Source organism: Bufo bufo, chromosome 6 (genome assembly GCF_905171765.1).
Source record: "Bufo bufo chromosome 6, aBufBuf1.1, whole genome shotgun sequence".
NCBI classification, from domain to species: Eukaryota; Metazoa; Chordata; class Amphibia; order Anura; family Bufonidae; genus Bufo; species Bufo bufo.
The window spans coordinates 248,265,110-248,379,790 of record NC_053394.1 but is presented as its reverse complement, the minus strand read 5'-3'; the positions used below and the strand labels follow the sequence as shown (position 1 = coordinate 248,379,790).

General features: G+C 43.4%; 1 protein-coding gene across 3 annotated transcripts; it reads left to right on the top strand.

The window, feature by feature from the left end:
* Nucleotides 1-34,154: 34,154 nt before the first annotated feature.
* LOC121004186 (protein TBATA-like) lies at nucleotides 34,155-105,458 on the top strand. 3 transcript variants are annotated; one of them, XM_040436332.1, is made up of 11 exons: nucleotides 34,155-34,289; nucleotides 37,260-37,346; nucleotides 60,980-61,035; nucleotides 76,039-76,286; nucleotides 79,660-79,824; nucleotides 90,715-90,797; nucleotides 99,952-100,113; nucleotides 100,896-100,977; nucleotides 101,875-102,013; nucleotides 103,519-103,571; nucleotides 104,199-105,458. In XM_040436332.1, exons 3-11 carry the CDS (start codon nucleotides 60,989-60,991, stop codon nucleotides 104,276-104,278), a joined length of 1,059 nt encoding a protein of 352 aa, XP_040292266.1. In that variant the 5' UTR covers nucleotides 34,155-34,289; nucleotides 37,260-37,346; nucleotides 60,980-60,988; the 3' UTR covers nucleotides 104,279-105,458. The 3 variants fall into 3 exon arrangements, with proteins under 3 accessions (XP_040292266.1, XP_040292264.1, XP_040292265.1); XM_040436330.1 differs by having other exon boundaries at nucleotides 90,712-90,797; XM_040436331.1 differs by having other exon boundaries at nucleotides 34,156-34,211; nucleotides 90,712-90,797.
* The last annotated feature ends 9,223 nt before the right edge of the window (nucleotides 105,459-114,681 follow it).

Genomic DNA, 114,681 nt, shown 5'->3' with positions numbered 1-114,681 from the left:
TGCTTTATCTCTCTGCTGTGCTAAACTCGGCTTTAGTCTGGTCGCTGGACTTTAGGGCTGTTCTGGTACCTTTGGAGTGGGGTGCCTTTGGCTGTTGAGCCCCTCACAACACTCTGTCGGTTAATCTGTAAGAAGTCAGGGTGATTCTCATCTCCTTCCAACTCTAGACTAGACTAAGACTCACTGAAAACTTCCTACAGCCCCTCCCTTGGTAGGAAACAGGACTCCCCTACTTCTGTCCAAAAGGGGGAGAATGGAATGGTAAGTTTCATTCTATCTAAAGATCTCTCTGCTATATACGCTGCCACCTGCTGGTGAACCAGGCATATAACATGTAATACAAATAACAGTTACATAACAGAACAATTAATGCATAGTGTAAGAGGACCTGGAATACATATACAGATGACATTATGGTTATCCTATTAGAGACAGTAGCAGGGTGTTGGAATGGTAATACCACTCTGGGGTATTACAATAACAGAAGACCTCTTTTTGGAAACTGTGTAACTGCATCCCTCCATTGTATTTCAATTACATTGTGCTGTATGAGCATATACACTTAACATAATATAACCTATTTAATAATTGTGATAAATACTGTATGTGGTCAAATATAAAACCTGTAAACAGAATGTAATGAAAGTGTTATATGGGCCCTTTTCAACAAGTGAAAGTATATGCTTTCACCTTAACGTCTCAAGAAACAAGTGTGACATTGCAGTGTGTGACTCAGATATCTGCTCCCACCAAGTTTTACTGTTTATCAGACTGATATAACTTAATTAAGTTCCACATAATTAATATTTAGTTTAATGATCTGTAAAATCAACCGTACCCAATTCTGGACATGTAAATCACTAAGAACAAATTGTTATGTGCACAGAGATTACAATGTCTGGGCTGTTACAAAATGTTTACCACATGCAAACACATTAAACTGAAGAAGGCAGTTACAGACTGCAGCAGATATGACCTGTATATAAAGAGGGGCACTGGACAGTGGCGTACAGAGAGAAGTAAGGGCCCTATAGCAAGGATCAAACCAGGACCCCCACGCAGGACAGAAGGGCTTCCACCTAAACCCCTTTCGATGACCCTTGGGCCACTGCCTCATTTGCTAAAAGTTGTTCATTTAGAGGGTAGAGTCCTGACCACGTTTTCACCCCTAATAGAAGAGGGGATGATCCTAACTGGGCCCCCTCTTGCCCTGGGCCCCATAGCAGTCGCATGGTCTGCCGCTATGGTAGTTACGCCCCTGGCACTGGACGATTCTGCATGGTCACTCAATGTATCAAACTAGCGGGTTCATCATTGGCATAGCAGAGAGAGCTATGAATTTCAGATTCCTGAAAACCGCAACAGAGGTTATACCGTTTATGAGTTTAAACCAGGGCCTGACTATACCAAATGCAGAGATTGCAGTCACATTCAGACCCTACTGCCTGAAGGAGCCTAAAGACAATGATAGTCTAAAGTGGCATATGGTAGTTGGGGAACCCAGCTAAAGTTTTTGCATTGGGCGCAGAGTTATGCCTCTGAGTCTACAGTAAAGGTGGGAAACATACAAAAACAAAAAACTCATAAACATCAGAAAATTATCTGCATGCCTTTAAGGCCTCTTTCCCATGGGCGTGTGCACCCCGTGGTCGTGCTGCGTCCAGCAAAATGCGGGCCGCAATGCACGAGCACAGTCCGTGGGGCAGCCGCAGTGGATCACGGACCCATTCACTTGAATAGGTCCGCGATCCGGCCGTTCCGCAAAAATATAGGACATGTTCTATCTTTTTGCGGAACGGAAGTACGGGACGAAACCCCATGGAAGCACTCCGTAGTGCTTCTGTAGGGTTCCGTTCCGTGGTTCCGTTCCGCACCATTCCGCATCTCCGGATTTGTGGACCCATTGAAGTGAATGGGTCCGCATCCATGATGCGGAATGCCCACGGAACGGCACCTGTGTATTGCGGATCGGCAAATTCGGTCCGCAATACGGCAACGGGGCGCACTTGCTCGTGGGAAAGCGGCCTGAACTGCATGGATTTTTTTCTGCTGTATATGAATTAGCTTTTGTAAAACTTAGTCCAATAAATAATGACAGATTACATGGATTTAACACAGATCGGCTTACTGTTTTAGCTGGATATGCTGTGCAATTGTGCCTTTTTCGTTCTAAAAAAAAACTGTTACAAATTTTGACACCATTTAAAATTGTGCAGTTCAGTGCTTCAATACCAGTTTGTTTGTAAATGTGGATGTTTAAAGAGGTTGTCACCCAAAAAATATTGCTACCATTTATCGGCGTGCAGTTCGGCGCATTTTAGTGTGTCAATACAAATGTAAAGTGAGGGAGATTTATCAAAACTGGTGTAAGGTAAAACTGGCTTAGTTGCCCATAGCAACCAATCAGATTCCACCTTTAATTTTTCAGAGCTCCTTTGGAAAATGAAAGGTGGAATCTGATTGGTTGCTATGGGCAACTAAGCCAGTTTTACCTTACATCAGTTTTGATGAATCTCCCCCAGTGTGTTTGTAGCAGGTGAATTGCACATCTGTTTATTACCAAACAAAAACAGTGGCATTTTGCTACCATTTATCTGTGGGCAATTCAATGCATTTTAGTGCATTAATACCAGTGTACTGTGTATTCGTGGGAGGGGACATTTAAGTGTGTCTTTCTTACAATAGAAAATGCAATTTTGCTAATGTTTATTTTGTACAAAATATGTATCTTGTCATTGTTTAATTGGCCTAATAAATGCCTGGTAACCAACAGAGTGGAAAACGAAAGACCCATTCCTCATCACCCATAAGTGAGAATGTCGGTGACTATACTAGTGCATTATACCGTTACATTTTTATACCAATTAAATTCAACATATTATACTGTTACATTAATATATCAGTTAAATTTAATGCATTGAGTTACTTTCACACTAGCGTTTTTGCTAGATTTGGCAGGGTTCAGCAAAAATTCTTCCATTAATGATAATACAAACATCTGCATCCGTTATGAATGGATCCGGTTGTATTATCTTTAACATAGCCAAGACGGATCCATCATGAACTCCATGGAAAATCAATGGGGGATGGATCCGTTTTCTATTGTGTCAGCTAAAACTGATCTGTCCCGATTGACTTGCCTTGTGGGTCATGATGGATCCGTCTTGCTCCGCTTCCCATGACGGAAAGCAAACCGCAGCATGCTGTGGTTTGCTCTCCGGTATGAGAATGGAACCAAATGGAACGGAATGCATTTTGGAGCATTCCGTTCTGTTCAGTTACGTTTTGTTCCCATTGACAATGAATGGGGACAAAACGGATGCTTTTTTTTTCCGGTATTGAGACTTTATGATGGATCTCAATACCGGAAAATATTAACGCTAGTGTGAAAGTAACCTTATACTGTTGTATTAATATACCAATTAAACTCTAATACTGTTGCGTTAATATGCCAGCATCCACAGTGCAAGAAGAAAAAGAAAGTGAAGCACTATGTTATTAAGTTCTCCAAGAGCTAAATGGCAAAGAGTGTTTTAGATAAGGAGAGAAGATTGGAAGTGTGGGTTTTACAGGTGAGTTGCCCAATAAACCAAGGAAACAAAGCCTAGATACTAACAAATCTCTTTTTATTTCAAGAAATATTGATTGTAAACCAAGCCTTGATGCAAACAACTTTCAGAAGACCTCAGAACATGTATCATAGAGACACAAATCTGGAAAAGTCTACAAAAACATGGCTAAAGACCTGGATTTACATGTTTCAACTAATTGTCTCCAAATGGAGAAAATCCAGGATATTTCTGTCACCACGTGGAGAAGATTACTGTAATGAGAGCAGAAAAAATCCTAGTTAGAAAGCTACCTCTAGGACCAGCTGTAGCTAGAGAGAATTATAATTGAATTGCTGAGTGAAGGGACACAGGACACTTTGAGTTCTGTACTAGACCCTATAAGAATTCTATATTACAATATTTTTTCAGACTATAAGACTCACTTTATCAGGAAAAAATCTTGTATAAGTGTCTTATAGTTCGCAGTCAGGGTGGTCCACCAGTGCCAGACCTCCCTGACTGCTTTCTTAATGATCCGGCAGAGCACTCATACAATGGGTCTGGACACCTCTCTCTCTCTCTCTGCTCAACACTGATCCAGTGGGTTCAGCATGCATGTTGGTACTTGCATCCCTGGATCCGATGAAAGCTGTAATGGCACCGGACGGGGTTACAAGCAAAGTGTACTTGGCTTGCATGCTGACCTGCATTCCCTGGATTTTATGTGGCTGTCATGGCCCATGAACAGGTAGGAACAAGAGTTAGGGACCACTCATGAGACGACCTTGACGCGGTGAGTGGCTTACTATGCTTTGGCCAAAATATAAACCAATGTCTCGTCCAGCATGGAGGGCAGAGTGCTGGATGTAGTGTGCGATCACATTTGCATTTTCCGTTTATATATGTATTTCGCCATAGTGATCTGCACCTACAGGCAGGTTGTGCTGACCCAACCCCTTATTTTTTTTCTTCGTAGTATATATTGGAGGCGTGGCGATCTCCTTGGAGTCATTGCACACCTGACCAGTTAATCTGTCCTTGAGGCTGGTTTTAAAGTCAGTATAAAACTGAGTCTGCTTGTATAGAACCTACCATTAGCCATCTGGCCCCAGGAGAAGTATATGGTGGGTTCAGCATGCATGTTGGTACTTGCATCCCTGGATCCGATGAAAGCTGTAATGGCACCGGACGGGGTTACAAGCAAAGTGTACTTGGCTTGCATGCTGACCTGCATTCCCTGGATTTTATGTGGCTGTCATGGCCCATGAACAGGTAAAAACAAGAGTTAGGGACCACTCATGAGACGACCTTGACGCGGTGAGTGGCTTACTATGCTTTGGCCAAAATATAAACCAATGTCTCGTCCAGCATGGAGGGCAGAGTGCTGGATGTAGTGTGCGATCACATTTGCATTTTCCGTTTAACTGATCCATTAACACCTCTCTCCCTGCCTGACACTGATCTGTGTGAACAGTGCAGGCAGAAAAGGAGGGTGAAAGATCATTCAGCTCATGGAGAGGACTGGGAGAAACATCTCCCTCCTCATTCTTCTGCCAGAGATAAAGTCCGGTCAGCGCTGATGAAAATGAGTCCTGAGGACGACGGGGAGGCATTCCTCACGGTATTTGAAAGGACGGCGGAGCGGGAAAACCTGCCGTCTGAACAGTGGGCTGAGGTGGTGGCACCATTCCTGGTAGGAGACGCCCAGAAAGCTTATTTTGACCTCAGTCATGAGGACGTCCAGGACTATGAGAAACTTAAAGGTGAGGTCTTGGCTTGGATAGGGGTTAACACGTATGTGCGCTTACAAAGGATGCACCAGTGGGCTTTTTCAGAGACCCGGCCAGCCAGGTCTCAGGCATATGACTTGCTGCACCTGGTGAAGAAGTGGCTCCAGCCGGAGACCTTGAGTCCCTTACAAATGATTGAGCGGGTGGTAGTGGAGCGTTTTGTGCACACGCTGCCGAGGGCCATACAGCGCTGGGTGGGCCAAGGAGACCCAGGCAACCTTGATCAGTTGGTTAACCTGGTCGAGCGGTATATGGCGACCCAGGACTTGATGTGGGACTCTGCTCAGTTGAGAGAGACACGCCAGCCCACCTGGGGGGGGGGGGAACGCTACCAAAACTTCTGTGAATAGGGTCCTGGGGACCCGCGAGGCCACTGTGATTCGGTGCTGGGCCCGGGACATGTTGCGGCTAACTGCCCTATGACTTCTGAACCCATGGACTGCGGGTTCGCTTGCCGGTCCTCGTTCTATGCACGACCTGTGTGTATTGCTGGCCTTCTGCTGGCCGCTGATACGCCTCCCTTGTGCCAAGTTTCTGTTAATGGGTACCCAGTCAAGGCACTGCTGGATTCTGGATTCTGGGAGCCTGGTAACCCTTGTGCATGAGTCACTGATTTCAGAAGAAATATCAGGAAATAAGAAAATAGCCATAGTCTGTATCCATGGAGACCTCCAGGAGTATCCCACAACGAGGGTTACCCTATCCGCGTCAGGCAGGGAAGTACGGGGGTGGGGCGACATCTCCCTTATGATGCCATTTTGGGAAGAGACTTACCCATGTTCTGGACACTGTGGAAGAATGGTACGCATTCTCTTAGGGGGAAAACTGTCCGGGCACTGAACCCGACGGCCCCAATTCTGGGGTACCAGCCATAGGGGTCACCACCACAGATATAGAGTGTAATCCCAATAAGTTTCCCGTAGAGGTCTTGGCTGGTGAGACGGTAGAGACCCCATCCATCCCGGACCTGGAGGTGTCCCGAGAAACGTTCGGGACAGCCCAGCTCCAGGATCCTACATTGATGCGGGCGAGAGAAGGGGTAACCGTAATCAATGGCGTGGCTCAGTACCCAGGAGCAGAATCTGTGTTTTCCCACTTGGCTTTTAACCAAGACCTATTGTACAGGGTGGACAAGGTGCAACAAGAGGTAATAGAGCAGCTGTTGGTACCCCAGCCTTACCGCCGGATGGTGTTCGACTTGGCCCACACGCATGTACTGGAAGGTCATTTGGGGGTGAAAAAGACCCAAGAGCGAATATTGCAGTGTTTTTTGGCATGTTCTCTCGGGTAGGGATACCTAAGGAGATCTTGACAGACCAGGGGACTCCCTTCATGTCGAAGGTCATGAAGGAACTCTGCCGGTTGTTAAAGGATAACTGTCATATTTTATTTTATTTTTTTAATATTGGATTGTGGTGATTAATATCACCTTGGTGGCCCTATTTCAACTTTTCACTGTGTATTCAATTAACCCTTAAATCCACATTGTTCCCTGTACTGCCTATTTTTACCTCTGCTTAAAATAGGGTTGCTAGGCATGGTCCGTCTAAACAGATAGACAGAGCATGCAGCGTGCAAGGTCACATTACTGACAGCCAGGGACTGTAAGTAAATGATTAAAGCCAGGTCCTCCCCAGCAGCTGATAACAGTGCCTGGGCTGTGTGCACTTCTCCCTGTCCCTGCGCTTGGCAGACGCTCCCTCACTCAGCAGACTTGGAGAATGCAGAGTTGAAGCAGCGCACAACAGGGAAGGGAGATCTGCCATCTGCTCAGTGTATAAATGAAAGCAACATGTGGTAAGAGGACCCCTTTGTGCTGCAGGAGATTAACCCTTTAGGGGGGGCTCTGGTTACTGACACTTTTGGGGGGCTATTGTTACTGGCTAGTGAGGGCAGGCGGGATTAGCCTCAGGGTGAGGGCAGTGGCGGCCATCTTAACTGAATAGTGAAATTTCAGTTTTATGCAGACTGGTTGCTAAGGGCTGAATCTTATTAAATATGGGGTAAGTCAGTCTAATAGTAACTGATTCTGGAATATCATGTTATTAGTAACTACATATATGAAAATTGAAATTAGGGTCTAAATGTGACAGTTATCCTTTAAATGTTAAACACTTACACACGTCTGTTTACCATCCCCAAAACCAGACGGAACGTTACGATTCTGTAACGACTTCCGGAAGCTCAATGAAGTATCAAAGTTTGACGCCTACCCCATGCCTTGGGTCGATGAATTGATAGGACGGTTAGGGCAAGCACAATACTTTTCGGTCTTGGACCTCACAAAAGGGTACTGGCAGGTGCCCTTAACGGAGACTGCAAAGGAGAAAACTGCCTTTGTCACCCCCGAGGGCTGTTTCAGTATTAGGTGTTGCCCTCTGGCTTACATGGCGCTCTGGCCACCTTCCAATGGTTAATGGATATCAACCTCCGGCCCCATCGTCAGTATGCTTCGGCCTATCTCGATGATATTGTAGTGTTTAGCACGGACTGGGAGAGTCACTAACCCAAGGTGCAGGCGGTGGTAGACTCTCTCCGGAAAACGGGGGTTGACCACCAACCCGAAGAAATGTACAATAGGGTTGGAAGAAGCTCGGTACCTGGGGTATGTAATTGGACGGGGAGTCAGTAAACCCCAGGTAAATAAAATAGAAGCCATAAAGAACTGGCCCAGATCCCTTACGACGAGGCAGGTAAAAGGTTTTTTAGGGTTAGTGGGATATTACCGGAGGTTTATTCCCAATTTTGCCACATTGTCTTCTCCATTAACGGACCTCCTGAAAGGACGGAAGTCTGTGATGGTCCGCTGGAGTGTTCAGGCAGAGGAGGCCTTCAGGTCATTGAAGTCACTGTTGTGTGGGGCCTCAATCCTAGTTACACGCAACTTCAATAAAGAATTTATTGTACAGACAGATTCCTCTGAAGTAGGTCTGGGTAAAGTACTGTATCAGGAGGTTAACGGGGAAGAGCATCCCATTAGTTTCCTGAGCCGCAAACTAACGCCAGCAGTATCTAGGTATAGTGTTGTCGAGAGGGAGTGTCTCACCATCAAATGGGCACTTGAATCGCTATGCTATTATCTGCTGGGGAGGATGTTCCGCCTGGTGACCGATGATTCACCTCTCACATGGATGAGTCAGGAATGCTCGAGTCACCAGTTGGTTCCTCTCCATGCAAAATGTTACATTTACAGTGGTATAATATATGTATTTAGGACCAAACCCGGGTAAGGTATTATAATATCTAAATAACTAATGCCAACCAAGGGCAATGAAAACCTATCTTGACCCGAGTATTACTTAAAACTTCACTTTTAATTACTGAATATACTAAAACCTAAATGTGTGGTTGGTGAATGATTAACTTACTTATCTTTAATAGTTTTCTACAACTCAAACCTAATCATTAAAATTACAGTCTCCACTTAACAGAGAGGAACTAAATATATGACTCAGAGGGGGATAGAGAGAGTGCACTATCTCCCACCCTCTCACTAGTGAAGCACAGTGTCGCCGACTGTGTAAAATGATCGAGGCTTTACACTGCTGAACTGGCAGTGCAAAGCAGAGGGGACTAATGCTACGTCACCCTCTATAAGGGAGAACAATTAACTCCCATGCACACAGTTAGGCGTCACAGTCTAGGCAAACACTAGTGAATATGTATCAAAAACTGATTAATGGATATCTGTTCTGTTGGTTAGTCCTTTTGGACAAACACAGTTAATGAACTCTGAAGGAGGAGACCGCTCATTAAAACAAAAAACTGCCCTCGACATGTTTCGCCAGATAACTGGCTTCTTCAGGGGAAATGGGCAGCACATTTACAGTGGAACACAGGTCGGGGACGCTGCAGGGGAATGGGGATGCCCTGTCCAGAGTCCACTGTATGGCATGTGTTTACCCCCACAGGTTTGAACAAAGGGGGGGGTATGTGAGGAGGTGACAGGAGTCATCTATGAGGGGAGACATGTTTCACCCAGAATGTTGCAGGAAGCATTCTAAAGCTGCTTGCTTACCAGGAATGTGCCACCAAGGTGCCCAGCCTTGGTGGAGTAAAAGCCCTAGTCTAGGTGTCCACTAAGTTAGCTGGTGGACACAGAAAATAGATATTGTACCTGGTTCAGCTAGTTCAGGGTGGGCTTTTACTGGGAACAGGCAATGTGTTGGGTGGGTGCCTGTTCCCCAGGTTCCAGTCCGGGACTTGAGGCATGCTCATGTCCAGGGATCCTATTTAATCCTGCTGCTGGATCTTAGGTGTGTCTCAGTCTGGAGGAAAGGCAGACAGTGTGAAGTAACACTGTCAGAGTGTGCTACAACAGTTTGACCCGGCTGCGATCTGGATGTACTGGCTGTACTTTTGATGAAAAAGCCTAAATAAAGAGGACTTTTGTTGAGCATTTTGGTGTCCCTGCCTCTGTACACTGGTCAAGTGAGTACGGTTCCGCACAGGGGCAACTAATGGTCAGGTGCTTCTTATAGTCCGAAAAATACAGTATATGTATACTTTCCTACACTAGACCACCACTGATAACTCCTTCACTACCATAAACCATGTAATACTAAACTATGTAATTTAAATGTTATAACATTACATAACATTAATCTGTACCTAGACTCCCAGTTATACTATATAAATACTATTAACCAACCTATGGAAACGGTGTAGAGAATCTGCCATCTCATTTGTTGGCACTTGGCACCAATGCCCTTGGAAACTCCCCGTTGAAAATTCTCTGTTTACCCTTGCAGGTACTTTAGAGAGGAATTGTCAGCAAGTCTCTTGTTTGTATGCTTTGTGTATGAGGTTTAGGTTTGTGAAATTGAAGTGGCCACCTGCCCAGAAGAGAGCAGAAGAACAGGGTTCTTGTAGGAACAACGTACAGTATCTTTGCCTCATGTACAGAATAAAATGCCCAATAAGTATAGTAAATATAATAAAGGGGGACTTTCGGAAAGTCTGTTACTTTAAGTAGCATGAATTTATTTTGTATAAAACAGCCTATAGGTTTAACATTGTGAGTTAGTAGTGTTGATTTAGCCTGTAAACTAATGGATGATTTTGTGGGAATACTAGATAATACAAGACAATTGTGGATCTGCTCTCAGGGGGGTCTATAGTCCTGCTCCACAGTTCGATTAACTTATATTAACAGTATGTGTTCACTTGCCCTTAAAGTATCTAGAGCAATGCTGCTTTCTGTATTTTCTCCCCTGCTGAAAACTAATTGAAAACTAGTCACATACCTTGAAAGCAGACATTATGAAATTCTACCAGCATGATCTAATGCGTACAAGTATGCATTTCATATATCTTAGTAATACATCAACCTTCTGGTCCAACATTAAAGGGCATTTTGAATCAAACCACAAAAAAGTAATTGCGTTTCCCATGGTTATTCAACTTTTCGTTCACGCTCTGACTTCTTAAAATGATATCCAATAATGGCAGCCAACCTAGCTCCAGCAGTAGACGTGACTCAACTTTTATTCATTCTTTATTAATTCTCTAACACCAAATATGCCTTGGAAGGCTGTGACAACTTCCTTCTGATTGTCTGACAAGAGGGTGCTTTTGAGCTGTCATACTTAAAGGGGTTATCCAACCCCTATAATGACCCCTCCCCCAATACCCAGGCACCTCATATAGATTATACTTACCCCGCTCCCCAGAACCTCCCTAGCATCACCTGCGATGTAGTGGCAGCCGTGTGGGGATCAGGAGCAAAGCTGGTGCCGAGAAGCAGGGGCCCGGGCATTTGGATGGTGTAATTATAGGGGTTGGATAACCCCTTTAAAGGATACTCTTGTATGTCTCTTGCTTCATACGACTGTTCTGTATGAATCAGAGAATTCTTTATAGAGGTTGGCCACCTTCTGGCTACTGGTAACCAATATGTATATAAGATCAATATATGTCAGTTGTTAATATAGCCTTTGTTGGTATTACGCACCATTTTCTATATTTGATAAGCCAGGTCTCTATTTTTTTGCTGTCTGTACAGAGGTTCGTCCACAAGATGGCTACTGATGGAGGGTCATGTGACCAGACACATCAATCAGCCGCCTCTTTACCAGTACACTGGACCTGCTGTCTATACTCGCGTAGTTGGGAGTTTTAGTGTGTTTGAGTGCAGGAAGCTGAGTGATGTGTCTGATCTGGATCCTCCATCAATGGCCAAATTATTTATAGGACCTCAATAATCAAGTAAGATGTCGCACTAGGAGAAATGGACACCAAACCGGGGCTCCTGTATAATTGAGACCACTCACTCAATCCAAAAAGTAAATAATAAATAGTATAACAGGGCACTCAAGAAACCGTGACCATGTGGTTGATACAGTTAAGTGCTTTATTTATGATTATAGTAAATCAAATGCTGAAATTCGATTATATATTCAATGAGATAATTATATTCGATAGCATAGAGTAAAAATAATCGATTGGCACAATAAGTAAAATCAAGGCAATATACTAAAAATGTATTGTAAATATAAATCGATAGTCCCAAAAAAATATAGTCAATAAATTATTCGATCATTTGGTCAAATCATGGTTTTTCCACCTGGGTATCGATGTATTTAAAATCAAGTCTTTATGTCCCACTTTCGATATCGGCAGCGTCCCACCGAAACGAAGCAGGTAGCGGCGTCCCGCTACTAAATTACTTGCAAGTATAAGTTGGTTACCTTGTATTCGACCGAAGACTTTCAGACTTTAGATCTTTTCCTCTCCCTTAATGTGCCCGTGGTTGTACAGCACAATGTATCAAGAGGTTTTTTCCTCGACGGCTCTGTAGTTCTATTTCACGTCACTGCCAAGGTCCCCGGCTTACGGCCTTTGAATGAAAGATTCCGCAATGGTGTTGTACCAGAGATTTTGCAGTGGTGTTGTATCAGAGATTTCTCGTCGGGAGAGGTGTCCAAGTATAGTCCGTCAGATGGTCGATTTAAGGTGCTTAGATCTTTCAATATCAAGATAGGGGGTGTAGCACCAGACGCGTTTCGGGGTCCAACGTATTGCTCCTTCCTCAGTGGTAGCACTATACAAAGATTGTGTATAGTCTTCTGGACAAAGATTGTGTCCAGAACACTATACCTGGACACAATCTTTCATTCAAAGGCCGTAAGCCGGGGACCTTGGCAGTGACGTGAAATAGAACTACAGAGCCGTCGAGGAAAAAACCTCTTGATACATTGTGCTGTACAACCACGGGCACATTAAGGGAGAGGAAAAGATCTAAAGTCTGAAAGTCTTCGGTCGAATACAAGGTAACCAACTTATACTTGCAAGTAATTTAGTAGCGGGACGCCGCTACCTGCTTCGTTTCGGTGGGACGCTGCCGATATCGAAAGTGGGCCATAAAGACTTGATTTTAAAAACATCGATACCCAGGTGGAAAAACCATGATTTGACCAAATGATCGAATAATTTATTGACTATATTTTTTTGGGACTATCGATTTATATTTACAATACATTTTTAGTATATTGCCTTGATTTTACTTATTGTGCCAATCGATTATTTTTACTTTATGCTATCGAATATAATTATCTCATTGAATATATTATTGTTACACAACCAATTGTAGTTGGTCAAACTATGATTAAACCATATGGCTAAACCCTTAAATAAGTAATAGACTTCACAATAAATGGGTAGCTTATTTGAATTTAAAACATAACATTTATTAATGTTTGTAGATAAAATAATGGGCCCTACTATACTTGACAATACTAAATAGTTGCCACTAGTTACACTGTTCTCCTATAATAAATGGGCGGAGATGGGAAGGGACCAAAAAGGGACAGTAATAATGTGATCAGATAGGGTGAAGGGTAGCCAGGTACCAAGGTAGAAAGACACAGCGCTGGGTCAATATCCCTAAACAGCCCTGTCTCTCACTATATCCTCCCTCCTATCTGCCACAATATCCCTATTTGCACCCTCCCTAGTTGTGGACTGCCCAGCTTTGCCCGATAGCCAGAATATGGTCCTATAGATGGTATCCTTAACCACAAGGGGAAAGGAAGGGAAAGCTGGCAAAGGTGAGTGTGCTGAAACAAGAACAGGTGAAATCACAATGTCACGTCACCTGTGATGCCTAAGCAGATTCATACACGATAAAATATATAATCAAATATCATGATGTACCAAGAATGTACATATTCAAATGGTAGTAACGTCCCGACGCGTTTCCTCAGTGCAACCTGATTCGTCAGGGGACAAATAGATTATATCAAACGAGCCCCTCAGTTGGGCTCAGTCATTCAGACAAAACAGAGGGGTCATAGAGGACACACTAATATACCATACCCAATAAGCCTATACAGTCTCCCTGGTAATGGACAACTGTGCAGCAAATAGAGTATATAGGTAGGTTATTATGTGGCCTCCAATCAGCCAAACGTTATAGTAATAAAGGCAAAAATCACCCTCTATTTTGCATGGCCTGTGGTAGTTCCTGATATTTAAATTCAATAGTGTGTAATGTGTTCAGTGTTCAATACACACCAGTATCCAGGTTAGAGTGTCTAAGCCTGGAAATTAAATCAGGAATAACCAGAGGTCACCAGTCTCTACTTAGACAAGATGGTACTTGTCAGTAGGACTACAATCCAAACCTAGCAAACCAATGGTAGTATATTCATGAATGCATCACAATGACTAGAAGTATCTATTCAGTATACCTCCAATGATAAATGCATCGCGTCAATTGATAGTATCTACTTAGTATACATTGTAGCCGATCTCCCACTAGTGGTGTCACTAGCGGACATTAAAAAATCAGCGCAACGTTGCTCATCTAGTGCTTATGTCAATCTGATATACAAGCATCAAGAAATAAGCGGCTTATCTGTCCAGTCGTGATGATAACTGTCTCCAGATGGGAATGGATGGAGGGTGCTCCCTGGCGTCCCGCGTGTAGCAGTGGCAATGAGGCCATATTCGCGGGTCATTTAAAAAGCCGAGAAGCCCCGCCTCCAATCAACGCCCCCTCGTTGTCAAATCGCGTCATAGTCACGTGATGCATCGGCTGTTCCGCCCATAGTCACGTGCTTCTATTCCTTTCTATGACGCCTAGTGTGGATGCAAATTCCTGCTGCCAGGCAACCAAGAGAACGCGATACTTACAATAATAAAGTCGAGGTACGTTCAATTTTCAGTGGCCTGTCGGAGCGCCGCCTTCCCCTATTATGTTTCAGGCGGCATATAGTCTCCACTACACATATTTGAGGTGCGTGTTTTAATGAGATACAGAGATGGAGTCAAAGGGCAAATAAGCTCCACCTCTGCTCCCATAGAGATAAAGAATGTTTTCCATTGGTCCGCTTGGTCTGCGGTTTGCCTAATGGAATATTAGAGTTTTTAAGGTGATTCCTCAGATAGCTGTCGTTGTTAATTGATTGCTTCAACGCAACCCCATTTAAAGGTGCCTCTTTCCATAAGTTCCCAATAGGGGGTATAGTGATCTCATTCAATATGTCACTCCAACAGAGTCATTTATAATTTTTTAAGAAAAAATATATTTTTGATGTTAAATATATATTATTATTACAGCCACATACTCAAGGGGTAGCTACGGGGGCGACCGGACACTATCACTGAGATGCAGAGTAGTATATCACGGTTCAATGTAGCAACCAAATGACAATTGTTCATTTAGACCTTTTGGAGCTACAGTTTGAAGGTGGAATATCCACCAAGTCTCTCTCTGCAATATTTTCCGGTCCCAATCCCCTCCCCTTTTTGGTCTCGCGACCACTTCAATGCCCATAAATCTCAACTCCGATGCATCACCACCATGTGTCATATTAATATGTTTAGCAATGGGCGTATCTCTGTTGTTCCTAATGTCACCCAAATGTTCACCTATCCGGCGTCGCAACTCACGGGTGGTTTTCCCAACATATTCGAGACCGCATATACAGTTGGCTCTATAAATTACTCCCCTGGTGCGACAATTGATGAAATGTCTGATTTGGTGACATTTGCCGGTGACATTGGCATAAAATGAACGTCCCTTTAGGATGTGTTCACATGCCACACAACCACTACAGCGAAAACAGCCAATTGGACGTTGTAACCATGTCTCATTAGAATCACGTGTATCGCTGTAGTGGCTGTGTACCAGGCGGTCCCTAAGACTAAGGCCCCTGCGGTAGGTGACCTGTGCTGTTTCCGGGATAACCTTTTTAATGTCTGGGTCAATGAGGAGGACCTCCCAGTGTTTCCTTAGTATCTGTTTAACCTCCGCCGAAGAATCATCAAAGGTACCTATGAGGCGTATCAAACCAGTCTCCGGTTTTTTGGGTTTGGGATAGAGAAGGTCATCTCTTTTACTCCCACAGGCTCTTTTAAAAGCACTTTTTAGGACCGCATCTGGGTACCCCCTTTCCCGAAAACGACTTCTAAGGTCGTCAGCCTGTGTTTTAAATGTATCCCAAGTGGAACAGTTCCTCCTAAGACGCAGGTACTGTCCCACTGGTATTCCCCTTTTCAAGGGGAAGGGATGGTGGCTGCTCCAATGTAGGAGTGAATTCGTGGAAGTGGGTTTCCTAAAGATGTCTGTTTGAATCACATCATCCTTGCCCCTTGAAATAGAAACATCAAGGAAAGGCAAGGTATTTGCCTCAAAGACCGAGGTAAACTTCATATTTATGTCGTTGGCATTGAGATACTTGACGAAGTCTGAGAATTCTTCTTCTCCCCCTTTCCAGACAACAAAGACGTCGTCAATGAATCTTGCCCAAGTGACGATACAGGGGGTATATCTGTTGGGTGTGTCGCCAAAGACCAGTGTCCTCTCCCACCAGCCCAGGAACAAATTAGCATACGACGGGGCACACGAACTCCCCATCGCAGTGCCCCTGAGCTGGTGGTAGAGGACACCGTCGAAAAGAAAGTAGTTTCTTGTAAGAACGAAATTGAGTAGTCGTAGGACAAAGACATTATGTGGATAAAACTGTTGGCCCCTAGTATACAAGAATAATTCCACTGCCCTCATACCGAGATGGTGAGGTATGGACGAGTAGAGGGCCTCAACGTCTATAGAGGCTAGGGATGTCCCCTCCTCCAAGCTGATACCCTCCAAACGACCAAGAAGGTCACTCGTGTCTCTCAGGTATGAGGGCAGTGTTTTAACAAATGGTGCCAATATGTGGTCCAGATAGATCCCCAAATTTTGGGTCAAACTATTCACCCCCGAAACAATCGGGCGTCCCTTGACAGGGAGGCCACCCTTATGCACCTTGGGTAGGCTATAAAAGGTGGCTACTGTGGGATGTTTCTTGTATAAATACTCAAATTCGTCACCAGAGATAAGGTCATCAGTTTTTGCTATTCGCAATATGTCAATTAACTCCCTCTGGTATTCAACGGTTGGGTCACACTTCAGTTTTTCATATGTGTCCCTATCATCAAGCAAGGTATGACACATGTTGGTATAGTCATTGGTGTTCATCAACACGATGTTCCCCCCCTTGTCCGAGGGTTTGATGATGAGGTTTTTCTTTTTCTCCAAGTCCAGCAAAGCTTTGTACTCGCTTTTGCTGCAATTGAAGCCACCATGACATGATATCAAGCTGGATAAATCCCGACAGACCTGGTTCACAAAAACATCTATACAGGTTGGGTCCCCCAACGGAGGCATTTTAAGACTTTTGTTTTTAAGTGAGGTAAATGGGCCTTTACCCTCCTGGGGCATGCTATCACTCAAGCTGTATAGAAGACGAACATCTTGAAGGATGTCGGGAGAGATACCCATCTCCCTGCTCTCTCGCCTAGCAACAAGCGCAAAATGTTTGCGCCATCTAAGCTTTCTGGCAAAGAGGTGGATATCTCTAACCCAATTGAAGAGGCTGAAGCTAGAGGTGGGAACAAAGGACAGGCCCCTGCCAAGTAGGCACAACTCTGGACCCTGCAGTTGTTGGTTAGAGAGGTTGACTACTTGGTTGTGTTGCCCTGTACTTTGTTGGTCTGAGATGGTGATCTTTGTGGCCCTCGGTTGCGCAGGGGGTAGGCACATCTCTAGACCCTGCAGTTGTTGGTTAGAGAGGTTGACTACTTGGTTGTGTTGCCCTGTAGCTTGTTGGTCTGAGATGGTGATCTTTGTGGCCCTCGGTTGCGCAGGGGGTAAGGTGTATCTAAAAAATCTGAGCACCCCTGGTCCTGTCTCCCTCTCTGATTATTCCTTGTTCCTCTGCCCCTATAGTTTTGAGTTTTCTTATAGCCTCTGCCCCTTCCTCTTTGTGTCTGATTAGTTTCCCTCTCGTTTTCAGAGGCCTCAGTATCACTAGACGAGGCGTCCACTTCTGGACGTCTGGTCTGTGATATGTTGCGATCTAATGTGGAATATACCTTATTATCTCGGAAATCTTGTAGATCTCTATTAAACTGGCGATGTTTTCGCTCTTTGAGGTGAAACTGAAATTTGTCAATAGTATTCTTAAGTTGTAATTCCTTATTGGCAAAGTCAGTTTCCCCCCCAAACTTCTGTGTGAGTTCAATCTGCTCTTTCAAATTATTCTCCAGTTTCCCCAGATTCGTCTTTTCCTCCTCCAGCAAAAGGTGCATAAATCTCAAGGAACTTTTGGTCGCTTCCTCCTCCCACTTACTCATAAGGGAGGTAGATCTGCATCTATTGGCTGGAGTGAGGCTAATTCTTAAACCCCTGGGTACAATTTTATTTTTGAGATAGTTTTCTATTGATTGAATCTCCCACCATGAAGAAATCTGCTCCTTGTATATCTTTGTGAGATCTTTAAAAGCGGCCTTAAATGAAGGTGCGTATTTGCTCTGTATCAAGGTCTTCTCTGAGAATACCTCATTGGCTTCAGAGAGCAATGTAGTTTTGTCAACGCCAGTGGAGAGAAAACCAGCCATACTCCAAAATAAAAAAGATTATTGTTACACAACCAATTGTAGTTGGTCAAACTATGATTAAACCATATGGCTAAACCCTTAAATAAGTAATAGACTTCACAATAAATGGGTAGCTTATTTGAATTTAAAACATAACATTTATTAATGTTTGTAGATAAAATAATGGGCCCTACTATACTTGACAATACTAAATAGTTGCCACTAGTTACACTGTTCTCCTATAATAAATGGGCGGAGATGGGAAGGGACCAAAAAGGGACAGTAATAATGTGATCAGATAGGGTGAAGGGTAGCCAGGTACCAAGGTAGAAAGACACAGCGCTGGGTCAATATCCCTAAACAGCCCTGTCTCTCACTATATCCTCCCTCCTATCTGCCACAATATCCCTATTTGCACCCTCCCTAGTTGTGGACTGCCCAGCTTTGCCCGATAGCCAGAATATGGTCCTATAGATGGTATCCTTAACCACAAGGGGAAAGGAAGGGAAAGCTGGCAAAGGTGAGTGTGCTGAAACAAGAACAGGTGAAATCACAATGTCACGTCACCTGTGATGCCTAAGCAGATTCATACACGATAAAATATATAATCAAATATCATGATGTACCAAGAATGTACATATTCAAATGGTAGTAACGTCCCGACGCGTTTCCTCAGTGCAACCTGATTCGTCAGGGGACAAATAGATTATATCAAACGAGCCCCTCAGTTGGGCTCAGTCATTCAGACAAAACAGAGGGGTCATAGAGGACACACTAATATACCATACCCAATAAGCCTATACAGTCTCCCTGGTAATGGACAACTGTGCAGCAAATAGAGTATATAGGTAGGTTATTATGTGGCCTCCAATCAGCCAAACGTTATAGTAATAAAGGCAAAAATCACCCTCTATTTTGCATGGCCTGTGGTAGTTCCTGATATTTAAATTCAATAGTGTGTAATGTGTTCAGTGTTCAATACACACCAGTATCCAGGTTAGAGTGTCTAAGCCTGGAAATTAAATCAGGAATAACCAGAGGTCACCAGTCTCTACTTAGACAAGATGGTACTTGTCAGTAGGACTACAATCCAAACCTAGCAAACCAATGGTAGTATATTCATGAATGCATCACAATGACTAGAAGTATCTATTCAGTATACCTCCAATGATAAATGCATCGCGTCAATTGATAGTATCTACTTAGTATACATTGTAGCCGATCTCCCACTAGTGGTGTCACTAGCGGACATTAAAAAATCAGCGCAACGTTGCTCATCTAGTGCTTATGTCAATCTGATATACAAGCATCAAGAAATAAGCGGCTTATCTGTCCAGTCGTGATGATAACTGTCTCCAGATGGGAATGGATGGAGGGTGCTCCCTGGCGTCCCGCGTGTAGCAGTGGCAATGAGGCCATATTCGCGGGTCATTTAAAAAGCCGAGAAGCCCCGCCTCCAATCAACGCCCCCTCGTTGTCAAATCGCGTCATAGTCACGTGATGCATCGGCTGTTCCGCCCATAGTCACGTGCTTCTATTCCTTTCTATGACGCCTAGTGTGGATGCAAATTCCTGCTGCCAGGCAACCAAGAGAACGCGATACTTACAATAATAAAGTCGAGGTACGTTCAATTTTCAGTGGCCTGTCGGAGCGCCGCCTTCCCCTATTATGTTTCAGGCGGCATATAGTCTCCACTACACATATTTGAGGTGCGTGTTTTAATGAGATACAGAGATGGAGTCAAAGGGCAAATAAGCTCCACCTCTGCTCCCATAGAGATAAAGAATGTTTTCCATTGGTCCGCTTGGTCTGCGGTTTGCCTAATGGAATATTAGAGTTTTTAAGGTGATTCCTCAGATAGCTGTCGTTGTTAATTGATTGCTTCAACGCAACCCCATTTAAAGGTGCCTCTTTCCATAAGTTCCCAATAGGGGGTATAGTGATCTCATTCAATATGTCACTCCAACAGAGTCATTTATAATTTTTTAAGAAAAAATATATTTTTGATGTTAAATATATATTATTATTACAGCCACATACTCAAGGGGTAGCTACGGGGGCGACCGGACACTATCACTGAGATGCAGAGTAGTATATCACGGTTCAATGTAGCAACCAAATGACAATTGTTCATTTAGACCTTTTGGAGCTACAGTTTGAAGGTGGAATATCCACCAAGTCTCTCTCTGCAATATTTTCCGGTCCCAATCCCCTCCCCTTTTTGGTCTCGCGACCACTTCAATGCCCATAAATCTCAACTCCGATGCATCACCACCATGTGTCATATTAATATGTTTAGCAATGGGCGTATCTCTGTTGTTCCTAATGTCACCCAAATGTTCACCTATCCGGCGTCGCAACTCACGGGTGGTTTTCCCAACATATTCGAGACCGCATATACAGTTGGCTCTATAAATTACTCCCCTGGTGCGACAATTGATGAAATGTCTGATTTGGTGACATTTGCCGGTGACATTGGCATAAAATGAACGTCCCTTTAGGATGTGTTCACATGCCACACAACCACTACAGCGAAAACAGCCAATTGGACGTTGTAACCATGTCTCATTAGAATCACGTGTATCGCTGTAGTGGCTGTGTACCAGGCGGTCCCTAAGACTAAGGCCCCTGCGGTAGGTGACCTGTGCTGTTTCCGGGATAACCTTTTTAATGTCTGGGTCAATGAGGAGGACCTCCCAGTGTTTCCTTAGTATCTGTTTAACCTCCGCCGAAGAATCATCAAAGGTACCTATGAGGCGTATCAAACCAGTCTCCGGTTTTTTGGGTTTGGGATAGAGAAGGTCATCTCTTTTACTCCCACAGGCTCTTTTAAAAGCACTTTTTAGGACCGCATCTGGGTACCCCCTTTCCCGAAAACGACTTCTAAGGTCGTCAGCCTGTGTTTTAAATGTATCCCAAGTGGAACAGTTCCTCCTAAGACGCAGGTACTGTCCCACTGGTATTCCCCTTTTCAAGGGGAAGGGATGGTGGCTGCTCCAATGTAGGAGTGAATTCGTGGAAGTGGGTTTCCTAAAGATGTCTGTTTGAATCACATCATCCTTGCCCCTTGAAATAGAAACATCAAGGAAAGGCAAGGTATTTGCCTCAAAGACCGAGGTAAACTTCATATTTATGTCGTTGGCATTGAGATACTTGACGAAGTCTGAGAATTCTTCTTCTCCCCCTTTCCAGACAACAAAGACGTCGTCAATGAATCTTGCCCAAGTGACGATACAGGGGGTATATCTGTTGGGTGTGTCGCCAAAGACCAGTGTCCTCTCCCACCAGCCCAGGAACAAATTAGCATACGACGGGGCACACGAACTCCCCCTCGCAGTGCCCCTGAGCTGGTGGTAGAGGACACCGTCGAAAAGAAAGTAGTTTCTTGTAAGAACGAAATTGAGTAGTCGTAGGACAAAGACATTATGTGGATAAAACTGTTGGCCCCTAGTATACAAGAATAATTCCACTGCCCTCATACCGAGATGGTGAGGTATGGACGAGTAGAGGGCCTCAACGTCTATAGAGGCTAGGGATGTCCCCTCCTCCAAGCTGATACCCTCCAAACGACCAAGAAGGTCACTCGTGTCTCTCAGGTATGAGGGCAGTGTTTTAACAAATGGTGCCAATATGTGGTCCAGATAGATCCCCAAATTTTGGGTCAAACTATTCACCCCCGAAACAATCGGGCGTCCCTTGACAGGGAGGCCACCCTTATGCACCTTGGGTAGGCTATAAAAGGTGGCTACTGTGGGATGTTTCTTGTATAAATACTCAAATTCGTCACCAGAGATAAGGTCATCAGTTTTTGCTATTCGCAATATGTCAATTAACTCCCTCTGGTATTCAACGGTTGGGTCACACTTCAGTTTTTCATATGTGTCCCTATCATCAAGCAAGGTATGACACATGTTGGTATAGTCATTGGTGTTCATCAACACGATGTTCCCCCCCTTGTCCGAGGGTTTGATGATGAGGTTTTTCTTTTTCTCCAAGTCCAGCAAAGCTTTGTACTCGCTTTTGCTGCAATTGAAGCCACCATGACATGATATCAAGCTGGATAAATCCCGACAGACCTGGTTCACAAAAACATCTATACAGGTTGGGTCCCCCAACGGAGGCATTTTAAGACTTTTGTTTTTAAGTGAGGTAAATGGGCCTTTACCCTCCTGGGGCATGCTATCACTCAAGCTGTATAGAAGACGAACATCTTGAAGGATGTCGGGAGAGATACCCATCTCCCTGCTCTCTCGCCTAGCAACAAGCGCAAAATGTTTGCGCCATCTAAGCTTTCTGGCAAAGAGGTGGATATCTCTAACCCAATTGAAGAGGCTGAAGCTAGAGGTGGGAACAAAGGACAGGCCCCTGCCAAGTAGGCACAACTCTGGACCCTGCAGTTGTTGGTTAGAGAGGTTGACTACTTGGTTGTGTTGCCCTGTACTTTGTTGGTCTGAGATGGTGATCTTTGTGGCCCTCGGTTGCGCAGGGGGTAGGCACATCTCTAGACCCTGCAGTTGTTGGTTAGAGAGGTTGACTACTTGGTTGTGTTGCCCTGTAGCTTGTTGGTCTGAGATGGTGATCTTTGTGGCCCTCGGTTGCGCAGGGGGTAAGGTGTATCTAAAAAATCTGAGCCACCCTGGTCCTGTCTCCCTCTCTGATTATTCCTTGTTCCTCTGCCCCTATAGTTTTGAGTTTTCTTATAGCCTCTGCCCCTTCCTCTTTGTGTCTGATTAGTTTCCCTCTCGTTTTCAGAGGCCTCAGTATCACTAGACGAGGCGTCCACTTCTGGACGTCTGGTCTGTGATATGTTGCGATCTAATGTGGAATATACCTTATTATCTCGGAAATCTTGTAGATCTCTATTAAACTGGCGATGTTTTCGCTCTTTGAGGTGAAACTGAAATTTGTCAATAGTATTCTTAAGTTGTAATTCCTTATTGGCAAAGTCAGTTTCCCCCCCAAACTTCTGTGTGAGTTCAATCTGCTCTTTCAAATTATTCTCCAGTTTCCCCAGATTCGTCTTTTCCTCCTCCAGCAAAAGGTGCATAAATCTCAAGGAACTTTTGGTCGCTTCCTCCTCCCACTTACTCATAAGGGAGGTAGATCTGCATCTATTGGCTGGAGTGAGGCTAATTCTTAAACCCCTGGGTACAATTTTATTTTTGAGATAGTTTTCTATTGATTGAATCTCCCACCATGAAGAAATCTGCTCCTTGTATATCTTTGTGAGATCTTTAAAAGCGGCCTTAAATGAAGGTGCGTATTTGCTCTGTATCAAGGTCTTCTCTGAGAATACCTCATTGGCTTCAGAGAGCAATGTAGTTTTGTCAACGCCAGTGGAGAGAAAACCAGCCATACTCCAAAATAAAAAAGATTATTGTTACACAACCAATTGTAGTTGGTCAAACTATGATTAAACCATATGGCTAAACCCTTAAATAAGTAATAGACTTCACAATAAATGGGTAGCTTATTTGAATTTAAAACATAACATTTATTAATGTTTGTAGATAAAATAATGGGCCCTACTATACTTGACAATACTAAATAGTTGCCACTAGTTACACTGTTCTCCTATAATAAATGGGCGGAGATGGGAAGGGACCAAAAAGGGACAGTAATAATGTGATCAGATAGGGTGAAGGGTAGCCAGGTACCAAGGTAGAAAGACACAGCGCTGGGTCAATATCCCTAAACAGCCCTGTCTCTCACTATATCCTCCCTCCTATCTGCCACAATATCCCTATTTGCACCCTCCCTAGTTGTGGACTGCCCAGCTTTGCCCGATAGCCAGAATATGGTCCTATAGATGGTATCCTTAACCACAAGGGGAAAGGAAGGGAAAGCTGGCAAAGGTGAGTGTGCTGAAACAAGAACAGGTGAAATCACAATGTCACGTCACCTGTGATGCCTAAGCAGATTCATACACGATAAAATATATAATCAAATATCATGATGTACCAAGAATGTACATATTCAAATGGTAGTAACGTCCCGACGCGTTTCCTCAGTGCAACCTGATTCGTCAGGGGACAAATAGATTATATCAAACGAGCCCCTCAGTTGGGCTCAGTCATTCAGACAAAACAGAGGGGTCATAGAGGACACACTAATATACCATACCCAATAAGCCTATACAGTCTCCCTGGTAATGGACAACTGTGCAGCAAATAGAGTATATAGGTAGGTTATTATGTGGCCTCCAATCAGCCAAACGTTATAGTAATAAAGGCAAAAATCACCCTCTATTTTGCATGGCCTGTGGTAGTTCCTGATATTTAAATTCAATAGTGTGTAATGTGTTCAGTGTTCAATACACACCAGTATCCAGGTTAGAGTGTCTAAGCCTGGAAATTAAATCAGGAATAACCAGAGGTCACCAGTCTCTACTTAGACAAGATGGTACTTGTCAGTAGGACTACAATCCAAACCTAGCAAACCAATGGTAGTATATTCATGAATGCATCACAATGACTAGAAGTATCTATTCAGTATACCTCCAATGATAAATGCATCGCGTCAATTGATAGTATCTACTTAGTATACATTGTAGCCGATCTCCCACTAGTGGTGTCACTAGCGGACATTAAAAAATCAGCGCAACGTTGCTCATCTAGTGCTTATGTCAATCTGATATACAAGCATCAAGAAATAAGCGGCTTATCTGTCCAGTCGTGATGATAACTGTCTCCAGATGGGAATGGATGGAGGGTGCTCCCTGGCGTCCCGCGTGTAGCAGTGGCAATGAGGCCATATTCGCGGGTCATTTAAAAAGCCGAGAAGCCCCGCCTCCAATCAACGCCCCCTCGTTGTCAAATCGCGTCATAGTCACGTGATGCATCGGCTGTTCCGCCCATAGTCACGTGCTTCTATTCCTTTCTATGACGCCTAGTGTGGATGCAAATTCCTGCTGCCAGGCAACCAAGAGAACGCGATACTTACAATAATAAAGTCGAGGTACGTTCAATTTTCAGTGGCCTGTCGGAGCGCCGCCTTCCCCTATTATGTTTCAGGCGGCATATAGTCTCCACTACACATATTTGAGGTGCGTGTTTTAATGAGATACAGAGATGGAGTCAAAGGGCAAATAAGCTCCACCTCTGCTCCCATAGAGATAAAGAATGTTTTCCATTGGTCCGCTTGGTCTGCGGTTTGCCTAATGGAATATTAGAGTTTTTAAGGTGATTCCTCAGATAGCTGTCGTTGTTAATTGATTGCTTCAACGCAACCCCATTTAAAGGTGCCTCTTTCCATAAGTTCCCAATAGGGGGTATAGTGATCTCATTCAATATGTCACTCCAACAGAGTCATTTATAATTTTTTAAGAAAAAATATATTTTTGATGTTAAATATATATTATTATTACAGCCACATACTCAAGGGGTAGCTACGGGGGCGACCGGACACTATCACTGAGATGCAGAGTAGTATATCACGGTTCAATGTAGCAACCAAATGACAATTGTTCATTTAGACCTTTTGGAGCTACAGTTTGAAGGTGGAATATCCACCAAGTCTCTCTCTGCAATATTTTCCGGTCCCAATCCCCTCCCCTTTTTGGTCTCGCGACCACTTCAATGCCCATAAATCTCAACTCCGATGCATCACCACCATGTGTCATATTAATATGTTTAGCAATGGGCGTATCTCTGTTGTTCCTAATGTCACCCAAATGTTCACCTATCCGGCGTCGCAACTCACGGGTGGTTTTCCCAACATATTCGAGACCGCATATACAGTTGGCTCTATAAATTACTCCCCTGGTGCGACAATTGATGAAATGTCTGATTTGGTGACATTTGCCGGTGACATTGGCATAAAATGAACGTCCCTTTAGGATGTGTTCACATGCCACACAACCACTACAGCGAAAACAGCCAATTGGACGTTGTAACCATGTCTCATTAGAATCACGTGTATCGCTGTAGTGGCTGTGTACCAGGCGGTCCCTAAGACTAAGGCCCCTGCGGTAGGTGACCTGTGCTGTTTCCGGGATAACCTTTTTAATGTCTGGGTCAATGAGGAGGACCTCCCAGTGTTTCCTTAGTATCTGTTTAACCTCCGCCGAAGAATCATCAAAGGTACCTATGAGGCGTATCAAACCAGTCTCCGGTTTTTTGGGTTTGGGATAGAGAAGGTCATCTCTTTTACTCCCACAGGCTCTTTTAAAAGCACTTTTTAGGACCGCATCTGGGTACCCCCCTTTCCCGAAAACGACTTCTAAGGTCGTCAGCCTGTGTTTTAAATGTATCCCAAGTGGAACAGTTCCTCCTAAGACGCAGGTACTGTCCCACTGGTATTCCCCTTTTCAAGGGGAAGGGATGGTGGCTGCTCCAATGTAGGAGTGAATTCGTGGAAGTGGGTTTCCTAAAGATGTCTGTTTGAATCACATCATCCTTGCCCCTTGAAATAGAAACATCAAGGAAAGGCAAGGTATTTGCCTCAAAGACCGAGGTAAACTTCATATTTATGTCGTTGGCATTGAGATACTTGACGAAGTCTGAGAATTCTTCTTCTCCCCCTTTCCAGACAACAAAGACGTCGTCAATGAATCTTGCCCAAGTGACGATACAGGGGGTATATCTGTTGGGTGTGTCGCCAAAGACCAGTGTCCTCTCCCACCAGCCCAGGAACAAATTAGCATACGACGGGGCACACGAACTCCCCATCGCAGTGCCCCTGAGCTGGTGGTAGAGGACACCGTCGAAAAGAAAGTAGTTTCTTGTAAGAACGAAATTGAGTAGTCGTAGGACAAAGACATTATGTGGATAAAACTGTTGGCCCCTAGTATACAAGAATAATTCCACTGCCCTCATACCGAGATGGTGAGGTATGGACGAGTAGAGGGCCTCAACGTCTATAGAGGCTAGGGATGTCCCCTCCTCCAAGCTGATACCCTCCAAACGACCAAGAAGGTCACTCGTGTCTCTCAGGTATGAGGGCAGTGTTTTAACAAATGGTGCCAATATGTGGTCCAGATAGATCCCCAAATTTTGGGTCAAACTATTCACCCCCGAAACAATCGGGCGTCCCTTGACAGGGAGGCCACCCTTATGCACCTTGGGTAGGCTATAAAAGGTGGCTACTGTGGGATGTTTCTTGTATAAATACTCAAATTCGTCACCAGAGATAAGGTCATCAGTTTTTGCTATTCGCAATATGTCAATTAACTCCCTCTGGTATTCAACGGTTGGGTCACACTTCAGTTTTTCATATGTGTCCCTATCATCAAGCAAGGTATGACACATGTTGGTATAGTCATTGGTGTTCATCAACACGATGTTCCCCCCCTTGTCCGAGGGTTTGATGATGAGGTTTTTCTTTTTCTCCAAGTCCAGCAAAGCTTTGTACTCGCTTTTGCTGCAATTGAAGCCACCATGACATGATATCAAGCTGGATAAATCCCGACAGACCTGGTTCACAAAAACATCTATACAGGTTGGGTCCCCCAACGGAGGCATTTTAAGACTTTTGTTTTTAAGTGAGGTAAATGGGCCTTTACCCTCCTGGGGCATGCTATCACTCAAGCTGTATAGAAGACGAACATCTTGAAGGATGTCGGGAGAGATACCCATCTCCCTGCTCTCTCGCCTAGCAACAAGCGCAAAATGTTTGCGCCATCTAAGCTTTCTGGCAAAGAGGTGGATATCTCTAACCCAATTGAAGAGGCTGAAGCTAGAGGTGGGAACAAAGGACAGGCCCCTGCCAAGTAGGCACAACTCTGGACCCTGCAGTTGTTGGTTAGAGAGGTTGACTACTTGGTTGTGGGAGATCGGCTACAATGTATACTAAGTAGATACTATCAATTGACGCGATGCATTTATCATTGGAGGTATACTGAATAGATACTTCTAGTCATTGTGATGCATTCATGAATATACTACCATTGGTTTGCTAGGTTTGGATTGTAGTCCTACTGACAAGTACCATCTTGTCTAAGTAGAGACTGGTGACCTCTGGTTATTCCTGATTTAATTTCCAGGCTTAGACACTCTAACCTGGATACTGGTGTGTATTGAACACTGAACACATTACACACTATTGAATTTAAATATCAGGAACTACCACAGGCCATGCAAAATAGAGGGTGATTTTTGCCTTTATTACTATAACGTTTGGCTGATTGGAGGCCACATAATAACCTACCTATATACTCTATTTGCTGCACAGTTGTCCATTACCAGGGAGACTGTATAGGCTTATTGGGTATGGTATATTAGTGTGTCCTCTATGACCCCTCTGTTTTGTCTGAATGACTGAGCCCAACTGAGGGGCTCGTTTGATATAATCTATTTGTCCCCTGACGAATCAGGTTGCACTGAGGAAACGCGTCGGGACGTTACTACCATTTGAATATGTACATTCTTGGTACATCATGATATTTGATTATATATTTTATCGTGTATGAATCTGCTTAGGCATCACAGGTGACGTGACATTGTGATTTCACCTGTTCTTGTTTCAGCACACTCACCTTTGCCAGCTTTCCCTTCCTTTCCCCTTGTGGTTAAGGATACCATCTATAGGACCATATTCTGGCTATCGGGCAAAGCTGGGCAGTCCACAACTAGGGAGGGTGCAAATAGGGATATTGTGGCAGATAGGAGGGAGGATATAGTGAGAGACAGGGCTGTTTAGGGATATTGACCCAGCGCTGTGTCTTTCTACCTTGGTACCTGGCTACCCTTCACCCTATCTGATCACATTATTACTGTCCCTTTTTGGTCCCTTCCCATCTCCGCCCATTTATTATAGGAGAACAGTGTAACTAGTGGCAACTATTTAGTATTGTCAAGTATAGTAGGGCCCATTATTTTATCTACAAACATTAATAAATGTTATGTTTTAAATTCAAATAAGCTACCCATTTATTGTGAACTCTCATTGAATATATAATCGAATTTCAGCATTTGATTTACTATAATCATAAATAAAGCACTTAACTGTATCAACCACATGGTCACGGTTTCTTGAGTGCCCTGTTATACTATTTATTATTTATAGGACCTCTGTGCGAATGTACAAAGGATTTGTCCAACAAGTAGACAAAGCTTATGAAATATAGAAAAAGGTGCATAATATCAACACGGCTATATTGTACCACATAAAGGGTTAGTATATACAATGAGAATTCTTGGACTGGGGGAGAATGTCTGTATGTGGGTAACTCTCAGTGATAGAAAACAGAGGGTGGTTATTAGTGGTACACACTCAGATTGGGTCTCTGTCACTAGTGAGGTACCTCAGGGGTCAGTATTGGGCCCTATTCTCTTCAATGTATTTATTAATGATCTTGTAGAAGGCTTGCATAGTAAAGTATCAATGTTCGCAGATGACACTAAACTGTGTAAAGTAATTGACATGGAAGAGGACAGTATACTACTACAGAGGGATCTGGATAGATTGCAGGCTTGGGCAGATAAGTGGCAGATGAGGTTTAACACTGACAAATGTAAAGTTATGCACATGGGAAGGAATAATGCAAATCACCCATACATACTAAATGGTAAAACACTGGATAACACTGACATGGAAAAGGACCTAGGAATTTTAGTGAACAGCAAACTAGGCTGTAAAAACCAGTGTCAGGCAGCTGCGGCCAAGGCCAATAAGATAACGGTACCTCCATTAATCGTAATAAAAGTATACTTTATTCAATTAATATAATATAATATACAAAAAATGTAAACATACATAGCAGCAGGTGTTACCCCCAAGAGAGGACAAAGAGGAAACTGCAGAGTCCGTCAGATTCAGAATGTAATCAAACACTAGGTTATTAACAAATATGCCCCAATAGGACCATTAGTAACACCCAGGGCACAATAGCCACATATGGGTCATTAGTAGTACACAAATAAGGGCAAAACTAGTAAGTCATTCTATATAAATAAAGAAAAAATGTGGGTGATTGAGTCAGCACAACCTGTATGTAGGTGCACATCACTATGGCGAAATACATATACAGACGGAAAATACAAATGTGATTGGTGTACATTTTGGCCAAAGCGTCATAAGCCACTCACCACGTCAAGGTCGCCTCTATGGAGTGGTCCCTAACACTAGTTTCTACCTGCATATGGGCCATGACAGCCACAGTGGGTGCTGTGTGGCTACTGGGTCCCATTGCCTGCTGGAGCGGTGTGGGGGCGCGATGGTCGCCGCACTGCGCCGCGCCATAGTTAGAGTAGGTCCCCACTTGAAAGGAGGCGACCTTGTCGTGGTAAGTGGGCCTATGCTCTTTGATCAAACTGTATACTAATACCTCCTAATAGTGCATAGCAAATTAATGATAATAGTGCTGTTAGCCATTTTTTATCTTGCTGAAATTTAAAACAGTTGTTATATCAAAAGCATAGTAATGAGAATGTGCGATTTAGATTCTCTCACATATTGGATACATAAATATATCAGGGGTCAGTACAGAGATCTCTCCCATCATCTATTTATCCCCAGGACTGTGACGAGGGGACATCCCCTGCGTCTGGAGGAAAGAAGGTTTGTACACAAACATAGAAAAGGATTCTTTACGGTAAGAGCAGTGAGACTATGGAACTCTCTGCCTGAGGAGGTGGTGATGGTGAATTCACTAAAAGAGTTCAAGAGGGTCCTGGATGTATTTCTGGAGTGTAATAATATTACAGGCTATAGCTACTAGAGATGGGTTGTTCCAGGGAGTTTTTCTGATTGCCTGATTGAAATCGGGAAGGAATTTTTTCCCCTAAAGTGAGTAAAATTTTGATCCAGAGGAATTTTTGCCTTCCTCTGGATCAAATTGCAGGATAACATGCTGAACTGGATGGTCTTTTTTCAGCCTTATAAAAGTATGTTACTGTAGCTAATCACTGAGCATCTCAGAAGTGGGACAGTCTTTTCGTGAAAGACCAGTACCATAAGGTGGACATTCTCTTTTGTCAAGGAAGGTCTGAGGCATCCAAAAAAACTGCTGTACAGCCCTGGGTACTTAGCAGTATTTGCAATAATTATATTTTTTGTTCTTTCACTGAAGAAAAAAAACAAAGGCATGAATTTGATTGTATCAAAGCACACATGTAAACGTGTTCTGGCATGAAGAATGAATAGACAGACACGTCTGTAGATGAGGATCATCTCACATAACTCCTTCAGGAGGTTATGTAAACAAGTCAGCAATCTATGGGTCTGCATGTGGTACTGTATACCTCCTACAGACACACTGTTCTCTGCCGTCATGAGGGTTCATCAGCGTCTCAAAGAAAAGAAACTAAACTCTGTAAATATTGGAACACAAACGTGTTAAAGACACTTCAGAAGCTGACATGCCATTACAAAGCTGAATAAACATGAAGCTGCTGTTCAGGTCAAAAGTGCCTTTACAAGTTCAGATGCTACACCTGATATAGAGCGAATGAGACCATAAAGCTGACCAAACACCTTAGCTGACAACTATCTTTGCAGAACCAATCCCCCACCCTTCAAAACATACTGCTCGTCTCGGCTGATCATGCATGTGTCCTAAACATGGAGAGATGAGAAAGCCACTATCAGACACCTCTATCATGCTGAGAAGAATTGGGTATGTTGAAATCCAATCTACCCCAACATCTGCTGTCAGAGGGGAGTCAGGAGGCCTGCTGAAATCAGCAGGTTTGGCTGACATTTATCTAATGTCTATGGCCAGCTTCAATGTTGATATATCTGACCAAACTAATCTGCATTCTGCTAATGATAACATTGAAATTCAGATTATCAGTCATATGTTGAGGATGTGGCCATAAGTGGGTTTTCCACTTTGGAAATAACTTTTTTTTCTTCGGAAAAGGCTCCTCTGAAAAATAGGTTGGTCACAGAGTGTTTCACTGCTGAAATCCCAACAATCAGCTGTATTGCTAAGAACTTAGCAACAAGTGTTCAATTTTCCTGAAGGGCCACCACAGAGGATATAAAGCAGTACAAAGTTCTAACTAAAACCAATAAGCTATCTGTGCAATGCACAGGCATACTGTGTCCTCCAGAGCTAGTCCAGGGTCCATAATTAGGACATGAGACTGATAGGTTGAATGATTTTCCAGGATTTACATATTGATGGCCTATCCTCATGATAGGTCATCAATATGAGTTCGATGGGGGTCCAACTCCTGGGACCCCTGCCGATCAGCTGTATGAAGAGGCCACTGTGTTCCGTGAGTGCTTAGGCTTCTTCCTAGGCCATGTGATGTCACATTCATCAGTCACATGGCCTAGGCTCAGCTCACTGTCCCTAAGGTGGACCTTACCCTACAAACTACAGAAGTTATGCCAGTGGATTGTTGATAAAGGTGCTTCCAAAGGTCTCCCGACGTGGCACGTTTCTGTCCGTGACTCTTCAGGGAAAGACTGCAGGAAGACAGGAGGGTAGCGAGCCACAGGTATCTGGCCTGGGGCTCAATAGCACACTGGAGAAAGAGAGACAAGCTGGGAAGCTTGTGTGCTGCTATCCTGGTGTAGTCCAGAGGGGTAGTCCAGTGCTGGGCGGTCCGGGAGACACAATGGTCCCAGGCAAATGAGACCCTTCTGGTTGGGGGTAGCAATGCAATGAACCAGCCGGCTGGTTCATTGCATTGCTACCCCCAACCAGAAGGGTCTCATTTGCCTGGGACCATTGTGTCTCCCGGACCGCCCAGCACTGGACTACCCCTCCAGTGTAATACTGCATCCTACACCAGGATAGCAGCACACAAGCTTCCCAGCTTGTCTCTCTTTCTCCAGTGTGCTATTGAGCCCCAGGCCAGATACCTGTGGCTCGCTACCCTCCTGTCTTCCTGCAGTCTTTCCCTGAAGAGTCACGGACAGAAACGTGCCACGTCGGGAGACCTTTGGAAGCACCTTTATCAACAATCCACTGGCATAACTTCTGTAGTTTGTAGGGTAAGGTCCACCTTAGGGACAGGCTACCGGACGGGGTCGTCTTTTTCAAGGCGAGTGCTCCGTATAGATAGGTAGCAGTATAATAGCCCCCTTCACCTTAGGCAGGGCTTGCTTAGGAATCCTCCTAGTGCTCCACTGCACGGTTCCACTGTTACAGCACCCATTCCCGAACGGCTTGGTCATCACGTTTCCTGTCTCCTTTATCCGAGGACCTCTCCCACTACCTACAAAGGGTCTGGTAAGACTGTTCACGTCTCCCCGGACGGAACAGTATTTTGTCTTTACCAGCCGGGTACCATTCCTTTGGTCCCTATGTGTATGTATGTCTTATTTATGTAGTGAGTTCTCAGCCACATTGAAGTGAAGATGTGATATCAAGCACAGCCACTATATAATGTACGGTAAGATTGTTAAGCTGTGAGAAGGACGTATAAGTCTCTGGTGCTGGGGATGATTGGAGGGGGTGCTGGGAGTCGGAACACAACTGATGTGAATCGGATGACCTATCCTGAGGATAGGTCATCAATATGAAAATCCCTGAGAACCCTTTTAAAAGTAGCCATTGTGTAGAAACTAGTAATATTGTTGATTTGGCCATAGTGAAGCAGTCAGAACAATAATCCAATAATTTACATCTAATGATCCATTTTACATTAGTTAGTTTATAAAACAAAATATCAAATTTAGCATTTGCCCCATTTAGGTCAATACACAAATATTTAGGGACCCTAGACAAATAACGTTTTTAAGGTGCGATAAAAACTGGATTTTCAATATTTTCTCAAAATGCATGTACAATCTGACGTCTAATCGTTTTTAGGTCCTTAGTTGACCATGTTTACAAAATCCTTAACTATAACCCGTGGTTTATAGCTGAGGTAGATATTCAGGTATTAATCAGACAGGAGGTTAAAAAGGAATTTGGCTAATGTCTGAACGCATTGCCACTAGCACTTAGGGAGGAGGGGGTTGTCCTGCTGTTGTCAAGAAAATTGTAACCAAGCAACAAAGTCTCAATAAGACAGAGTCATGAATGCAAACACAGCTCTGTAGAGGTGACCATGCAAGTCCAGCAAGGCTACTGCTAGAGAGGAAGCCTCCACATGCGGCTGTGAGAAGGTACAGGAGTTCTCATATATCAAATCCAATGCTAATAGCTGCTTAGTGGAACAGGATTGTTCAGCCTGATATTTTCAGGTAATTGGAGATTTAATTCTTTTACTTAAGACTAATCTTGAGTTGCTTAAAGGTGAAGAGTCTACAACTTTTTGGAACACTTTTGGCACAGATTACAGCTAATGCTCCTTGAACTTATCAACAATTACTTCAGTGTAAAGGGCTAGCTTCATATCCAGTGTTAAGAGGTTCCATGGGTTACATTTTTCTAAAATACATTTTTCTAACTTAAGAGACACTGCCACTTCATAAAAGGCCAGTTTCAAAGATGATATTTGGCATCTCTGGTATTGGGGCTAGATTTACTTGCTAGCATCTCAAAGATAGACTTGCATTGTAGTTTACATAGGGACCTATACCAAATCAGCTTCCCTAAATAAGTCTGCAGTAGCCTATTATTATTATACAAAATGTTCTGAGCAATGCCCTGCTTTCTCCTATTTATAAATAGCTCCTTGAGTGATTTGTATATATGGTTAAATGCAATATCTTAATGTAGAGGCATCACTAGCTGAACAGCCTTTTCAAGAATGAGAATGGATCTAGAGCTGCTGAAGAAAAAGGTCCCCTGCACATTTTACTAGTTGTATAATAAATGAATTGGGTGGCAAAAGGCATGGACATTTTGTAGATGCTTGTGATGTCTCATGATACGTGCATTAACTTGCATAACTTGATAGAACATAATAGAACACAAAAATATAGTATAACATACCAACCTCCTTAGTTCAGACATCCATTGTCTGTCCCATATATTTTACTTGGCATATGACCACTGTACTTGCATTTGCTAGTCACTATTCTTAAGTTACAGTATTTGCTTTAATGACATCTTTGTTGTCCCAGGCTAACTTTAGAAAGCCCTACACAAATAAGAACTACACTTGGCAAACATAGGTTCCCAAAGATAGTTTAAGCTTGAAACACATTACAGGAATCCATTCACTTTTGTGTAAATTGACCAATAAGAATCAGGTCTTAAAGAAGACCCGTCATCACAAACTGCACTGTGATCTACAAGCAATATGTTAGAGCAGAAGTTAAGCAGATTGATATATCTATTTTTGGCAAAACGATTCAGTTAAATGTGTATTTTATACTTTTAAATCTCTGCTATTTCTTATTTCATTGCTCATGGGTAGGTGTTATCAGTGATTGGCATTCTCTGCGTAAGTGTGTATACAGTCACTGATATCTTCCCTGTGAACAGTGAAATCAGAAATAGCAGAAATTTAAATGAATCTTTTCCCACAAAACTATATCAATCTGCTCAGCTTTTCCTGCTCTATAATATGCTACCTGTACTGATTATTTTTACAATTTATCTGCTTCCTTAATGCAAAATTAAGTAATTTTCTAAACAATCTTCATCATAAAATATCCTTGCAGCTGGTGCTGCTGACATAAATCTGTCAGAGCTCTGTTCGTGTTTCTGATATCTCTTTCTGCTTTCCCTCTACCTTCTCTCAGTGTTAGGGATAGCAGCAGGAGGTTGTACAGGGAGCATACAGTATGTGTGGAGATGGAGTAGAGGGTCCAAGAAGCGCAGCTCACACAGGCTTTAAATAGAAAGGAAATCATACACAAGGTAGTTTGCAGAGGGAAAGCAGCAGCATCCTGGACACACAGATCCCGCATGTATTCCTGGGAGGGACATGCCCAAGCGAGAAAAGCCTGAAACTAAGAGCAGTTGAATATCAGAGGTCTGAAATTGAACAGAGTGATGGCAACTTTGTTTTATATTCAAGGTAACCTTTAATGTGTCATTCTTATCTAAAGGAAATCAATTGTTTCATTATATGGTGTGTGACAAAAGTAGTTCCTTACTAGATTAACAGTTACTTCCCTCATAGTTTATGTCAATGGCAATGCGTTCACTATATGGAGGTGTCCGAGTCCCTTCACCTTCTGGGGCTCTTACTGCTACTGTCAAAATATTTCCAGTTGCTCATCAACATGCGCCATGCCATGCATCATCTAAAATTCCCACAAAATAAACACAATAAAACTACTTAAATAGACTTGCCACCATCACCCAGAATAGTTTTAAAACATAAATACTCTTCTGGTTTTATATATTATTCTAAAAATTATGGATTGTTATTTGGAACTATGATTTGATGATGAATAAAGAGGGATTCCTGGATGATGCCAACTTGCAAAAATATTCTTGAGATACTGTGTTAATTGGGTATAAAGGGTCCTATATACAGTAGGTCAAATTATGAATGTGTATGTGTCCTGTCCAGATTTCTACTCTACTCTGTATAGGGGATAAGGTAGGTAATCAGATACTGTCTTAAAAGGATTGTTCCACATAGACCATGAGTGAATCATGCAAATGAATGGTTAGCATGTAATGGTAGATTCTACTGCAGGTTAAAGGGAACCTGTCATCTATGGCAAGCCCTATTAAGGTATAGAACACAGGTATAGAACACCTATTGGTGAATCCAGATCAGTAATTTGTATGTTGATACTCACTCCCATTCCCCTCACTATAAGCCGTCATGGAAGGCATAGAGAGGACTTCTTCTGGAGTCCTCTCCATTATGTATGTATGCATAGGAGTCCTGTCAATGCATTCAATAGCCGATATGCACACAGAGGAGGAACGGAGGTGAGTATCAACAGATAAATTACTAATCCGGTCAGCGGCAGGCATTCTGTACGTGTATTACTGTTCTTATTAGGGCTTGCCAGAGATGACAGATTAGAGAATACCTTTCCCTTGATGATATTAGCTGATCTCAGGATTTCAAATGCCAGTGATGAGCTCGTGAGGTCAGCTTGAGTTGAAAGCATGGTTGTCTGTATGAGAAAACCACTTAAGGTGAGACATTGATGAAGTCAAAGATTAAAGGGTACTTTTAGATTGATTCTCTAGCCTCAGGAAAGATCTTTCCCTTAAGGGCTGGGCTACAAAAAGTCGCAGTGCAGCCCAGGCCTAAGAGAGCCTTCCCTCTTACACTAATGTTTCTTTATCAACAGTGCAAAGAAAGAAAAATTCCAGTAGAAAGACCCTGAACCATACAGTGCAAGTCCCTGAATTGTAATTCAATAACCCATTTGACAGAGGTAACTGTTTTTGGCATTCTCTTGCTTCATATAAAGACTGAAAGTTGAGTTTATCAAATCTTTCCTTACGTTCCTCGAGGCTCAACATATACCGAGATGTGTGGAACAAGATGACCACGTTTTGCAATAGTGTGTCATGAGATGTCTATGCTATATCTGTCTATGAGTGGCCACCCAGTAGTTCTGTAGTAGTGTTCTGTGTAGCAGCCTGTCAAAGGTTTTTATAACATGGCTCAGTATTGTTTTGAGTTTCTTTCTTGAGAAAAAGGTGTCATTAACCAAATTCAAGCTAAGGAAAGAGTGGACATATCTTTATGTTGTAGTGTTGTGATATGTTTTTCTATAGGTCTTCAGGTATACTTACAAATGATCTTTTTCCAAAGTCAGGGTTCAGTATTTGTCGCGTGAAGTCGACGTTCATAAATCTAAGTAGAGGCCTTGACAATATTGGGTCTGGAAGTATACTATTTCTTCTTAGGCCCCTTTCACACGAGCGAGTTTTGCGTGGCTGCAATGCGTGACGTGAATGCATAGCACCCGCACTGAATCCTGACCCATTCATTTCAATGGGTCTATGTACATGAGCGTTTTTTTCACGCATTAGTTCTGCGTTACGTGAAAAACGCAGCATGTTCTATATTCAGCGTTTTTCATGCAGCCCTGGCCCTATAGAAGTGAATGGGGCTTCAGTGAAAAACGCATTGCATCCGCAAGCAAATGCGGATGCAATGCATTTTTCACTGATGGTTGCTAAGAGATGTTGTTTGTAAACCTTAAGTTTTTTATCACTCGCGGGAAAATGCATCAAAACGCATTGCACCCGAGCGGACAAAACTGAACGCAATCACAGACAAAACTGACTGAACTTGCTTGCAAAATCGTGCGAGTTTCACTGAACGCATCCGAGGCAATCCGTCATGCTCGTGTGAAAGAGGCCTTAGGCTTAGGCTGGGGTCACACGGGCGTCACGTTTTGGCTCAGGATAAGTCCCAGGTGCATTGCGGCAAATCCGCACGAGTAGGTACCCAATTGCACTCAGTTTTGACTGCGATTGCATTCCGTTGTTCAGTTTTTATCGTGCGGGTGCAATGCGTTTTGCATGCGCGTGATAAAAAACTGACAGTGGTACCCAGACCCGAACTTCTTCACTGAAGTTCATGTTTGGGTTCGGTGTTGTGTAGATGTAATTATTTTCCCTTATAACATGGTTATAAGGTCAAATAATATAATTCTTTAATACAGAATGCATAGTAGAAGGCCAATTGAGGGTTAAAATAGAAAAAAAAATTAACTCACCTCCTCCAATTGATCGCGTAGCTGCCGGTCTCCTGTTCTTTCTTCAGGACCTGTCAAAGGACCTGTGGTGACGTCACTGAGCTCATCACATAGGTGGTGATGGACCATGTGATTGGTCCATGCGATGTGACGTCACCACAGGTCCTTTAGCCGGCAGCTCATGATAAAAGAAGTAAGAAGAGATCGGCAACTACGCGATCAAGAGGAGGAGGTAAGTTAATTATTTTTTGACCCTCAATTGACCTTCTACTAAGCATTCTGTATTAAAGAATGATATTATTTCCCCTTATAACCATGTTATAAGGGAAAATAATACAGTGAATAGACTTTCATCTTAGCAACCATGCGTGAAAATCGCACCGCATCAGCACTTGCTTGCGGATGCTTGCGATTTTCACGCAGCCCCATTCACTTCTATGGGCCCTGCGTTGCGTGAAAAACGCACAATATAGAGCATGCTGCGATTTTCACGCAACGCACAAGTGATGCGTGAAAATCACCGCTCATCTGCACAGCCTCATAGAAGTGAATGGATTCAGTGCGGGTGCAATGCGTTCACCTCACGCATTGCACCCAAGCGGAAATCTCGCCTGTGTGAACCCAGCCTTATTGCATTTGCGGATCCGCAATACACAGGCACCGTTCCGTGTGCATTCCGCATCACGGATGCGGACCCATTCACTTCAATGGGTCCGCAAATCCGGAGATGCGGAATGGTGCGGAACAGAAGCACGGAATGGAACCCTACGGAAGCACTACAGAGTGCTTCCGTGGGGTTTCGTCCCGTACTTCCGTTCCACAAAAAGATAGAACATGTCCTATGTTTTTGCGGAATGGCCTGATCGCGGAACCATTAAAGTGAATGGGTCCGTAATTTGCTGCAGCTGCCCCATGGTGGGTGTCCGTGCATTGAGGCCCACAATTTGCAGGCCACAGCACGGCCACGGGGCGCACACGTTCGTGTGAAAGAGGCCTTATGGAGAGCACCAGAAGAGCAATGCATGGCCTATAAGTCTCCTCATGTCTACTAGGCACTCTTCACAATGAGAAATAGTATCCTTCGGTTTCCCGACAAAGGCCTCTCACCCAGCTAAGGCTGCATTGATGAGGGGCAATCACCCCAAAACAGCTGTCTGCAGATGAGGTACTGCCTTGACTATAAAGCTAAGTTATGTTTCAAGGCTCATAACATAGAGGTAAAGAGGAGTGGGGGTGGCACTGCTGTGTGTGATGTGAGGATGCACGGGGTCCTGGGCTACCCTGTCAATGCGTACAGCCAGTGATTGTGGTTCTCTGCCCAATAGTGGATAGTCTCAATAAATGAACAAGATGTATAGAGAAAAATATTTAAAAAAGAGGGCGGCACTCACCACTGCTGGAATAAAATGTAATCCTTTATTCTTCATGGATAAAAACGATAGGCAGGAGCATAACGGCAAAATGCACAGACAAGAGAGCGGTGACGGCCGTTCCGCGCGGATTCGTGTTTCGTCTGGCCTCTGACCTCACTGCGCTGGTGTGAGTCAGTGTTTATTAACACAGCGTCTAGTTGTCATGGCGACAAGGACGCTTACAAGTTAAACACTAATTCCTAAAATAAATACTTGCAAAAACACAAAGCATGCATTGAGGTAAACAATAACAATACATCTAAATCAAATAAATACACAAATCATTTTTATCATTAAGTCATTAATTATGTTTCAAGGCTCATTTAAAAGGTCAAACATTTATATAATCTGGCAGATGATGCTAATACCGCCCAACCAACCCAGGACGAGATCAATTCCTTTTTGGGACAAGTTGATCTCCCTAAACTAACCCCAGAAGAACAAGAGGCTCTAAACAAGGCTCCTGGCCCTGATGGCTTCTCCTCACTATACTATAAGAAATACAGTGCTCACTTAATTAAACATCTCTTACCAGTATTCTATGCGGCAATGACTTCTGGTCGTTTACCGCCAGAAATGTTAGAGGCGCTGATAGTAACCATACCGAAACCGGGAAAATCTCCCTTACAAACAACTAATTACCGACCAATTTCACTGCTAAATTGTGATATCAAAATATATGCCAAGATCCTGGCGAACAGACTTCTTTCTATTGTCCCCTCCTTAGTCTTTATAGATCAAACTGGTTTTGTATCAGGGAGACAAGCACCGGATAATACAAGGAGTCTTTTAACACTTATGCAAACAGCAGAACGCTTGGCCAAGCCGACTACGTTCTTGACACTGGACGCCGAGAAGGTGTTCGACCGTATAAATTGGCCTTATGCCTTCTCGGTGTTATGGAAGTTCGGTTTTTCTAGACCGATCTACTCAGCCATCGCTGCATTATACTCCCACCCTTGTGCCAGAGTGTTCACAAATAGCGCCCTGTCCACGAATTTCAAGCTGACTAATGGCACCAGACAAGGGTGCGCACTGTCCCCTTTATTTTTTATTCTCTCCATCAAACCACTAGCAGAATTAAATTAGGTGTAACCCCAATATCAAAGGCCTACGAATAGGACCGAAAGAACATAAGCTGGCGCTCTTTGCCGACTACATTATAGTAGTCTGCACGGACCCTGAAGTTTCCCTCCGCGGAGTATTTGACCTACTGACATCCTTCGGTCAGGTTTCATACTACAAATTGAACGTTGATAAATCTCAATGCTTGCCAATTAGCATCCCGACTGACCAATTATTACTACTAAAACACCTGTTTCCCCTGGATTGGCAACAGGAAAATATTTCCTACCTGGGAATAAAACTAATTCACCCAACATCAAAAACATTCCACTCCAATTTTCCTCCTCTCTTAGAAGAAATACAGCAGGACATAAAAAATATGAAGAATCACATGATCTCTTGGTTTGGGAGAGTTGCAGCGTACAAAATGCTGCTTCTGCCCAAACTTCTCTATCTCTTTAGAACCCTGCCTATCCCGATCCCCGACAGTTTCTTTAACAAAGCTAAAAAACAGATGATGGACTTCATCTGGAACTTTAAACACCCAAGAGTAGCATACGCAACCCTGACCACACACAAAAGAATAGGGGGATTGGGAGTGCCTAACCTAAAACACTACCGCACGGCATGCCTGCTAGACCAACTAGTTCACTGGTGGAATGATTCCAAGGATAAACATTGGGTAACCATGGAGAGAACATCTCTCAACCTCTCCTCCCTCCGCTCACCAATGATGAGCGCGGTGTGGAATCTTAATACTAGGCCTTCCCCTCTGCATGCAGTTAAATTATCCCTCACAGCGTGGAAATCATATCTTGGCAGTACTGGTAATGCAGGGACTATCCCATCCCAGGTCATATCCACGAACTGTCTAGCTGACCACATTCCGGGACTCAACCTTCAGAGTTGGATCACCCAGGGTATTAGATCAGTGCAAGATCTGATGGACAAGGAGGAACTCCTATCCTTTTCCCATCTGCATGATACTTATCATATTCCCCACAGGTATTTTTACAAATTCCTACAAATCAGATCCTTTCTAAAAAAGATGCAAGGTACATCCCTACAATTCCCGCAGACAGTCAAAAGATTCCTACATGACAGGTTCCCGAAAAGGGGAGGCATCTCTCTCTTTTATGATCTTCTTAGTCGGGGGAAAGAGTGGACAAAACCGTCCCCCCTGAAAGCATGGGAAAAAGACCTTAATCAAACGTTTACTAAAGAACAATGGCATGCAGCCTTCAGAATAGCCACTTCCTCTTTCCAATGTGTGACACAGCAAGAGGCTATTTTCAAAACTAGCTTAAGATGGTACTTTACCCCGAATAGACTAAACCTGATGTTTCCCTCTGTCACTCCTGACTGCTGGAGATTATGTGGGCATAGGGGGTCCCTCCTTCATATCCTATGGTCCTGCCCCAGGGTTTCCCACCTTTGGAGTAGTGTGCAGCATTTACTGGCCACCCTTATGCCTAAAATGCCTCCTTTATCACCTGAATTGGCACTTCTGTTCATCGGTATAGACACTATAGACAGCAAATGTAGAACTGTGTTGGCTCATATACTTATGGCAACCAAATTAACGGTAACCAGGCATTGGAAGGACCCTAACACTCCTCCCCTACAGGAGGTGATCTCCCTGGTAAATTCCACTTGTATGCACGAAAAAAAATTTCATACTGGCACTCTATCCCTAAAATAATTCCAAGCTACATGGTCAGTGTGGATGTCAAGTCAGTAGTATGTGTGTTGACTTTCTTTCTTCCAAAGACAGATCCTGAGCAATCAGTTTTAAGCCGCGATTCCGGTTAGGAAGACACTTGATAGCCTTGTGTTCATTGTGTTTATTATGTTAATTTTCATTTTCTTTGACGTTTCATTCTTTCAAATGAACCCCTCTCTGGGTTGAAATGCTCATATATGGTGCAATAGACACTTGTATTATTATATGACTTATAGCAAGGAATAATCTGGCTACTTAATGACTGTTGCTGAGGCACTATTACGCCCTGGAGCTGGTGGCACCAGAGGCACAGCTTTCCTTTCTTTATTTTGAAAGAGATAATTTGCATAATATTGGGATTTCAGGAGGTAATGTGTACAGCAGTCTTAAAATGTCAGTAAAAAAAAAAACTCTGGAGATGGATACATTCTGTCAGTTATAATCAGGAATACTAATTATTAAGTGTCTACATAAAATACAATAAAATGTATTAACTCAAAGCTAAAGTACCTTTTTTGCCAATTTATATTGTGAAGCTAGGCGTGCAATATCAATCATACTGAAAGATAAATGTCAATGAAATATTGTGTAAAGAGGGGAATACGGATGTCTTTCATTGTAAGTCCTTAATGTTCAGAATCCTGTGAGCATTGTTATCCTCTGAACCTCTCACTTAGTGTTCTGCTTTCCAGGCATGGCTCTATGGTAACGTTGCCTGTCTTAAAATACTAATTTAAAGGGTATTGTTCTGTGTTAAACAAGCAAGTTCCATAGCAACACATAACAGGTAATGAAGCAGTCCTACATGTTCTTATAGTGACCCTGCTATTTTACACATAAAAGCTTATGCAATAAAGCAATTTGTATTCTATACAGCACACTTTAAATGGGTATTCTAATAATTTCAAGTTATCCTCTATCCACAGGTTGGGGATAACTGTTAGATTGGTGGGAGTGCCACTGCTGGGACCCCCACCAATCACCAAAATGAAGGCTCTGTACCCCACAGGTAGATCATGCGCACTGTCACTTAATTAATCTCTTTGTGACTGCAGATTTTGCAGGCGATTGACGGAAAGGAAGCATTCCTTCTGGGCAATTGTCTGCTCTCTAGTGGAGGACAGTATGGGGAGGGGTTATCGCTAATGCCATTGCTCGTCCACATACAGAACCATTATTTGCCAGCAGAAGATCGGTATTAGACAGCACGATCTGCCGCCAGCAAGCTATGATTTTTAAACTTGCTTAAAGATTGTGATTGCCTGATGAACAAGCATTTGCCAGTGATGATCTGCCCGACAATAAGCTGCTGTAATACAGCCTTAAGAATAGCAAATAGGGGATGGAAGAAAGTGGAAGCTGAACTTGGTTTATCCAGTGCTCAATTCTTTATAATACCAGCCCTGCTGTCTTACAATAGTCATTTGTCCCCACAATTAAAGATGAGCGAACAAGGATGAAATAAGCAAAACTTTACAACACGTGTTCTACCATCAATCTAGCATAGCATATAGAGTACTAGTAAGAACACTGTGTAAGGTCATCTCACATATATATATATATATATATATATATATATATATTATTTTTTTATTATTTATTTTTTATACATCAGTGATTGAGAACAAAATATTAGGGCTAAATCTGTCTAAATCTGTCTGGCCCCTAATCATCTGGCCCTTAATCATCCGTTTTTGTTTATTTAATATTCACACAGTTGAAATTTTTTTTTTTGTGACTGTTCAATTTAATTAGACCAGCTTATAGGTGATGACGAGTACACTAATACACAGACTAGGCCAGCAGTTTACCTGTTAGTGTTAACTTGAAATTGAGTGTCAGGCCTCAATCATCTGTTTCTGTTTATTCTATATGCACACGGTTAGAAATGTATTTTCTTGGGACTTGTTAAATTTATTTAAACTAGCATATAGGTGATCAGTACACCAATACACAGGCTAGGGCAATAATTTACTAGTGAATGATATGTAAAAAATTATCGCCAAGTCTGGCCCTTAAAGAGGACCTTTCACCTTGAAAAACATTGTGAACTAAGTATGCTGCCATGGAGAGTGGTGCCCAGGGATTTTTTCTCCCAGGCTGTGAGCTGTGCGCTGCAAATGGCCAGCGCTACAGCCTAGGAGAAGGAGATGCCCACAGAACAAGGGCAGACACCGCCTACTATAACTTAGTGAGTGAAGATACCGGAGGACATAGCGGGAAAACGGAGCGGCGCCCAGGGGTAATAGTAAGTGCAGTGAGATCCCTGGGCACCGCTCTCCATGGCAGCATACTTAGTTCACAATGTTTTTCAAGGTGAAAGGTCCTCTTTAATCATGTGTTTTCATTTATATAATATCCACACAGTTGGAATTTTATTTTTGAAAGGTTGTTCAATTAAATTAAACCACCATATAGGTGATCAATACAACAAAACACTGGGTATCATACACAATTATCCTTAGGCCTAAATTGATTTCTGTTTATTTCTGTCTCTACACATTTACGATCCATTTTTTTGGGGGAGGTTCCTCATTATATTCAAACTAGCATATACATGATTACTACAACAATACACAGGGTATCACACAAAATTATCTGAGAAGCCCAAATAGGTCAGGACTACAGAAGGGTTCCAAACGGAAGATCCTGAATGTGGGGAGGAGGAAGAGGAAGAGGAGGAGGAAGAGGAGGAGGAGGAAGAGGAAGAGGAAGAGGAGGAGGAGGAGGAGGAGGAAGAGGAGGAGGAGGAGGAGGAGGAAGAGGAGGAAGAGGAGGAAGAGGAGGAAGAGGAGGAAGAGGAAGAGGTAGAGGAGGAGGGGGAGGAGTCTGAAGTTGTCCCTCTGCTGGCTTCAGAAAGGTGCAACATTATCATTGAGGAGAAAGAGGATGATATTGTAGCTTGGATTCTCACTCTTCCTTTCAGTCGTAGAACGATGATTTGCAGGTGACTTTGGAGTCCAACACTGCTTCATGCAGCCAGGAGTCACAATATTCCTCCTGCTTCCCCTCCTTGCAGCCCCAGAGAAGGCTCTCATTGGACCCCTCTTAGTTTTCACCACCCCTTCCTAGTGGGGTGCCTTCCTTTTTCCTAAGAAGTGGCAAAAAAAAACACCACACCCAATGGCAGATAGTCAAGAGAGTCTCCCTGTTAACAGCTTGTGTGAAAGCCATCACCTTTTAGGCTGCCCTGAGGAGGAGGATGGGGAGCAGGCTGGGGACCCCATGCATAGCTGTGTTGATGGTAGTGGTAATTGTGGCACCTGTATCCACAGCATTAGTGGTGGGGACAGTAACAGTGGCAGTCGGGAAAAACGCAGTAGGGGAGGGGGGCCCGGGAGCCAACAATGATATTTCACAGCAGCAGGATTAAAATAAGCCAAGGCCATTCAAACACATTCATAGCTACCAGATGTCTATTGTACCACATGAGGCGGCATAACTGGATCCTTTGGGAAAATACAGCTGGCCAACATTCCTAATCATAACAAGTCTGTCCTCCTGATCCTCTTTGTGGTAGCCAACCCACATCCCTAAGTAATACAGAATTTTTGTCATCATCTTCGTCATCATCACCTCCTCCTTCTCTTCAGCTCCATCATGAGACATCTATAACGGAATGTTTGGCCATGAAACAACTTTTCAACAACAGTAGTTAGCTTGTCTACAAGCTGAACCCCCACCTGGCCACATTGCTGGCGGTGCATTTATGTATTGTAAAAGTGCCTTATACTCTCACATGCATCAAGCTGCACTCCACGGTGGACACCTGGAGCAGTCTTTATGGGAAGGGAGAGTACATGTCTTTCATGGCCCACTGGGTCAATGTTTTTTGTGGCAGTGGAGAGGCTGCACCCCAGCAACATGGCCAGGTCCCTTTGATCCCCTATCCAAGATTGTATCGGCTTGGCTTCCACGGCAAGCACTTATATGCCTCCTCCACCTCCTCCTCCATGGACATGGTTCTGTCCCCAACAGCAGCAGGGAACAGCTCACACCACCCCTCCTTCCTATCACGTGTCAAGTCAATCATTGCCACTCTGTGTTGGAGTTAATCGGCCTGGGTGACAGTAGCCACACCGGCCAACAGTTGCTAAAATACATCCTGCTGGCTGTCATCCTGCCGACTCTAACTAGGCAAGGTAGTCAGGAACAATGGGCAAACATACTGGCTGCCCTGAACTTAGGGAAATAAACACATGCTCTCTGCATGACCATTTAAAAAAAAAATGCACTGGCTTGCACAAAGTGTTGGCAATGTACAGGAGACTGTTCCTCTTTTCAGCCATTCTCAAGTGGTGAGGAACGCTCTCCTGGATTAGAAGTAAGAATGGTCTGCAGCTTCACCTTTTAATTTGTGACGTTCCAACTTGCTGGAATTCAACATTGCACATGCTTAAGCGTCTGTACGAGCAGCGGAAAGCTGTGAACAATTTTGCATCTGCAGGGAGCATGTACCATTTCCAGGTCAGACAGTGGCAACTCATGCTGTTCATACTACATTTGTACCTCATCCCCCTCATATGTATTTTTGAAGAGACGCTGATGCTCATGTAATAGGTGGCAACAAAGAAGGAGGAAGAAGAACAGCTAACACATTTTTCTGTCTGCCCTATAGCTATTGGGGATCCACAATGAGAAACTCCCATGGTGGAGGATGAGAAGGTGCAGTACTTGAGGAGGAGGAAGAGGAGCAAGATGATGATGACAGTGACGGTGACACCAGCCATGACACTCAATCGTCGCAGTGGAGGAGTTGGAAAGAACTGGCTCCTCAGGCATGCTGGCCAGAATGGCGACCTGTATGCTCGCTTGCTTACACACTGACAAGGGAATCGGTGACATCAAGCAGTCTGATGAATACTGGATAGCCATGCTTTTAGACCTTCGTCATTAAGGCAAAATGGGGGCATGTTTTCCTCCCTTTTAAAGGGGTTGTCCGGGTTCAGAGCTGAACCCGGACATACCTCCATTTTCACCCCGGCAGCCCCCCTGACTTGAGCATTGGAGCAGTTCATGCTACGATGCTCTCCTTTGCACTGTACTAAATCGCGCAGGGCAAAAGCATTTTTTGGAGATCCGGTGACGTACCGGGGATCTCCATGGGCCTGCCAGGAAGCCCGGTGACGTCACCGGCACTGATTGGCAGGATTTAGCTCTTCCCTAGCCAGTAAAACGGCTACGGCAGCGCTAAAGCCCGCCCATCAGAGCCGGTGACGTCCCAGAACACACTGCCGGGCGGAAGTTTCTGCCTGGCAGTGTGTTATGATAAACAAAAGAACCCATGTCAGCGCGATTTAGCGCAGGGCAATGGAGCGCATCAGAGCATGAGATGCTCCGATGCTAGCCTCAGGGGGGCTGCCTGTGTGAAAATTAAGGGTATGTCCGAGTTCAGCTCTGAACCCGGACAATCCATTTAAGGGCCAAACAAAAATTAAGTTTTTACCAGGAAACACTGTGTACACAGCTTGCCGCAGCTTACAGCGAGCAGATGCCTGTCACCAGCATGTCTGAAAGAGAGGCCCCTCTCCACGCTCCGCAGAGTCACCCCTTTAAGTGACCCTAAGTGTTCACTGATTACCAAACTTGCAACTATGGCATGTTACTGCAGTCGCAACATAGTCTAGGCCATGTTTGGAAAAGTCACTAACAGGAGAATATTTCATAGTAACATAGTATATAAAGCCGAAAAAATATATTTGTCCATCCAGTTCGGCCTGTTATCCTGCAAGTTGATCCAGTGGAACGCAAAAAAACCATCTGTGAGGTAGAAGCCAATTTTCCCCACTTAAGGGGGAAAAAATTCCTTCCCGACTCCAATCAGGCAATCAGAATAACTCCTTGGATCAACGACCCATCTCTACTAGCTATAGCCTGTAATATTATTACACTCCAGAAATAAATACATCCAGGCCCCTCTTGAACTCTTTTAGCGAACTCACCATCACCACCTCCTCAGGAAGAGAGTTCCATAGTCTCACTGCTCTTACCGTAAAGAATCCTCTTCTATGTTTGTGTACAAACCTTCTTTCCTCCAGACGCAGAGGGTGTCTCCTTGTCACAGTTACAGTCCTGGCGTGAAAATAGATGATAGGAGAAATCTCTGTACTGACCCCTGATATATTTATACATAGTAATTAGATCTCCCCTCAGTCGTCTTTTTTCTAAAGTAAATAACCCTAATGTTGATAATCTTTCAGGGTACTGTTGTCCCCCCATTCCAGTTATTACTTTAGTTGCCCTCCTCTGAACCCTCTCCAGCTCTGCTATGTCTGCCTTGTTCACAGGAGCCCAGAACTGTACACAATACTCCATGTGTTGTCTGACTAGTGATTTGTAAAGTGGTACAACTATGTTCTCATCACGGGCATCTATGCCCCTTTTGATGCAACCCATGGTTTTTACAGCTTAGTTTGCTGTTCACAAAAATTCCTAGGTCCTTTTCCATGTCAGTTTTACCCAGTGTTTTACCATTTAGTATGTATGGGTGACTTGCATTATTCCTTCCCATGTGCATAACCTTACATTTGTCAGTGTTAAACCTCATCTGTCAGTGGTGGTGACTGTGTTAGTCTAATGAGGTTTACTGGGGAATAGTGGACCAGACAAGACCAGTCAAAAAGGTAGACCCCCAATTAGAAGCGCCAAATCCCAGAGTAGTACAGTTGGATCTGATAAGCCCACAGAATGATCTAGAGAATATTTGGCTAGCGTTTTAGTGCTACAAGGAGACAAGCATGAAGAAAGTGACCCAAAAATTATGGGTATTGGTATACCAGGCGATAGACCCCCCAATTGAATCCGCAACTATGGGGTTCGCTGGTATCCAAAAATCACATTCGATTGTTGCATATACACTGAGGTATACAAACGTACTGGGTGTATGATAACAAATAGTAATAATAAAATAGGATAACTCACTTCAAAGGGGGGAGGCCCGCAGGATAAACCCAAAACACCAGACAGGACCAACAAACCCCCAAGCCAGGATCGCCTGTAGTAACTCAAATGCTGATCGTTGCCCAGTGTTGAAGAAAAGGCTTCACTTCAGTATTATTAATGAAGACTTTGGCTTCTTTAATGAGGACATACAGCTCAACGCGTTTCGGGGTGTGCAAACCCCTTCATCAGGAGCAAATACATAAAAGCATGTGTATATATTAGAACAATCTTTACCTGGTAGCCCTATTTAAATAGGGCTGTAAAACCGCCAAACATCTAAGGGAGGCGTCTTGTGGGGCCGGGACTAGACACGTGGGATGCTGAGGAAAGAGGTACGCCCCCTAGTGCGCGCACTCATGGCCTGAGGGAGTGGATGAGGAAAAAGAGACGTAGGCAGAACTTCCGGCCCGACCATGCGCTCCACCGTGGAACGCACTGCGGAACTTACGGTTCCCAATGTGCGCTCCACGCTGGAACGCACAGACAGGCTTCCGGTCCGGCACCACTGGGGAGATCAACAGATAACAACAAGAGTAAAACAGCGAAAAGGAAGAGAACTCACGCAATATATATTGGCAGGGGGCAAGGCACAATATTAGCTACATTATTACCCCAAACAAATATATGATATTAGCTAGGTTATTACCCAGAAAAATATACTTTAGCATCCTAAATGGGGCATGTGTATGCAAATACCTATAGATACATTTGGGGATGATTGAAGAAAATAATTAATTAACATAAAAAATATATATAATAAAATAATAAATATATCATAAAAATATCATAAAAAGCAGCTTTACGCATACAGAGTGTAAATGATAATAAAAAACCGTGCACCTAAAAATACACACATTTACACGTATATATATACATACACAATGGTGGTAAATTAATCATAAGTAGATGTAAACAAATGAATGGAAAAATCATGATGATAATAATGGTAAGGTAAAATCACTACATGTAATCATTACTCACCCTATTAATATTATTATTATTATTATTATTATTATAATAATACTATTAATCTTGTTAGAGGGGTATACGCTCATCAATTAAGGGTTGGAATAGAAATATACAGTGCTGCCCATAATTATTCATACCCCTGGCAAATTTTGACTAAAAGTTACTTTTATTCAACCAGCAAGTAATTTTTTGACGGGAAATGACATAGGTGTCTCCCAAAAGATAATAAGACGATGTACAAGAGGCATTATTGTGGGGAAAAAACATTTCTCACCTTTTATTTACATTTGAGCAAAAAGTGTCCAGTCCAAAATTATTCATACCCTTCTCAATAATCAATAGAAAACCTTTATTGGCTATTACAGCAATCAAATGCTTCCTATAATTGCAGACCAGCTTTTTGCATGTCTCCACAGGTATTTTTGCCCATTCATCTTTAGCAATGAGCTCCAAATCTTTCAGGTTGGAGGGTCTTCTTGCCATCACCCTGATCTTTAGCTCCCTCCACAGATTCTCAATTGGATTCAAGTCTGGACTCAGGCTGGGCAACTCCAAAACGTTAATGTTGTTGTCTGCTAACCATTTCTTCACCACTTTTGCTGTGTGTTTTGGGTCATTGTCATGCTGAAATGTCCACTGGTGCCCAAGGCCAAGTTTCTCTGCAGACTGCCTGATGTTGTTGTTGAGAATCCTCATGTATTGCTCTTTTTTCATGGTGCCGTTTACTGTGATTAGGTTCCCTGGTCCATTGGCTGAAAAACACCCCCAAAGCATTAGGTTCCCACCACCATGTTTGACAGTGGGGATGGTGTTTTTTGGGTTGAAGGCTTCTCCTTTTTTACGCCAAATGAAGAAAACATCATTGTGACCAAACAATTCAATTTTTGTTTCATCTGACCATAACACAGAAGACCAGAAGTCTTCTTCTTTGTCCAGATGAGCTTTTGCAAAGGCCAAGCTTTAGTGTGCCTTATCTGGAGAAGTGGTGTCCTCCTTGGTCTGCATTGTGCAGTGTCCGTTGGATTGTCTGCCTTGAGACATTGCCACCAGCAGAGCCCAGATTCACCAGGATGGCCTTGGTGGTGATCCTTGGATTCTTTTTCACCTCTCTAACTATCCTCCTGGCCAGCACAGGTGTCACTTTTGGCTTCCGACCACATCATCTGAGATTTTCCACAGTGCGGAACATCTTGTATTTTTTTCTCAAATGTAAATAAAAGCTGAGAAATAGTTTTTTTCCCCCACAATAATGCCTCTTGTACATCGTCTTATTATCTTTTGGGAGACACCTATGTCATTTCCCGTCAAAAAATTACTTGCTGGTTGAATAAAAGTAACTTTAAGTCAAAATTTGTATGAATAATTATAGGCAGCACTGTATAAGTTAGAATAGCATCAAAGATTTGCAGTAATTCCATGGTTGCTATAATATATACAGACACTCGAAAAGATAAGGGAACAAATAGATGAAATAAAAAATAAAAAAAAGGGGGGGGGTACTTACGATAGAGTTAATATAGATACTTATACAGTCATGTGAAAAAATTAGGACACCCTTTGAAAGCATGTGGTTTTTTGTAACATTTTTAATAAATGGTTATTTCATCTCCGTTTCAACAATACAGAGAGATTAAAGTAATCCAACTAAACAAAGAAAACTGAAGAAAAGTCTTTTCAAGATCTTCTGTAAATGTCATTCTACAAAAATGCCTATTCTAACTGAGGAAAAAGATAGGACACCCTCACATGTATTCCCTCTTAAATTGGCTCAGATCTCACACAGGTATATCACACCAGGTGCACATAATTAGTAGATCGTTACTCTGCATGTTGAATGAGGCTTGCCCTATTTAAACCTCAGACATTTAGTTTGGTGTGCTCCTGACTGTTGAAGTGAGAGTGAGCACCATGGTGAGAGCAAAAGAGCTGTCAGAGGACTTCAGAAAAAAGATTGTAGCAGCCTATGAGTCTGGGAAGGGATTTAAAAAGATCTCAAAAGATTTTGAAATCAGCCATTCCACTGTCCGGAAGATAGTCTACAAGTGGAGGGCTTTCAAAACAACTGCCAACATGCCCAGGACTGGTCGCCCCAGCAAGTTCACCCCAAGAGCAGACCGCAAGATGCTAAAAGAGGTATCCAAAAACCCTAAAGTGTCATCTCGAGAACTACAGCAGGCTCTGGCTACTGTTGATGTAGAAGTACATGCCTCTACAATCAGAAAGAGACTGTACAAGTTTAACTTGCATGGGAGGTGTGCAAGGAGGAAACCTTTGCTTTCCAAGAGAAACATCGAGGCCAGACTGACATTTGCCAGCGATAAAGTTGACAAAGACCAGGACTTCTGGAATAATGTTCTTTGGACAGATGAGTCCAAAATTGAATTATTTGGACACAACAGCAGAGGACATGTTTGGCGTAAACCAAACACAGCATTCCAAGAAAAGAACCTCATACCAACTGTGAAGCATGGAGGTGGAAGTGTCATGGTTTGGGGCTGCTTTGCTGGAGCAGGACCTGGTCAGCTCACCATCATAGAATCCACGATGAATTCTACTGTGTATCAGAAGGTGCTTGAAGAACATGTGAGACCATCAGTTAGAAAATTAAAGCTGAAGCGGAACTGGACCATGCAACATGACAATGACCCAAAACATACTAGTAAATCAACCAAAGATTGGCTGAAAAAGAAGAAATGGAGAGTCCTGGAATGGCCAAGTCAAAGTCCAGATTTGAATCCCATTGAGATGCTGTGGGGTGACTTGAAAAGGGCTGTACGTGCAAGAAACCCCTCAAACATCTCACAGCTGAAAAAGTTCTGCATTGAGGAGTGGGGTAAAATTTCCTCAGACCGATGTCGAAGACTGGTAGATGGCTACAAGAACCGTCTCACTGCAGTTATTTCAGCCAAAGGAGGTAACACTCGCTATTAGGGGCAAGGGTGTCCTATCTTTTTCCTCAGTTAGAATAGGCATTTTTGTAGAATGACATTTACAGAAGATCTTGAAAAGACTTTTCTTCAGTTTTCTTTGTTTAGTCGGATTACTTTAATCTCTCTGTATTGTTGAAACGGAGATGAAATAACCATTTATTAAAAATGTTACAAAAAACCACATGCTTTCAAAGGGTGTCCTAATTTTTTCACAAGACTGTATATATAAAAAAAAATATATATAATATATAAGGATAAAATTATATATACACATATAAGAATATCTAAAAACATCAGGAAAGTAGCTACAAAGATGGTGAGAAAAAAGCCTGAATAATTCTATCAGTAGTTAACATATTCAAGTGACTCGTTCAGGCCAAAGGGCGTAAGCGTGTTGAGGTGGTGGTAGATCCAAAACATCTCTTTAAGACTAAGTTGCTGGAAGGAGGAAGGTACATGTTCAAAGGGGATCACTTTTAAAGGGGCCGGATTGCCCTCATGTTCCGTAGCGAAATGACGCGATACACTGGGTGGTGATTTTTCTATTGATGTTGGAGCGATGTTCATTCATACGTTCCCTTAAAGTTTGGGTAGTACAGCCTACATAATTGAGACCACAAGGGCATTGGAGTAGGTATATTACATTCATAGTGCCACAGTTAATATGGTGTTTGAAGGTGATTGTGTTGTTAGATGGTGATAGTTGGAGCTCGCCAGTAGCGCATTGTATCATAACGCAACATTTACATCTTCGCACTCCACATTTAAATACACCTTTCTTGTTTTCTAGCCTTTTATTATTATTATTATGGCATACCGAAGTGGCCACAACACCCTCTCTCCCCGGGCAAGAGGAGGCCACTAGGTTTTTTAGCGTTTTGGCTCTACGATAAATCAAATTTGGTTGCTTAGGGATTTCTTTCCCTAGAACAGGGTCTTTTTGTAGAATCGGACAGTATTTGGTCATGATCTGTCTGATTGTTTTATGTTTCGAGTTGTATCTTGTAATGAGACTCGGTTTGTACATATGTGGGTTGATTTTGCTGTTAATTTTTGGTTTTAAGCTGTCGCTTTGTGTCTCCTTTAGAACCCTGCTTTTTTCTTCTTTAATTAACTGTGGTGGATAGCCTTTTGTAATGAATCTGTCACTAAGGAAGTCTACTTGTTCCCTCATCACCTTATTATCCGTACAGTTCCTCCTGATGCGTCTCATCTGGCGGCCCAGACACAGTTTAGTGTCATCTGCAAAAATTGATATTTTACTGTGCAAGCCTTCTACAAGATCATTAATAAATATATTGAAGAGAATATAATACTGACCCCTGAGGTACCTCACTAGTGACAGTGACCCAATCTGAGTGTATACCGTTAATAACCACCCTCTGTTTTCTATCACTGAGCCAGTTACTTACCCACATACAGACATTTTCTCCCAGTCCAAGCATTCTCATACTAACCTTTTATGCGGTAGAGTGTCAAATGCTTTGGAGAAGTCCAGATATTCGACATCCAATGATTCACCGCTGTCAAGTCTAGAACTTACCTCCTCATAGAAACTGATTAAATTAGTTTGACATGACCGATCCCTCATAAAGCCATGCTGATATGGTGTTATTTGCTTATTTTCATTGAGGTACTCCAAGATAGCATCTCTTAGAAAACCTTCAAATAGTTTACCCACGACAGATGTTAAACTTACCGGCCTATAGTTTCTGGGCTCTGTTTTTGGACCCTTTTTGAATATTGGCACTACATTTGCTATGCGCCAATCCTGTGGAATGCTCCCTGTCAGTATAGAGTCTTTAAATATTAGAAATAAGGGTTTGGGTATGACATTACTTAATTCTCTTAGGATACGGGGGTGTATGCCATCTGGTTCTGGCGATTTGTCTATTTTAATCTTTTTAAGACGCCGATGTACTTCTTCCTGGGTCAGACAGGGCACTTTTAATGGGGAATTAACTTTTACATTCTGCATTTCATCTGACAGTTTATTTTCCTCAGTGAATACAGTGGAGAAAAAAATAATTTTTTGGCTTCGCTTTTTCCTTATCGCTCTCTGCAACTCCCCCCTCGTTACTCTGTAGAGGGCTGACACCTTCAGATTTATACTTTTTACCATTTATATAATTGAAAAACATTTTAGGCTACTTTCACACTAACGGCAGGACGGATCCGACAGGCTGTTCACCCTGTCGGATCCGTCCTGATGCCATTTCGCCATGCCGCTGGACTGCCGCTCTGTCCCCATTGACTATAATGGGGACGGAGCTCCGGCGCAGCACGGCAGTGTACGGCGAGAGGCCGCCGGACTAAAAGTACTGCATGTCTGACTTTTTAGTCCGGCGGACTCTCACCGTGCACTGCCGTGCTGCGCCAGAGCTCCGCCCCTGTCCCTATTATAGTCAATGGGGACGGAGTGGCACTCCGGCGGCACGGCAAAATAGAGGCAGGATGGATCTGACAGGGTGAACAGCCTGTCGGATCCGTCCTGCCGCTAGTGTGAAAGTACCCTTAGTTAGTTTTGCTCTCTTTGGCAATTAATCTATCGGTCTCTAGTTTGGCTGCTTTTATTAGTTTTTTACATATTCTATTTTTTTCCTTATAGTTTTTCAGTGCTTCCTCGCCACCCTCCTGTTTTAGTGATTTAAATGCTTTCTTTTTGTCATTTATTGCTTTCTATACAGTTCTATTTATCCACATTGTTTTTTTCTTCTTCATTAATCTTTTATTCCCATAAGGTATTTTATTTTTGAGAACTTTGTCCCAGTTATTTAGGACTATGGCCTCCCTTAGTTAGCTAAATTTTGCTTTTTTGTTTGGTATTTTTGTTCCTCCCTAAAGAAACACTCTTTTGAATGATAATTGGAAGGTCATTACTTTATGGTCACTATTTCCCAAGTGTCCCCCAACATGCACATCTGTTGTTCTGTCAGGTCTATTGGTTAATACTAAGTCCAGTATGGCCGTCCCTCTAGTTGGGTCCTGAACCAGTTGGGAAAGGTAATTGTCTTTGGTTATTGCCAAGAACCTTTCTGCCAAGTTTTCTTTTATGAGATATACAAGTTCCAGTTTCCCAGTCTATATCTGGGTAGTTGAAGTCCCCTTATAATAGCCACCTCATTATGATTTGCCACCTCATCTATCTCGTTTAGTAGCAGATTTTCTGTGGACTCTGGTATATTAGGTGGTTTATAATAAACTCTCTGTTTTTGCCTCCATGTATTTCTACTCACAGTAAAATGTTCAAGTCCCTCACTTATATCTTCCCGGACTGTGGGCTTTAGACAGTTTTGGCGATCCTTTCTAAACAGACTGTAACTTTGTACATTAACCGCCCAGTCATAGCTATCATCCAGCCATGTCTCAGTTATTCCCACTATGTCATAGTCCTCCTCACACATCACTAATTCCAGTTCCCCAGTTTTATTAGTCAGGCTTCTGGCATTAGTATACATGCATTTAACCCCTTAAGGACTCGGCCCTATTTCACCTTCTGGATTTGGCCATTTTTTGCAAATCTGACCAGTGTCACTTTAAGTGCTGATAACTTTAAAATGCTTTGACTTATCCAGGCCATTCTGAGAGTGTTTATTTGTCACATATTGTACTTCATGACACTAGTAAAATAATGTAAAAAAAAATAATTTTTATTTATAAAAAAATACCAAATTTACCAAAAAAATTAAAAAGATTGCAAATTTCCAAGTTTCAATTTCTCTACTTCTATAATACATAGTAATACCTCCAAAAATAGTTATTACTTTACATTCCCCATATGTCTACTTCATGTTTGGATCATTTTGGGAATGATATTTTATTTTTTGGGGATGTTACAAGGCTTAGAAGTTTAGAAGCAATTTTCAAAAACCCAATTTTTAGGGACCAGTTCAGGTCTGAAGTCACTTTGCGAGGCTTACATAATAGAAACCACGAAAAAAATTACCCCATTCTATAAACTACACCCCTCAAGGTATTCAAAACTGATTTTACAAACTTTGTTAACCCTTTAGGTGTTAGAGATACAATTTAAAAATGTCACTTTTTTGGCAGATTTTCCATTTTAATAATTTTTTCCAGTTACAAAGCAAGGGTTAACAGCCAAACCAAACTCAACATTTATGGCCCTGATTCTGTAATTTACAGAAACACCCCATATGTGGTCGTAAACTACTGTACGGGCACACGGCAGGGCGCAGAAGGAAAGGAATGCCATACGGTTTTTGGAAGGCAGATTTTGCTGGACAGTTTTTTTTGACACCATGTCCCATTTGAAGCCCCCCTGATGCACCCCTAGAGTAGAAACTCCAAAAAAGTGGCCCCATTTTAGGAACTACGGGATAGCGCGGCAGTATTGTTGGTACTTGTTTAGGGTACATATGATTTTTGGTTGCTCTATATTACACTTTTTGGGAGGCAAGATAACAAGAAATAGCTGTTTTGGCACCGTTTTTATTTTTTGTTATTTACAACATTCATCTGACAGGTTAGATCATGTGATATTTTTATAGACCAGGTTGTCACGGATGCGGCGATACCTAATATGTATACTTTTTTTTATTTATGTAAGTTTTACACAATGATTTCTTTTTTGAAGCAAAAAAAATAATGTTTTAGTGTTTCCATAGTCTGAGAGACATAATTTTTTCAGTTTTTGGGCGATTACCTTGGGTAGGGTATGATTTTTGCGGGATGAGATGACGGTTTTATTGGCACTATTTTGGGGTGCGTGTGACTTTTTGATCGCTTGCTATTACACTTTTTGTGATGTAAGGTGACAAAAAATGGTTTATTTAGCACAGTTTTTATTAAAAAATGTTTACGGTGTTCATCTGAGGGGTTAGGTCATGTGATATTTTTATAGAGCCAGTCGATACGGACGCGGTGATACCTAATATGTATACTTTTTTTATTTATGTAAGTTTTACACAATAATATCATTTTTGAAACAAAAAATAAAATCATGTTTTAGTGTCTCCATATTCTGAGAGCCATAGTTTTTTCATTTTATTATCTTAGGTAGGGTCTCATTTTTTGCGGGATGAGATGACGGTTTGATTGGCACTATTTTGGGGTACATAAATTGTTTATTTAGCACAGTTTTTTTTTTTTTTTTTTTTACAGTGTTCATCTGAGGGGTTAGGTCATGTGATATTTTTATTGAGCCAGTCGATACGAACACGGCGATACCAAATATGTATACTTTTTTTTTATTTATGTAAAAATTATGTTTTAGTGTCTACATATTCTGAGCCATAGTTTTTTTATTTTTTGGGCGCTTGTCTCAGGTAGGGGCTCATTTTTTGCGGGATGAGGTGACGGTTAGATTGGTACTATTTTGGTGGGCAAAGGCCTTTTTGATCGCTTGCTGTTGTACTTTTTGTGATGTAAGGTGACAAAAGAATTGTTTATTTAGCACAGTTTTTATTTTTTATTTTTTACAGTGTTCATCTGAGGGGTTAGGTCATGTGATATGTTTATAGAGCCGGTCGATACGGACGCGGTGATACCTAATATGTATAAAAAAAAAATTCCCCTATTTTTTACCATTTTTTTTTTACTTGACGAAAATGACGTTTTTGTTTATTTTTACTTGAAACTTTTAATTTTTTGGGGGGAAAACTTTATTTTTTCAACTTTTTTTTTCACTTTATTTTGTCCCGCTTTGGGACTTGAACTTTTGGGGGTCTAATCCTTTACAATGCATTCCTATACTTCTGTATTGGAATGCATTGGCTGTTTGAGTAATACTGTATACAGCTTCTGGCCTGTGAGATCCAGGGGGCTGGATCTCACAGGCTCGTCACCGGAAGGCAGCGCAGATGCCTCAGGAAGGCATCACGCTGCCTTCCATGCCATCGGGGCCCCCCAACAGCCCCATGGGGACCCGATGGCACCACCGCCGCAGCAGGTAAAACCCGCAAACCGCAGGTCTGAATTGACCTGCGGTTTGCGGCGATCGCCGACACGGGGGGGTCATGGGACCCCCCCGCGCATTTAGCCGAGGTGCCTGCTCAATGATTTGAGCAGGCACCGGGTTCCGATCACCGCCCGCCGGTACGTCATGGGTCCTTAAGGACTCGGGAACCATGCCGTACCAGTATGTCATGGGTCCCTAAGGGGTTAAGAGGTTTATGTATATTTTGTACCCTACACTTTTCCTTCTGAGCTGTTCTATTCCCTCCTTCCATTTCTTCCCAAGTCCCATTACTTTGCCCCGGTCTCTATCTGCACTATCTTCCCATCCTATAACGTAATTACCCTTCCCCCAGTCCCTAGTTTAAACACTCCTCCAACCTTCTAGCCATCTTCTCCCCCAAAACAGCTGCCCTTTTCCCATTGAGGTGCAGTCCATCCCTACAATAGAACCTGTAGCCAACAGAGAAGTCGGTCCAGTTCTCCAGGAACCCAAACCCCTCCTTCCTACACCAGTTCTTGAGCCACTTGTTAACCTCCCTAATCTCCCGCTGCCTTTCTTGTGTGGCTCGTGGTACCGGTAGTATTTTGGAAAATATTACCTTTGAGGTCCTTACCCTAAGCTTTTAACCTAAATCCCTAAAATCATTTTTTAGGACGCTCTACCTACCTCTAACTTTGTACAATATAAAAAGGTCATTGTACAAAAAAAAATTGCATGGACCACGTACTTTGCATGAGAGTTTTTTTAATCATTTTTTTGGTGTAAAAATTAGCAAAAGCTAAATATTTATATGCTGTACAGTGTAGTATAAAACAGAAAATGACGCCTTTACAGCTATTTATTAAAGAAACACAACAGAAAACATGGATAACTTGTGTTATGCCTAGTGCAAGGCTTGAAGGCTCGTAGATCTCTGTCTATGATGTCCTTCGAATCTTGCACTGTTCCTCAGCCCTGAGCTGGGCATAGCACAGTCAGCAAGATTTATTAATGTGTCTGCACCTAGAATCTGTCTAAAAAGTGGTGTAAACTGGCATAACTTGAGCATCTACAATTTTGTCTAACTTGCTTGAAAAGGGGTTGGACCTTAGAGGGCGAGGGAGTGGATGGGGCTTCACAGGAAAAACCTAAGATGCTATGTATTCTGCTAAAACTGCACCACTAAAATTCTGCCTCAAAGTAAGCCAAGCAATAGTTGTTAGACAAAGTTGTCTATCCATGCATCACAAGTTAACACAAGTTTAAGTAAATCTGCCCAGTGCATCTATTTTTTCCAGTGTTCCTTTGATGTGTTTCTCTTGTTGCTATAAAGATTGTGTTTCTGCGGGGGCACCAGCCTCACTTTACTTATATAAATAGAATTAAAGAAATGTAATAATATGCTTTTTATATTATAGAATAGTGAAATGCTGAGTGAGACGAATGAGCCTCGGCCTGTTTTACGCCAAACACAGTAAGTACTAACAGAATATTAGTTCCTAATTATGTGATTTTTCTAAGGCTAGTTATACACTAGTGTCATGAGTTCCAGCAGGCTGTTTCGGCAAAGAACAGCCTGCCGGAGCTCTCTGAATCTGGCATTGCCAGACTTTAACACAATGCCCGCCAGCCACATTTAAAAAAAATGCTGCATGCATAGGTTACAATCTAAAGTCAAAGAAAATCTTCAACCAAACCAATAAAGCCATACAGTATGGACAGAGGAACAGCAAAGTACCTGCAATTCTGAGTGCCAGCATATAGTACTTTGTACAGCCCCATATGTAAGAGTTAGTCTCCCCTAGAAGCAGTGCCTCCACAATACGGCCTCCAATAAAGAATGCACAATGTTTATGTCAGATTCATATAGAATACCACAAAAAAACATATCTGTAGTAAGTCAGGCATACAGAACGAACAACAGATTCCGAGATCCAGGATCAATTTGTGATTAAGGATGAAAATGGTACCATAGGGCCCCATAGAGGTCTATAGGTAGTGTACTATGACGTTATTCAGCTCGGAGTTGTAATGAGTTCATATAAATGAATCGGGGAGGCAGGGGATTCCTCGGTGGGCCCCAGTCTTCTGCGCCCGGAGACAAGTAATTATTTTTCTTGTTTCTCAGGAGAGATAATTATTGTAGCCACTAGGTGGCAGTATCGCACAGCGATGCAGCCTCCTACTGATGTACATACCAACATAGAAACAAAGAATGTGTCGGCAGATAAGAACCATTTGGCCCATCTAGTCTGCCCAATATACTGAGTACTATGGATAGCCCCTGGCCCTATCTTATATGAAGGATGGCCTTATGCCTATCCCATGCATGCTTAAATTCCTTCACTGTATTTGCAGCTACCACTTTTGCAGGACGGCTATTCCATGCATCTACTACTCTCTCAGTAAAGTAATACTTCCTGATATTACTTTTAAACCTTTGCCCCTCTAATTTAAAACGATGTCCTCTTGTAGCAGTTTTTCTTCTTTTAAATATTCTCTCCTCTTTTACTGTGTTGATTCCCTTTATATATTTAAAAGTTTCTATCATATCCCCTCTGTCTCGTCTTTCTTCCAAGCTATACATGTTAAGGTCCTTTAATCACAGTACATTGTACAGGAGGCACCGCAGTATCTTCTAAACTTCCCAGCTGCTGGCAGTGAAGGAGGAGAGAGTATGTCTGGTCATCCTCCTGCCCTCCCTGCTGTCAGAAACTGGCTGCACCCTCCGTTTGTGCCGTTTGCTCACGTTGCTCCTTTAGCACCTTTGCTTGGGCTTTGTTAAAGGTTATGACCTGCAAAAGGGGTTGGACTTATGACTGAAAAATTCTGCACAGTGCGTCACATTCTCCAGTAATGACACGTGTGGTTTACATGGCGGTAGTGATGATATTCCATATTTACAGGCATCACTGCTGCCATGTAAAGAGATACTGATGGTGGAGTGGTGGAGTATTTAAAGGGGTTGTCCAGGTTTTCAAGTTATCCTCTCCACACTATAGGGCATAACTACTGTATATGATTAGTGGGGTCCGATTCTGAGACCCCCCCTCTGATTCCAGGAACGGGTCCTGTTCCCCCTTTTTGATGATGTGGCAGGCCACACATATTCCTTGCTGCTCCATTTATTCTCTTTAGGACCACTGGTAATAGCCAGCGCTGTGCTCTGCCATCTCCAGTGACCCCATAGAGCAGGGGTGGCCAACCTTACAGACCCAAAGAGCCACAAAAAAACCTTTGACTGCCAGGAGCCACAAGCTATATATACATTTACACAAATATGCATGCACACAACAGTATTACTGCATTTGAGTTTTCAAACATTTAAAAGTGTATTTAAACCACCTTTCCTACCTGTAATGTAGACAACTTTAGTGAGACTTCTGCCAATCTTTTTCTTTCACAATGTGTTTCAAATCTGGCCTGTATTCAGATTCAATTCTTTAACATGTGTGTCAGTAAGAACAGAACAATGCTTTGATTTCACATGTTTCAGGGTGGAAAAAACAGATTCACAAACATAGGTTGAGCCAAACATTGACAGAAGCTTCAGTGCAGCTCGTTTTACATTGGGATACTTCTCCATAGGCACGATTTTCCAAAACTCCAAGGTTCCCTCACTCAGAATTGACCTGAGTCGGTCATCTTCCAAAAGTTCAATCATCTCAATTTGTGTTGTTGCTTCATCTGTCACAAGCGGGGGTTTCAAATAATCTGAATCGGCAGCAAATGGGTTAACGAGGAATGTAATTTGTGGCCTATTCAGTTGTAGATCCTGGAATCTGTCCTCAAAGATCTGCTGTAGGTTTTCAAGAAGTTCTGCGTAGTAAGAAGTTCTCCTTTTTAGGATCTTAGCAGCTTGGGCACTTGCATTTGACACAGAGGGGAAATGTGTTAGTTCTCCCTTTCTCAGATTAGTTTTAAAAAGCTTGAGCTTGTTAATAAATGCAAAAACGGTTTGCACTAGATCGGGCAGCATCTTTAATTTCCCTTGGAGGTCAAGGTTGGGTCTATCCAGGTGGTGCAGCATGTCCACCAGAAATGCCAGATCCAAAATCCACTGGGAATCAGAGAGCACAGGATAGTTTTTGTGTTTTTCTTCCAGAAACAACTTTACCTGACTCAAAAGTTAAAAACTTTTTTACCTCTTGAAAGCCACCTTACAGAGCAGTGAAGTGGCAAATCACTGGGAAGGTTCTCATTAAGGTCTGCTATGAGATTTCTGAACTGTCTGTGATTAAGCGCATGAGTGCGAATAAAATTGACAATTTCCAGAATAGGCATCATGACTTGGTCTAAATTTAGCTTTTTAGACACCAGCTGCTCCTGATAAATGAAGCAATGAAATGTTCAAAACTGTGGAAATCGGTCATCACATTTACATAGCCCGACAAGGCCATTCACAGATCCTATCATAGACGGTGCTCCATCTGTGGTTATGGCTGTGAGTTTTGATAATGGCAAATTTGCCTTTTCAACTACAGTCATCAGGGTCTCTTTTAAATCGATGCCACGAGTTCTGTCTGTTAACGGGACAATATCAAGTAGCTCTTCTTTTATTGTACAGTTGTCTGATACAGACCGTACAAAAATTGCCAACTGAGGCTTGTCTTGTATATCAGTAGACTCATCCAGTGCAATACTGTAATACTGGTATTTCTCAAGGTCAGAATACAGCTGTGTTTCAACTGCACTGTTAATGTCTGATATTCTGTGTTCGACGGTATGTCGTGACAATTGGAGGTCTGATACCATTAGTTTCAAACGTTCATCTTCTGGAGACAAGATTGCAATGGCATCACTAAGGCAACTTTTCACAAGTTCCCCTTCATTGTATGGTTTTTTGGCGCGAGCAATATTCCATGCCAGTTGATAGGATGCAAAGTGACAGTTTCTGAATGTTTTGTACGTTTCTTAAAGAACTGAGTCTGTTGTTCTGAGTGGCGTTTCAATGCATTTAGCTTGTGTTTGCGAAGTTCTGTACCTGCAGGAAAGTCGTGGTCCATTTTAGCATGTTGTGAGGCAAAGTGGCGCTGAAGATTTGAAGCTTTAAAATGTGATATTGATGTCTGGCATATCAGACAGAATGGCTTCCCTTTCCTCTCAATGAAAAAATACAAATCCTCCCACTCCGGTAGAAATGTTCTGTGCTCATCTTCATATTTACGCTTGGCTTTATGTTTCCCAAACACTGCCATGTTTAGTGTGGTGACGTTGCAGCGTTCTTCTTACTGAGGAGTGGAGGCTGGCTTTGATTTTGTTTGGATTCCTAGTTTTGTTTTGTTTCCTCCAACTAATTTTTATCCTATGTAAGACACACCTAGGTTTTAGAGGAGAAAAATATGAAAAAATAAACCCAATCCTCATCAGACCTCCAAAATGAGACCTCTAATACTCAGATGAGTCATTACAAATCAGACACCTCCATGCTCTGATCACCCACAATGCTCAGACAACCCCCCCATGCTCAGATGATCTGACATGGGGGGAGTTATGAGCATGGTGGGGTGTCTGATTTGTGGTGTGTTATGTGAGTACTGGGGGGCTTATTTTGTGGGTCTGATGAGGATTTGGGGGTCTTATCTGAGCTTATACCAACCCCATGTCAGATAAGACCCCCATGATCAGTAGTTCAATAAAAAACTGAGGGCTCTTCTCCATGTGTAGGAGGCTTATCCTGCCGTATCTCTGCTGCTGCTGCTCTGAGGACTGTGGCGGTCTCTCCAGTGCACAGGGTCAGGTCAGAACGCGGGCCAGTATGTACTAACTATCATAGCGACACCAAGCTTGTATGTTTTTTTTTTTTGTTTTAATACTTGAAAAAAATAAAAGCTTTGGAAAAAATAATTTTCTTCTTTTCATCACTATATTCTGGCCCCCATAACTTTTTTTTTATAGTTACGTGTTAGGCCTCATGCACACGGCTGTTGTGCGGCCGTTCCGTGCATTAGAGACCGCAATTTTTGGTCCCCAGTGCACGGGCAATGTCCGTACGGCGGCCAGGACAGATCAAGACCTATTCAACTTGAATGGGTCCGTGATCCGTCCGCACCGCAAAAAAATAGAACATGTTCTATTTTTTTTGCAGTGCGGAGGCACGGACAGAAACACCACGGAAGCACTCCGTGTTCCGTGCCTCCGTTCAGCACTGCAGCTCCAGATTGCGGACCCATTCAAGCGAATACGGCCACAGCCGGCAATACGGCCACAGCCGGCAACGGCCATGTGCACGAGGCTTAGGCAGATGAAGAGATTAAAAAATGGCAAATTGGCCAGTTGCTGTTTTAAAAGACAATATCGCCAACGAGTCATACGGTGGTAGAGTAGTTGTGGATAATTATGCTAATTAAGTGTAACCAGGGCTTTTTTTCTCAGAGAAAAGGTGGTGGAACTCAGCCCCCCTCCCCTGGCCACGCCCCTACCCACCCCTAGGACCGCCCCCTAAAACCACCCCTTTAGAGAACAGGGATGCAAGTAAAATTTGGGGGGACTATAAAAGTCCAGCCCAGCAAAGAAACCCCCCAGATGGGGATGGCACTGTTAATGGGGGATCTGGGGATGGCACTGTTAATGGGGGATCTGGGGATGGCATCCGCAGATCCCCCATCCTATAACAGTGCCATCCACAGACCCCCCCATCCTATAACAGTGCAATGAACAGACCCCCCCACCCTATAACAGTGCCATCCACAGACCCCCCATCCTATAACAGTGCAATCCACAGACCCCCCACCCCATAACAGTGCCATCCACAGACACCCCCCCACCCCATAACAGTGCCATCCACAGACCCCCCCTTAACAGTGCCATCCACAGCCCCCCACCCCATAACTGTGCCATCCACAGACCCCCCCACCCCATAACAGTGCCATCCACAGACCCCCCCTTAACAGTGCCATCCACAGACCCCCCTTAACAGTGCTATCCACAGACCCCCCCACCCCATAACAGTGCCATCCACAGACCCCCCCACCCCATAACAGTGCCATCCACAGACCCCCCCTTAACAGTGCCATCCACAGACCCCCCCACCCCATAACAGTGCCATCCAAAGACCCCCCACCCCATAACAGTGCCATCCACAGACACCCCCCCCCCCACCCCATAACAGTGCCATCCACAGCCCCCCCCTTAACAGTGCCATCCACAGCCCCCCCACCCCATAACAGTGCCATCCACAGACCCCTCCTTAACAGTGCCATCCACAGACCCCCCCCATAACACTGCCATCCAAAGACCCCCCCCCCCATTGCTGCTCCAGTACAGTTATAAAATGTATAAAATTAATAATGGTTCTATTCATGAGGCCCCCTCTGTAGTAGAACATTCAATATATCCATCCTACTCACAGGACTGTTATCGTAATCCAGGCCGGCCGGGTAGACGAGCGGCAGCGTCACTGACTGACGTCACGTGCCTGCGCCGCCTGCTTCATTCATAAAGTAGGCCGGGCAGGCACGTGACGTCAGTCAGTGACGCTGCCGCTCGTCTGCCCGGCCGGCCTGGATTACGATAACAGCCCTGTGAGTAGGATATATTGAATGTTCTACTACAGAGGGGGCCTCATGAATAGAATCATTATTAATTTTACACATTCTATAACTGTACTGGAGCGGCGGGGCCGGAGCACAGTGAACGCACCGGCCCCCAGCTCCTCCTCTCAGTCCCTCCCCGCTGATACATCGCAGGCTGCGATGTCAAAAGGTGGCGGAACCCCGTTCCGGTGCGTTCCGCCAGAAAAAAAGACCTGAGTGTAACTATTGGGAGGATAATTAAACAGGGGTATATAATACTTCACATAAGTTTTTATTTTATTTTGCAGCATAAAATACGAGTGCAGCAGTGTCATTATCATTTGGAGGCAATTACAGTCATAAGCAGTGAATTTTTGTGGCAATTTTGCATTGCAGTCGTTATGGTTACGTAACTGCAGAAATACAAATATGGCTGACTGTCAAAATGTCCCTCCCAACCACTGTGACTGTTATCTACCAGTCGCACATTGCCCCTCACATAGCTTACACTTCAAGCTGCAATCTGCAGGCAGCACTGATGACATGCAACTAGCTTGTGGTTGCAGAAGTTGCCCAGCGAGTGTCCAGTACAGTGAGCAATTCACCTCCCGCCGCCTCGGTCTTCTGTTCTTGCTCCTGTACACAGCAAGGAGGCGGTGCTGATTAAGTCCCGCGCAGAACGTCCTCAAGCATCAGGACGTTATCACTGTAGGCCTGCTGTTAACACTTTGTGACACCATGACCAGACCAATGAGGTGCGTTTGGGGCTACTTTGGACCCCAAAGGCTGCCGACTATTATAATCCGCCACTGATTAGCTGGCACGCTCCCCTGCGAGCCGCATACACTCCCCTGCGAGCCGCATCTGTAGACAGAGCGCTGCAGAGAGGAGACGCAAATTAAGTTGGAAGGAGCCGCATGAGGCGCACGAGCCGCGGGTTGGCCACCCCTGCCATAGAGAATGGATGGAGAGGCAGGGCATATGCTCGACCTGCCACTCAATGAAGAAGGGGGATCAGTGGGGGCTCCAGCATTCATACCCCCACGGATCACTTAGTTATCCCCGATCCTGTGGATAAAGGATAACTAAAAAAGTGCAAACAGGCCCTTTAACAGGCAAGCATTTCTATTTTAGTTTGACACATATTTTGGGCCAGATTTGAAATAAAATTTTTTTTTTTTTACACCTAAAGAAAACCTTTAAAGATAGGGAATGTGAAAAGGTCCAACAGCTATAACACGACAGGTGATAAGTGTCTGATTGATGGGGGTCTGACTGCTGGGACCCCCATGATGAAGGGAACGTGGTTTTAAGATTCTTGTGTACATAGATTGGCGGTAATGTAATTGAATGTCTCAGGACCCCTTTTTTTCATGATCAGTGTGTGTTCTAGCATTCAGAACCCCAGCAATCTAATATTTATCACCTATCATGTAGATAGGCAATAGGTCATTATGGTAGGACAACCCTTTTAAATATAGTGTAGATTATGTGAAATCTGAGGAGATTAAGATTTGGTAAATTTCATGCCAGACATTTATGCTTAAAGGGAGTCTGTAACCACATTTGAGCATATTAGACTGATCAAATAGCGTTATATGTGCCACCCAGAACTTAAAAACGGTACCTTTGTTGTATCTAATGGAGTTTTCTTTCAGCCAAAAATTAACTTTTAAGATTCTGTAAATGCGCCCTCTCAAGTGCCCAGGGCGTCTTAATCGTCCGAGCCCCAGGCAGCACCTCCTCAACGGCTCATAACCCCGCCCTCCATGTTCCTCTGCCCGCCCGTTTACTCTCCTCCTCTCTCCTTTTCCACTGCGGCTGCGCGGTCAAATTCGTAGCGCAGTGGAAAAGGAGAGAGGAGGAGAGTAAACAGGCGGGCAGAGGCACACGGAGGGCGGGGTTATGAGCCGTTGAGGAGGTGCTGCCCAGGGGCGGATTAAGTGCATGCTAGGCCCGGGGCTGTCTAACCAACTTGGCCCCCCCCCCCTCCATTTTAGTTGAGTTTTTGTTTGCATGAAGAGGCTGCGGTGCTTCATGAGCGCCACAGTCTCTTCTTAGGCCATATGACATCTTCAGACAAAAAAAAATACCCCAAATTGGGTCCTAAACTGAAAAATTTGGTCGCCAAATTTAAAATACATATAATTATAATAAAAAAGACATGGAGGAGAATACAGCACCACATACCTCTTACATCCAGTGACATCTCTTGTCATGTAGACCTTCTCTTTCCTCTTCTCCTCCGTTTGACCCAGACCACCATGGCAAATTCTTTCAGCCGCATCTCGTCTCTACAGTTTGTAACACAGACACGTTAGATTTCTCAATTTTTCCATCAACCTCCTCATCCTGGTGTCCCCACAGTGTCATCCTGCTGCCACCCCCAATACTGTGCCCGTTTTGCTCCCCAATGTCCAAGGTACTATACTGCTTAAAAAATAGTGACCCTAATAGACATAATTAGAGTCATTTATCAAACTGGTGTAAAGTAGAACTGGATTTCCAAAAGAGCTGTCAAATATGAAAGGTGGAATCTGATTGGCTGCTATGGGCAACTAAGCCAGTTCTACTTTACACCAGTCTGATAAATTACCCCAAATGTTCCTATAGTGTCCACAGCAGCTAGAATGTCCCCTAGAGACCCCAGTAATAATACCACCCTCTATTGTGCTCCAGGCAATAATCCCTGTATAGTGTCCCCAAAAATAATAGAATTGCCCTACAGTGCCTCCCCAATAGCAACACCCCATATAGTAATTTCCACCACACTGCCCCCACATAGTAATCCCCCATAGTAATTTGCCCCATACAGTAATTTCCCCCAAACTGCCCCCATATAGTAGTTTGCCCCCACACAGTATTTTCCCCCACATAGTAATTTCCCACACACTGCCCCCACATAGTAATTTCCCCCACACTGCCCCCACATAGTAATTTCCCCCACACTGCCCCCACATAGTAATTTCACCCACACTGCCCCCACATAGTAATTTCCCCACATAGAAATTACCCCACACTGCCCCCACATAGCAATTTCCCCACATAGTAATTTGCCCCCACACTGCCCCCACCTAGTAATTTCCACCACACTGCCCCCACACTGTCCCCACATAGCAATTTCCCCACACTGTCCCCACATAGCAATTTCCCCACACTGCCCCCACACAATAGTTTCCCCCACATAGTAATTTGTCCCCACATAGCAATTTCCCCACATAGAAATAACCCCACACTGTCCCCACATAGCAATTACCCCACACTGCCCCCACACAATAGTTTCCACCACACTGCCCCCATATAGTATTTTGCCCCCACATAGTAGTCCCTCCCATAATAATTTGGCCCCACACAGCCCCATATAGTAATTTGCCCCCACATAGTAGTCCCTCCCATATTAATTTGGCCCCACACAGCCCCATATAGTAATTTGCCCCCACATTGTAGTCCCTCCCATAATAATTTGCCCCCACACTGTCCCATATAGTAATTTGCCCCCACATAGTAGTCCCTCCCATAATAATTTGCCCTCACATAGTAATTTGGCCCCACATAGTAATTCCTCCCAAAATAATTTAGCCCCACTCAGCCCCCACATTCCCCCTCCCATGTACTCGAGGTCTCGACTCTTCCCTAATATGTCCTCCTCTGTGTGTCGTCCACAGGCACATGAAATAAAAAAATAAAAAATTAAAATAAAAAAATGAAAAGCTAAATACTCACCGTCCAGGGCCAGGCACTTGCTCGCAGACGAAGGTTCAAGGCGGGATGAGGCAGGCGTGCACACGTCAATGTGCTGTGTCCCGGCACAGGCGCGTGATGATGTCATCACGCACGACTGCGCCGAGATTTCACTACCGCATAGGCTTCAGGCGGTGATAGGTGACGGGACAGGGAGCTATGCGCTCCCGTGCCCTGCCGCAGTTTGTGGGCGTTCAGGTCGGCGTTGGGCCCCCCAGCGGTGCTGGGCCCGGGGCTGCCGACCCGAACGTCCCTATTGTAATCCGCCACTGGTGCTGCCTGGGGCTCGGACGATTGAGACGCCGCCCTGGGCACTTGAGAGGGCGCATTTACAGAATCTTAAAAGTTCATTTTTGGCTGAAAGAAAACTCCATTAGATACAACAAAGGTACCGTTTTTAAGTTCTGGGTGGCACATATAACGCTATTTGATCAGTCTAATATGCTTAAATGTGGTGACAGACTCCCTTTAAAGGGGTTAAAGGGTTTGTCTCACTACAGTAAATGGCATTTATCATGCAGTTAATACAAGGCACTTAACTAACGTATTGTGATACTCCATATTGCCTCATTTCCATCACATTATATACAGCACGTATCCGTGGTTATCACCACCGTGTAATCCAGCAGTGGTGGCCGTGCTTACACACTATAGGGAAAGGCTGGAAGTGCACATAGGCCAACGCCTTTACCTATAGTTTGCAAGCACGGCCACCGCTGCTGGATTGCAGAGTGGTTAAAACCATGGATACTTGCTGTGTATAATGTGATGGAAAAGAGTCAATATGGACAATCACAATACATTAGTAAGTACCTTGTATTAACTTTCTCTTCATGATAAATGCCAACTGCTGAAGTGAGACAACCCCTTTAACCCTTGTGACACAGTAAAGGGAATTGTATGTGGAGGCAGGTATTTTCCTCCCAGTGTGTGCTGCTGGGCTGATTTGCAGCCAGGTGGGGTCAAACACCGGATTGGATTTTAAGTGCCGGTCCGAGGTTTTGACAACACCTAGCCGTCCTTAAAACACAGCTGGGCTTAGCAGCAAGTTATCTCTATATTGGGATATGAGACTTGTGGCTGGATGCATGCCTGCGACCTGCCCGGGAGGACGAGGGAACGACATCCAAGATGGGACTCTATGCGGTACCCGCAGCATGGTGTGAAGTGAACACCAGGACTTGACCTTCGTATGCGGTACCTGCAGCAAGGTGTGAATGGAACACCAGGATTTAAACTAAGGTGACTTTGTTTATATTTTGTTAACCTGCCAAGTGTGAATAAACACTGAACTGTTTAAGTGTGGTGTGTGCTATATACTGTAGGTTCTATGTATCAGTGGTGTGCAGCATGTGACATATGCATCAGTGGCATGTGAGCCATGTAGAAGTGTGGTGTGTGCCAAATCTGTCCAATGAGTGATTGGTGTGCGCTGCATGTGTCTTGTTTCTGACTTAAGTGCAGGATATCCATATATGTGTAAATTCTGCCACATGTATGTTTGTGCATTTTGCTGTGAATGTCTGGCATCGTACTTCATCTTTAATATTTCTGTTATCACTGTAAGTGCTCATGAACACGACCGTTGGATTTTTTGCAGTCTGCAAATTGTGGATCTGCAAAACATGGATACCGGGTGTGGGCATTCCACATTATGTGGAACAGAACAGCCGGCCTCTAATCGAACAGTCCTATCCTTGTCTGTAATACTGACAATAATAGGACATGTTCTATCAGAACGGCCGTACGGACACAGAATGCACACAGTCATATATATATATATTTTTTTTGCGGCTCCAATTAAGTGAAGGGAAAGGTATGGACATGGGCCCTAAAATGGGCCCCCAGAATCAGTTACACTGGTGGGCCCTAAGTACCCCAGTCTGACACTGCGTAATGGATTGACTGAAACCTGATGTACCGAAACACTAGCTTAAAGGGGTTGTCCGAATTATGAAAAAAATATATATAGCACTGAAAATCTGATGGGTAGCAATATATAACTGAGCTAAGCAAGTTTTATGCAAAATATATATATATATTTCCCTGGTTCTTTTCTGGCCCTTTGTTTTTATTGCATGTAAAAAAATCTCTGCCCCTCCCCCTGCTCTGCTAAGGGAGTGAATACAAGTGCTGCCCTGAGTGACATGTCTGCCTGCTGGGAGACTCTGCGGCATCTTGTATGTGTAGGACTACAAGTCCCAGCTGTATAATGACACTGCTAATACACACCGGATCTTCCCCCTACCTTCTTGTGCAATGCTCTCTCTAGTCTGTCAGCTCCTGTGCCCAGAATTGTCACTGCCTGCAGCTACCCAGTCTGTGCAGCTGAAAGGGTTAAGAATCCTAGGACAGAGCAGACAGCCCGGCAGTGAAGGGGGCGTGGCCAGCACAGTGACCCCTCGTTTACAGGCTTGTAAACTAACTTTATCAGAGCAGGGAGAGAAGCTGACATCACAGGTCATGTGACCCTCAGTGAAATCTGAGAAACCAGGCACTGCAGATAAAGTGAGTGAATTGGAAAATTACTCGGACAACCCCTTTAAAAGCAATGTGTCACCTACAATTTTTTGTCTGCCAGTTAAATCCAGATAGTGACATATATCCATTTTCTGATTATGGAATGTGTTATTCTATTTCCAGAATATAATTATGGGGGCAGCCAGCTTGACTGAGCTGTTCTTAACAGCATTTAGAGGTATGCTTTACAGCAGCCACCATGAGTCATAGACACAATGGACAGGAGGGGACCTCATTGGCTTCTATGGGAGAGTTTTCTAGCATACTCTGTGACCTGTGCAGAGGTCATTGTACAAGAAAAAGAGTTGATAAGCTTTGACACTCACCTATTGTAAATGATGGATCCAGTCAGTGCTATCTCAATATAGGTGATATCTGTCATTGTAATCCTGCAGTCATAATGAGATGACTGCTGAAAAGTGATCTGTACAGAACAGGGAGATGCACCTATTATCAGGCTTAGTAGCCAGTGAGAAAACTAGATAGTGATAGATAGTGACATGGAAAAAATAACACCATCAAACGTTCTTTAAAAAATATGTTTAAAATAATAACCTGATTTAAACAATTGATCATTTTCTGATGACATATTCCCTTTAAAGTTGGTTAATATGAGCCATAACCAGGCTTGCTGCAGCCATGCTTCGTGCATAAAAGAATGCTTTGTCCTCACTGGTATCATTGGGGACATGGCATAATTAGACACATATTAATCTATATCTGTTACTATAACTCATCGTTTTTGCTTTTGCCCTTTAATCATGCATGGTTTCAAATGTTGATGTCCTCATTGGATTTTGGTAAAATATCATCTTACAGCTTTATTAATGTTCTTCTATTCCAAGAAACGGATATCGATTGAAGTTTGTTAGATGCTGGCTGAGCTCATTCAAGAAATGACTATATAGATTTATGTACAAGGGTCTATAACATTCCAGATGAATAATGCAGACGTCTAATATTACTCCGAGATTTCCTGCTTCATATGCCGGTCAATCAAATAATGGGAAAGAAGTCAGTATATAACTTGTATTTGACATTAAGTGATTTTTGCAGTTGCCTTTGCATTAGTCAGCACAAAGGCAGTGTAAAATAAATCTTATGGAGGCATGACTTTATGCCAGCTCTGTCAGTTCACGTAAAATGAGTGTCTGTCTGTTATAGTCAGTTACCAACCTTATTAGCATGGTGTTAAAAGGGTTGATTAGGGAAAAAAATGTCTACCCTTTGCCCCCCGTCCCCCCAGATATACCACCACTCTTGTCCATCTGCTGTGTCTGGTATTGCACCTCAGACTATTTAATCCCTTCTTGGCATCCACCATACAACTCCCTGCAATGAGATTTCAGTTACTATGTCATCCTGGGAGCTAACAAAGTAAAGTTCCTATAAAGCCCTTCCTGAATTGAAAAATAAAAAAGTTATGGCTCTTGGACTGCACAGAGTAAAAATAACACTAAGGCTCCATTCACACGTCCGCAAAATGGGTCCGCATCCTTTCCGCAATTTTGCGGAATGGGTGCGGACCCATTCATTCTCTATGGGGACGGAATAGATGCGGACAGCACACAGTGTGCTGTCTGCAGCCGCAATTGCGGAGCGCGGCCCCGATTTTGGGTCCGCAGCTCCGCAAAAAGATAGAGCACGTCCTATTCTTGTCCGCAGCTTGCGGACAAGAATAGGCATTTCTATGGGGGTGACGGGCTGGTGTGTTGCGGACCCGCAACACACCACGGACGTGTGAATGTAGCCTAATGGCTGTGTCAGCATGGGGTTAAAGGAGTTATATGAGATTAGAAAATATGGCATCTTTCTTCCAGAAACAGCACCCAGTTTCCCACAGACTTCAGATGAATAGAGAGGATGTGCAGTCTATGAACAGGAGCGGTGCTGTTTGTAGAAGAAAATGGCCATATTCACCTATATCATACAACCTTACATTTGTCAGTGTTAAACCTCATTTGCCGCTTCTCTGCCCAAGCCCCTCACACATGCACACTCGGCTCAGAACCTTGCTACATCCTATAAACAGCCACTCAACCAGTCCACAGAATCACACTCGGCACCAACAACGCCGTTGTTTTACCCCACCTATTAGGCCTCTTGCACACGACCGTTGTTCTGGTTGGCATCCGAGCTGCAGTTTTTGTGGCTCGGGTGCGGACCCATTCACTTCAATGGGGCCACAAAAGATGCGGACAGGACTCCGTGTGCTGTCCACATCCGTTGCTCCGTTCCGTGGCCCCGCAAAAAAAAAATATAACCTGTCCTATTCTTGTCTGTTTTGCAGAATAGGCATTTCTACAATGGGCCGCCTGTTCCGTTCCGCAAATTGCGGAAGGCACATGGGTGGCTTCCGTGTTTTGCAGATCCGCAATTTGCAGACCGCAAAAAACGGAACAGTCATGTGCATGATGCCTTAAGCAGACACTCTGTACAGCAGCGCAGTCAGTGCACACAGTATTCCCTCCACAATGATGTATTACTTTCACAAACTGCAATATATTTATACATTCCTGGAAAACTCATTTCATGTAGATTTAAATGTCAATTTCCTTCACTCAGGTGGAACATAAATAAAGAGCTATAGCCATACAATTACATTAACGTTTCTGCTTGGTGCGGTGGTTTACAGTACTGTAATGCTGATGCACACGTCAATGGCTTGTATAAATATTCATAGCTCTTGTCTTACATTACAGCAACAACCACGTTACTGCAAAGGAAAAGATGGAACACTTGAAGAATCCAGTCTCTAGTACATTTAAAACTCAAGACATTACTGATTTGGCTGAAAGACTGGAAAATCTTGCCCAGAATACACCACTGCGTTTTAGTGATGAAGCAATGAGACCCCCGACTAAAAGCAACTCACGGTTTGGTAACCTCAGTAACCACCCATTCTTTTACCGGCATAACCCTCACCCTCATCGTGTTACACATATTCAAGGTATGTTCTGGTGGACCAAAAATTGTAGAATTTAAAAAATAAAATAAAATCAATGAAACAAGAAGTGAGAAGGATGATATTCTAGACACCAGTATACGACACATGCTAATGTCCACCTTGCCAATGGTAACACACTAGGGGCATGTTCTCTTATGGCCAGTGTTCCCTCCATTACTGGTTCATAGCAGTGAGGTTTTGTAATTTTTTTATTTCTTACCAACTGCACAGACAAGGGTGAAACCAGTAAACATGCGACCCTATTGCAAATTTTGGAATGGGGTTACTGTCCAATATGACCTCCTAAAGTACCAAGTTCAGACCATGAAAAGCTTATGATTCTTTTGGTCTCCCTATTACACAGGAATAATGTGCACAGGGATAATGCACATAGTGATGTCACAGTACAGGGATAGTGCACACAGTGAAGTTCTAGCACAAAAGTAATTCACACACTGATGTCACAGTACTGGGATAATCTACATAGCGATGCCACTAGAGATGAGCAAATTGCTGAAAATTCTATTTGGCTTGATTTGGCTGCATCGGTTAACCAATTGGATTCAGTTCCAAATCAATTCTACACAAATGGAAAATGCTCCAGCTGGCCTGAAAATTTGTGCACAATGGTTCTGATGTCTCAGAGGATTCATATTTTTTCTCTCAAATTTTTTTTTCTGTCTCTCCAAAATTCACCCTACAATATTACCAAAAATTCGGTTTCACCTCAAATTTTTTTTTTTTTTACAAAACTCGGGTTGAACCTGATTTAGAGTTACTTTGCTCTTCTCTAGATGTCACAATACAGGAAGATTACAAACAGTAAAGTTAGAGCACAGGAATAATATACACAATGATGTCACCATTCAGGGATAATATACGTAGTGATGTCACAATACAGGAAGAGTACCCATAATAACAAGTTAGAGCACATAAATAATATATGCAATGATGTCACAATTCAGGGATAATATACGTAGTGATGTCACAATACAGGAAGAGTACACAAAGTTAGAGCACAGAAATAATATACACAATGATGTCACAATTCAGGGATAATATACGTAGTGATGTCACAATACAGGAAGAGTACACAAAGTTAGAGCACAGAAATAATATACACAATGATGTCACAATTCAGGGATAATATACGTAGTGATGTCACAATACAGGAAGAGTACCCATAATAACAAGTTAGAGCACATAAATAATATATGCAATGATGTCACAATTCAGGGATAATATACGTAGTGATGTCACAATACAGGAAGAGTACACAAAGTTAGAGCACAGAAATAATATACACAATGATGTCACAATTCAGGGATAATATACGTAGTGATGTCACAATACAGGAAGAGTACCCATAATAACAAGTTAGAGCACATAAATAATATATGCAATGATGTCACAATTCAGGGATAATATACGTAGTGATGTCACAATACAGGAAGAGTACACAAAGTTAGAGCACAGAAATAATATACACAATGATGTCACAATTCAGGGATAATATACGTAGTGATGTCACAATACAGGAAGAGTACCCATAATAACAAGTTAGAGCACATAAATAATATATGCAATGATGTCACAATTCAGGGATAATATACGTAGTGATGTCACAATACAGGAAGAGTACACAAAGTTAGAGCACAGAAATAATATACACAATGATGTCACAATTCAGGGATAATATACGTAGTGATGTCACAATACAGGAAGAGTACACAAAGTTAGAGCACAGAAATAATATACACAATGATGTCACAATTCAGGGATAATATACGTAGTGATGTCACAATACAGGAAGAGTACCCATAATAACAAGTTAGAGCACATAAATAATATATGCAATGATGTCACAATTCAGGGATAATATACGTAGTGATGTCACAATACAGGAAGAGTACACAAAGTTAGAGCACAGAAATAATATACACAATGATGTCACAATTCAGGGATAATATACGTAGTGATGTCACAATACAGGAAGAGGTTTTTTTAGATAACAGTACAAGGATAATACACACCATGATATCTTAGCACAGGAATAACAAAAAATGGTGCCCTGTACTCTGTGACATCCTAATGGAGGAATGAAAACATAATGCTGCCACATACTGCCAGGGTTGCCAACCAGAATTTTTATATATATTTTTTTTTATCCCAAAATTCCCAGACATCCAACATTTTTTACAGACAAATTGGAAAAATATAATGAATGATAAAGATTCCTAAGTAGTACATGGCTATGGCTCAATATACCGATAAGGACTGATTACCAGCATTTACTGTGAACTGTAAAATGATATTTACCACTAGGGTTGAGCGGGTTCAGATTGCTGTAAAAAATAAAAAAATAAAAAAATACCCTAATATAGGCTAAGTCCTACTGTAAAATGTATGTCCTCATCGGAGGACTTTCCAAAGTTTCTGCAAATATCTTGAGACTTACTTTGTCTTGCTTCTATCACGCGTCAGTTTGTTTATTCTCAAATTACTGTATCGGAATACTAAGCCAAACTCTGCTTCGTGCCTCATTAACGAAGCCGTCTTCAGCTTCGTACTTTGATACAGTAATTTATGTGAATAAACTGACACGTGGTAGAAGCAAGATGAAGATAGTCTTGTGATATTTGCAGAAACTCCGGAAAGACCTCCGATGAGGACATACATTTTACAGTAGGACGGAGCCCATATTAAGGTAGTTTTTTTTTTTTTTTTTAAAGAATCGGGTTCGCTCAACCCTATTTACCACCCAAAAAATCTAGTCAAGCACCACCAGCGTAAAAAAAATAAAAATAAATAAATCACGGACACCTATTTTTACGGACTGTCCAGAAATTTCTGGACGGTTGGAAATTCTGCATGCTGATGTCACAACATAGGAGGAGTAACCATGGATCCCCGTAGTAAAACTTTCAATTACTTTTTAATAATAACTAATTCACCTTATTTCTGAGTAGAAATGAACATCCTAAGTTGTTGGGCCCCATAACACTTGCAATGTCTGCTACCATGGTAGTTGTGCTCATATGATGTAGATGAGACCATTTCTGTACCACACTACACTGCTACAACTTCAGTCTGTACAATTCATAGCAATACATTAAAGCAGGATGGTGTCTGGACTCAAGTAAGGCATATAAAAGCAAGAAATTTTCCAATAACCTATTATAAAATTCAACAGCTGATGGAAACACGGAATACATTATTTAATTTTCTTTTATTGTTTTCCAGTAGCGTTACCACACTAGCAGTATTTGCTAACACACATTTACTCACTGCTTCCCTCTAGTGGTACAAAGAATAATTTTCATCACGATGTCAGGTTGAAAGTTTTCACAAAATTTCTTTGTGGTTTTCACAATAGGACTTAATGGAATTCCTATATGTATTGTCAATGACGAGTGGAATGTCACATCTCCTCTCTACCCTCATCCCATGATAAAAAGCAAGCTTCCAACAAATCTCCTAGGAGTACCCAGTTTACCTATAGGCGATCCACACGGTAACATGGTTCCGTTCCTTGGGGCAGGTAAGAAATATTGTAATATTTTATGTTCTATTTTAAGATTATATTGGATGAGATGTGATACAAAACATGGGGGAGATTTATCATTCCCTTTACGCCTGAAAAGTGGCATCTCCCCTTTTTTGCTGTCCTCGCCAGTTTTCTAAAAGTGGGTGGGGCAGTGCAGTAAAGGGGGCGTGGCCAGACACAACAACAAATTTATCTTCATGTTTGCCAGTTTTCTGGTTAGGCGCATGGACATAAAGTCATAAATTAGGTTCACCTCCGGCAGCACAGGGGATATGAAGACAGGCACAGAAAGCGGCAGTCTTGATAAATCTCCCCCATAATACTTACAACTTTATATATAAAGCACCTGACAAGCTCCCCCATTCTGTTCTGGGGGCAAAGTGCTGATTGCAAAGTGTCTGAGCGGCCGTCTTGAGGCTCGAATCACACACGCCCTTTTGTAGCAGTTTTTTTGTGCAGTCTGATACAGTTCCAGACTTACATTCGCTGCTGGATCCACTTCTGGCTTTGGCTCTAAAAAAAGACATCAACCTTTTAGTGACCAGCCTGAAAATAACTTAATGACCAGACACTTTTTTTGTGACTTGGTGCACATTGTGGTTTAACCCTTTGGGGTCGAGGCCTAATTTAATTTTTGCATTTTGGATTTATCCTCCCCACGTTCCAATAACCATAACTTTTTATTTTTTTTACGTTCAGGTAGCTATCTGAGGACTTATTTTTTGCGGGACACGATGCATTTTTAATGCCACTATTTAACTTACTATATCTTTTATTGGGAAACAGGGAAAAAATTCTTTGCATGGCAAATTTTTTTTTTTTCAATTGTCTGTTTATTAAAGTTTCAGACACAGATTCAATTACAACAGTGGCTTAGCCGTATTTTTTCCATTGCAAAAACATCATGTTAAGGTACAGAAAGTGAGGATAACAATGGTCGTAGGATCAGCTGAGTACATGCCCCTGATGAATGGAAGCAGAGTAATCATATTCAGGTTGAGCACAAGAAGAAGCCAACATTTTTAAATTTAACTTCTGAGAGGTGGCGTCAATAGTATCAGCCAGTTTAAAACAAAAAAGGACAAGACAAGGAGACAAGACAGGATACATCCAGGGTAAGTATATGAGGGAGAACAAAGCCTAATTTAGGCCGGAACACCAAAAACCAAAGTTTTCCAAGTATGGTCAAATCTATCAATCTGGTTAAGCAGGGTAGCTGAAAGGTATTCCATTCTCCTGACCTCCATTATGCTGGCTATAAGATCAGTTTGTGAGGGGGAATTTGTGCGCTTCCAAAAACTGGCTATTAAGTGCCTTGCTGCCGTCAGCACATGGAGCATCAGTAGCAGGAAGTGCTTCTTCAAGGGTATGTGAGGAATGTTCAATAAGTAAGTGATGGGCTTCAAAGGGAATCTAATGTCTAGTAGGCAAAAAAGTATATCCTGTGTTATGGTCCAAAAAGGCTTAATTAAAGGGCATTCCCAGAAGATGTGAATATGGGACCCCACGCCTGTTCCACATCTCCAACACCTATCGGAAATGTTGGGATTAAGCTTACGTAGTAATTGAGGGGTGTGGTACATTAATATTTTGTACGTGTTCTCCCTGTGGGTGATACAGGCAGAAGTCATAGCAGCTCTTTTCCAAATCATCCTCCACTCTTCCAATGAAATAGTGCGATGCAAGAGCGATTCCCATTTTGACATGGAAGAGGGTGGGGACGAGAGGATTGTAGAAATTTCATATATAAGGCCTCTAGTCCAATCCGAAAGCTTGCATACCTTTTCGAATGATGTAGGGATGGATACTTGGTTGGAATAGAAAAAAACAGAGTATTGAATAGATGTTGGATTTGCAGATACTGGTATCTAGATGATTCCGGAAGTGATATGGAGTTTTTAAGTGTATCAAATGGGATCAATTGCAAGGTCCTATAGTCAACCATATCTAAAAAATCTGAACATCTTCTTGGAAAACCAAGATTTAAAAAAGGTGGTCTGTAGCACCATTCGAAATAAGAGATTAAATAATGGAGGATTTCTCAGAGATTAAAGAGAATCTACGGCAGCAGTATTGCCATACCTTATACGTAAGCGACATGGGTCCTAATAAATCTGGTATCTGTGACTGTGGAACAGTAGACCACAGTAGGGAGAATTGGTGCTATCCAGAGCTTCTCTACTTCTATCCACCTAGAGTAAGCATACAGATTGGACCATGCTGGGAGCCGTCTAAGATGAGTAGCCCAATAATACCTAGTAATGTCTTGGACTGTAAGTCCTCCCTGAGTCTTAAGAGCCGTGAGGACACCACCAGCTATTCGATGTCTCTTCCCATTCCATATACATCTGAATATACTCGATTGCAAAGCACAGAGTTCACTTCTCGGAACCCACACAGGGACAGTTTCAAACAAATACAGTAGTTTTGATAAGATAGACATTTTAACCGCCGCTATGCAGCCAAAAAGACATATGGGAAGAGACATCCACTTGCCCATCTGTCGCTTGAGGTCACGGAATAAAACTGGGAAGTTGTGCTTATATAGAGAAGGATATGATGCTGTCAAATTCACACCTAAATAACGTAAGGTCGTGTCTGTCCATCTAAAACGAAAATTAGCATTAAGCGAGTCTAATCTATAAGCACGGAGATTTAAGGGAAGGGCTTCCGTCTTCGCAGCGTTGATCCTATACCCTAAAAGTCTACCATACAGTGCTAACAAATCAAAAAGATTCAGCACGGTGATATGCAGGTCTGACAAGGTAATAAGGACATTGTCTGCGAATAAGGAAATCTTGTATTCAAATTTGATTTACTTTAATCTCATGTACGTCTGGGTGGGATCGGATAGCTGCAGCTAAGGGTTCAATGCATAGCACAAAAAGGAGGGGGGAGAGCGGGCAACCCTGCCTGGTGCCATTAAGGATAGGGAATGGGGCAGAGTTGGCGTATGGCAGTTTTATAGTGGCCGTAGGGTGACAGTAAAGCGATCGGAGGGCAGTGAGAAAAGGACCGTTAAAACCAAATGATTGCAAGGTGGAGAACATGAAAGGCCAACTCAAGCGATCTAATGCTTTTTCGGCGTCCAGACTCATCAGTAGAGCCTGCCGGTTCTGTTTATTAACTATATTAATCAAATCAATGGTTCTTCTCGTATTATCTCCATCTTCACGGCCCTTTACAAAGCCGACCTGATCTGTATGTACGAGTTGCGGGAACCAATATGAAAACCTGTTAGCTAACAATTTCGTAAATATTTTCAAATCTGAATTAAGGAGATCAATAGGGCGGTAGTTGGAACAGTCTAGGGGACCTTTGCCCGGTTTCAGAATAAGAGAAATGTGGGAGTGGAGAAAAGATGCAGGGACCGGGTAACCCAGCAAAAAAAAGTTGAACAAAGCCCACATATACGGTACCAAAATAGATGAAAACATCTTGTAATATGAGTAAGGTAGACCATCCGGCCCAGGTGACTTGCCATTGGGAAGTTTGGAGATCACCTCTTGTATTTCCTCAGCTGTAATCTGAGCATTAAGGGCAGACCAGGCCTCTTTTGACACCTAAGGAAGGCAAAGAGGTCCTGGCGTTCCACTGGGTCGGAGGTCACCTGCTTAGGTAGGGAGTAAAGGGAAGTATAAAACCCCTGAAATAACTCAGAGATAGCTTTAGGGTCATATACCATGCTACCGTCATTCTTCCTCAAGGCTGCTGGGGTGCCTGTAACATTGGAATCCCGCAGTTGGCGGGCCAGTATAGTATGGGACTTATTTCCCCACATATAAAAGCGTTGTCTAGAATATAGTAGTAATTTGCCAGTTTTTTTTTTCAAGAGCTAGCTCCCGTAGTCTGGCACACAATATCACTATACGTCGTAACAAGTGACCGGCGGTCTGGATGGTAGCATGTTGCAAATTACGATCCCTTTTTAATTGGGTGCCTATGGCTATACAGTTACCTCTAAAACCGCTTTGTGTGCCTCCCACAGTATGGAAATAGAAGATATAGGGGGTTCAGAGGTAGCAGTCACTGCCGGGCCCAGGAGCCTGAGGGGGCCCAAAGACCCTTGTGCTGCATAAGAAGACACCAGTATTATAGAAAGTGCATGCTGGTCAAGTTACACCTCTGGCTGGAGGGAAGGGGTTAGTTCAATAATTTGGCATGGTAGAGTAGTTTCAATTTTTACCTCAGGCAGCACAAAGGCTATATGCTTCCGTGCCCCTGACCACAGAGCACTGAGGGAAGGGGGGCCCAAGCTGAACTCTTGCACCAGGGTCCATGAGCCTTTAGCTACGCCCCTGGAAGAGACGGAGGATTGATTAAGGGAAAAATAATCTGTGAGAGTGTCATGCAATTCCTACCTGCTCGGGAGTTTAGATAAAAGGGTCTCATTAAGTCTCCAATGACACACTTTTGTTCGACTATCTCCTGATTTAAAAATGATGGAAACCGGTGCGTGGTCTGACCACGTAATACTGCCTATATCAGTATCCCCAAGTAGCCTTAGTGTGGGAATAGTCTATTCGGGTGTGTGTACGATGGAGATGGGAATAAAAAGTATACGTTCTGGATGAGGGATAGTTAACCCTCCATAAGTCATATAGTGCAAACTTTCGGATAAGACGTCTAAAGAGACGCGATTATCTACGTTGTGATTTGGAGGGTGGAGAATCCCTAGGGGGGAGTCTGTCCCAATGCTCAGAAAAAGAGACATTAAAATCTCTGCCTACTATAACAGCTGCGGGTAGGTACTTGTTGAGCTTTAGGAGCACCTTCCTCAAAAAGGGGATTTGGGCTGAGTTTGGGGCATATACATTACATAAAATTAGTGGATTGCCATTTAGGGACGCCTTGAGGATGACATATTTACCATGTACATCAGATGTACAGGATTCCACCTGCACAGGGCAGTTAACTGACAGGAGGATGGCCACTCCCGCTGCTTTCCTTCCCGCATTAGCAGAATAAACTCGCGGGAACGTCCGGGCAGCAAACTTAAATGAACCCTCCTAATCAAAATGGGTCTCCTGCAGGAAAACTGTCAGCTTTCTGAGATCGGCATTCATTGAGGGCCAGCCTCCTAGTATTGGAGTTAAGGCCCTTCACATTCAATTATATACATTTAACCATTGTGAAGTGTGTAAGGTCTATACTTAGGGCCGCCAAGAAGTCCTCCAGGAGAGCCATTGTCCCAGGAGTCCGTAAATGTCCCATTAGCCTATAGCAAGAAAACAAAAAGGGAGAACACATAGGGGGAAAAGGGGACACAAAAGACAACTGACACAGAAGGCAATACATCAACGTATTCTGAGGAATGAGTGATAACACCCAGGTGAAGCTCAGTACAATACTAACTATAATGTCAGAAAAAGCCTGCTTCTGTCCCCCCCCCCCCTGAACTCAGAGAGGGAGAGAGAGAAAAGGCAAGGAAAAGAGCCCCGTTGGTAGGGACCTGACTGAACGCCTTCATAGGCGGAGCGGTAGAGAGAAAAACAGTAACAATACTCAGAAAAAATAAAGCTAAACTAGTGTAAGGAGACAGTCTCAATTGAACGATAGAGACGCAGCTCATTAATAATAGATCAACTCGGAGACCATAATGAGGTTCAACCCCTCAGTTAGCATTCACGGAGGTGCATCCCGCTTGGGAGATCCAGATAGTCCATTCTGTGGGGGAAATCTGTATCTCATCCGTTGAACTGTGTGCCAAAGTGGGGCTGGAGCCGGTGGGGGATCAGGAACCTCCCAGTCATCCAGGCGAGGAGTGGCGATGCCCAAGGCAGAGCAGAAAGCTGGTAGGTCTGTGTGGGTACGCAAAACTGATGATTTGCCATTTTTTGTGGCGATTAGTGCAAAGGGAAAACCCCAACCATATGGTATTTTCAGATCTTTCAGGCAAGCTAGTAAAGGCTGGAGCGACTGCTGTTTTTGCAGCATCAACCAGGACAGGTCTTGGTAAAGGTAGACAGTAGATCCTTGAAAGTCCACAGATCGTAATGTGCGGGCTTTGGCCATAATGGCTTCTTTCAAGCGAAAGTCATGAAGGCAACATATCACATCGGGTATAGAAGTCCAGCAATACAGATAGCGAGCTTATACTAGGACAGGGTATCAATATGTATCAATAGATAGTCCAGCAGGGGTACCCTGTTTATTCATAAAGTAACTAAATTTAATAGGTAATTTCAGAATTTACATATACACAAACAATACAGTACCATGCAAATGATCCATGTAGAGGCCAGAGTATGAATACCTACGATGCCGGTATACACGGCGGGGGGCCGGGGAAGATTATCCCTAGCACTAATTCCCTGAACTGGATTGGGACGACATATGTGGTGTCTAACATGGAAAACAGGCACAGAAGAAAGGATAAGTTTAAAAGGTGTCTACTGTATACTGCCCTCGTGGTATGACCAGGAGGTACAGGGCACACCTAGAAGATAAAATACACAAACAAAACACACAATTGGATATAGATATGTTTAAGATAGGTATACATGACCTACAGACCCCGACGCGTTTCGCCCATACGGAAGGTTCATCAGGGGGTTACGTGTAGTAGGCTTGTAAAGATAACGGGACCGTTGCCAATGGTTATGGCCGCCCCGGTTCAGTGATGCGTGTGTGCATATATAACAGGAAAAAACAATCCTTTATGACACTGCAGACCCACAATAATAGACCGATTGCCAAATGGCAGTTTACATACGATTATGGCAGCGTGATGAGAGAACTCGGCTGCCAACATGCACACTGAAAAAATAAATAGACAGATAGGACCCAGATTAGTTCAGGTAGGATAACAAACGATAAGTGCCCATAGCGCTAAGTATTGAATATAAATAGATACCTGAGGTAGGCAGTAAAATATTGCACACAAGGTCATTCCTGAGGAGGCTCATAGATAGGAGCATACGTAACTGGCTGAAGTGCAGCACGAAAGGTATGCGTGCCCCAGTTTAATCACCCAGGATGCCGGGCTAACCACCCAGCGGATACCTAAAAAAATATAAATTGTATGTACCTCAACAAACACTCAGGGCTAAACATGCATAACAGATAATCATGAGACATGGTCTGCTACTTACATGGTGTGGTCAGTGGTGTAGAATAATGGGTCTGAGGTGGTGATCCTCAGTTTAGCTCTCCCTTTTAAAATCCCGAATGCCCATACAAAGGTGGATAGCTAATTAATTAAGATGTGGCCAAGGGGGTGGGGCATGCCGGGGGGAGGCATGCTCATGAATGAGATAGTGTAGATAGTCATGACCGGCGGGCGCAGGATGGAGATGCCCCATGCTATCCTGAGTTGTTTGTAATCAGGCGTGCTTAGCCCGTACGCCGGTGTGCGTGTCAGTATGGACCGCATACCGGAAGTGACATACCATCGGACCGGAAATGCGGTGTGTGCGTGTCAGCTTGACACGCACACTCACGCTGATGACTAACATGTAATAATACGCCGGAAACGAGGCCGTCCTGATGTATGGAGACAGTGGGGTAAACATGTCTGAATGGAGATGTCCCATGCTAACCTTCGTTGTTAATAATCGGCCAGCATGTATGCTTGGCCCGCACGCATATCACATCCCTGGGCTGAGAAGTAGTATTTTTAGGTCGTAAAGCCCTATGGGCCCGATCAAACTTAATGACCCAAGGCGTCTGGGAGTCCAGTATCAGGTTGAAATGTTCTCCTAGTAGAGCATCCAGATTTTCTTCGGCGTCCGACTTAGGTACTGCCCTAACCTGGATATTATTTCGTCCCCCCCTATTGTCGAGATCTTCCAGGTGCCTGGAGTTATCTTTAATGGTTTGGGAATAGGAGGCAATGATGGATTGCAATTGGGCCACATATCGACGGGTGTCATCGTGTTCCATTTCAATGTTATCCACCTAGGAGGACATTTGTTTTAAATCCAGACATAAGGAGGAGATCTCAGCTTTACAGGCATTCCTCACCTCTGTGACCATGGCCTTGAAATCGTCTTTAGTGGGTAATTGCAGCAGAGTTTGCTGGATCGACGTAGGAGTTTGGGACGCTGACACGGGTCAATCATCCCCATCATCTCCTAGAACAGAGAGCTGCTTCCAATTGTCGGTGCCCCCCTCAGTACCTTCAGGGGTTTGAACAGAGTCCAGCAGATCATCAGGAGGGTCTCCTCAATCACGTCGGTGCTGAGATGGCGTTGTCGCCTGGTTTCTGGCCTGCTTGAGAGCCACTTTAGGTGGCATAATGGGGCCCGCAGATGTAAGGTTGAATAGGCCCGAAGATGTGGTCGCCTCCGGCTCAGATGTGTGCTCTGGAATATAGGGCATGAATCCCTCTGCTAATAGGGACAGGGAGGATGCGGAGTCCTCAGAAAACACCCCTTCACCCTCACCTTGCGTTCGGGATGGGGCGCAAACTGCCGCACCTGTATTAGCTTCAGAGGCAGAGGGCTGGTGCAGGCCGCACTGAGAAGAAGGAAGCTGGGAGCCGCGGGTGAGGTAAGCATCCAGCGTCGCACTTACTCTGGCGATCGGGTGAGTATTGGGCTTCTTGGTGGCAACTTTTTCCCCATGGGATGTGTCTCTTCCGGCTGAATAGGTCTCTTTATAAAGCACAAGCAGTGGAGCTCAGGACTTACGCCGCCATTCCCTCAGACGTCCAGGCCACGCCCCCACATGGCAAAAATTTGAAAAACAAAAAAACTGAAGGTTTTTGACATCACAGCGTTTATTGTGCGCTAAAAATGACTGACTTCCTTATTCTGCGGCTCAATACGAATGCGGCGATACCAAACTTGTATAGGGTTTTTTGTTTTACTACTTTAAAAAAAATAAAAACCTTTGGAAAAAAAAAATATATAAATATCTAAATTTTCTTTGCATTGCCATGTTCTGACAGCCATAACTTTTTTATGTTTCAGTCTCTGTATTTTTTAGTGTTTCTATTTTTGTGGTATGTATGTCTTTTTAATCATTGTTGTTAAAAAAATTATGGGGGACAAGATGACCAAAAAAAATGGTGAATTGAGTGTTTTTCTTTTTTTTCCCATTACGCATTCCTGTGTATCTAGTGGATAATCGCGCCACCCCCCCATCATTGAACCCCTCAGAAATAGCGTTCATCGCCAATTGCGGCATCTGATGCTACAATTGTGGGCTTTCAGTGGTTAATTCAGTAAAAAAAAAAATAGCTTATCCATTGGCTTGCGGAGAGGCTGTCGCAGACATCTTGATTGAAGACACCGTGCAAAATCTTGCGTGGTGATGTGATGGTGTGGTGATGTCACATGTCACCCAGTGTGAGGTTTCGCGTGCTATCTTCAATCAAGATAGCCTGGAGGTGAGTAAGTATTTTTTTCTTTGCCACTATTTCAGGAAAAATACATTCGTTAACATCAAGCATAAGGAAATTCAGCTTCGCAGTGAATCTAATTTTTCCTGAAATTCGGATTGAAGTCAATTAGTTTGGTTTTGATTTGCTCAACACTAGCTATCAGGTTAAAACTGAACCTCAAACTGTATCAAAACCGCATGTGCAATTCTAGCTTAACAGGCAGACATTCCTGTGTGTGCAAACAAAATAAACCATTTGGGAACCTAAAATAATCCACTGCCGGTCAATATTATGGCTCTGTACAACCTCTATAGTCTTATGGACCCTACTATACTTCTACAAAAACATTGGGTGACATTTATCAAAGGGGTTTTCACCTTTATTGTTGCATTAAAAAGTCTAAAATGATGGTTTACCACATATTTGTGCCATAATTTGCAACTTTTTGAGCTTCTCAACACTTATGTTTTGAGAAAAGGATGGGGTGTAGCTTCCCATATCTCGTAACCGGCACTGATGGGAGGGCTTTAGAGCTGCCCTAGCCTGTAAAACGGCTAGGGTAGCGCTAAACCTGGCCCATCAGAGCCGGTGACGTCTCCAAATACACTGCTTGCCCTGCTCGATCGAGCGCAGGGCAAGGGAGCGCATCGGAGCATGACACGCTCCGATGCTAACATCAGAGGGGGTGCCTTTGTGAAAATATGGGTATGTCCGAGTTCAGATCTGAACCCGGGCGTACCCATATTTTCACCCAGGAAGATCTGAACCAGGACAACCCCTTTAGTTAAAAAACATATAGGTAGACAGGATAAGCACTGCAGCCCCTTGAAACAGCCGACCATCTAGGGTTCAAGAATCTCAACCCCACCTGTCTGATATTGATGGCATACAAAATTATAGAAGAGCTGCCATGTTAAGAAAAAATACCATAACTCAGGAATGGAGCCTGAGATCAGCAAAAGAAAATCAGCGTTTTAATAAGGTGATTCACAACTATGGCAGAGATTTATCGAAACTGGTGTAAAGTAGAACTGGCTTATTGCCTGTCACGAAGGGGAGTGGGGGAAACCCCCACCGTGTGGTGTCAAAGGGTAAAGGGGATCAGCCAGGCCAAAAGGAGATATAAGGGAGCTGGTCACCTCCTACCGCGTCCCTAATCCTCTCCCTGACATTGTGTTTTATGGTACCAACGTATTTTTTCCATAGTGCTCTACAAAGGAAGTGACATTAATGGGAGCACATACTGTCAAAAAATGCAAGGCATACAAAAATAAATAAAAAAAACGGCAGGTCTTAAAACACTATTTTGGCAAAAACACCCCAAAATGCTACAAAAAAGGCTGACCAACTCAGAAGGAAGTATAAGACAAAATTAGAAGTCAATAACAGAATTAGGTGGAGAATGCCTTATTGATTCTGCATTTTTGTGTCTAGTAAATTGTTCTGTAATAATTCACTTCTTAACAATGTTCAGTCCACCTGATGTTCAAGAGTACACAATAGGAAACTTGACCGTTAATTCATTAAAATCCCTCTTTTCATCTCCTGAGAAGCAGGACCCATGTCTGAAGGCTGGCGTGAAGAGCTGAGAGAACTTGCAGCAAAAGTCTGTACAACAAACAAAGAACCGGAAAAACAGGTAATACATACTGTATGCTTCAATATAATTAACTTTTGCTCTTAAAGGGGTTGTCTGGTTTCATGATATTGATGACCTATCCAGAGCCCAGATATCAGTCAGTGCTGTGCTCCTGTGATATTAGTGGGGCTAATATTCCTGATTCTGATTAAATCAAAACCCTGCTGCAAATGACAAATTATTCAACTCAATTCAAATAGTTTCCCAGCCCTAATTGTGCAGCGTGTCCTGTATGTGCAACTTTCACAAGGTGTTTGTGCAGCTGTGACAAATGAAAGGGTCAATGACTAAACAGCAAGTTCTGTTGTGCACATACTTACCATTTAATCTCCCACCATGTCCAGCATTGCAGCTGCGGTTTGTGTTTCCAGTCTGCAATGGTCGTGTATGTGGCATTTGACTGCTGTAGCCACAATTGCTACAGTGGTCTTGTGTTGTATTGCTGGAAATTTACTCAGTTTAGTATTTAGGGCATGCAGTCCACACTCAACCAAGGCATCTGATTGCTTGCTCTGGCACACAAAATACATTCCCTTGTTCACAAGATAAGGGACTAGCACTCACCTACTTAGGCCTCTTTCACACTACCGTATGGCTATTTCAGTGTTTTCCGTTCCGTTTTTCTGTATGGCATATACAGTATACAGTAATTACATAGAACAAATTGGGCTGGGCAAAACATTTTCAATAGATGGTTCCGCAAAAAACGGAACAGATACGGAAGACAGTTTTTTTGCGGACCCACTGACTTTAATGGAGCCACGGAACGTGATTTGCGGCCAAATATAGGTCATGTTCTATCTTTGCACGGGACGGAGATACGGAAACACGGAAACGGAATGCATACGGAGTACATTCCGTTTTTTTTGCGAACCATTGAAATGAATGGTTCCGTATACGGACCAGTCTATTAGGGGCCGGCCACTCTGTTCTGCAAAATGGGGAATGCACATGGCCGGTATCCGTGTTTTGCGGATTCTCAATTTACAGACCGCAAAACATCCAACGGTCATGTGCATGAGCCAAAACTCTTGCACACAAATATATAAACTTTCGATTCATTGTCAGTAGTCCCATTCCCTACCGAGACTGCAGCTGGAGCCCCAAGTGCTGCAAGCTGAGCTGAACCACCACCCACATGCAGCTGGTGTCTCTGCAAACCTGAAAAGACATAGGGGGACATTTATTAATCTATCCCTGTGCCACAATTGTTAAGAGGTGCACGCCTCCTAATACTTGTGGCACATCTGTGCCGGTCCGTGCACCAGAAGTGAACTCTACACCAGCAAGAGGGGCTGGTGTAGCATTCAGTTATAATTAGAGATGAGCAAATTTGCAACGAATGCGAATTTCCTTGCACTTCGTAGTAACGCATCACAATTTTTTTCTAAATTGGCAGCTACATTGGCAGCTATACGTGTGAGGACATGGGGCAAGGAACTCTAGGAAGGCGGGCTAACCCATAATGCCATGCATGCAGCCAATCAGCAGCCAGCCAGCCCTGTGATGTCACAGCCTTCTAAATACGGCGGCCATCTTAGAGTCAGACATTTTAAAGCGTTCTGAGTGCAGGGACAGACGTGAGAAGGCACTAGGGAAAGCAATTGGAAAAACCTCATAGTGGAAAACGATTAGTGCACGGAAAGGATAGGAAGGAATCATTTCACAGCATCTTAGTGCAGGGAGAGACATCAGAAGGTGCTTGGGACAGTACTAGAAAAGCGATTTACAAGTGCAGGGAAAGATTATTTGGGGATCCAAAAAGCCATTATACAGCTCTGTCATTCCAGCAATTTGTTCTTGGGGTGCAAATGCTATGTTGAAAAGCCTTTAGTGGCTTATATCTTTTCAAACAAGAAAAATATTCTCAGTTCACGTCGGCAGTTATATGTGTTATAAAGCGTACAGAAAGAAAATATATATATACGCACTTCATTGGTGCACTTATTTGTGGCAAAAGCTTTCAGTGGCCTATTTCATTATAGAAAGAAAAATATATACGCACTTCACTGGTGCATTTATTTCTGCTGAAAGCATTTACTGGCCTATTTCAGTACAAAAAGAAAAATATATTCTCAGTTCACGTCGGTGGTTATATGTGTTGGAAGCATGGCTGGGAGTCAGCAGGGTGGCAGCAGTGGGAGGTCTAGAGCTAAACGTGCCCTGGGTAGAGCACCTGCTTCGCAGTAGCCTACCTGCCCGGGAAGTAGTGGTGCAGGGATTCACGGAAGTAGCGGTGGTAGCAGTCAGTCAGTGCGGTGGTTATGTGTTATTTTGTATTTCAGTACAAAAAGAAAAATACATTCTCAGTTCACGTTGGCGGCGGTTATATGTCTTAAAAGCATTTAGTGGCCTATTTCAGCCCAAAAAGGAAAAATATATACACATTTAACTTCTGCAGTTATATTTGGTGAAAGTGTTCAGTGTCCTATTTCAGTACAAAAAGGAAAAAAAATACTGTATACGCACTTCACTGCACCGCTAAAAGCATTTAGTGGCCTATTTCAGTACAAAAATAAAAATATATACGTATTTCACTTCTGCAGTTATTATTATTTCAGTACAAAAACTAAATATATTCAGCATTCACTTTTGCAGTTATATGTGGTAAAACATTTAGTGACGTATTTCAGTCGAAAAAATTGTGTTCAGTGTTGCGGTTATATGCGGTAAAATCTTTATTTAATTATTTCGGTCGAAAAACAAAAATTTATTCAGCAGTCAGCGCTGCAGTTATATGCGGTAAAATCTCCATGATAAATCTGCAGCGTGGGGGCCCCATGTGGCTTCTACACACTTTCAAAATAATCCTTCAACCTTCAAAAAACCTCCATCTCCGTGCTCCGTTATGTGGTAAAATCTTTATTGAAGTATTTCGGTCGAAACACAAAATTTATTCTGCGGTCATATACAGTAAAATCTTTAGTGACGTATCTTGATGAACTTTGCGACTCTTCCGGGATCAAAGCTATCCTGACACTTTGTCTTCTCATGGTCTGTAGCTACTAGAGGCCTGTTCATGCCAGGCAGGTTCCCCCAGAAGTATCTTGGTCGATCGACACTCTGTCATTGTGCCATTCTGTGGCTTCCTCTTGCTGCTGCCCCCTCCAGACTCGGTCATTGTGCTACTCTGTGGCCTACTTATGTGGCGTGGCACTCTTGTCCTGATTGGGTGGGTACTAGAGTTGTGGGTTCCTAGCCCTCAATAGTATCTATATAGAGACTCAAGCACTCCAGTAGATATAGTGATGTCAAGATTTTTTTTTTTTTTTTTTTTTTTTTTTTTAGTTTTCTCTGCAGGCAACTCAAAGTGACAATGTGACGTTTTGGTCTATTATGACCTTTTTCAAACACTATGACAAAAACAATAGAATTACATTATAATTGATATATGCACATACCTTGTGCATGTATAAATTATAATGTATTCTATTGTTTGTCATAGTGTTTGAAAAAGGTCGTAATAGACCGAAATGTCACATTGTCACTTTGAGTTGCCTGCAGAGAAAACAAAAAAAATAAAATATATATATATATCTTGACATCACTATATCTACTGGAGTGCTTGAGTCTCTATATTGATACTACTCATGCTGCTGCCACCTCCAGACTCAGTCATTGTGCCACTTGGTGGCCTTCTCCTAATGCTGCTGCTGCCACCTACAGACTCAGTCATTGTGCCACTCAGTGGCCTCCTCATGCTGCTTCCACCTGAACACTAGGTCATAGATCCACTCTGGACTTCTCATGCTGTTCCCACCCTCCCCTCTTCATGACTGGTCCACTATTTTGTCTTTCAGCCTGGCTGACATAATCATTTATTTGACACTTCTGATCTGTCAGAAGGAAGGAGAAATAAGACGTACAACGGATCCTGTCTGTGTAGCACCTTTAAAGCCTGTATGGTCCCATCAGAATTGGCTTATGATTTGGTAGACAAAAGCAGGAGGTGGTACTAAACACAGAAGACATGCAAATATTCCATTCACATGTCCTCTGTTTTTAAATCCACTCTTTTTTTTGGCATTAGCAATACTGATGGATTACTGACCAAATGCTGACCGAGTAAAGGCAAATGCTCAACAGACAGGATCCGTTTTTTGAGGGGTTATTGTTCTGACGGATCAGAGGAAGGGCAAAATAATCAGTGACGTCAACACAAACTTACTGCTGACACCCTCTCCACTCTGTCAGGGGGCGCTCTACTTTTATAAGCGTTTAATAGAACAAGTTCTGTAGACATGTAGAACCAGCTGACGATGGTGTAAAAGGAGTGCGCTTCTTCTTGGCCCTAACATCTACCTGTAAGGCTGAGTTCACATTTGAGTTATTTGGTCAGTTTTGGCCCCGTGACTGCCCAAATAAGTGAAGTGTGCAGTGATTGTAAGAGTGACACCTGTTATGTGCTTGTCATACTGACAGTATTGTTTCGCTACCACAGCAGACTCCCTATGCGTGTTACTGCAAGGCACAGTGTTCTACATCCCTATAAAGGCTCTCTGCTGCCCGGAAATAGCTGTTTTTTTAACGCGATTCGCCGCAAATAAATTCAGATCGAAGTAAATTTTTCCTAAAAATTCAGCAAACCGGCCGAATTTTTTACAAATTTGCTCATCTCTAGTTGTAATCTATGCCAGTTCCCTGCCGTAAATTATAATAAATGTTCCAAGTACACCGGCTCCACACCACCCACTCTACGCCCTGTTCTGTCCACTTTTTGGAAAAGTTACAAATTTTGATGTGAGAAGACCAACACACAGGAATGAAAAATGTCCCCCATAATATGTGCACGTGAATATAATAGTCAGCTATTTAAGCAAAGGGACAATGGACTCCTGCAACAGTAAAATTTACCTCACTAGATGCTATGTTATTTCTATTACTTGTATGTAAAGTCACAGACTCCTTGATTGTTGGTGTACATTAAAACTAGTCTTTTTTGTGTCCAAAGGTAAAACATTCCCGCACATTACGATATTTCTCAGCGGTAGCACCCTGTTTTGTAGGCTAAAATTAATACCTGAATTTAGTTTGGCAATCTGACCTGGCGGAATAGTATTATAGATTGAATGTCATCAATAGACACAGTAACAAAGTCCACTCCATGCTGATTTTAACAATACATGTAAAAAGCCATGGATACGCGTTTTTATTTAATTGCATTCTACCCATTTTGGGCTTACCGGTAATAGTTTTTTCATTTGGTCTTTACTAAAAATTGTCAACAATTTTTCTGCCACAGCTTTCAATTTCAGTGGATTTGCAGACTAGAAGGGTCTCTGCATGGGCATGTGTAGCCTTTATCTATGAACTCCTAACAGCTCATAAACATTTTTTTAGGCTAAATTCCTATTGATATGAGTTTAGCTATAATGCATGTTTATGAGCTGTTATGAAAGTACAGAAAAGGGCTACACATTAATAAGCAGTCAGAGCAGGATGCTTTTTTATGTCTTTTTTTTTTTTTAATAGTCCTGCGCCCATTTTTTCGGTGTGAGAGCTGTGACCCCAAGCACCAATAAGTGAGCAGCACCTGTGCTCAGTTTTTGGCGGTGAAGGTTTTTCTCATATGTACTCTACTATTAGATTCAGATTTTTTCCCGCACACATTTGCATGCATGCTCCCGCAACCGATGAGCGCCAGTCAGTACCGTCCATGATCTCTCTATTTATAAGTTTATTTTTAGCTAGTGTTCAGATTTTTTTTACACAGTAGTAAAGTTTTATATTACAGCTTTTCAACCAGTAAATGTCCAGTAGAGCTGTACATTTTACTGATCATATCCGTGCTTGGTTTTCAGCGATTTAATTTTTTGTCATTTTTTGCCATTTTCTTTTACAAAATTTTTATCTTATTTTTTTTCCTTTTTCCTAAATGTATTCACAAATAAAAGCACTGCCTACACACCCCTGTGAATAAAATGAATATACTTTACTAATATACACTTACACATGGCCCAATCATCCCAAAGAGTGTATTCAGCTGAGGAGGCATATGCCACCATTGCCTCAGATATTGATACGGCCAATTAGGGAGAAGACAATGGCGCATTCCTCTACTCCTCTTCCTCATCCAGTGATGGGGCACCTTCTTGAGGGTCCCCCAAGGCAAAAGCTGAGGCAAATCCCCAGAGTGATCCCTAACTGAGGATTAGCAGCTAATTTTTAAAAAATAGGAAAGGAAGGACCCCAGTTCTTCTAGATGTGATGATGCTCGTGTTGTACCACAGCAACATTTCTCTGGTGAAGTCCCCCAAACAGCAAGGCAGGGAAGGACCCAAAAATGCTGAGTTTGTTCCAAAAGTGGGATATGAAAGGACACCATTTATCACTGCTAACCCTGCCCTGAAAAAACTGGCCTCCGCATAAGGATTGCCTCAAAGCATACCACTCATCCATGGTTTATTCATTTTATCCTTTATGCACCCTGTCATTTTACTACCTTTTTACAATATGTTATAATCTGCTCAGCTTATACAGTATATTCGCTTTTCACCATCCAATGCACATAAATGTCTGGAACAAACTTGTGGGGTCAAAATGCTCACTGCATTCCTTGAAAATTTTCTTGAGGGGTGTAGCTTCTAAAATGGAATCATTTTGTAAGGGTACCTAGGGGTCTCTACAAATGTGACATGTTGCCTGAAAACCATTTCAGCAAAATCTGTCCTCCAAAAGCCAGATGGTGCTCTTTCCCTTCTGAGCCCTGTGGAGTGCCCGTACAGCAGTTTGTATACAGTGCTGCCCATAATTATTCATACCCCAGGCAAATTTTGACTTAGTTATTTATTCAACCAGCAAGTCATTTTTTGACGGGAAATGACATGGGTGTCTCCCAAAAGATAATAAGACTATGTACAAGAGGCATTATTGTGGCAAAAAAAAAAAATTGCAGCTTTTATTTACATTTGAGCAAAAAATATAAGATGTTCCATACTGTGGAAAATCTCAGAGGACGTGGTCGGAAGCCAAAAGTGACACCTGTGCTGGCCAGCAGGATAGTTAGAGAGGTGAAAAAGAATCCAAGGATACCAACCAAGGCCATCCTGGTGAATCTGGGCTCTGCTGGTGGCAATGTCTCAAGGCAGACAATCCAACAGACACTGCTGGGTTCCACGGATGCAGACCAGGCACACAAAAGCTCGCTTGGCCTTTCCAAAAGCTCATCTGGACAAAGAAGAAGACTTCTGGTCTTCTGTGTTATGGTCAGATGAAACAAAAATTTTATTGTTTGGTCACAATGATGTTTCCTTCATTTAGCGTAAAAAAGGAGAAGCCTTCAACTCAAAGAACACCATCCCCACTGTCAAACATGGTGGTGGGAACCTAATGCTTTGGGGGTGTTTTTCAGCCAATGGACCAGGGAAACTAATCACAGTAAACGTCACCATGAAAAAAGAGCAATACATGAGGATTCTCAATGACAACATCAGGCAGTCTGCAGAGGAACTTGGCCTTGGGCACCAGTGGACATTTCAGCATGACAATGACCCAAAACACACAGCAAAAGTGGTGAAGAAATGGTTAGCAGACAACAACATTAACGTTTTTGGAGTGGCCCAGCCAGAGTCCAGACTTGAATCCAATTGAGAATCTGTGGAGGGAGCTAAAGATCAGGTTGATGGCAAGAAGACCCTACAACCTGAAAGATTTGGCGCTCATTTCTAAAGATGAAAGGGCAAAAATACCTGTGGAGACATGCAAAAGCCTGCCTGCAGGTCTGCAATTATAGGAAGCGTTTGATTGCTGTAGTAGCCAATAAAGGCTTTTCTATTGATTATTGAGAAGGGTATGAATAATTTTGGACTGGACACTTTTTGCTCGAATGTAAATAAAAGCTAAGAAATGTTTTTTTTTCCCCACAATAATGCCTCTTGAACATCGTCTTATCTTTTGGGAGACACCTATGTCATTTCCTGTCAAAAATTACTTGCTGGTTGAATAAAAGTAACTAAGTCAAAATTTGCCTGGGGTATGAATAATTATGGGCAGCACTGTATATGGGGTATTGCCATCTTCAGGAGAATGAGTAACAAATTAGGAGATGTTTTTCTCCCGTTACACTTGTGAAAATGAAAAAATGTAAAAAGAAAAAAAATGTAGTTTCACAGCCAGCATTTTCTAAATTCTATGAAACACCTGTTTAAGAGCTCACATCATAGACTCAACAGTCTATGACCACATTTGGGGAAGTTTCTCTAAGGCTACTTCACATCATGGACAGATCCGTTCTGATAATACAACCGTCTGCATCTGTTCCGAACGTATCCATTTGTATTATCTTTAACATAGCCAAGACGGATCTGTCTTGAACATTATTGACAGTCAATGGAGGATGGATCCATTGTGCCAGATTGTGTCAGTGAAAACGGCTCAGTTTCATCAGACGGACACCAAAACGCTGCAAGCAGCATTTTGGTGTCCGTCTCCAAAGCGGAATGGAGACTGAACTGATGCAAACTGGTGCATTCTGAGCCGATCCTTTTCCATTCAGAATACATTAGAATGCAAACTGATCCGTTTTAGACCGCTTGTGAGAGCCCTGAACGTATCTCACAAATGGAAAGCCAAAACGAGAGTTTGAAAGTAGACTAAACTGCAAAGTCAGGGTAATAAATATTGAGGTTTGTTTTGCTGTGTTACAGGAAAAATGGATTAAACTGGAAAATATGTAAAAAATAAATTACACTTTTAACAAGGGTTAACAAAGTTTCTGAAATTAAAAAAAAAATTTTTTTTATAATATGAGGAGTGTAGTTTATATTATATATAAGCCTCTCAAAGTCACTTCTGAACTGAATTGGTCTTTAAAAAAGTTGGTATTAGAAATTCTCTACAAAATTATAATCCTTCTAACAGTATCACTATCTGTCTTAAAAGCAGAAAGAAAATTAGAAAATAACAAGTTTTTCAAAATTTTATTTAAATGTTGGACTTTTTTTTACAAATAAAAAGGTAAAACATATTGACTCAAATATACTATTATAAAGTACAATGTGTCACAAAAAGAAAAAAAAATCTTGGATGAGTAAAAGCATTCCAAAGTTATTTCCAAATAGAGTCAGACATGTAAGATTTGCAAAATTAGGCAGGGTCAAGAAGTTAAAAAAATCACTGGTTTTGGAAGGGGTTAAGGTGATAATTTATTCTTTAGGTGGAGGAGCCACGAAGATCCACACAGTACTCTGCAGAAACTGGTCGTATCATACCTGCATCTGCAAGAGCTTTGACACGACAGGCATCCCGAAAAGCCAACCGAACCAGTAACACCAAAGGAAAGAATACAAGCACTAATTTCCAAGATCAAGAACTTATTGTAAGTTCTACAAAATGTGCAGAGATACAAATTTTTTCCCTTTGATATGTCAGAATTGTTCTAGTCTGTACAGATGGCGGATACCATAAAGGGGTTGTCTGGGTTCAGAGCTGAATCTGGACATATCCCCATTTTCACCCAGGCAGGCCCTCTGATATGAGCACTTCATGCTCCGATTCTCTCCTTTGCCCAGCGCTGTATCGCGCAGTGCAAGGGCTGTTTGTTTATATTTTTTACACTGCTAGAAAGCTTCCGCCTAGCAGCATTCCCGATGACGTCATTGGCAGTGATGGGTGGGCTTTAGCGCTGCCGTAGCCATTTAACAGGCTAGGGCAGCACTAAAACCCACCCATTAGTGCTGGTGAGGTCACCAGGCTCACTGCTAGACGGAAGCCTTCTCCTAGCTTTATCCATGGAGAGTCCAGTACGTCACTGAATCTCCAGAAAAATCCTTTGCCCTGCGTTATTCAGCGCAGGGCAAAAGAAAGCATCGGAACATGAAATTCTCCGATGCTCTTGTCAGAGGGGCTGCCTAGGTGAAAACGGGGATATGTCCGGGTTCAGCTCCTTTAATTTTGATGGAGATCATAATTGGCCCAAATTGTCTTTGCATCAGCCTAGATATTTGAGTCACTCTTGGGAAACATCATGTTCACCTGAACATAGATGTTGATCTGTCCAAGACCTATCCATAGAAAGTGGATCAGTCTGCAGTATGTCAAATAACAAATAGGTCACATTGACCTGGTATCGTAACACATATCTCTTTATTCTGTTAATAGATACTGGAGTTGCTTTGCCAGATTTTGCAAACTGATTCTCTGTCTGCCATCCAGCAGTGGCTTTTGTCAGCTGGCCAGAGAGGTGAGAGCCGTTACAAGTAGCAGCAGAATATACCGCTTTATTTCTGTTAATATATAACTGGTCTTTTTGTGTCCAAAGGTAAATAGCCTTGTGACTACATTATGGTATTCATTTATTAGCAGTAGAACCCTAATTAATTAGCTAAAATGAATACCAGGATTTAGTGCGGCATTCTGGGACAGATATTGGCATATCTGACCACTGACTTCTATGTGTCATTGCTCTTGCCACTGCGTGGCAAATAACTAGAGTTGAGTGAACCTGCCTCTTGGCAGGTTTCGAGTTCGGTGTTTAAGTGAATTATGTAATAGGGGGCTCTCAATAGTAAGAACTGCACAATTATTTATTGGAGCACCGACAACCTTAAATAAGACAACCTTGTAAATCCAGATATTACTCCACTTTGCCTTAAGGTGGACTTGCACATTAGATGAATGTCGGCAGAACCTACAGATTCCGGTGGGAACCTGCCGACCATCTCATGTTTATGGTTTAATTTCAACATGCCTGACCTTTAAAGTAAAATGTGCATGTGTACAAGGGGGTCGTAAAAAATAGCCGACAGTCTAATGAGTGTTTAGCCAACAGCCATCAAAAGTGCATTGGGCAGCTTTAGGATTACCATACTTTTAAGACCATTAGTTTCTAATAAGTTTCCTACTCTTTTGGCCTTTGCGTTATTTAGATTGTAGAATAGTCTATTCTTTATCTATCTGCAGCACCCTGCTGTCCTCTCTACAGTAGATGGTGTGACGTCCAGAGTTTAAACAAGAACTTTTGATCAGTTACCAGTAAAAATAATCATATTTAGCTAATGTCACAGGAAGAACCTTGCATACAGGTTCGAGGACTTCAGTTAGTAGACTGTCAAGATTCTAAGCTGATAATGTCTTCCAGAAAAGGACCTCGTCATGAACATGATCCAGACAGCTACTGCCAATATCCAACATGAATCCATGGGGGAAAGACTGTTCTCCCAGCACAGCACAGGTCTGCTGTCAAAGGAGGAGTACCTACAGAGGAAAAATCCAAATAGGTATATGTTTTGTCAATGATTCCACCAACCATTTACTCAATACGATTTAGACCAGCACCACAAACTTCATTTTCTATGCCCTGTACATGCCTCAGCCAACATAGTGATGTGACCAATATATGATTCATTTAAAATTTTATTCTAGAACGGAGGTTTACGAAGATCAATATGCTCAAATTATGGCTCAATTTGTGTAATAAAAAACTGGCGCACACACTTTGCACCCCATTCATTATGTGTTTTAGGCACTTTTTGGTGGTTAGCTTGATAACAGGCTGTGGCTTAATTGGGAAGTATGTGTTGCTAACCAAAAAGGGGCATGGCTTAAGCTGCAGCTTAAAATTCCCTAGTAGAGCCAATCGGATGATGTGTCCAAGTAATTTTTAATTCGTTAAGTACCATGGAGACAATGAGAAGAGCCAACTGGTGTGGGAACGCTGCATGTGACACAGGAGTAGGTTTCTGTCACGGGGTAGCGTCACGGGTATAAAGATAGAGCGGAGGTGCACCCCCTGAGCTGCCACCCGGTCCCCTGTCCCTGCCTACTTGCACCACCCACCCTAGGTGACGGGGCGCAACTGGGCGACAGTCCCTGACCTGAGTAAGTGCAAGCAGAGAGATAGAGACAGCAGGGAAGCGGACAGCCAAAAAGAGGTAGCACTCGAGCGGACAGAGAGGTGGAACAAGCAAGGTACCACCAAAAACGGAAGGGCGAGGCGGGTCAACTAGCCAGGGTCAGTCCAGGAGGTCACGTCAGTACGAGGGAACAGGCAAAGACAAAATCCAAAAGCAAGCCGAGGTCAAAATCCGAGAGGTAGCCTCAAGGTTCAGGGAGCAGGCAGAAGAGGTGTCAGGAAGCAGATCAAGGGTCAAATCCAAAGGTAAGCTAAATAACAATAATAATACACAGCCTAAGGGACCAAAATCACAGGCAACCTGTAGCCAGCAGGTTGCCTGTATTTATAGTTGGGAGTGAGGGTCATGTGACGTGGCCAGCGTCACATGACCGACAGACAGGCAAGTCGAGCACCGAGTGATCAGCTCAGCGCTCAAGGCAGACCTAGGAGCAGGGAGCCTCCCAGCTAGCAAAGCCGTCCTGGGAATGAGGCCGAACACAGATCCTCGCTCCCGAAGCTAAGCAGCAGGTCTGCGGCTGATAAGAGACCGAGTGCGCCTTCGGCCCCCCATTACAGTTTCACTGTTTGACAAGTGACCACTGTAACACATTTCCCTGTGGAACAATGTTCTCTGACCTGTGGCTAGAATACACTCCCACTGCCATTGATTGCTCCCTTTTGAAATCTGTGCATTGGGCACCAAGAAAGGTAGTCCCACCCATACCTCCAATGGTTCCTACAATCTACAGAGAGAATCAGTATGTGTATTGGTAAGTTAGAGCTACAAAGATCATCAAATACACTACCATGAACTAAGTTTGCATGTGTAAAAACGGTTTATACCCAACATGAAGTCATGAAGCAACTTATCTTCTCTTTTATGTTTAGTAGATCAAATCAAAAACAGAAACCAGAGCCTGTTCCTGAAGAAGACAAGCCGGGTAAACCACTAAAATTCATGGTTTCGTTTTATGGTATTCTGAAAACACATGAGTTATGAAGCCTTAACGGGTTCATCTAGCTTGTCAAAATTAAATAAAAATAGCAGTGGCTATCGCTCATCATACTGTGCAGGTGATCAATGCATGTAAATGCAGCATTTTACCTCCACTTATAGAGCAGCCAACTGTCGGGAAGGAAGCTGAATCTGCTGCTCCTCAACCTGTGTAAATGCAGCTTTACAAGTGCATGATCCAAGGGTAGAAGGTAATCTTAATCCTCAAATTGCATGAGCCTTCTGACACACACAGCATCCCTAATCATGGCACTATGGCATCACTATGCGTTGGAAATGCATTGGATCATGCACGTTGAGGATCACAGTTGATTTTTTCATGTTTCAAAAAAGGATAGTTTTTTATCTCCAGACCTGGCACTGGACTTACCTTCTACCCTTGTCACCCTCATTCACTATAAAGTGACTGAGCTGCAATAACATATTGTGTTGATGAGAGAGACTGTGTCCTAAAAATGTAAATGGTGGATCACCAGAGTCACTTTGTTTTTGTGATCAGTGCTGGTCCAGAGGTAAGAACTCCACTTATCACTCATTTACTCTTTTTTTATAGAGCGCATTGGTACTGCAGAAGTTCTTCAGATACATGCAGCAGACAATGAAAACCAAGACAAGCCTAGCTCTGCAAAATAGCACTCTACATGGAGGGCCGTCTCCTAAATAAATTTATTTCTTGGACGAAACAACCTCCTATTCTCTTATGTTGTAATTTTTTGACATGTCTTCTTCAAGATGCAGAAAACGATTGTCGATTGACATGTAAGATGCTTTCTTCATGCTTTGTCAAGTTTATGTATCAGGTCTAAATTTATTTAAAATATTTGTCACCTGTTTATTTCGCCCCTTCTCCTTGAATTCTGTAGTCTGGGGTTTAAAACATGTATAGGAACTACAACTCCAAGCCTAAAGGGCATCTGTCAGTAGATTTGTACCTATGACACTGGCTGACCAAGATATCTGTGTCCCATGTTCATACAGTATGTGCCCACATTGCTGAGAAAAATGAAGTTTTAAGATGAGCTTCTAGGAGCAACGGGGGCATTGCCCTTACTCCTAGAGGCACTGCTGAACCCTCCCCACTTTGATTGGCAGGGCCAGGCGTTATGATATTAACACTGCCTGGTCCTTTCAATCAAAGTTCAGATGGTGCAGCAGTTGCAGAGAGAGCAGAGCCTCTAGTAGCAAACAGCAACATCCCTGTTGCTCCTATAGGCTCAACAAGTGGACATGAAACGGGTTAGCCAGTTTTATAGGTACAAATCTGCTGACAGATGTCATTTAAAGTGGTTGTCCCACCATAACAACTTCTCTTATCAACAGGATAGGGAATAAGTATTTGATCTGTGGGGGGTCTGACTGCTCGGACACCCACTGATAAGAATAAGTGGCCTTGAGTTCTCCAAATGAATGGTGTGACAGCAGGGAGTCCAGAAGTCCTGTTTTAGGGCAGACAGTCCAGCTTTCATACCCCCTGTCTTTCATCTGGTGCAGAGCCCAGCCAGATGCATGGGTAACAGTCACCCAAGGCACACCGCTCCTCCATTCATCTTTATGGGCCTGCTTAACATAGATGAGCGCTGTCCTCACCTTCTCTTAAGAAAGCAGCAGTTCACATCCATGACAGTAGATCCCATCACTGCAGGGACTCCGAGCCCCCATTCTTGTGATCTGTGAGGATGTCAGCAGTCAGCCCCCCACTAATCACATACTTATCACCTATATGGATGGGACAATACCTATAATAAAGAGCATTATTACTCTTTAATTTGTGGCTTTTGTTATCAACCAAAGTACAGCTTCCAAAAAAGTGAATATTAGCGTGACACCACATATAAAGCTAATTACATCAACATGGCCTAAATTATTTTTACCTACATTAAACAAGAGTTTACAAACTGGCAATTCTCTATGATGTTATTCATTTATCCATCAACCTGTTGCAGTTTTATTGCAATCCATTATTTGCACACTATGACAGCATTATTATTTCAAATAAGAAATACTACCCTGGACATAGCAATGGATGCTGATAACTTCTATACATTAGTGTTTATTTAAGCTGCCAAATAGTTATAAGTGGTTTATTGCAAGGCCAGGTGCAGTGGCTGGCGTTGAGGTGACCCCCAACACAACGAGCGGCCCCCAGACACTGTCAAGGTGTCACCATGTATTGATGCTCTCCGAAGGGGGATGTTAAGTTTTGGTGCACCCCAATGGTAAATAAGTCCAGAGAATCAGAGTTTGCAGTAAACCAATGTGCTTATTTACTGGAGGAACTCAAGTGCAAAACAATACAGGCAATGCCCAGAACTGGCTCCCCCAGTTTCCCCCCTGGTATCAGAAGGTTTTTTGCTGAGGAAAGGCCTGAGCTAGCTGTCCCTTTCTTCCTTAGAAGGCTGCTACCCTAGCCAAAGGGCTGGTTGTCCAGGTCTGTGCCACTTTCCTCCAGTTGGCTCCCTGGTGACTCAGGGTCTGTGGCAGAGTATCCCCATCTGAATATCATCTTCTTCTGATCACTTGTGCAGTGTGGCAGAGTCTCTCCTACATTATACTGGTCCCTATCTGCAGACAGCTAGGGGCTCTGACTGCTCCACTTTTATACAGTTTCAAACTGATCTAGAACCTTCTAGTGGAAGGGGAGAAGCTGGAGAATCGCAGTCTAATAGAATCAATGTTTCTGTTCAAGGCTTCCATAGACTTCTATTGGGCCTCAATACAAGTCAATGGGAATGGCCAAGCAGTTTTTAGTCAGATGGTTAAAAGTCTACTGTGTCTGGCTGTTCCCTCCAAAATCAGCACTGCATAGTCCCTTATGACAGCAGCGGAAAATTACTAGCTTCTCAGTCCACAGGAAATTCCCAAAGTTTTTAGTGTGAACTGGCTGTGCATTAACCCTTTCTACAATTCAGTACAAATACAGTGCAATAATAGTGCAAATTAACAGGATATATGATTTAAAGTGCAATTAAACTGTGTTAAACTATTAGTGCAAACAACGACATAAATCACAGTGCAAGTTGATCCTTCAAAGTACACTACAGTAGTGAGTTGATGGCTTTGCATAGCAGCAATAGTAGCAAATGTCCACAATTACTTATACTGCAAATGTCCAAAAGCATTGTGCTCCAGTGCAGCACACAACTTTACACAACATAATTCTCAAGCTCAAAAATACAGAACTGATATGGAGCTGATTTCAGGAGAAATCCGCCTCTGAAATAACAAGCATATTTGGAAAGTATTTGGTTAAAATCAGCTTCTAAAACTCTTTTAAAAGACAGCACTAGTATAGCGAAGTCATATTGTAAAAATCAAAAGGGGTCTCCTGTAGCTCATTCATGGTCATTTGTGCTTGTTCATTTGCAATTGCAATTTGCGGAACGGCACAGACAGCCATTGATATAACTGCCCATTCTTGTCCACAAAACGGACAATAGGACAGGTTATATTTTTTTTGCGGACCACGGAACAGAGAAACGGATGCGGACAGCACACGGAGTGAAGTGAAAGGGTCCGCATCCAAGCTGCAAAAACTGCAGCACAGATGCGAACCAAAACGACAGTTGTGTGCATGAGGCCTTACAGTCAGTTCTGGTCCTACCCCATATGCCCGGGCCCCTCACACACAATGTACTTGCCTCTCTTCCCGGCACCCACGTCGCTTCTGAAGCCTTAACTGCCGCTGTTTCATCTCTCCGTGCACAGATGAAAACATCCAGCATTGGGAGGGGGGCAGCCAATAGCAGGCGGGGACGAGCCTCCCTAGCATCACCCGCGAAGCTAGGTAGGTTCGTCCCCGCCTGCTATTGGCTGACATACCTCCCCCCGATGCCGGATGTTTTCATCCACGGACATGGAGATGCAGCGGCGGCCATGCGAGCTTCAGAAGCAACGTGGATGCCAGGGAGCGAGGCAAGTACATTGTGTGTGAGGGGCCCGGGCATATGGGAAGGCGTTTCAGGGGTTGGATAACCCCTTTAAGTCTCGAATAACCTCTTTAATCATTATCATTGTCAGAGTGTCTCGCTCTGAACCATGATGATATCAGTTTGTTTTCTTCTTAGAAAAACTGATCTTACTTAATCTAGACCCAATAAATATGACGTAGACCAACTTTGATTTATCATAATCGAGATTAGATCAGCATTATTCCTGAAATAACAGGAGCCGTTGGAGATCAAACCGACAGTTGGCTTGACTGATGAATTTCACAGTCAATGGCATTTTGTAGTCTGCTATATATTCCGCAGATGGATCCAGACCCATTCAACTTGAATGGGTCTGTGATCTGTCCGCACCGCAAAAAAAAACATGTTCTATTTTTGCAGTGCGGAGGAACAGAGAGAAACCCCACGGAAGTAGGTAATTCTTGGCCTATGTTCTGCACCAGACCTTCCAGATTGCCGAACCATTCAAGTGATTGTGAGCCACAATATGGGCATGGCCAGGCAACGGCTGTGTGATTGAGCCCTTAGGAGAAATACTACCCCCTCTCCTCCGCCTTCTCATGGTCCTGATACTGGTGGACAACTGACTGGAGCAGATATCCTTCTCCTCTATCCAGGGGCGTTGTTAGGTCAAAACATTCGGGGATGGAGCCCCGGATGTTTTGTCCAGTGCCCCAAATGCAGAGTCGGCGGATGACTGCTACGTAGTAACCAGTCTGTCCATCAGTGTGGTGCTAATGAACACCCTGCATTGTGGCCAAGTCAGCAGCTCACTCCCAAAACGTACTTTTATGGGGTCGTACAATAACCCTTCAAGCTAAACCTGCAATCAACTGTTACCGAAATCCACCTCTTGATAGTGTGAGTAATTATGCAAATACTGCGCCGCTCGCTTACTTCCATGGCACGACCTCCTAGCTAATTTATTCACTTCACTTGCCTCTGTGTAATCTCGCACAGGCGCACTGGCAGAGGCATCGTCGAGCGAAGTGTGCATGCGCCATCTTCCAGCGCACCTGGTTCGACGATGCCTCTGCCAGTGCGAGATTACACAGAGGCAAGTGAAGTGAATAAATTAGCTAGGAGGCGGTGCGGGGCGGGGAGGGGATCTGTGGTGCATCCATGACACTGACACTTATGGGGGATCTGTGGTGGATGACACTTATGGGGGATCTGTGGTGGATGACACTTATGGGGGATCTATGGTGCATGACACTTATGGGGGATCTGTGGATAACACTGTTATAGATAATCTGTGGGGTTGCCCAGACGGCTAGGCCCTTCACTGTAGTTATTAACCCTATTCAGCAGTCCCCAATTCACTGAAGGGGGGACTGCTGAAAGGGGTTAATAACTACTGTGAAGCCCCCCCTCCCGGTGGTGATGAGGGAGTGGCTTCATGGGGTGGGGGCGTGGCTTCACATGGGCTCGTACCCTGGATCTCTCCAGACTCTAGCAACGCCCCTGCCTCTATCCTGCTTGCAGTAGGACAAAAAGGGCCATTCCTTCAGCCATTCCCCAGCAATAAAAAAGAACGGATCACAAGGAAATTATCTCCATGTTCGCTGCACAAGACTCTTTCAGGAACTAACAGAAAACCTTGTAGACTGACAAACAATGGGGGCAACATTATCATTCTAGGTTTATTGTTCTTTTAAATCCTTCAACTGGTGGAAGAGTCCAACTGTAATATTAAATGAAGAGAACCCTTTTTATTTTGACATTGGTTCCCCTTAGCTAAAGGACACAGCTTGCACCAATGGTATGTCCATCCCTACAGAGTGAGCAATTTTATGAACTTAGTGTCAAACTTATTAGGACCAGTGTTTGAGACGCCGGTCTTAATAAGGCCCTGGCTGGCGGTGGATCCGCCGGGGTCGGGCCTCTACATAACTTCAGTGGATCCACCGCCGCTTATAAATGTAAGATAGCTTCCTTGCTGTCTTACACTTAGACCATTTTCTACTCCTTAAACAGGCATAGAAAAGGGTAAATGACATGGGCCTACAGGCCTGTCCCCTTCCCCGCCATACCCGCGTTTTTAGACCTGGCGTGAGCGGGGCAAAGTTGCAGATTGCATCTTTGCACTGCAATCTGTGCCAGAAAGACACCTAATATAGTTTTTTTTGCGTTTTGCGTGCCGTTTTCTGCGTTCCGTATACGGTCCGTATACGGAGCCATGCATTTCAATGGTTCCGCAAAAAAAACTGAATGTACTCCGTATGCATTCCGTTTCCGTATTTCCGTTTTTCCGTTCCGTTGAAAGATAGAACATGTACTATTATTGCCCGCAAATCACATTCCGTTGCTCCATTCAAGTCAATGGGTCCGCAAAAAAAAAAAAACACATACGGAAATGCATCCGTATGTCTTCCGTATCCGTTCCGTTTTTGTGGATCCATCTATTGAAAGAGTTATGCCAAGCCCAATTTTTTCTATGTAGTTACTGTATACTGTATATCAGGGGTGTCAAACTCAAATTCATCGGGGGCCGCATCAGCAGTTTGGTCACCCTCAAAGGGCCGGAAAACTTACAGGCTTGGCCCTTGGGGATATCGGACGCCACTTCCACACTTTGGCCGGGGGCTCGGTGGAGCTGATGAGGTGTTTTATCCTAATGAGAAAGATTTCATAATAAGTATTTGGAGATAATAGCAGCCCCCAGTAATAACAGCCCCCAGTAATAACAGCCCCTCTGTGCCAATAATAACAGCCCCCGCCAGTAATAACAGCCCCCTTTGCCAGTAATAACAGCCCCCCCTTTGCCAGTAATAACAGCCCCCCCTTTGCCAGTAATAGCAGCCCCCAGTAATAACAGCCCCCAGTAATAACAGCCCCTCTGTGCCAGTAATAACAGCCCCCCCAGTAATAACAGCCCCCTTTGCCAGTAATAACAGCCCCCCCTTTGCCAGTAATAACAAACAGCCCCCCCATTTGCCAGTAATAACAGCCCCCCCCATTTGCCAGTAATAACAGCCCCCCCTTTGTCAGTAATAACAAACAGCCCCCCCTTTGCCAGTAATAACAAACAGCCCCCCCTTTGCCAGTAATAACAGCCCCCCCTTTGCCAGTAATAACAGCCCCCCCTTTGCCAGTAATAACAGCCCCCCCTTCGCCAGTAATAACAGCCCCCGCCAGTAATAACAGCCCCCTTTGCCAGTAATAACAGCCCCCCCCCCTTTGCCAGTAATAACAGCCCCCCCTTTGCCAGTAATAACAGCCCCCCCTTTGCCAGTAATAGCAGCCCCCAGAAATAACAGCCCCCAGTAATAACAGCCCTTCTGTGCCAGTAATAACAGCCCCCGCCAGTAATAACAGCCCCCCCTTTGCCAGTAATAACAAACAGCCCCCCCTTTGCCAGTAATAACAAACAGCCCCCCCTCTGCCAGTAATAGCCCCCCCTTCGCCAGTAATAACAGCCCCCGCCAGTAATAACAGCCCCCCCTTTTTTCATTAATAACAAACAGCCCCCCCTTTGCCAGTAATAACAGCCCCCGCCAGTAAAAGTATTGTACATAATAAAAAAACAAACAAACAAACACATACTTACCTCCATGTCAGTGATGCGATGCAGGCCTCTTCTGGCCTGTGTCCCACGCTGTAGGGCTCAGGCAGCGCGATGACGTCATCGCGTCGCCTGCTCCGGCCTCTGATAGGCTGCCGGCCTAGTGCCTGCAGCCTATCAGAGGAAGGGAAAGGGACACGCCTCTCCCTCCCCTACCGCAGCACAGGCAGGCATCTGTATCGCTGTCCTGAGGACGGCGATACAGATGACTGGAGATGAGCGCTTCCACAATGGAAGCGCTCATCTCCCTGTGCCCAGCCGCCGCCGCCAGCTCGCTCGCCTGCCGCATATCGGCGGCGGCCGCGCGGGCCACATGACGAGGTCTGGCGGGCCCGGATTCGGCCCGCGGGCCTTGTGTTTGACACCCGTGCTGTATATGCCATACGGAAAAACGGAACGGAAAAACGGAATGGAAACGGTAACACAACGGAAACAAAAAAACTGAACAACGGATCCGTGAAAAACGGACCGCAAAACACTGAAATAGCCATACGGTAGTGTGAAAGAGGCCTTAATCTTAGGCCTCATGCACACGACCGTTTTTTTTTGCGGTCCGCAAAACGGATTTCCGTTGTTCCGTGATCCGTGACCATTTTTTCTACCGTAGGTCTTCCTTGATTTTTGGAGGGTCCACGGACATGAAGGAAAAAGTCATTTTGGTGTCCGCCTGGCCGTGCGGAGCCAAACGGATCCGTCCTGACTTAGGCCTATTGCACACGACCGTATGGCTTTTTTAGTGTTTTGCGGTCCGTTTTTCACGGATCCGTTGTTCCATTTTTTGTTTCCGTTGTGTTTCCGTTTCTATTCCGTTTTTCCGTTCCGTTTTTCCGTATGGCATATACAGTATACAGTAATTACATAGATAAAATTGGGCTGGGCATAACATTTTCAATAGATGGTTCAGTAAAAAACGGAACGGAAACGGAAGACATACGGATGCATTTCCGTATGTGTTCCGTTTTTTTTGTGGACCCATTGACTTGAATGGAGCCACGGAACGTGATTTGCGGGCAATAATAGGACATGTTCTATGTTAAAACGGAACGGAAAAACGGAAATACATTCCGTTTTTTTGCGGACCCATTGAAATGAATGGTTCCGTATACGGACCGTATACGGAACGCAAAAAAACGCCCAGTAAACGGGAAAAAAAAAACGGCCGTGTGCAGGAGGCCTTACAATGCAAGTCAATGGGGACGGATCCGTTTGACGTTGACACAATATGCTGCAATTGCAAACGGATCGGTCCCCCATTGACTTTCAATGTAAAATCAGGAGTCCCTATTATACCATCGGATCGGAGTTTTCTCCAATCCGATGGTATATTTTAACTTAAAGCGTCCCCATCACCATGGGAACGCCTCTATGTTAGAATATACCATCGGATTTGAGTTAGATCGTGAAACTCAGATCCGACAGTATATTCTAACACAGAGGCGTTCCCATAGTGATGGGGACGCTTCAAGTTAGAATATACTGAGAACTGTGTAATAACTGCTGCCTGGCAGCACCCGATCTCTTACAGGGGGCTGTGATACGCCCAATTAACCCCTCAGGTGCCGCACCTGAGGGGTTAATTGTGCGTATCATAGCCCCCTGTAAGAGATCAGGTGCTGCCAGGCAGGAGGGGCAGACCCCCTCCCTCCCCAGTTTTAAATTCATTGGTGGCCAGTGTGGCCCCCCTCCCTCCCTCCCCAGTATTATATTCATTGGTGGCCAGTGCGGCCTCCCCTCTCCCCCCCCAATTAAAATCACCTTCCCCCATCATTGGTGGCCAGTGCAGCCTCCCCTCTCCCCCCCCAATTAAAATCACCTTCCCCCATCATTGGTGGCCAGTGCGGCCTCCCCTATCCCCCCCTAATTAAAATCACCCCCCCCCATCATTGCTGACCAGTGCGGCCTCCCCTCTTCCCCCCCCCCAATTAAAATCACCTTCCCCCATCATTGGTGGCAGCGGAGAGTTCCGATCGGAGTCCCAGTTTAATCGCTGGGGTTCCGATCGGTTACCATGGCAGCCAAGACGCTGCTGCAGTCCTGGTTGCCATGGTTACTTAGCAATAGAAGCATTATACTTACCTGCGATGTCTGTGACTGGCCGGGCACTCCTCCTACCGGTAAGTTACAGGTCTGTGCGGCGCATTGCTTATAGCACAGACCTGTCACTTACCAGTAGGAGGAGCGCCCGGCCGGTCACAGACATCGCAGGTAAGTATAATGCTTTTATTGCTAAGTAACCATGGCAGCCAGGACTGCAGTAGCGTCTTGGCTGCCATGGTAACCAATCGGAGCCCCAGCCGCTCTGGCCACCAATGAATATAATACAGGGGAGGGAGGGGGGCCGCACTGGCTACCAATGAGTTAAATACAGGGGAGGGAGGGAGGGGGGCCGCACTGGCCACCAATGAATTTAAAACTGGGGAGGGAGGGAGTCTGCCCCCTCCTGCCTGGCAGCACCTGATCTCTTACAGGGGGCTATGATACGCACAATTAACCCCTCAGGTGCGGCACCTGAGGGGTTAATTGTGCGTATCATAGCCCCCTGTAAGAGATCAGGTGCTGCCAGGCAGCAGGGGGCAGTCATGTACACAGTTCTTAGTATATTCTAACTTGAAGCGTCCCCATCACCAGCTTTTATGCAGACGGATCAGCGGATCCATCTGTGTGAAAGTAGCCTATGGACACGGATGACAATCTTGTGTGCATCCGTGTTTTTTCACGGACCCATTGACTTGAATGGGTCCGTGAACCGTTGTCCGTCAAAAAAATAGGACAGGTCATATTTTTTTGACGGACAGGAAACACGGATCACGGACGCGGATGTACAACGGTGCATTTTCCGAGTTTTCAACGGACCCATTGAAAGTCAATGGGTCCGCAGAAAATCACAGAAAACGGAACAACGGACACGGATGCACACAACGGTCGTGTGCATGAGGCCCTAATCTAAGCTTTAGCCCTTATGCACACAACCGTGTCCATTTTGCAGTCCTCAAACCGCAAATCCGCAAAACACACATGCAGTCTGTGTGCTGACCAATTGACTTCAGTGGTTCACATTTTGAGGACATATTCTATCTTTTTGCAGAACTGACATACACATGCGGAAAGCACACAGATGATCAATGTGCTTTCTGCATCTGTATGTTTGTTCTGCAAAAAGATAGAACATGACCTATACCACGGAGCCACTAAAGTCAACGAGTCTGCAAAAAATGAAAATGCACGGGCGGTATCCATATTTTTGCGGATCTTCAATTTTCCGAATGCAAAATATTTACGGTCGTGTGCATGAAGCCTAATCTCCAGCATGTTGTGAATATTTCATACAATGTATTAATGTTTAGCTCACAGAGTATTTTCCGGCCTGGACTGCAGAAGCTCCTCAGCCGGTCTGTGCACATTTTCAGACTTTTGATGTAAAGAATGCATGGATTCAATGAAAATAAGCAAAGAATCAGAATACAAAAAGCTAATTAAACACATAACTTTCCATGGTCACAACTATTAGGCTTCATTTACAGAAG

Coding starts and splice junctions, on each gene's coding strand:
- LOC121004186 (XM_040436330.1), top strand. CDS start 60,989: ATGCTGAGTGAGACGAATGAGCCTCGGCCTGTTTTACGCCAAACACA. Junction 100,114..100,895: donor TCCAAGATCAAGAACTTATT/GTAAGTTCTACA, acceptor TTCTGTTAATAG/ATACTGGAGTTGCTTTGCCA. Junction 102,014..103,518: donor CAGAGGAAAAATCCAAATAG/GTATATGTTTTG, acceptor TTTTATGTTTAG/TAGATCAAATCAAAAACAGA.